Below are 144,179 nucleotides of genomic sequence, written 5' to 3'. Positions count from 1 at the left end.
AGGCTAGCAAATAATAAATTGAGGTTAGTGGTTCTCTAAGTAACTAAAGACCCCACATGAAGGCCATTAAATGTTTATATACCTTTCAAAAAGGGGATGTCCCTGAGGGTGAAAATCAACTCTGATTGGTTAACAATTAACGAGAGACTGAATATTATAATGAGAGGTGGACTTTTTCTAATAGGGGATGGGGGCTTGACTCTGATCAGGTCATCACTTTCCTAGACCATTCTGGCTCCAGCTATCTATATAAAAGAATCTATTCTCTACCCAGTCCTGCCTGAGTAGAAGAATAGTGGGATCACAGAAAGAATCCCACCTAGACAAGGTGGTCTGGGTAGGGTGAATTTTGGGGCGAGGTCAGAAACATCCTTGAGAGGCTGGGCTTCGAATGAGCAAGCAGAAACAGGGGATCTTTGAGTCTAAGTATAAAAAAATAATCATTTTTCTCATTCCACAATGGAAAGAGAACTGGATTTGGAATTAGGATCTAGGTTTGAATCCTAGCCTTGTTCATAAACAAGAATTCTGAAAGTGAGAGATAGACAAGTGATAGGATCTGTTCCAGTGGACAGAACAACCACACTATAAACTCATGGGTCCATCTAATTGTCTAAGTAAAGATTAAAAAGAAAAGGAAGAAGAAAAGATATTAGACAGCCCCAACTTCACCAGGCTGACTCCTGTGTGTACTTCTGTCTCTTCCTACCAACCAAGGAAGAATTTCATAGCAACTCTGTATGTATCTACTCCCCAAATGGATTTGAGATTTAGTTCTAAATCCTGGGTAAGACACCAATTCCAAAGGAATCCCAAAGATAGCAGAATTTGTCTGAATTTTGTAGGATGGTTCAGTCTTAATGAGACCCAAACACCTTAGCTTTTAGAATTGTAAAGAACCTTAGAGATTTTCTAGTAAAACTTCATTTAAAAGAGGAGGAAACTGAAGCCCAGAGAGTCTAAGCCAGTTGTCCAGTCACACAGGTAGTAAGCTGAAGAGATCCCTTGCTCCTGGTCCTGTGGCTTCCTCCGGGTCAGAATGCTTTATTATATTTCTATAAACACCCCAAAGGTGATTTCCTACATAATAATATTTCTTCACTAACCATTCAGGCCACACCTTTGAATAAATTCCAGAGCATGGGGCCACCAATTAAACTGCCACACTTTCCATCACAGAATCATAATCATGAAAATCAGTCCTATTTTACAACCTATTACCCCCTTTAACCTATAATCCAACTCACGAGTAAGTGACCTATAATCGCCATTTTTTCACAGCATTTCCCTAAGGTTCAACTTCAAATCTCCCTATTTTTAGCAAAATACCACAAATTAAAAGCAAGGCACATCATAACAACCTTATTCTGGTGTCCAAATTAGACTGAGACACTCATGGATGTTCATTCTCTTTGCCACTGTATTGAGGTCATTCACCCCATTCCTGTGGTAGTGCTTTGACTAACTTGTGTCTAATTAGCCATGCTAAGAAAGAATTGCTCACATGCGGTAGTATTTCCCTCTGAACAGCCCTTTAAGATACAAAGGCAACCATTCTCATTCTCATTTCAAAATACAAACCTAAATGATAGCAATGAAGCAAGTACCTACTATCTGTTAAGCCCTGGGGATACAAAGACAAAAGCGAAACAGTTGTTGCCCTCAAGGAGCTTGCACTCTAATAACAGAGCAATGTGAGTATATATATGTATAAACCAGGAGTTCTTAACTTTTTATGTGTCATGGACCCCCTTGGCAGTCTGGTTGAAGCCTATGGACCCCTTCTCAGAACCATGTTTTAAAATACATAAAATAAAATATAGAGGATTATAAAAGAAGCTAAGTATAATGAAATACAATTATCAATTAACAGAAAAAAGTTCACAGATCCCAGTTTAAGAACCCCTGTAAAAATATGTATACATATGTTTTCTTTGTATATAAATATGCATATATACGCATATATGAAACACGTATGTTGTATATAGCTTATGTTGGATTACATTATATTACATTGCATTGTTATGTTATATATTGTTAGATTCATGTATCTATATATGTACATATACATACACATATATAAATACATATTTTATATTAGATACAATTGATATTAGATTCATTAGATACTAGAAGCTAAAGGAACGCCTAACCCTAAAGAAATCTGTTGGGACGGAAAAGCATATACACTCTTGTTTAACTCCATGTTTAGTAGCATTCTTAGAAAGAATGTGAAGGGTAGAGCACAGCCTCGAGGTCACATGTGGTGCTGAAGGATCTTTGCAGTCTTGGGCACTGAGAACTCTCAGAGTAGCTCTGCATTTAATAACCAAGAATGCCTCCTGCTCTGAGCAAGGAGACAGCAGTCATGTCCCCTGTACATCACATGCTGTGTCAGGGTGCTCAGAAAAGCCTCACAGAATTATTTCTCATTGACTTGGGTGCAGACCAACCCCAGTCAGGACAGCAGGATACTTGGTTGTCTTCCATGTCAATAACCTCCCAGCATACTGTTCGCCCCCTAATTTGTTTCTGATTGTTCTCTTTAATAAGTCCTTTCAAGCATGCTGAAAAGCTTAAATGATTATTTTACTTTCACCAGGAAATTGCACACAATTTGGTTGGGAACGATGAGGCGTTTCAGCCGCCCCCATACTATCACCAGACTTTGGATTTGCATCATTTTATGTTTGGGAGTTTGAAAATCATTTTCACCCATCATGAAACATGATTGTCAAACCACAGGACAAAAAATTCCATGGAGTCAATCAAATGACACCAGCCTGATAATTCATCTGATTGTACTGAACACAGTACAAATGAGGAAAGGATCAATAGTTCATTTCTATGAGACCACTTCTCACTGGGTGAAATGGTACCATTTGGGAGAGTGCAAACAGTTTTCCCATAACCTCCCCTGGAAACATGATTCAAAGCACATTTCTCTCTCTCTCTCTCTCTCTCTCTCTCTCTCTCTCTCTCTCTCTCTCTCTCTCTCTCTCTCTCTCTCTCTCTCTCTCTTTCTCTCTATCTTTTTGTCTCTGTCTCTGTTTCTCTGTCTTTCTGTCTCTCTGCAGTCTGTCTCTCTGTCTCTCTTTCTCTCTCTCTGTCTCTCTGTCTGTCTGTCTCTCTCTCTCTCTCTGTTTTTCTAGATTTCTGATTTTGTCAGTTCCCAGAAGGAAATTCCTAAAGTGGAAATTTGCTCCAGGAAAGCAAGACAGGCAATACATACTTATTAAGCACTTACTATATGCCAGGCATTGTGCTAAATGCTGGGGCTACAAATACAAGCAACCAAAATTTAAAAAAAAAAAAGAGTCCCTGCTGTTCTGGAGCTAACATTCTAATGGAGGAAGGCAGTAAAGGGGAAATGGAAAGTTGGGGGTGGGATAGATGGAGAGTAGTGGGTGGGATGAAGACCAGAGAGACGGAAGTCCAGTAGGGCAGAGAATAAAGCATGGCCTGCCTGGGCCCATCCCCAAAATAGAGGGACTCACTAGTGAGCCAAGGGGAGCAGCATGGGAGAAGGATGTGCCCAGGTGAGAAGACAGTTGAATCATGTTGGCAAAGGCTGGAGAGACCAGTAGTTTCTTGTTAACGTTCCTCTTTGTGCCAAAATAAATCCCCATAGGTGATTTCTAAGATAGGCTCCAATTTTAAATTTCATGACTAATATAGGGATGTTTGTATAATATCTATGGACCTCCGGAGCCAACTCTATATGCTGCATAAGGGGATATCTACTCCCAAAATACATTTCGGGAAATTCCAGCTAACCCAGTCCTGGGAGTACTTTTGTTGTTTATCAGTGAGAGGCAAGGGAAGAATAGGTCTTCAACCCAACTGAATGTATTTCTGTAGCACTATTCTGAAATCCCTGTAGGATCTATTACAGCAGGATAGAAAGGACAAAACAAAAATTCACAAGTAATAAGGACTCTGAATTTGGATTCAGAAGAGCTGGGTTGAAATCCTAGATCTGCCATCTACTGACAATCAAGAAATTTCACTTCTCTGAGATTCCGTTTCTCTGTCTACATAATGAGCAGGTTTGATTTGGTGACCCTGATGTCTTTCCTAGCTCTAAATGTTTATAGTTAGGCTTAGTGAGAAAGATACTATGTCTGCTGTGCTCTTTGGACTATACCCATACTGCAGGCCTTGGGTAAGGGAACATGATTGTATTCATGTTTTGCATACTAGGCTGTAAGCTCCATAAGGGTGGGGACTTCACCTTATCTAAACCTCATGCCTCCCCCAGCACTTTACGAAACACTTTGCACACAGCAGCACTGAACAAATCCTTGCTGAGAAATCAAGGGAGTAAGTTCTGTATTTGTGGTGGTGTATACGGAATAGCAATAATAGCATCTTACATTTACATGGTATTTTACAGCTTGCAAAGGACTTTGCGTACATGATTCCCTTCGATCCTTATAACAATGTTATGGAGTAGGCAGCTACCTAGCCTGGTGGAGAGAGCGTTCAGCTTGGAGGCAGGAAGGCCTCAGTTCAAATCCTACCTCATATACTTCCGAGTTATGTGAGCCTGGGCAAGTCACTTAACCACTCTCAGCCTCAGGTTCCTCATCTGTAAAATGGGGATGATAGTTGCACTTACTTCCCAGGGTTGTTGTGAGGGTACAATGAGATAATATTTGTAAAGCACTTTGTAAATCTCAAGTGCTATATAAACGTGAATTATTATCACCATCTATAAGATGAGGAAATTGAGGTTCAGAGAACTTGTAACCTGCCCATAGTCACCCAGCTTGAGACCCAGCTCAGGGGCTCTTCCTATTACAGAGATTCAAAGTGGAGCCCAAAGAGATCCTGAGTTTGCTCTGAGGGCTTTACTTGCTACAGTTTATCACATGGTCATCTGAGTGAGAGTCCTTCCAAAGCAGAATCATAGAATTACATTATTTGGAGCTAGAACAGATTACCAAAATAATCTTTGTATTGGCTTTGTGAAATCCTGATATTCCTTGGAATGGAGGTGGAAGTGCCAGCCATATGTCTAAGGGATGAGTGGAGGAGTCCACTGAGGGTAGACTGAGGGTACAGTGGGGCCTCTTCAAGGTGTGAATGAATGAATGAACCTTAAGGGCCATACACACTTGGGGTCTTCGTGGTACATACAACTACTGGCAGGCAGCACTAGCTATGGGACCCTCTCACCCCTACTAGGTCACAAACTGAGGGTCAATGTGAAGCTTTGTTTTAGGGCTCAGTCTGTTTGAGAAAGGTCTCATTACTATCCTCCTTCCTACCACTGATTCTCTACCTTCAGAGGTTCAAACTTCCATTCAGTAGGCCTTCTGCATGATGGGTCAACCTAGGACTGGAGGAAGTAGCTCTGCAAAAAAGTTAACCATTTGCATGGAATCCATGCCTATGGGCTCTTTCCATAACTGGGAAGGACAATATTTTTATCCACCCCAAACAAAATCCACCTTGAAGAGTCTAGGAAGTCAAGTGAGACATGGAACCTGAGTTCAAATACTGTCTCAGAGACTCCCTAGCTATGTGACCTTGGGCACTCTGTGCCTCAGTTTCCTCATCTGTAAAATGAGGGAGTTAGACTCAGCCTCTAAGGTTCTTCTAGCTTTGGTTCTATGATCCTAAGATCCTATGAAATTCAGTGTTGTAAGACCAGAGCCTAGGCATGGCAAGATTTGAAGGCAGAGAAACCCTAAGCAAGGTCTGAAATGTCTCCCTTTCCTCCAATCTTCAAAATCTGCATTGTATATGTTACTTTCAAACAGAGGCTTTTAAAAGCACCCAACACTTGATTTGTAATAAATTCCAGCTTACCATGGTGAACAGAATTGGGGGGAGGGGGGATTAATACATATACATTTCCATATGTAATATCTAGAAGTGTCCCTCTTATGACTCCCTTGAATGTTGCATTGTAGGTGGTTACCTACATCACCTATTCTCTAGATCTGGTTCAGAGGTCATCCTTCCAGTTGCCTCTGGGGGGTTCAGAATATCACCTGCTTCTTCTAAAAGGAACAAGACAACACCAAACCCTCCCACTTAAGAAAGGATAAATGTGCTAATACAGAGCTATCGGATTTCTTGAACGTGAGCATTTGAAGCTGTATCCCCAGTGCCTGGTAGGGGACCTAGCACATGGTCAGTGCTTAATAAATCCTTATTGAATGAATGAATGGAGCTTAGAGGTCATCTAGTCTCGCCTCCTTGTTTTATAGAAGAGAAACTGAGGCACAGAAAAGTTGTCGGTCATTAAACATTTAGTAAGCACCTACCTACTACTAGGCACTGGGCTAAATGTTGGGGATACAAAGAAAGGCAAAAGATGGTCCCTGCTCAAGGAGCTCACAATCTAATGGGGAAGGCAACATGCAAACAACTCTGTACATAGAAGGTATATGCAGGATAAATGGGAGATGATCACATAGTGAGAATATCTAGAGAGGAAGGCACTAGAATTAAAGGGAATAGGGAAAGTCTTCTTAGAAAAGGTAGGATTTTAACTGAGACCTGAAGTAAACTAGGAGAGAGATAAGGAAGGAGAGAATTTTAGCCATGGGGAACAGCCAGAGAAAATCAATCAATAATCAATCAATCGACATTTATTAAACATCTGCTATGTGCCTGGCACTGTGCTAAGTTCTGAGGATGCAAAAAAAAAAAAAAAGGCAAAAGTCAGCCTCTGTCCTTGAGGAGCTAATGGGGAAAACAACACACAAACAAATATGTACAAAGCAAGGTATGCATAGGATAAATAGGAAATAATTAACAGATGGAAGGCATTAAAAAATGCACAAAATTGGTTCTCACCTGCCCAAAATCACATAGGCTGTAAGTGATAGAGCCAGGATATCAAGCCTGCTCCTTCTAAATCCAGTAGTCTTTCCATTGTACTGGAGAGAATATATTTAAAACACTTTGTAAACCTTAAAGTATTATATAAATGTTAGTTGTTGCTGTTGTTGTTGTTGTTGTTATTACTTCTCCCTAGAAGAATTATGAGGGTTGGCATCTGGGAATATATGTACCTTTCAATAAAACGTTTATTTAAAAACAACCAAAGGCAAAGGACAGAAAACTCACCCTTTACCTTCCCAGACCCTTAGAATCACGAGTGCAGATTACCAACAGCTAACACAAAGGTGTGTCATGAGTGCCTCCCAGTGGCGATATGGAGTAACTCCTCATTCCCTCAACCAGCTGAGCTTGGGAATCAGGATGCTTATGGTCCAACAAGGGCTTTGTGACAACAGGAGGCCAAGGTTCTGGTATCTGGAGCCCTGGAATTTTCGAGAGCTCCCTAATCCTCTTATTAAAACATTTGTTGCATCTTGCTTGGCAGTAAGTTGGTTGTTAATAACCAACTTAGAATGGTGCCATGCAGGGGCAAAGTAACTGACATTTGTATTACTTTAAAGGGTGAAAGGAACATTCTATGAATTTCTCATTTTACCTTGACCACAAGCCTGTGAGGTAAATCTATAGGTGACCCTATACCCATTTTACAGATGGGGTTAAGTGACTTGCCCAGAGTCACAGGAGGGAGTGACTTAATTATTCTCAGCAACGCAATGATCCCAGACAGCTCTGAAGGACTTATGATGAAAAATACTATCCATCCGCAGAGAAAGAACTGATGGAGTCTGAATTCAGATTGAAGCATACTTTTTTTTTACTTTCTTCATTTTTCTTGGATTTTTATTTTGGTCTATGTTTTCTTGAACAATATGACTAATAGAGAAATATATTTTGAGTAGCTTCATGTGTATAACCTATTTCAAATTGCTTGTCTTCTCGGAACTTGGAAAGCAATTTTAAAAATGAATGTTGAAAATTATTTTTGTGTACAATTGGAGGCAATATAAAATACTAAATTGAAAAAAAAAGAGAGGAAAAAAAGAGTCATAGGAGGAACTTGACCTCTGGTCTTCCTGACTGAGCCCAGCACTCCATATACCATTGTGTCTCTCATATCGTCTTGTTAAGTGTTCTTCAGAGCATAGCCTATGGACCTCTCCCTTCTCCTCCACCCTATTCTACAGGGCCATGGTAGCTCTTCTGAAGATCCGGTACCAATATATTGATCAGTTTCCTTATCAATCAATATGTACTTATTGAGAACCTAGAGGGAAGGTAGAAATTCTATCTCCCACAGTGGAATAGTTACTAGAAAGTCCACTCAACCCCTCAAAGGCAAAAAGGATGTCCATGACAACCACAAGGCTTCCTCAAGTGATTATAGGGTAAGAAGGTGATATCATGGGGACTGGCTATTAAAGCTGCTGGCTACACCCCATATTCCTCAGGATTCTGCTTCATAATAATGGCAACTAAAATTGTTTCTAAGTATAGAAAACTTAATGAAATAAAAGACGTCTTTGCAGGTTTAATACCAAATGAACACTTTTTAGCAGCACAGCAGTATGGTAGACAGCCTTCCCTGAAGCCAGGAAGAACAGAATTCAAGTCCTCTCTAGATATTCTCACTATGTGACCCTGGACAAGACAATTACCCTCTCAGAGCTCTGGACAACTCTCTAAGATTTCAAGTTGCAGAACAGGTGCCTACAAACATGAAGAGAAGCTATTTTCTCCCCAGGGAGTTCCCCACATCAGTGAAATCACAGATCCTGGCCCGATCCCTATTATTCACAACTACTGAATTATATTCTCTGCCTGGAACACAGTAGGTACTTACCAAATACTTGTTGGTTAATAGATTGATTTAATGATTGATTGATTTAGGAGTAAGCCAGAATGGACGAGAATACAGGAGAAGGCAGAAGAGAGAAGATGCTATCTGGAAAGCTCTTTTGCTAGTAAATTGGTTCAAAAATCAGTAATGGAAGAATAAGGAAGCACAAGGCTGTGGGGGAAGGGAACAAGTAATAAGTCCCCTCCCTGTGTCCAGAGTAAGTGCAGCCCCAATAAAGACCACTGCAGTCGCCCTCTGAGTAACCAAGATGCAGTCTCCACAGGAAGGGCCGGCCCTTCAGCAAATTAAATCTGTTGATAAAGGTCTGGTCCCTAGGACTCCAGTTTTCTTGACATTTTTCCCTAAACCCCTGAAGTTTACAGCTCATGAACAGAGTCCTCCCACATAACTGATGCTTCTAGCCCTGAGAATTCAAGGAAAGTACACCAGACTGTATCCTGAGACCCAGCAGCATGCTGGTGGGCAGGGGTCCTCTTCATGAACAGATCACTTTTTTGTTCAGCTTTTTGGGCCCCCTGAGCCAAAGCCAGAGAATACAGGCAGCTTGTAACATGGATAGCCATTACATGATCAGTGGGCACCTCTGATTTCTCTTGGCAGGGATGGATAAGCAAGTGTCATGGTTATTTTTCTCTGCTTTCCCTTCCTTTTTGCCTGGATGCACCTGCTTCTTTCTCTTTTCTTGCCTGGCTTTGCAAAACATGCTCATCATCTTCTACTTAGGCCTCTTATCTGCCCATCATCTTCTACAAGGCCTCTTATTTGTTCACTATTGTCTGACCAGTTAGTATATATTATAGGTTCTCCACTTCATTCCTCTTCAACCTAAATAGGCTTTGTTTTTGTTTAGTTGTGTCTGATTCTTCATGATCCCATTTGGGGTTTTCTTGGCAAAGATGCTGGAGTGGTTTGCCATTTCCTTCTCCAATTCATTTTACAGATGAGGAAATTGAGGCAAACCGGGTTACGTGACTTGTTTAGGGTGACACATCCGGTAAATGTCTGAGGCTAGATTTGAACTAAGGAAGATGAATCTTCCTGACTCCAGGCCTGGCCCTCCATCACTGTGCCATCTAGCTGCTACTTTGCAAAATAATTAACACAGAGAAGTCAAAACTAACTGTGGAAGGGGAGACAAATATTCTATAGATTATGCCCTGACAGTTCCTTTAAACGGACTGTGCTTTGCATTTTTTTTTGTTGAACATAATCTCTTTCTAGTCATTAAAAAAAAAAACCACCCAGGTCAGCTGTTTCCCTGGTTGTTAAGTGTCCAGCACATTCCCCCAACCCCCACCCAGAGCTAACCTTGTATTTATATTGACTGTTTTCTATACAAGCTGAAACTTTCCCCCACCCACCTCTTCAGGTATGTTCTCTGAGATTAGGGACAGTTTCTTTTTCTTTTCTGTTCCTTGGCCTTGTACAGTAGGAAGCAGGAAACATTAAAAATGTATGTTGAATTGAAATGCATTGAATTGCTTATCTCATCCAATACTTCTGCAGGCTCTCACAGCCAGCCTCTTGCTAGATCTCCTCTTCATCTTAAACAGTAACATCTAGAAGATAAATGCAACCTTAAGTGTTTCCAGAACATTTGGGTATTAAGTATGACATGATAATAAAACCCAATACAGTGCAAGAGACCAGGTGAAAATGCCCAGCAACCCTCCCTCCCCTCTTTGCAGAGGAGCCACATGTGCAAAATAAAGGATTACTCAAACTTGTAGAATATTGCCGACACTGCCAGACTCTATTGACATGTTGGCTGGGTTTGCTGAGCTGCGCTCTCTCTCGTTCTCTCTCTTTTATTCTCTTTCTCTTTCTCTCTCTCTCTCTGTCCCATTGTCTCTTCTCTCTCATTCCTTCTCTCATTCTCTCACCTCTCTTCTCTCTTTCTCTCTCCTCTCTTTCTCTTGTCTCTCTCATTCTCTCTCTTCTTTCCCTAATTCTTTCTCCTCTCTTTCTCTTTCCCTCTCTTCTTTCTCTTATTCCCTCTCTCTCATTCTCTCTCAGTTCTCTCTACCTCATTCTCTCTCTCTCCTCTCTTCTCTTTTTCTCTCTTCTCCCTTCCTCTTTCACTCTCTCCTCTCATTCATTCATTCATTCTCTCTTCTCTTCTCTCTCATTCTCTCTCAATTCTCTATCTCATTCTCTTCTTTCTGGCTCTCTCCTCTCTCTTATTCTTTATCTCTCATTCTCTCTCTCAATTCTCTCTACCTCATTCTCTCTCTCCTCTCTTCTCTCTTTCTCTTTTCTTCTCTCTTCTCATTCATTCATTCATTCATCCTCTCTCTCTCTCTCTCTCTCTCTCTCTCTCTCTCTCTCTCTCTCTCTCTCTCTCTCTTTCTTATGTGGGATTACTAGAAATGGGGGAGGGTATATTTGGAAATGAAGTGGTCAAAGAAAAAAAAATTAAGCGTCCAATAGAGAAGGCATTGAGGAGGCTTGGGGGAAAGCATAGACTTTTTGTATTTTTCCAAGTGGGTATATTGGAGCAGCAACAAGCTAAGACTCTCCAAGTTCTGCTCAGTGTTTTGATCTGGGAATTTTCCCATTCTGCTTTGAGGAGGAGTCAAACCCTAACAGGTGGTATATCCTTACCTGTTCCCTCTTTTTGAGAAAGGATTTGTGGAGTTAGTGAGAAAGGCTTTAAGGAAGGAGAGACAGGAGAATGGTAAAAATTCTGAAGCGGGGACAGTATTCCTGGTGTAGAAAAGTGAGAGGCTGTATAAAGAATAGAGCTATGTGATTTTTAGAAAGTCACTCTTTGGGCCTCTGTAAAATGAGGGACTTCAATTAGATCATGTCTAATTCAGATCTGATAGCCATAATAAAAATACAGCACTTTATACTCTACAAATCACTTTCCTCACACTAGTCCTGTGAGGTCAGTCAATTGCCAGTAATATTATCTACAGGCAGTGCAGTGGACAGGGCACTAGACTGGAATCAGGAAGACCTGAGTTCAAATCCAGCCTCAGATGGTTACTATCTGTGCGACCCTGGGCAAATCACTTACCCTCTCTTTGCTTTAGCTTCATCAGCTATAAATAGGATGATAGCACTTACCTTTCAGGGTTGCTGTGAGGATCACATGAGATAATACATGTAAAGTGCCTAGCATGGTGCCTGGCATGTATTAGACACTTAATAAATGCTTCTTCCCTTTCCTATCATTTTATAAAGGAGGAAACTTGGGTTACAGAGGAAAGAGTAATGTTTCTGGAGTCAAGAGTACTTGGATTCAAATCCAACTATTGATACTGCTTATGAGACCTTGGACAAGTCCCCTGGGGTTCAATCCCCCTATTTGTAAAATGAAGTGGTTGGGCTAGAGTGGTTTCTGAGTTCCCTTATCTCCCTAGAACTATGATCCTGTAAAGTCTAGATTGTTTAAATGTCTTGCCCAAGGTCACACAGATAGCAAGTATAAGCTGTGAGCAGGAGAAACTAATAGACTGGTGAGTTAAAAACATGAGCAGTATGGAAGGAAGGAGAGAGGAAAAAGAGAAGACAGGAGACCAGCAGAACCATGGGACAGGAGGGAGGGAGGGAGGGCAGGCCAAGATGCAAAGGAGACAGTTAAAAGTTTCATTCAGCTGTGAAAGGGCTATGGGGTTTGATAGAGAGAAGCAACCTAGGCAGTGTAAAGAAGAGGGAAGGGAAAGGATGCTTCTAATGCAGGTATTTAGCAACCAATATGGAGCAAAAGATGGTGGTAATTGCATGTGCGCCAATTTCCATGCCAATCATAGTGTTTATCTTTCACCCGCTGCACTGACCCACCAGTGGTATGAGGGCAGGGTTGAGTTAAAGCACAAGCTGGCAGATGTTGGCAGAAGTCAGGCCCAGGGCACAGCCACAGTGCAAGGAAAGGGGGGACTGTTTGATGCAGTGGTGTGATTCCAATTACAGCTGGTCCTGCCTGAGCTCAGAAGAGCGTGTTGTCTCCTAGCAACCAAGCCCTGCTCCTAATGGGATTTCTCATCCTAGACACAATAGCCCTCTACAGGTTTGTTCTGTTAGAGGGATCCTCTCTTCCTTTTGCTCTCCCAAATCCCCCCACCTGGCTAATGAAAATGATGACAAAGCCAATAGTCTTGGGACACAGCCCCTGGTTCAGGCCAGGCACCAGTTCAGGGATAGTTGTGGATGAGGTAATTAATTCAAGCTCAGGTTTGGTTCTAATCCATTCAAGAAAACAGCTTGAAAGGCTTCTGATCAATCAAAATCTCAATGACCTTTAGGATCATAGATTATGGGATCACAGATTTCGAGCTGAAGGGACTTTAAAGGCTATAGAGTCAAACCTCCTCATTTTACAGATTAGGAAACTAAGTCTGAGAGAGTCTAAGTGGCTTATCCAGGGTCACACAGCTAGAAAGTGTCAGAGGCAGGATTTGAAGTCCAGACCCCTGTCCACTCTAACATGTTAGCTCTTGTAGGAGCATCGTCCCCCCAAATAACTTCTTGGTTCATTTCTATTTGCTTAATCATACTGCAATTTCATTGAATCACACACTCTCTGAGTTAGAAAGGATATAAGACTTGGCCATTAAGTCTAACCTAGACCCAAAGAAGGACTTTCTATGGACACACATTTTCAGTTATAGAGAAAAACATTAATCAGCCATCCAGTCAACAAGCACTTAATGAGCATTTACTATGTGTCAGGCACTGTGCCAAGTGGTAGGGATACAAAGAAAGGCAAAAACAAAAAGCTTATATTCTGATGGGAGTTGCAACATGCAGGCTTCCCAGGTGGATGTTACATAACTACAAATTATAGAACATGATAATATGGGATCAAGAATCAAAACTTGCCAGCAGTCAAAGGACCATGGAAAGATCCCTAGAAAGCATAAGCACCCTGTAGCATGACAACAAACCAGGTGTTACAGTCGTGCCCTACTCTCTGTGACCCCATTTGGGGTTTTCTTGGCAAAGAGACTGAAGTGGTTTGTCATTTCCTTCTTCAGCTCATTTTACCGATGAGGAAACTGAGGCAAACAAGGTCAAGTGACTTGCCCAGGGCCACACAGCTAGTAAGTGTCTGAGGCCAGATTTGAACTCAGGTACTCCTGACTCCAGTTCTGGCACTCTATCAACTGTGCTGTCTAGCTGCCCCTCTAAACTGTATGCAAGAAGCAAAATAAAGGAGGGTGGGGATCTAAACTGTTAGTAGGGATTCACTGTCCTGAGGAAATCATGCATCTATCAGCAGTTAGAAGGCAAGTCAAATTGTCTGGAATAGGCAGACATTCTAGTATTAGTGTCCAGCAGCATGGTTTTCTGGAATAAGTATTGCTTTTAGAGTCAAAAGTCCTGGGTTCAAATCTCCTGGTAGTATCTTGGGCAAATCACAACCTCTCAACTTCAGTTTTCTCATCTGTAAAATTGGGCTATTTACATTAAAAATATCTTTGTGCATATTTTGAATGCCCAAATATCTTTGTGTTACACATACAAAGATATTTTCATGTTGTCTCCCAATTAGAATGTGAGCTTTTTGAGAGCAGCGGCTGTGTTTTCACCTTTCTTTATATCCACACTGATTAGCAATGTCTGAAACATAGTAAGTGCTTCACAAATGCTTGCTGGCTAATTTTTTTTTTGGTTGACTAATTTTTAAGTTACCGTTATCTTTCATCTATGAGGAATCTGTACAGAGCCTGGAAGTTTAATTGTCATTCTGGAGAGACTATTAACTGTCACAGCTGGGGAGACTGTGAGTCAGGACAGAAAGAAAAGAATTAAAAAACTTTTTTCCTGAAAGATTCGCGTGGGAAGGAGAAAGTGTGAAGAGATATTTTGTGAGAGGATTGCATTTAACTCTTAAAAAGAATAATTGTAAAAAAAAAAGAACTATGAAAGAATAATTCAAAGAATTGTGAAAGAATAATTCAAAGAATTATTCCAAGAAGCATCATGAAGAGACTTGTACAGAAAAGATTTTAACTGGTATTCTGAGTGAGCTGAATGATTGGATTGTGACCTGTGCTCTTTCTTATTGCAATATGGTGTTGGGAATGTCTTTATATTGTTTGCTACATATGGCAGCTAGGTGGTGCAGTGGATAGAGTCTTAAATTATTTCTCCTTGATCCATTTTCCCTATCTGCAGTATTTTGTATCAGATATTTTAAATTTTCTCTTATTTTTTCAATATTTTGATTTTATTCTATTATTTCCATCTCATGGAGACATTGATTTCTGTTTGATCTATCCTAATTTCCTGGGTATCTGTCTCTTGGGTAAGGTTTATCATTTTCCTTTCTAAGTCATTTATTCTCCCACTATTTCTTTCCTCCAGAGTTTTATTTCATTTATCTCATGCTTCATTTCTTCCATATATATTTATGTAGTCCTTGTAGAAATCCTTTCTTTTCCTTTGAGTCATTGCTTGCAATTATTATAGAATCACTTGCTCCTTCTTTGCGGACCTCTAAATCTACAATAATATTTTATATTTTCTTTGATTTACTCATCTCTCCATCTGATTGGGGCTCTGTACCCGGCACCACCCCCTGCTGCATTTTTTGGGAAAGATAATCAGCCTGACCTCACTTCCTTGGTTTTATTCTGTTCAGAAGGTTCAGAACCCTGAATCTTCAGGGCTCTCCATGACATCTCAAGATAGTATTAGGGACCTCAGAACCCTTGGTCCTGGGCTCTCCTGGTATATTTGCCATGCCACTCTACTCGCTACTGTTCACCAGGGCTTCCAGAGTCCCCATCCTGAGGCTTTCTGACCTCTCCAGGTCTCTCTTGGGGTGGGTGGAAGATTTTTCAATCTTGCTGCCTCTGAATGTGGAGTCTTGCAGGCTACAGGTGTCTGGACCATTATGCAAGAAAGTTGAAAGGTTGTTTACCTGTTCTAGCACAGGCTTTGCTGGAAGCCCGATTTCCTATTGCCTGTAGGTTTCTATCTTTTTAGGCAGCTCTGAGATGTCCATACCCAATAACCTTCCATCTTGGAAGTCTTTTCTGACACCCTGGATGCTAGTACCTTCTGTCTTTTGATGAATTTATCCTGTATCCATTTACTGGAGTTTCGCATTAGCATTCTTCATCATTGATTCAGTCTGGTACAAATTTCAGGTTTTTGGTGGAGTTGATTTATGGGAGTTATGGATATGTGGCCAGAAGTCCCCTTAAGCGTTAACTTTTTAAGCCAAGCAAATAAACCTAGCCCACACAACAGGTCAGAAAACTGCTGCAAAGTCTTTTCTGCTTTTCCTTTTCAAGCCAGAGGTGGAAGCAGAGAGCCAAGTTCCTTTCTCCAAATCTAGAAGATGCTGAAAGACAGTAACTTTCACTGAGGCTCTTGGCCAATGAAGTCAATTATCTCTCACACCAATCAGGAATCATTAGCTGAAGCCCTTTGTCAACTGACTGCTTTTAAATGCCAGTGCTCCAACAGAACAGTTTCCACTTCCATACTTCCCCTCCTCTTCAATTTTTCTCTTCAAGTTTTTAAGTCAGGGTTATCTTTCATGTTCCTATTTCCAGTTCCTATGTTTTTAATGGCTTAAATAAGAGTCTGCTAACTCTGCAAATGATTGTCTCTCACTTAAAATAGATGTTTATGTACTGAACAGTCACAACTCCTCAAATTCAACCATCGAATTGATCAGCCTTTTAAAGTCATATCTCAGTCTCTAAATGCTTATGATTTGTCATTTTCTAAAAATTTTGCCCTCTTTAGTCATCAAGCATTTATATCTAAATGAGCTAAAGGACCATAATCCCCTGCAGCTCTAAATCCTTCAACATGACCTGACATGCCATTTGGGGTCCTATGTTTCTTTAAATTCATATTTCTGAAGTTTTTAATAAGTAAAAGTTTTTTGACTCTAAAACATCAAACTATTTACACATGAGCAAAGCATTTTCTACATTGTTCAGAACACAATTTAAGTCCTTACATTCACACCACAATTCATTTTCTTCTCAAAACTCCTTAAATCCCATATGAAAGCTGTTTCTTCATATATACATATTGTCAGTTCTTATAATTAAAAGTTATTTTCCCACTTATTCCATGCATGAAAATGTTCATCTGTAACAGCATCAATATCTTATATCCTTTAACAGTTGATGCATTTCCCTTTATGCAAAAATATTTTTCTGTCTTTGCCAATATTAACCTGTTCCATATGAAAATGACATACAGTAACAGGGTACTTATATCTGCAACACATGGATTGCCAGACATTATAATTTATCACAATGGGTCTACATTTACCGCAGTCATGTAGTAAGAGGTTATCATACCTTATTATAAAGATATTGGTTAAAAGGAGGATACAGACTATTGATGTCTCCCTTAAGCAGATTTGTTAGATTTCCCAGTTCTCAATAAGCCATCCCATGCTCAACAACAGGACTCAGTCATGCTGAGTTATTGTGACATCTGAGTAATTCTCATCTGTCTCATACATACATAGATGAGTCTCTCTTCTGCAAATATCACTTCAGTGCTGAACCACACACCACTCATTTTCATCATAAAACTCTGGCAGTGATGCTAATACAGAGTAGTTTGGCAACAATGAAGAACTGTCCATTTGAAGGGTAACTTACCTGTGTCTATGTTACTGATAACCTAACAGCATAGCTTTTTTGTAGTTTTAAAATTCAGTAAATATCCCTTGTAGCTCCTTTCAAAACACAACAGTGATATTTCTAAAGCTATACTACAGATGGTGAAGGAGGCAAGAGAAACAAAAAGCAAGAGAGATCCTGGGCATGAGCAGTGGTGTCAATGATGGAACAAAGGAATTGCCCTATAAGCCCTTCATACTATTAACAATGCAGAGGAAGCATAGATTATCAACCTCACTCCCTACTTACTCAGCCCCTTGAGTGTGTGTGTGTGTGTGTGTGTGTGTGTGTGTGTGTGTGTGTGTGTGTTTGGTCTGAGGCCACATTTGAACTCAGGCCCTCCTGCCTTCAAGGCTGGTGCTCTATCCACTGTGCCACCTAGCTGCCTCCACTATAAGTATTTTTTTTGTGCAAATAATTCTTTTTCCTTTCTCTTTGATCTCTTTGGGATACAGACCTAGTAGTCATATTGCTGGGTCAAAGGGTCAGCATGGTTTTATAGCACTTTGGGCATAGTTCCGAATTGTTCTCCAGAATTGTTAGATTAGGTCACAACTCCACCAACAATGCATTAGTGTCCCTATTTTTCCATATCCCCTCCAATATTTGTCATTTTCCTTTTCTGTCATATTAGCCAGGAAACTAGGGTTGGGGGGGGGTGATTTTGCAGCAAATTTCTCTGATAAAGACCTCATTTGTTATAGAGAATTGAGTCAAATTTATAAGAATATAAGTCATTCCCCAACTGATAAATGGTCAAAGGATATAAACAGAAGAAGAAATCAAAGCCATCTATAGTTACATGAAGAAAAGCTCTAAATCTCTATTGATAAGAGAAATGCAAATGGAAACAATTCTGAAATTGACAGAGGTTAAGTGACTTCCCAGGGCTCATAAAGTTAGGAAGTATCTGAAGCCTGATTTGAATTCAGCATTCTATCCACTGCACCACTTAGCTAGCAGCCCCCTCTGCAATGAAAATTAATCTCTCCATCATACATAAGCCTATAGTATATGTTGTTTAAATTATGCCATTCTGCTTGTGTCTTAATTTCTCTTCTCTGCTAGCAATTTTTCAATTCAATCCTTCCTGACCTCTTAGAGAACCTTTAAAAGCCACAAATTTCTAAAAGTCATAGATTGCTTAGAAATGTATCTTACTGAGAGGCAGGGAATTGGGGCAGATGATCTCTCAGAGCCCCCTGTAGGTTTATGATTCAATGGTGATGACAGTAATCATAAGAGATTGGTACTAAAGAGGCCAACCTGATTTTCATGTTGAAGAATCAGAAGAATTTTGAAAATGCTATCACGCCATAAACCTCTTATTTCCAAGAAGGAAAAAAAAAAGGATGGATTTGTTCTAATAAAGCTGAGAAGAATATGCCAAAACCAAATAGCTGGATTAATTTCTTTGTAAGAAGCTATAGGATGCAGAGAACAATGCTACTCAGGTTGAAGAAATAAAATAAAGAGATTTGGCTGACAGGAATACATTCACTTTCTCTGATGCCCTCCCACTCTCCATTTCTTTGCCCCTCTCACCCACTTTTGTCACATGGCTGACCAGCCTTACCTTTAGTACCTAAGCTGTCAGTTCAATTCATTTCAATACAATTCAATAAACATGTATTGAGTTCTCTGTGTGAAAACCATTTTGCTTGTCACTGGAGATAGGAAGATGAAATAAGATAGTCTTTGTCCTTCATGTACTTAGAACCTAATCACAGAATATTGGAGCTAAGGGAAAGCTTAGAGATCATCAAACCGAAAGATTTAATTAGGTAGATAGATAGATACATACATACACACATATATGATTTCATATATGTGTATATATAATTTGATATACATCCATATACAGTAATCCCTTGCACATCACAGGGGCTGGGGCATGGTGCCTTTGTGATCTGGAAAATCCATTAAAAATTTTTTGACCCTCCCTTTGTATCAGAGAAGAAGTCTTCCAGCTTCATGGATTTCCTTCTCTTTTTTCTTTTTCTTTTTTTTTTTTTTGTTATGCTAGGCAATGGAGTTAAGTGACTTGCCCAGGGTCACACAGCTAGTAAGTGTTATGTGTCTGAGGCTGGATTTGAACTCAGATCCTCCTGAATCCAGGGCCAGTGCTCTATCCACTGTACCACCTAGCTGCCCCAATGCAGCCTTCTTTTTTCTTGATATTACGCAATGCTATACATACATTTTATGCATTTCTGTGTTTCTGTAAACTTTTCCTGTGTCATCTGCTGGCGTTCATGTGCCATCTTACATTTCTGCAAAACTCCCCCAAAATTCCCACTTATATTCTTATACTGACCTGTGATATAGTGAAATCATGATGGGGAAAGTTGCCATGTAGAAGGAATAAGTGTAGATATAGATACATACATATCTATATTGATATAGATATATAGATAGATACAGATGTATAATATGTATCTATATCTATATGTGTCTATATCAATATAGATATATAGAAACTAAGGCCCAGAAAAGTGGAATGATTTGCCACACAGCTAATAAGTGGCATAAAGGATAGGGACTAGACCTAAGATTCCAGTGTCTCTGAATACAGGTACTCTTAGGTAAGGAAACTCACTCTACCAATTTGGTTGAGCAATTTTTCGGCAATTGTGTGTTGCCTAGAATACTGAGAGGTTAAGTATCTTTCTCAGGGTCATGTAATCAGTGTGTGTCAATGGTGGGACTTGATCAAGTCTTCCTGGTTTCAAGGATAGTTCTCTGTCCAATATACTGTGCTGCCTCTCAGCTAAGAAAAGGGAGTTGAATTTGCTTTCTGACACTTTGGGCTCCAAATCCAGGGCTCTTTCTACTATACTATGTTTCTTCATTAAGATGCTAGCTAATTACATGGAATGTTGTCTATTACTTTTTTTTTCTTGGTTCCTAATGGCTTATTTCTTTTTTTTAATTTTTATTTCTTTTATTTTGAACTTAAGAAATAAAACAAGCATTTCCATAACATAGTATAATAAAAAGATAATTGCACATGAAACTACAAATCTATTTTGTACAACTTGTTATTCCTTTTAATTATTTAATGAAGTTATCATGTAAATTTCTTTTTTCCCCTTTTTTCCCTTCCCCCCACCTTAGAGATGGCTAGACACAATATGTGTGTGCACATATGTGTGCATATATATATACATATATACATACACATATTTATATACATATATTTTATACATACATATGTATGTGCATACACATATATGTATGTGTGTATATACATATGTGTATATATATATATATATATATATAAAACCATTCTATACATACTTCTATTTATCAGTTCTTTCCCTGTTTGTTGATAGTGTCTTCCTCCATAAGTGCTTTGTAGTTAATTTGTGTTAACAGTTAAACAGTTAAAAGACTTATTTGCTCAGAGTTGTGCTCACAACAATATTGCTATTACTGTCTGTTACTCTTACATGTGAGATGAGCTCTGGACTCACTGAACTCATGATCAGGAGATGAATACAAACTTTGAAGTTCATATCACTCAAATGTATGACCTTATCCAGGTCCTTATCCGTTATTTGCTAAGCTCCAGGTCCCTCTTCCTCCTTCCACAATGTGCTTAATACATCCCAAGATCACTACTCACTGCAGACCCTGCCCTCATCTTTAGTGACTTTGATATTCCATGCTGACCTCTCAGTTCATCAATTTCCATTACCTCTAATGGTCTCGCATTAGGTTTTGCCATCGTCCAAACTTCTTTCTCTTCATTGGCCATATACAACAGCATGCCTTATATTGTACCCTAAATCTACACCTTTCTGTCAAAAGATGGATAGGTCCTTCAATTCCTGCCTCATCCCACATCCTGGTATAGCACGCCTGGCTAGACTTCACTTTCCTTCCTTCTTGACCCCATACTCTATGTTAGGGTTGAGAACCCTGGAAGAAAGCAGAAGCTATTCAAGGAACATGCAGCATATGTACAGCTATCTGAAATTGTTGATGATCCTCCTGGGGCTCTAAAAGTGTAGCCAGAACATTTTGACAATGCTAGTAATTATTATGACATGGCCCCACTCATATGTTTACTGCTCTTGAGCTCACACCCCAAGCTCCAAGTCTTCTTGTATGTACATGCACAATTTCTTCTCCTTTATACTGTACATGTTTTGTACGTGTGAAGTTGTTTGCTTGTCTCCCTGATTAGAATGTAAGCTCCTTGAGGGCAGGCATTGTTTTTGCCTTTTTTTGTATCCTTAGCACTTAGCACAGTGCCTGGTGCATAGTAAGCTCCTAATACATACTTGGTGACTGATTGATTTACTTTGCCTGATGACTATTTTAGCTGTGATTCAGGGCTAGACATATGTGAAAGGTAGAAAAACATATTCTAGTGTGATTTTCTTCATAATCCCAGAGTTTAACACAGTGCCTGCCATAAAGCAAACATTTACTAAATGCTTATTGGCTTGACTTGACTCAACTGAGTAGTCTCTTTTTGTTGCTGAAACCAGAGAGGAATCAGAAAATATCAACTCAGATGAATGGTACTAAACCAATTTTGACCAATTGTTGCTTCCTGATTGGAATTACTGCATGATAGGTCATGGTGCCCAGGGCTTGTACATTTTCTCTTTAGCCAGACACACAGGAAGGAGATGTCTCCATCCTCACATCCCTCTGTTACCTGGAAGGTTCAAGCACAAGCCCTACTACAGTGCGTTCGAAACTATCAGGTTTTACATGGGCCCCTATCCCTCTGGGATCCGCTACTTTTACACAAATACACACACATACACAGACATACACACTCATATTTGGCTTTCACACAGTCGCATCACTAATTTTTCTGTCTCCTCCCTTCTCCTTTTCCCAACACACACAGACATTACACAGAGCTCCATCACAAACATGCCCAGTTTCTACTTCATCTACTCAATAGCTGCTTCATAATTCGTCACAAGTATATGCAGGATCTGGTTCTTGCCCTAATGCCAAACACACTAAATGATCAGCAGCCTCAGGATGGCTTCTTATTGCTTTCTTCTCACCTTGGGAGATCATTAGGGGTTGCAGACAGCTGCAGGAAATCAGCCTCCTGCCTGCACAGCTGTCTGCCTTCCTTTGGGATTCTCAACCTGGCAACATCGACCCTTTGTGGAGGTGGACTATTCAGTTTACAGAAGAGTCTGAATTAGTGGAGTGAGTTAACAGTAGTATGAGTCTCTGATGAGAGAGAGGGGTGATTAGAAAACAATGAGATTGTGTGGAAGCTGAAAGAATTTGAGTCAGGGAACATCTTGGGGTGTGTGTGCGTGTGTATAATTCTCCAGGTGATTGAAGGGAGCAGATTCCCATTGGTTGGATGTGGGTCTCCAGTGGGGATGGGTTTGATCCTACAATCTGTGAGAGATTAATCTGTGAGAGAAGGGGAAGGTTGCTCTCATGGAGATGGGCACCTCCAACCTGTTAGCCAGTCAATGAGAAGATCCCCATAGAGGGATTGTAGCACCTGGGAAGAGTGATGACAAATCCTGGCAGAAGTGAGTTATTTGAATGACACAGTCCTGAGTCCCAAGCAATCAGTCTCTCCCACAGAAAAATAGAATGCCTGAGGCAAAGGATCTGAGTAAGTGAGTGGGTCTGTGTGAGTATAAACAGCTGTTTGAAATGGGGATCCTCATAGGATATGGGATGCTGCCATAATAATGTTGAAAAACAGGCAGGATGTAATCAAGCTTTTGACAGTCAGTTGTGGCTTAGATGAAGAGGTGATGAGAAAGAGTGTAATTGATTCTATGTGTTGGTGGAGTCAGTGTATGTATTTGGAAGTTGGATTGAGGTGCCAATCCAGGGGCTGTTTAAGGGATCAGAGCCTCAGTAGTCTGTAGGTAATGTATTCAGGTACAATTTCTTAGTAAGGCTAGATTTAGCCCTAAAGTGAGTTTTCACTAATTGGGAGAGGGGAAGGAAATAAACATTTTTAAGTGCCTACCATATGCCAAACACTTTGCTTAGCACTTTAGTAATTTTATCTCACTTAATCCTCACAATAATCTTGTGAGATAGGTGCAATTATTATCCCCATTTTACAGTTGAGGAAACTGAGGCAGACAGAGGTTAAATGACTTGCCCAGGGTCACAAATCCAGTCATTTAAATTCAGGTCTTCTTGACAGGCCCGATGCTTTATCTATAGCACCATCTAGCTATCTCTAAGACTGAAGGGTGGCAATGAAGAAAGGCAGGTGCCCCCAAACAGGAATTCTGCTGGTGAAATGGGTCCTAGTGCTGATCTGCACCAAGGTAATCTATCATCTGAGGATAGTGATGATAAGCCCAAGAGATTTCAGCTATCTGAATTGCATAATAGTGATAGTGATGATAATAATTGTAGTGAGAGCTTTAAGGCACACAATGCATATTATAGAGCCCTTTATCAGAGGTCTGAACCACCAGCAATCTCTGTAGCATTGTCACTTTGATCTCCCATATCAAAGGTGGGTGTGGAACCAAACTGTACACTTGTGTAAATGGGTCCACACATGTAGAAGGGACTTGTATGATAGAAATTCCAGAGCCACAAATAGCAATCATACACATTATCAGCCTCAGTGATTTCTTCTACTGGTCAAGGACAGGGGTTCTGAACCTGGGGTCTGTGAACTGTTTTTTTTTAATTTATTTAATATTTTAATTTTTTCCCCAATTACATGTAAAAACAATTTTAATGTTCTTTTTTTCAAATTTTGAGTTCCAAGATTTCTTCCTTCCTCTTTCCCCTCCTCCCATTGTGAAAGCAAGCAATTTGATATAGGTTATATGTGTGTAGTCATACAAAACACATTTCTGTGTAAGTCATTCTGTGAAAGAAAACAGACCAAAAAAAAAAAAAGGAAAGGAAAAAAGTAATGAAAAAGTATGCTTAACCTGCATTCAGACTCCACCAGTTCTTTCTCTGGAGATGGACAGCACCTTTCATCATAAATCCTTCAGAACTGTCTTGGATCACTATATTGCTACAAATAGCTAAGTTATTCACAATCGACCTTCATACAATGTTGCTGTTATTGCATACAATGTTCTCCTGGTCCTGCTCATTTCACTTTGCATCAGCCCATGCAAGTCTTTCCTTGTTTTTCTGAGATCATCCTGCTCATCATTTCTTATAGCATAGTAATATTCCATCACAATCATATACAATAACTTGTTCAGCCACTTCCCATTTGATGGACATGCCCTCAATTTCCAATTCTTTGCACGACTAAAAGAGTTGCTATAAATATTTTGTGAACTTGTTTTAAAAAATACCTTGATAACAGTAGTTAATATAATTGGTTTCTTTTATAATTTTATGTATTTTCTTTTTTGCACTGACAAACATTCTGAGAAGGGTCCCTAGGTTTCACCAAACTGCCCAAGGGCTTCATGACACAAAGAAAGTTAAGAACCCTTGGTCTAAGGGATGATTTTGATTTATATACTTTCTCTGATGGGGAAACAGAAGCTACTTTTTCCCTGCTTCACCTCAATTTCCACTGGAGGGTAAAAATTTCTCCTGCATCTTAAGGGCAAAACCTCTTTCCAAATCTCTCCTAGACCCACTGTCATTAAATCATGCTAATTCAGATTCTGGTGGCCTTTAGCCTTTTTTCTTTTAAATATCAAATAATTAAAATAGCATCAGAATTAAAGGGTGAAGTTAAAAAGTAAAACAAAAGGTAACCAAAGTGTTACTTTGAGCTAGTGGACTGAAAAGGACAGATCATTTGTCTCTCTTCATTTCTATCTTCCTTCTGCTCACTGGGCAGGCAGAGAATACAAGGTACTCATTCTCACAATTCAGCTGGAAATTAGGAGCTTTGAGCTAAACCCCTTTAGTGATTTGAGAGGGAAAGCAAAGCCCCAGGCAATTACCAAAGGTTCAGTCTCATCAACATGTCCATCAGCTCCCAGGAGTCTTTGGGCTACCTTCTCTTAGCTCCCACTCTCCCACAACCTCAGCAGCAACTTTCTGACTACATGCTGGGATTTCAGTGGGTACAAGGAGGAGGGTGCCTGCCAGATCAAGGTTGATCTGTCTGACACCCCAGGCCATGCCAATTCCTTTACATAGTCTGGCATAATGGATTCTCCTGCTTTCTGCTCTTCTGTCTTCTACAATAAGCCCCTTTAAGTTTAAGGTCCAAGAAACTCTGGGTCATCTGCTCCTGGTTGGGTCCAAGACTATGGGAGCTGGGAAAACACAGAGAAAACCGCCCATCAAAAAGGTCACTTCTGTCCTTCAAATCTCTTTGCTCTTTGTGGTCATGGCTAAAGGCAGGTTACATCTGCAGAAGAAAAGAGAAGAGTTTAGGAAAGAGATATGGGGCAGCTAGGTGGCTCAGTGAATAGAGTACTGGGCTGGGAATCAAGAAAGACTTCTCTTCTTGAGTTCAAATCTGACTTTAGATACTTACTACCTGGGCAAGTCACTTAACCCTGTTTGCCTCAGTTCCTCAGCTGTAAAATGAGCTGGAGAAATAAATCGCAAACAACTCCACTATCTTTGCCAAGAAAAACCCAAATGGGGTCATGAACAGTCAGACACGACTGAAAATGATTGAACAACAGGGAGGAAATACATGTAGGCTCAAAACCAGGACATCAGGCAGTGAGTATGATTGGATTCATCACATCCTATCATTAACCAGTTCAACAAGGCATTACCCTCTACCACCACATTGCATTCTTCTCTCTCTTTTCTTCCCCTATATTTAGTCTCCATTCTCAACCTCTACCCTTTCCACTTCTGTTCTGAAGTTATTGGATGCTACTTAAGAATGTCACAACGTTGTGTGGACTGAATCCAATATGACACCATGCTAATTCAACTAGGTCTTCGCTGCTACACAGCAAATTCATCAGTCCATCTCTTACTGAATCCCTACAACAGCTTTTCTAAACTTTCTTGTCTCTCCTCAAACTCCCATCTCCACTGACATTCCTGTTAGCAGATCTTCTCCTCTCCTACTTTATTTAGAAAATTGAGGTTGCCTTTCCTTCACACCCCTTCTCTACACCTCCAAATCTCTTTATATCTTCAAAAAGTCTCCTTTGTTCCAAATTCAGAGTATGAAATAACTCTTCCCTTTGCCATGACTATCCTCTGCACTTGTGTCCTTGATCCCACAATTCCCATCTCTTTTCAGACTTTTCCTCATCAATCATTTGCTCTGACCTCATCTTCAATCTTTCTCTCCCTCTTCCTACCCTTCTCCCACCTGCCTACAAGTATGTTTTTCTTCCTTAGCCTGAAAAACATTCTCTTGCTCCCCACCAACCACTTCAGATATCATACTACATCTCTCCTCCCTTTCATTGCTAAAATTCCTAAAAAAAAAAAAAAAGAGTAGTCTATATACTCACTGGCTCCTATTCTTTACCCCATCCTCCATTCAGTCCTTAACCCCTTGTGTTCTGGCTTCCAAGCCCACCACAAGACTGAAAGTGGTCTTTCAGAGCTTACCAATTGACCTTATTATTGTTAAATCCAATGACCTTTCCTCAGTACTCATCCTCTTTGGCTTTTCTGGAGTATTTTACACTGTTAACTATTTTTTCTCCTTGGATACTCTTTCCTTCCTAGGCTTCTAAGGGAGAAACATTTTGTAAAGGTGGACGAAGTGCTGAACTTATAGTCAGAATACCAGAGTTTGAATTCCAACACTGTAGCTTACTAAATGCATGATCTTAAGCAAATCACTCAAGCTTTAAGAACTTCAATTTCTTTGCCTGTAAAAATTGAGATAAAAATACTATCTACTTCACTAGCTTGTGAGGAAAGAGCTTTATAAGTCTTAAAATACAATGCAAATGAGAGTTATACTTACTGGATGACACTGCTCTCCTCTTTCCTGTTTGAGCTCTCTGTTTTGGTCTTTTTAGAAGGTTCACCAGTCTTCCTTAACCCCCTGACTCTGAGTGTCCTTAACAACTGTGGTCTAGGATCTCTTGTTTTCTCTCTGTATAAGCTCTCACTTGTGGGATGCATCTATTCCCATGGGTTCAATTATTACTACTATGTAGATGACCCTCCAATCTACATTTCCATCTCTAAGATCATAGACTTATAATTGGGAGAAAACTCAGGAGTCACCTGATCCAACCCCCTAATTTTATGCATTAGGAAACCCATTTGGAGGCCAAGGGAAGGGAAATGACCTGCCCAAGGTTACCCAGGGAGCAAATGTAGAGACAGGATGTGACCTCAGGACTTCTGTCTCCAAGTCTAATGTTCTTCCTATTGCACCATGCTGTAAACCTGAATCTCTCCCCTGAACTCTAATCCCTCATCTCTAACTGCTTCCTTAATATCTCCACCTCGATGCTTTGCTAACCTTTCAAAGTCAACATATCTGAAAATGAACATACAATCTTTCCCCCTAAACCTGGTATTCCTTTCCTAGCTATTTTGGCTAGTGATGCCCAAATACTCCCAGGCTCCAAACCTTGGAACATCAAGTGAAGATCAATTCAACAGAAGCAAATTTAACATTACAGAGCACCTGGATGGAGTCAGGAAATAGATGAGGGGGGCAGCTAGGTGATGCAGTGGATAGAGCACTGGCCCTGGAGTCAGAAGGACCTGAGTTCAAATATGACCTCAGACACTTGACACTTACTAGCTGTGTGACCCTGGGCGAGTCACTTAACCCCATTGCCTACAAAAAAAAAGTAAATAGATGAGGAACTGAGGAAAATATAAACACAGTAGTAGTGACACGGAACTTCAAGTATCTGCATATCTGCTGGGGCCCCCTCTGTGCCAAAAGCAGAGCACCTAGCAACTTCTTGACTTACCTTAATAAAAATTAATCTTTTGAAGGTAGAGGAATCAACAAGGGGAAATCATATGCTGGATTTCATTCTTGCCAACATGGAGGGACTGATTGCTAAGGTAGAAATGATGGGAACTTTGGTGGGGCAATAAATTGAACTAAATGACTACTGAGGTCCTTCCAATTGTGAAAATTTGGGACCATTCCCAATATTCAGGTGCTAAGTCCTACTAACTTTACTTCTTAAATAAACTCTGCACCTGTCCCCTTCTCTCCACTCAAACTGCCTCAGACCCAGCTCAGGATCTTATTACCTTTACTCTGGACCATTCTAATTGCCATATAACTTGTCTCCCTATCTCTAATACTTCCCCTCACCAATCCATCTTTCACATAGCTATCAAAACACTCTCCCAAAGTCAGATATCTCCTTCTTTCCTCTAGGATGAAATACAAATTCTTATTAATTAATGTCTTCTAAAATATGGCTGCAACATACTTTTCCAAGGATTCATGAAATAATTGTTGTTGTTCAGTCATTTCAGTTGTGTCTGATTCTTTGTGACCCCATTTGGTGTTTTCTTGGCAAAGATACTGGAATGATTTGCTATTTTCTTCTCAGCTCATTTTACAGATGAGGAAACTGAGGCAAAAAATGACTTGCCTAAGGTCACATAGCCAGTAAGTGTCTGAGGCCAGATTTAAACTCAAGAAGATGAGTCTTCCTGACTCCAGGCTCAGCACTTTATCCACTGTGCTACCTACCTGCCCCTCACGGAATCATATAATCACACAATTTTTCTCTCCCACCAACTCTTGCCCTTATACTGACTAGGAGACTTCCTAAAATGATACTTCCTCTAACACCCTAACCACTCAGTTCCTCAACCTACTCACTTCCCATGACCTTCTTCTCCATCCCACCTTAGCCACACACAGAAATGGTAATACTTCTGATTTTGTCATCACCCATAAATGTACCACCTCCATGTTCAAGAATTCTAAAATCCCTTATCTGGCCATAATCCATTAGGTTTCCACGTTTCCCTCTGCCTCCCTTTACAAAATCCTACTCTTTATCCATACCATGGTCTCCAGTCCCTTGACCCATCAGTTCTCTCCTAAGCCATCACCCCTGCTTTAACCACTTTTTCCTCTTTTTCCCATCTTGACCCCTTATTGGGCCAGTTTACTTCTATATTACCCTCTTCTTCATCTCATATCACTCAGATGCCTTCTGCCACTGTCTCCCCTTTCACCTGTCTCAAACAAAGAGGTGGCCTTACTCCTTAGGATCACCTTTCCACCTGCACAAGTAATTCCATTCCATTCTATCTCCACCAACAGATTGCTTTCTCTATCATCCCCACTCTGTCACATCTTCAATCACTTCCTGTCTATTGTCTCTTTCCCTAATACCTGCAAACATGGCTGTGTCTCTATTCTCCTAGAATAAATAAACGACAACAACAGCAACAAAAAAAACCCTGAAGAACACCTTGCTTCATCCTTCCATCCCCACTGATTGCTGTTTTATAGTTCTTCTGCCCTTTGTAATTAACTTCCTTAAAAAGGCCATCTACTATAGATGCCTTCACCTTCTCTCCTCTCACTTTCTTCTTAACTCTTTACAATCCAATTTCCAACTATTCTCTCCAAAGTTACCAACGATCTTTTTTTTTTTAAAGCAAAAGCATTTAATGAAGTAGTATAATAAGAAAATCCTCTTCTTCACTCCCTTCAACTAGAACCTGGAGCTTAGGTCCTATAAGAAATTACACCCTCAGTGTGATGAGGAAACAGCTTTCAAATTCTCCCCATCTGATCCATTCCAATCACAAGGGCTAAGCTAGGTGGAGAAGACTGAAAGAAGTGGGAATCTTTGTCCCATTTTCCCTGGCAACAAATCACAACCTTCTCTCTTTAGATAGAGTACTTTGTGATTGAATTTAATGTATCTTTTCCTATTATGTAAAAATATTACCTAGAAACCCATAAATAAAGAACTACTTTTAATTATGTTTTTTCTTCATGATTTGTGTAGTATATTTGAATTATGAACACTAGGACTTCAAGGATTTTTTCAACGTTTTCTTTTCTCACTCCATTTTATATATATTTATATATATATGTATATATATATATATATATACATATATATATATATCTTCTCCCCCACCTTTATATATATTTAGATATGAGACCTTCATGTGATAAGCTACAAAATAACTTTCCCCAATTTTATGCTTTCCTTCTAATCTTGGTTATATTAGTTTTAATTATATAAAATCTTTTTAATTAATGTATTTGAAATTATCCACTTTATACCTAATTTTGCTGTCTCCTGTTTATTCATAAATTGTTCACCTATCTGTAAGTCTGATAAGTGATATGTTCCATGTTCTTCTAATTTTCTTATACAATCTCTTTGTCATGTATCCATTTTTACCTTATTTTGTTAAATGATGTGAGATATTGGTCTATGCCCAGTTTCTGCCATATTGCTTTCCAGATTTCCCAACAATTTTTTACCATATAATGAATTCTTATCCAAAATCTTAAGTCTTTTTACTTGTCAAATACAAGGTTATTATGTTTATTTGTTGTCATAAATTGTTATGTCCACTCTATTCCACTGATCTACCTTTCTATTTCTTAGCCAGTACCAGATAGTTTTGATAATTACTACCTTATAATACAATTTAGCATCTGGTACTGCTAAACTTCCTTTCTTTACACTTTTTTTTTCATATTTCCTTTCATATTCTTGACTTTGATTTTCCAAATGAATTTTAATAATTTTTTGGTAACTTAATTGGGATAGTGTTGAATATGTAAATTAGTCTGGGTAAAACTGTCATTTTTATTATATTGACCTTGCCAACCCCTGAACAGTTAATATCTTTCTAATTATTTAAATATGATTTTATTTGTATAAAAAGTTTTTTATAATTTTGTTTATATAATTTCTGGGTTTGTTTTGGCAGCCATACTCCCAGGTATTTTATACTGCCTAAAGTTGTTTTAAAATGAGGTATTTTTTACTATCTCCTCTTGCAGAGTTTGTTTGTGATATAGAAGAATGCTTATGAGTTATATAGACATAATTTGATAATTAACATTTATTTAATAATTTTCTTTTATTTTTAATTTAATTTAATAATTAAAATTATTGTTTCAACTAGCTTTTTAGTTGAGTCTTTAGGATTTTTCAAGAATATAATCATATCATCCTCAAAAAGAGATAGTTTTATCATCTCATTCCCTATTCTGATTCCTTCAATTTCTTTTTCTTATCATATTTCTATTGGTAAGATTTCTAATACAATATTGAATAATATTGGTGATAGTGGACATCCTTGTTTCATGCCTGATCTTAGAGGGAAGGCTTCTAATTTATCCCCATTGCAAATAATGCTTGCTGATGGTTTTAGATAATTTTTTCATCAGTTTAAGGAAAAGTCTATTTACACCAGTACTTTCAAAGTGTTTTTAATAGAAATGAGTATTGAATTTTATCAAAAGCTTTTTCTGCATCTATTTATATAATCATATGATTATTTTTACTTTTATCATGATGTAATCAATTATGTTAATAGTTTTCCTCATGTCAAAACACACCTGCATTCCTGGTATAAATCCTACCTGATCATAATATATGATTTTGGTAATATATTGTTACAATCTTTTAGCTAGTATTTTATTTAGGATTTTTGCATCCGTATTCATTCATGAAATTGATCTGTAATATTCTTTTTCTGTTTTTACTCTTCTTGATTTAGGTATCAGTATCAAAATTGTTTCATAAAAAGAGTTTGGTAGAATCTCTTAGTTGCCTATTTTTCCGAATAATTTATTTAATACTAGAATTAATTGATCATTAAAAAGTTTGATAGAATTCATTTGTAAATCCATCTGGTCCTGGTGCTTTTCTCTTAGGAAGCTCATTTACGGCCTGTTCCATTTCTTTTTCTAAAATAGGTCTATTTAGATATTCTATTTCCTCTTTTGCTAATCGAGGCAATTTGTATTTTTGTAAATATTCATTCATTTTACTTAAATTGTTAAATTTATTGGCATATAATTGGGCAAAATAACTCCTTATAATTGCTTTAATTTCACCTTCATTGGTGATATAGTCGTCCTTTTCATTTTTAATACTAGTGACTTGGTTTTCTTCTCTCTCTTCTTAAATCAAATTAACCGACTGTCTATTTTATTTGGTTTTTTTCCTCATAAAACCAACTCTCCTAGCCCCTCTTAATTCTAATGTCTTCCCTTTTTAAATTATTTTCTATTTTTTCTCTTTATACATATATGTTTATATGCTGTCTCTCCCATTAGATCTGTAAGCTCCTTGAGGGCAAGCACTGTCTTTTGCCTCTTTTTTGTATCCCCAGAACTTAGTATAGTTCCTGACACATAGTAGGCACTTGAATATTTATTGACTGAACTTAGAAGCCATCAAATCTAAACCATAACTGAGCAAGAATCCCCTCCACAGCATACTTGACAAACCTGAGAAATGGCCTTTCACCATCCTCATTGATTCAATTCAACATACATTTATTATGGTATGCACAATGGGATCTACCCTTTTCTACATCTTTTATAGTCAATTGTACGGGTAAATATGTCAATTGTGGAATATCACTTTAAAAAGCCTCCCTTTTCCCCATTAATACCCTCATTGAGAATGCTTTCTATGCATGTGTAAATGATTCTCGAAAAAAAAAAAACACTTCAGTTAGTGGGGAAAGTAGTCACATAGGTTAGGAGTTGGTGTTTTCTCAATTTTGTGGGGGGGGGGGGTGAGGCAATCAAGGTTAAGTGACTTGCCCTGAGTCATACAGCTAGTGAGTGTTATGTGTTTGAGGCTGAATTTGAACTCCGGTCCTCCTGACTTCAGGGCTGGGGCTTTATCCATTGTGCCACCTAGCTTCTCCCAATTGTTCTTTGTTTCAATATTAATAAGGTCTGGTTTTTTTTTTACCATGCTTTTGATATCTTCTCTTTTTTCAGACTTTCCTGTCTTTATTTTGAAAAATCATTTGATTTGGTGGAACAAAATCTGCCTTAAAAGCTCTCCTCCAACAACAAATCTCCCATTCATGTATCAACATTATTCAGGATTCTTTAGAAGATAAAACAACAGAGATGATCTTGCTATAAGACCTTCTGATAATGAATATCAAGTGAGGCATAACACACTGTATTTCCACCAAACGTCTTCACCCCTGTCATGGAGAAGATTCAATGGAGAGACTTCAAAGTCTTAGAGGAATTCCCCTGTGGATGACAAGTTTCCAGATGTTCCTTTGTTCAGATAACATTGTTCTGATTGCATCAAGCCCTGGAACACTGAACAGCCTACTGGAAGGGGTCTGTAACCACTGGCAAGAGTTTGACTTGATCATCTACACAGAAAAAAAACAACTGGATGACGACGGTCTATTGATCAAATTATGACACAAGTCAACAACTATAGAACTTATCTATCAATATCTGGGGACAAGCAGTACTAATGGAGAAATGAGATGGGTCCAAAATTGAAAAGGAGGAGTAGTACAAGCTGGATTACCTTCCAGAAATGGCAAAGCTATGGGGCAGCTAGGTGGCACAGTAGATAGAGCTCCAGTCTTGGAGTCAGGAGGACCTGAGTTCAAATCTGACCTCAGACACATGACACTTACTGGCTGTGTGACCCTGGGCAAGTCACTTAACCTTGATTGCCTCACTTAAAAAAAATAGCAAAGCTGCTTTAATGATCACAAACTCCTTGAAACAAAGATCTGTCTTGTTAATGCCAGTTTTCTGCCCACCTCTCATGAGGAGACATAAGATGCTATACAGTCTCCAAAGAACTGAAAATTAGTGTCACACAGAGGGCAATGGAGAGGTACACGGTGGGTGTCAGTTGGCTGCAATACATAACCAAATAAGGAACTTTGAACAACTAGAGCAAAGGAGGTCATCAGGGAAATGGTGAGTCAAAGAGAAAGGCTGGTCACATAGTCATAGTGATGGATAATATGTGGATGTCTAAGGGCTCCCCTAGCACCTTCATAATATCAGAAGAAAGAGACAAAGACTCCAAGTCCATTAGACTCCCGGTGGCAAACTACTGGGGCAAGAGTCACACCAAATAGGTGAAAGTGAATGGCTTCCTGCCTTCTTCATGAGAAGGAGCATCTAAATTGATGAGGAAAAGGTTTTTAAGCTTTAGTATTTACCTGTCATCTAGAACACAAGTTCTTAACTTGAGGTTTGTGAACTTTTTTTTAAACGTTTTGATAGCAATATTTGAGTATAATTGGTTTTCGTTGTAATCCTGTGTATTCTGTTTCATGCATTTGAAAACTTTTTTTCTGGGAGAGGGCCCATAGGCTTCTGTAGACTGCCAAAGAGGTACATGACACCAAAAAAAAGGTCAAAAATCCATGGTCTCTCCATCTTACATGGAGCCTTCGTAAAATGTGGTGCCTAGAACTAAACGCAATATCCCCCACGGACGTTAATTGACTTGCTAAAAACCACATTGCTAGTAGCAGAACCAGGATTTAGAACATGGCCCCCAGATGACAAATCCAGGATTATTTCTGCTATAGTCTCTCTTTTGCACTCACACAACTTCGGTGGGCTGTGTAAATTTTTAAGTTACCATGCCATATTTCATTTTCCCACAAGATGGCAGCAGTGTTGCATTTCAAATTCCAAAACATTCGGGTTTGGCACTCCATTGACCCCAGGCCCCCCACCCAAAAAAAAACTTGCAAAGGAGTTTTTCACACTTTAATTTGTAAACTCCTTTAGACAACATCCGGGGTGTATTTTATGTCAACTTACTTGAATTGAACCATTTGGGTGCGAAAAAAGAAGCAATCTGATGTAAATGACAAGAACACTGAATTTGCAATTAAGAAACCTGGAGTGAAAACCTGTTTCTGCCACTTACTAGCCTATGTGGTGCTGGGCAATTAGCTTGACTTCCTTGGCTCTCAGTTTCCTTCTGTGTAAAAATAAGGAGGTTGTTGTATTAGATGATTACCCTCCAGTTCTCAGTGCTATGGTTTGAAGCAGATCCTGGTCATACTCCTGGTTTACTGATACAGTGAAGACCTCCACCTCTTTGGAGTTGTAACTAGGAATTACTGAGCATTTGATTTAGTCACAGAGATTTTCATAAAATCACCATATGGAACACATTTCATTTTAAAGTTCAAGCCAACAAAAATTAATTGTTTTGAGAATTCTTTAAGAATTTCATGTACCCTGCATTGTTGCAAAATTAAGCTTGGGAATGATTATATTAATGGTTAATACTGCTCTTAGATTTAACATGGCTGGACAGCTCAGTTGCACAGTGAATAGAGAGCCAGGCCTAGAGTCAGGAAGACACCTTCCTGAATTCAAATTCGGCCTCAGACACTTAATAGCTTTGTGACCCTGGGTAAGTCACTTAACCCTGTTTCCTCATCTGTAAAATAAGCTGGAGAAGGAAATGGCAAACCACTCCAGTATCTCTACTAAGAAAACTCCAAATGGGGTCATGAAGAGTTGGACACAATTGAAAAATGACTGAACAAAAATTAATATAGCAAGATATTATCCATAGTATTTTAGGACCAGTCCTATGATTTCATTAGCGCAGGAAATTCCTTCTGCTGATGCAGATTAGCGCCTGTTCTGTAACTCAGAGGTTTAAGGAGTTGCCTGGGGCAAGGTAATGGTCTCTCCCATGTGTTAGAGGGGCAAAAAAAAATGTAGGATGAGAAGACCAAGAGCTAGGAGAGATCACCCTGGACAGGATAGGAGTCTTGTCTTTCTGCCACTATTTGAATTTATATTTTAAAAAACCTGGCCATATGGCTTATTTTGCAACCGTCTGGCAAATGATATTAATCCAAACATTATGCTATTTAATTCCCCAATAAAACTTTAGGAGAAAGACAATCAGGAGCACTGACACCAATAGTCTCTCTCCCCAGATAAGGTGAAGTCTGGTCAATAGCCTCTCCAACGAGTAAGATACACACAGAGTCCTAAGCACATTCATGAAGTGGTTCAAAATATTTACATTCTGGCCATGGGGGCACCCAAGTCATGGTGCTAATGAGCAGCTAAGAGAAGGAAAATGTCTGCATTATCTTCAAAGCAGATAATCATCTCACCGAATAATACAGAGTTTTATTGATATTGTAAAGGCAGGCTAACTGGGGTACCCTGAGGGGAAGGGCCTATACAAAGCCTTGACTCTTCTAATGCTATTTATCCAGAGTGCAAATTACTTAGGCCCTTTGCTCTCTACCACGGCTCTGACTCCTTGCCCCTTAAATATGTCATTGTTCCAGAGTTTAGAATTCCTGAAAGGCCAAAATTGCCCTAAGAATCTGCAGGATTTCAGCTAAATTCCAGTTTGGCCACTGGTTTTGGTCTAAACATGGAACCCTGGAAAGAGTCCTGGATTTGGACTCCGAGGAGCTGGAGCTGGCTGCTGGCCGTGCCACTTACACTTATTACCTTTCTAACTCTAGGCAAGTCATTTCACCTCTTAGAAGGTCAGCCTCCTATTCATCGTCTGTAAAATGAGGAGGTTGGATGAAATGACCAGTAAGATCTTTTCCATTTCTATGACCTTTTGAGCCTAGGCAGCTAGGTGACGAACTGGTTGGTGCACCAGGCCCGGAGTCAAGAAGACCTAAATCCAAAGTCAGGCACATTTACTGGCTGTGTGACCCTGGGCAAGTTGCTTAAATCTCCATTTGCCTCAGTTTCCCCATCTGTAAAAGAGGGATCATAATAGCACCTATCTCCCAGAGTTGTTGTGAGGATCAAATTTGTTCACATATTTAAAAGTACTTTGCAAACCTTAAAGCACTATATAAATGATAGAGTCATGACTTTCCTTCCTAAAGTTGTGGTACCTAGAATAAGGCAAGATGTCCCAAATGTGGCAGAGTATAATTCTGTATTGGAGGAAAGTCTATGAGTAGAATCATCTTCTAGAATGACCTGCTTTTGTATGTTTGTGAGTTGAAAATAGAAAGAAAATGATAATAATAATAACTAGCATTTACATAGTGCTTTAAGGTTTTGCAAATCATATCTCACGTGATCCTCACAAGCTGTAAGGCTGGTGCGGTCATTATCTCTATTTTACGATTGAGGAAATGGCAATTAAGTGACTTGCCCAGTCTTACACAGCTAGCAAGTATGTGAGTTCACATTTGAACTCAGAGTTTCCTGACTCCAGGCCCAGCATTCTATCCTACCTGCTGTAGGAATTTTAAAAACTAAAACACAAACAAACGAAAAAAACCCATTTCTCTTGTTGCGCCTTCATTCCAAAGAAGGGGATGGGTTAAAGTAGAGCTGAAGACACCCTTCTGCCAGGAAAAAGCCAGGTGTGTGAGATCTTAGAATAAGACATAAAAATAATGACTGGGGGAAGAAAATGGTCAAGGAACAGCTTTTGAACAGACAACCTTGCTCATTCAAGGTTAAAGTCTTCTGTAATTGTGAGGGAATGTGATATAGAGAGCCTGAAGCTCGCAATCAGGACACTCTAGGATCAAACCCTGCTTCTGACATTTATTAGCTGTGTAAGTTGAGTCACTTAACCATACTGAGGCTTAGTTTCCTCATCTGCAAAAAAACCCAGGAATAATAATACCTAAGTAATCAACTTGTTCACGGATTCAGAGCTAGAAGAGATTTCCAGCTTCAGCCTCCTCATTTTACAGATGAAGAAACTGAGGCACAGAGAAGTTAAGGGAGTTGCCTGGGGTCATACAACTAGTAAGTGTCTGATCTGGGAGTTTACCCAGGCCTTCCTGATTCTCAGGCCAGTGGCAGCAAGATGGTGCGGCAGATGGAGCACTAAGCTTGGAGTCAGTAAAATCTGAATTTAAATCCAGCCTCAGACACCTGCTAGCTGTATAGCTCTGGGAAAATCACTAAACTTCAGTTTCCTCAACTGAAAAATAGAGACAATAATAGGGTTGTTTCAGGAATCAAATGAGATACTTGCAAAGTGCTATTCATAATATTCGTCAATGAGATGATACTCATAAGGCACCATGCATAGTGCCTGCATATAGTAGGTGGTTAATAAATGCTTGTTTCCTTGCCTTCCCTACCAAGTACCTTACCCCTTATGTCAAGCTGCCTCTTGTTATGAGTGAACTGTTAAACATAGAGTGTTTTACAAACTTCAGAGTCCATATAAACATCAATTGTTCTCTCTCTAGGTAAGTGGATATTTAAATTATAGAAACATACACATAAAGTAAATAGAATATCCAAGTACGAGCTTTCCATCCGGTGTGATTTATGTGACTATTCAGATCCCTCTACAACCTGGGACATAGGCCAAGGCCAGGCCAACCTACAAAAGTAGCTAGAATTACCACAGTGGCAAGAAAGCACTTGAACTCCTGTACTAAATTCAATTCTTTAGGCAAATGAGCCATGGCCCGGGATATTGTTAATAATGTAAACACTGAAGAGCCCAAATAGCTAGGAGGAGAAGAGAACTAATTAGATAAACTGGAGAGCTTATAGCCCCATTAGTTAATTAAATTATCATTTTACTGTGTCTAGAATGAGCTGTAAGACTAATCTAAATGTTACCTACTTTATGGGGTCTACGGGCTCTTTACAAGCTCCCTTTGCTCGCAAAGTGTCAAATTGGGGCTGTATTGATAGATAAAAGCAAAATAGAGCTCTTGCAAATATAGCCTTTTCCAGGCGATATCTTTATACTATGCTATAAAAGCCTATTACTCTTAATTTAAAGAGTGAAAACTGTTGACATCTCTTTTAAATGGAACTCTTTAGGAAACAATGAGTAGAATATTATTTGAATGGAATAATGTGCACTCTTTATTGGAGAGTAGTAAAAATCTAATAGTTGGCAAAACAAGATGGTGTTTACTCTTCAAGATAGTCTGGTTTATTAGCTTCAACAACTGAGAGTGCCTTAGCCTTAGCCCTCAGCCCTCATCTACAGGGTTTTCACTTGGGTGATTGCCCAACAATTTCTCACCTGAATTCTCCCTTCTGGATACCTAGAATGGGAAGATAGCATCCTCTTAAGAATGCAGTAGAAAGTTGGATTTATTTTGTATTTAAATGAGACCCTAGAGAAATGTTTTCTTAGGTTGGTTTGCTAACAAGTATGCTCAGACTAAATCCCCAACAGAATGACTTCTCCAGGCAAGGGAAGCTGAGAAGAATCACCAAGTTCTGTGAACTAAGCAGTATGTATGTTCTCATTCTGAAAAGGATAGGGGAGAAAGAAGTAGGAAAAAGGAGAAAAGAGGAAGGGAAGGAGACAGCTTCCACTCAGGGAGAATGCCTTATGCAAAGATTTACAAACAAGTTTCTTGGGGCTATTGTTGTCGAGTCCTTTCAGTATGGCCAACTCTTTATTACCCTATTTGGGGTTTTCTTGTGCTGGAGTAGTTTGCTATTTCCTTCTCCAGCTCATTTAACAGATGAAGAAACTGAGGCAAACAGGGTTAAGTGACTTGCCCAGGGTCAAAGCCCTGTGTCTGAAGTAAGTGCCTGAGGCTCAGATTTGAACTCATGAAGATGAGTCTTCCTGATTCCAAGGCCCAATGTGCTCTATCCACTGTGCCACCTAGCTGCCCTTTCTTTGGGCTAAATACTAGAACTTCCCTGAAGGTCATATTCTTCTTGGCTACTCTTACCTTACATTAACCCTATCATATCAACTTCAATTTAATCCACTCACCTGACTGCCCATCCTTTATATGTGTATATAACAATTTTATGAGAGACCTTGGACTCAGGATGACTTATTGGCTATATGATCATGAGTAGGTTATCTCCCAGTAAACCAGGTAGCTCTTTAAGGTTATAAGTTAGAGATAAGTAACAGGAATACGTGAATAGAGGGAATTTCCACAATAGAGTTCCACATACTGATGAAATCACAGTTTCAGACTCTGCATCTCCATATTGAAGAATCTGAACATACATGAATACAGAGAGGCAACACGGTATAATGGATAGAGAGCCAGCCTTAGAGCCAGAAAGATAGGTTCAAGTCCTGCCTTGGACACATGCTATGTGACTCCCAGTAAGTGTTCTTCTTAAAGCTTCTCCATGCTCTAAGAAACTCTCTAAGACTCGAAGTTGTAAGGGAGGGGTCACCCACATTGGTATAGGGAATTTTCTCAGTTGGGAGTTCACTATACTAATGAAACCTCAAGTTCAATCCCTCTCTCTAATACCTATAAATATACTTGTGAATATACATATATATGCGTGCATGTGTATATGTATGTATGTATGTATATTCATATGAGAGCAAATTTCTAAGGAAAAGTGACTAGGATTTTAATCCAAAGCATTAAAATTTAGGGAGTATTCACAGCACCTGATAGAAATAACTGGCTTTAGTACATGGCTGTAATTATTAGTTAAAATAAGATATACTTACTCCTTACCACTACTAGCTCCCCACCGCTTGATGGCGGACTTAGAGAATCCCAAGATCTCCCTTTCAGGTCCTCATGAGATGCTGTCCAAGGTCTCCCACCTCAAACTAAATTTGTCTTTAAAAGTTAACTTGAAGGCATATTTCATTCTATTTGCTTCAATTTATTTATTTACTTGTTTATTTTGCCCCAGGCACAAAAATTGCTCTGTTGAGTATGCACCTATAGCTACTCAGCTACTTTGCATGCACATGTCCCAGGACAAGACTTAATGTATCCAAAGCAGGGAAGAGTAGTGAGTAGAGCCATTGATTGAGGCCCTGATTACATTTCTGTTGTGACTTGTAATCATTTGTTTAAGATTTTCTGTTTTTGTTACCCATTAGTAAAGAGTTGCACATTGGAATTCTCCTAATTCACATTTATACCACGGACCCAAGCTTTCCATATTCTCATATATTGAAATTTACCATCAAAGTTTGGCTCTGTCTCAGGCTAATGTATCCTAATTGTTCACAAAATAACAATAAATAGAATTTGAATTAATGAATTTGCTAATTGTTCTTCTCAGTTGGGGCCATCAGCCCCTGTTTGTCGGTTATTTAGCCAAGCATGAGAGTGTATTTATCTACATATAATTTCTGTTCTTACTTTGTGTGTTTGTCTATCTCACCCCCTCCTCTAGATTATAAGTTCTCTAAGTGCAGAGACTAACCTTCTCCCTAAACAAACCCCTAGCTAGGCACACAGTGAAGGCTCTGTAAATATTTGTTGAGGATATTGTCCCTCCTGGTTGTCATAGACTATTTATGATTCAGAAATAAAAATCACCCCATTGAGGTAACCCAGCAACAGAAAGGAAAAAAAAAAAACAACAACTAAGAGCTAAGCAGCTGCAGCCCAGAAAACTTTCCCCCTCTGTCCTCATGCCCCTGGGCGTCTGTGGTTATGAAATACAGGCCAAGGGCACACTTTGACCACATGCTCCAAGCCAAGCAGTCTGAAAGTTCAAAAGGGGAGTTGTCCTCATCAGCATGAATCAACCTTGTGGCCACTAACCCTGCTATTCCTCCAGGCTAAGAGTTGCTTATCTTCTGAACTTTCAGCCTGCTGATCCCAGCCAAGGTACCTATCACTTCACTGTAGATAATAAAAACATTTATGTGTGTATCCAACCTTCCCCAGATGACTGCCTGCTATCACTGTTTCCTTGTATTCTGTTTTCCAGTTTGTGCAATCAAGACCTTCCAAAGAGCACTGTTGGGCCCCGGAGGGGCTTGGGAACTTGGCCTTGGCCAAAAGTCAAGACAGTTGCCCCAAAATCAGACCACTGGTCTCTTTGAAGAGAGGGCATTTAGGAGCTCGCAGACCCCTGGTTAACATCAGGAATAGATATGTAAAAGCATACATATCTGAGAGCCTCTTCTTTGGTGTGTACTGGGGATACTGACCTTTTGGGTAATGTCCTTACATCATTGGCCAGGATGGGACTCTTGAAGATTCCTGCTTATTAGCGGGATGGTGAAGATCTCTCCAACATAACAAAAGGGCCAACCAGGGCCTGAAATGCTCTCTTCACAATCTCTCTGTGAGGGAGAGAGTAGTGCAAATACTTTTCATCCCATTTCACTAAGGAAGGAATTGAGTTTAATGAGTTCAGAGAAGCCCCAAGTTTGGTTTGGTTCAGGGGGTACATGTGTGTGTACACATATATACACATATATGTATACGTGTATACACATACATACATGCATACACATACATATATACAATACACACATACATATATATACATGGTAACTATGTGTATATACTTTATATACATATAGTTACATATGTATGAATATAGTACATAGTTAAATAAATGTCCAAACTGGGACTCAAATCCTGGAGTTGATCCAGTACTAAATAATTCTTAGCCCATAGTGAAGACTAAGACATTCTTTGCACGATAAATGTTATTTGGCATCGTAGATATACTTGTGATTGTCCAAGAGTCTTAAAACAACAGCAACAAGAAAAAGCAGTATCTCTAACAGCAGAAATAATTAGTATTTATATAGTGTTTTATGGTTTACACAGCATTTTACATATACTATCTCACAGCAACCTTGTGAATGTGTGCTATTGTTATCCACTTTTTACAGAGGAGGAAACCTGAGGAGTTAAGTAACTTGCCTGGGATTACACAGCTACAAAGTAATTGAGGCAGAATTTGAACCCAGGAATTCCTAGTTCCAACTCCAGTACTCGATCCACCGTGTCGTGCTGCTTCCCCTAAATCTGTGCTCTTGTGACTTAATATGATCTCTATGGTCCTTTCTAGCTCTAATGGTCAACTACAATTCTAAGTCGCCAGCATGTGCACACATGAACCAGGAGAGAAGCAAATGAACAGTCGTGTAGTTAGACTTCAGACACTTTATTAGCTGTGTGACTCTAAGCAAGTCACTCAAATGCTGTCTGCCTCAGTTTCCTCAACCTTAAAATGGAGATAATAACAGAACCTACCTCTGGGGATTCTTATAAGGATTAAATAAAGTAAGATTTGTGAAGCACTTTGCAAATCTTAAAGTGCTTTATAAATGCTAGCTAGCTATAAATACAAGCTAGGAGTAGGACTCATTCCATTACTTTGGTTGGGCTTGGTCCTAACTTCCAAGGAGGTAACATAGACTATTCCAGAGCCCCTGGAAGATCAATACCTCTAAGCTCTAGTCTGTGCACTAGAAGCTCTTCTAGCTTTCCAAGCCTATCCTGGCCAGGAATCCTTCTTTTGGGGATGTCATTAATTAATTAATGTCATTAATAGGAAATGTTCCCTATTGTCTTTTATTAAGAATCCTTTCATTATCTTTATTGCGTCTAACCTAATTGTAGAACCACAAGAGCTAGAACAATCCTCAGATTTTACAAATAAGGATATTCCATCCCAGAATGGGGGAAATGACTTGCCCAGAGTCCCTTGGAGAAGAGCCAGAATTCCAACTCAAATCAAGTCACTCTCAGGCCACACTTTTGGCATTGCACTGTGCTTCTCCCACCATGGTTCAGCTTCATTACATTTTACTTATCTCTGCACCCTGACCCTCTTTCAAAGGAGGCCTGCTCCTTGACCACATGTGAGAATCTCAGTGTTGAAAGCAGCTCCTATGAAGAACTTTGACTAAAGTGTGGCAGCCGAAGGCACTAAAACCGGTAGATCCTGAAGTGTCCAAAGCAGAACGACTATTATCCAAACAAGCCAGGCTGGGTATTCCTTCTCCCATGGCCAGCAGCAGACTTGACCAAGCCAATTGGAGTATTTATTGGTTTCCTGTCCATTGATCGTTCCTTTAGCATTCCTGAAACAAAGACATAGACCACTCAAAGGCAACATGACATGGGGAAAATATGGCACTTATGGTACAGTAGAAAAAGCCCTGGGTTTGGAACAGGGGTGTGAAGATAAATGCTTTCCAGGAGGGGAAAAGTACACACAATAAATTTTTAAGTTTAATCTTAATTATTAATATTTTTCCATCACCTTATTAGATCTAAACAATCAACAAAACAATACTTCAAGTCCTAGTTTCTAACATTCAGTGATTTCTGAGGTGTAAACATTCACACTGAAAATTTAACAATCAGTTCTTGTGGGGCAAGATAAGTGGGCCTCAGCCCCGCCATTGTCAATCAAAGGACCTAGATTCAGATTGAGGTCCTGCCTCCTAACTTATTACTTGTATGAAGATGGGGCATACTCCTTCCTCTCTGAGTCTCAATTTCCTCATTTGTAAAATGAGGAGGTTGCAGTAACTAGGTGGCTTCGGAGGTCCCTTTCACCTTTAGATATATGATCCCCTGACCTATGATACCTTCATGTACCTTTCATATAGAAAGAAAAACAGCCACAAAGTCAGAAGAAGTAGCCAGCACAGACTTGGGTTTGGATGAGACTTCATCTTCTATTTTCTCCTCCTCCTCCTCCAGGTGACATTGACCATGCAAGATGAATGATTTAGTGAGAGCATTAATGATGCTATAAAATCATAAGGATTGAGAGTGAGGATTTGATAAAAGTGAGATTTACAGCCACATCAGTCAATTTAATTATCTTTTACTAGGGTTTAAAACAAGTAGTAATACTAATCTCTATTTAACATGTTTTACAGGATCTGTGGGCACTTTACAATCCTCCTTCATTCACAAGTGTCAAATTATGGCAATATTGATAAAAGAGTGAAGTAAATGGAGAATGAGACAATCCCAGAACCAGTCAATACCCTTTTTACTACATTGTAAAAAGCCTATTACTCTCTGGTTTGGGGACTGAAATTTGGGGCCAATAATCTGAGTTGATAATGTTTTGGAAACAATTTCACAGACAATAAAGTTTCCCTTCTCCATCACATCCCCCCAACCCCACCCCCATCTTCCCTTGCACCAGGCCCAGCCTCCTTGGCCTTGGCCATATAAAGCATAAGGGGTGGCAACCAGTGCTATTCTCTGTCCTGGTCAGTAGAGACAACTGCTTGCTCCCTAAATGGAGAAGCAGAGAAGGAAGTCCAGGGAGCTTTGAATCTGACCAGAGTGCTATAAGGGAAGAAAACAACCTGCTCCATACCATGGCATGCCTTGCCCAGCTCTGAAGATAGCCTCATGACACCTGCCTCTCTTCTGGATGGGATCCAGGGAAGGATACACTAGAGTGGACTGTCAAACCATTTTCCCAGATGCTGGGGGGGGGGGCACGTGGAGGAGGGGAAGTGAGGGTCTTGAACTGCCTGTACTCTTTCAGAATATCATGGGCATAGTCAGGGACAGCTATCCCTAGACACTCAGCCTGGTGGTCTAGTCATCATGGCAATCTCCCAAGCCTGCCCTGTGATTTGATCCCACCTTGTGATGATCTGAAAGTCCAGGGATATATCTGAAGGCTCTAAATTGCCCATTTTAGATGGAACTTTTTCCCTAATTGAAGACTAAACTTCATTTTTCAGTCCTGAACTTACTGATTTTCTGTATCATCTACTCCCACTGTTCCCAGATTATCTGATGAGCGGACCCAGAACTAAATCCAAAGCCAGAAGACACACATTTCCATCTCAGTTCTTAACTGGCATTCAGATTTCAAGTTCTCTCTCCCTTGGTTTTGTGTCCTAGAAAATGAAAACAATTACACTTCTAATTCCATGACTCACATTGCTATCAGAATTATTGTTATTAACAATGATAACTTGATAGCCCTTTAAGGTTTACAAGGTGTCTTCTATATATTGCTTGTGGGTTGGGGTGTGTGTGTGTGTGTGTGTGTGTGTGTGTGTGTGTGTGTGTGTGTGTGCGCACGTGTGCACAAAGTTGAAGATAACACCATTTTGCCCCAGTCTATCCCTTTGGGGTTTGGCAGAGTTCATCCTTAAGCTCTGCTGGGCCACATAAGGAGGAAAGAAAATCTGTCTGCCCATTGCTCAGAATTTCCTAGGGTAGCAGACTTTTACCTGACTATTCCCAGAGGATGGCTCAGACCCCACTGATGCTGAGCACCCTGCCTAGCACACTAGGCATTTATTTTTCTGAAGTTCAAGAGTGGTTCTAGGGACTTGGAGGCCTAGAAAATCACCTTAGCTTTGTACTCCCTGTTTCTGTCCCTTCTCAGCTCCAACCCTGCCCCCTCACCATAGGTAAGGAGGCCTCAGGAGTGTTGGAACAGAGGGGCTGTGCCCTAGGTTGTGCAGAGAGGGAAATATTTTCTATTACTCCTCCCCCTCTGCCCTTTCAGAAAAGCAGCAACCTATTCTACCAGAAAGAATCTAGGTCACTTTTGACTACAACTCCAATCATTGTTATTATTACCAATAACGTGAAGATGAAGAGAATTTCGATGATGGTGATAATCATGATGCAAAATAAATTTTCTGGCTAATGCTAATACTTAAAAACAGGACACTTGATCTGTCATTGCACATTTGAAGAAACACATGCACACAGTAGGCTTCTTATTCATATACTATATCCTAGTGATGCACAAACAGCTGGGAATGCCAGTTAGCCCTAGGCTACAGCTAATGATTTATGGACACTTGCTTCCCTCCTAAGCCAAAGTACAATTATTATGATAATTGACAAGGCTCTACATATGTACCAATACTTAATCAAAGAAGGTGTGGGGGGCTTGGGGTGTGGAATGTTGTGTACAGTGTCAGACATAGTCGGTGCGTTGTCTGGTTTTACTCTAAAGCTTTTTTTGGTTTCGTTCCTTTAAAATCTTTGTTATAAGGGATGGCTCACTGGGTAGGGAAGGGCAGGAAGGGATATGGCAAGAAATGAATATGATCTAAAAATGAAAGGCATCACAAAATATTTTTAAGCAAACAAATTAATCATGTATTGACTAGATCATATAATTTTAAAGAATTAGAATCTGATCCAACCCCTTCATATTCACAGATGTAGAAACTGAGCCTCGGAGAGGTGAGCTAACCCAAGGTCAGCCTGCAAATGTCAGAACTGTGCAGACCGGAGTCTTCTGACTCTAAACTGAGGGTTCATTCCAGTATTCCATGCTGCTTTCCATGATGTTCCTAAAGAGATAAGATGAGCAAACATATACATATATGGTCTTTTAATGTTTAACTTTGTGTTTTCTAGAATGTGGGTGAAGGGGGTGATGATTTAGTGAAGAAGAGTTTCTTATGCCCTGGGAATGAGGGAACAGAGTTGACTTGTACTGATAAATGAAAACCTGCTTGACCACCCCCCCTCGAACACTTGCCTTTCCTCCTACCATCCAAGCCTACCCTCCACTTCCTTTTCCCTCCAAAACTCTTTCCAAATTATCCTGCTTCAGACACTTCAATTTTGTGACACTCAGTGGGTTATTTAGTCACTCAGTTTTCTCATCTGTTGAAAGGCACCTATTTCACAGGTTGTGTATTTGACTTTTCATGACCCCATTTGGGGTTTTCTTGGCAAAGATGCTGGAATGGTTTGCTATTTCCTTCTCCAGCTCATTTTACAAATGAGGAAACTGGGGTAAACAGGATTAAGTGACTTGCCCAGGGTCACACAGCTAATAAGTGTCTGAGGTCAGATTTGAGGTCAGACTTGAACTCAGATCTTTCTAACTCCAGGCCCAGTATTCTATCCACTGCTCCACCTAGCTGCCTCACAGGTAGTAGTGAAGATTAAATGCAATAATATATGAAATAGCTTTGTGAACCTTAAAGGTGCTATAATAAATGCTAGCCATTATTAGTTGGAACAGCCAGGATTCAAACCCAGATCACTCCAAAACCTCTTTCCATGGCACTACGTTGTCTTTATAATCATTAGGCAGGCCCAGAGTTGCCAGGTTGATTGTTCAATGATTATCCCAAAATATATCCCCAGAACTAGAAGTGAGAGGACTTTTCTAAGCTTTTACCACTAAGACATCCTGGACCTGTAATGACTGACTTCTAGTATAAATGGTTGCTTAGACCTAGGCTAAGTATGTCCTTGAGAGGGAGCAGACACACCAGGATCATCTGTCAGAGCCAGTATTCTTTGTGGGAGAAATCATAGATAATCTGATTTGAAAGGCATTTAAATGCCTCTTGTCTCCTTCCCCCACATTCCTACTACTAGTCTGCTTAATGCCTTACATTCATTCCTTTGGGTTAAGATATGAATTCCAGAAGTTCTCATTTGAAAAAGCAGCTTATTCCTTAACAAATTGCTTTATCAGTCATTACCACTTTAGTGAAAATTTGGTTATCATATTACTTTCCAAAGTGACAATTTTCTATTACGGAAAAAAAAAAAACATAGGACAGGTCAGTTTTAATAAAGGAGAAGAGCCAGAGAAAGTCTCAAAGCATGCGGCATTATTCTGGAGAACAGATGTAGAGGAATATCATAGTGAGGGCTCTGAGAGCGAAATAACATGACTGAGATCATCATGAAGAAGTGGGGGCAGAGGAAAAACTAAGGACGGACATTAAGAAAATACCGCCTGGCACATTGTAGGCTCTTAATAAATGTTTACTGAAGTAAATCAAATGAAACAATTTGCCTGCTTCACACATTGTCTGAGGCTGATCCTAGCAGCTATCGAGCCTGGACCTTAGTTGCCAATGTCCAGAATTTGGGAATTCTGGTGTTAGAGTTGGAAGGGACCTTAGGGTTTAGTCAACTCATCCAATTGGCTCATTTCACAGAGAAAATCAAAGCTTAGAGCGGCCGAACAAGTTGCCCAGGGTTACACAGAGACAGGATTCTAATGGAGATCCTCTAATTCCCAAGAAAATAAGTACTCTGTGTTTCGATTATCAGACTGAGAATCTGAGGGAAATCAGGGATCCTGAATAAGATTGGAGCTGTGGTGACTGAAAACACTACCCTTCCAGCTAGTTCTTCTCTACCCCTGCCTCACTCGCTCAGGAAGAGTTCAAAAGTCTAAGATCAGATGACAGCACGGGCTTGTGGTGTTCAATATCCCTTGGGCACTTGCTGACTCTGGACTAGTTCTGCTATATAATACTAGGGTATACAATGATTTAGATAGTAAGTCTACCACTTAAAGACCAAGTCTCATTCCAGGCACTCAACAGTACTTTCATTATAGGATCATAGGCTCATAGAAACATTACCCAACACCATGCCACCTAGTTGTTGACCATCTCACTGTTAAATTAAAATCTTTCTATTTCCAGTGGTTCTTGTTTCAATATATGGGTGCCAATCACATTAACAAGTCTACAGCAGAAAAGTTCATTTTATTCATGAGTAGAGATGCTGCAAACATGTTGGTAGAAACAAAACAGTACTATTCCTGGAGGGTTAGGGATCATGGAGAATAGTCAGCAATTGATTAAATGGAGTAGGGAATTGTGTTGGGGAGTGCAGTTGATTTTGCCATTGAGGCCAGAAACAAAGGACTAGAAAGCAAGGAAAAAGAGATTCAGGAAAACAAACTCTGGCTGTTTGTCCATGGAGCAGAGAGACAAGAAGTCAGTTTGGGATTTGTCCTATCTTATCCTCCAGATCTTATCAGGGTGGTAAATCTGTCCTTTGATCTTGTCAACAATGCTGGAAAGTTGGAGACAGCTGCCACCACCCCTGGTCAGCAATGCCTCACTAGTCCCTCAATAAAACATTTATGAAACCTGTAATAAACTGGCCTGATAAGGAACAGGACTTGAGATTTCAAAAGTCAGCAGCTCCCCTGAAAAGGACCTTCCTATAACTCCAAGGTTCCTTTATTTGAAGAGCAAACACAAACCATCAATTCCAGTGGGCCATAAAATTTCTGAGCAAAGAGGTTTCACCAAGCCCAGAGATTAGTTGAATTTGCTTGGGATCTTACCTGTAGCCAGAAACCACTCCCCTTCCCCACCCCCTGAAATTCACTATGATGATAGAGAAACTGAAAAGTAGAGAGGAAAAAGCGGAAGGGGGTGTAAGAGGGAGTCAATAAAAAACTAACTACGCAAAAATGAAGTGTCATCTGTTACCACAGAGTAAACTAACAGGATTGAATGAATGAGTTCAGGGAAGAAAGGACTTTCATGGCCCATCACAAACTCTGATACTAGAAATACTGATTTTTTAACTTCTGTAATTCTTGAGAAATTAATTTAGCTTCTTATATTTAGCCTTTTCTTAGCATTCTTAAGTTATCAACATATCCCTTCTGGTATCTTCCCAGATAATTTTTTTTGTGTGTGTAAACATTGGAGATAAATCATAGCCCTTGAACAAAATCCTTCAAAAAGATTTTTTAAAATGAGGAGGGGGTATAAGATTCAACTAATTTAGTTAAAATATTTAGATAGATTACAAGCTTCTTGAGGGGAGGGGCAGTATTTTGTACAATATTGTGTCTCCGATAATCGCTGGCATGGTGCCTTGAATGAATTAGAGCAAACACAAACCAGCAATTGCTCTCAGTGAGCATTTGTTGAATGAATGGATGCATTTGCAGGCATTCAAAGTAATGTTTGTGAATAAATTCAGTTCAGCTAGAAAGATAGAAAATAAAAAAAAAACAGAAGAGAAAAAAATTGATATAAAACAACATTATTACCTTATACCTTTTATTCTCTTCAATGGTGAAAGAACCAAGACTGGGCTCAAGACAGTAATACTGGCATTTACATTGTGCCTTAAAATTTGCAAAATGGGCTTTAGTTACCATTATCTCCAAGTAACAGATGAAGAAACTGAGGCTCAGAAAGATGGAATGATTTGCCCAGATCCATATACCTGGTAAGTAGCCTAGGCAGGATTTCAATCCAGGTCTTCTGACTCCAAGTCTGGAATAACCCTTTTATGTTGCTTTGGAGGATAGCCCTGATCAAGAAAAAGCTTTCTTCATTTCTTCTTCTACCCTTTGTGGTACTTTGTTTAAAATTTAATAAGTTGTGAGTCAGTAAACGAACATTCTCCGGGACTAAATATGCCATTTCTTCAAAACCCCTTAAACTCCAATCTCTCCGCAATAGTCTTTTCTAACTCCATAAATTGAGTGGTGAGTGTTTTTTCCTTGATCTACCCTCTTTGGAGGATGAACAACACACATATCCCTCTTCATCCTCCATGATTTGCTTAACTCATTTGCATGTTTGTCTGTGAATCTGAACATGTTTTATTTGTTTATCCATGTCCATTTTCTTATGTAGACAACAAGCTCTTTGGGCAGGTGGGGGCCCAGCATTATATGGAACTTATCATTGGGCTGAGTGATTCTGTTAACTACCATAGTACTAGGTACACAGAGAGTGATGAAGTCACCATACAGTCTATGCTGTAGTTGCAGTCTTTGGGTGAATATGAAATTAATAAGCTGACCCTTTCTGACTGCAGACCTTTCAAAAAGGCATCCCAGTTCTTCAAGTAATATTTCATAATAATTCAGGGTTTTGTTTCACACAAAGAAAGATCCTCTTAAGTATCAAATGGTAAATGTTAGTTTATTATAATAATAATTATTAGATTATACTGAAAGAGATCTGGCCATGCACACAAATTAAGCAGAGGCCTAAAATTATTTAATGTCTCTGCCTATTTTTTATACAAATAATAACAAATACATCCATCTCATAGGGTTGTTGGGAGGATCAAATGAGTTCACATGTATAAAGCACTTTGCAGACCTTCTCTTCTTACATTTAGCTTACAAGAGAACCAGATTTCAAACTATGGGCTTTGGACTGTAATTTAAATTGTTTTGTACAGCATTTAACAGTGTTCTTTTAACATGTGGGCTATGGAGTAAATATTGAATGAGGATAGCAATGGTAATGACAGAACAGAATTAGAAGTGACATAGACATTTTTAGAGGCAGGAAAAAGATGTTGAAGATGGTGACGTGCCTTGAGTTGGCTGGCATATTGGGATGGCCAGATGAGTTTTAGCCATTGGTATTGGCCAAATAGCCAAATGGTATTAGTTTTCATGCCAGTCATCCTAGGACATACCTCAGTCTTCCATCTGCATCTTTATCTTTCTCATTTCTCTAAGAATGCCTGTCAATTCTGAATTCATTATCTTTCTCAACTAACTTATTGGAACTATTATCCTCAGCTGATATTTAGAAAGATCAGAGAGAAAAAAGATTCCATCTTAGAAGTATCAGAGTCCCATACTAAGCCAATGGTTACATGGTTTGGGGCTCTAATTAGCTCCTATTAGTTCTTAGAGGGATGTCCCAAAATGATTGATTGGCATGGGTAACCTAATTTACCTCTTTAAATAAAAGCCAGATTGAATAATCTACCATCTTTCAATAAGTGCTCAGAAGCCTCAGAAATTGTGTTTCCAAATGCACAAAATAAAATACATAGGATTACCAAGGATTTCCATTTATATTGAAATAAAGATGTCATTGGTTTTTTTCTATCTAATTTTATAAACCCTCTGAAACTACATGGGAGTCCAAGGATTTCAGGTTAACAACCCCTGGCACAGAACAAGAGAATCCCTTAGGATTGAAGGCCACAAACATGTGAATTTTTAGAAAGTCACAATTGATTTTTATGTATCACAAGAAATGACTTGTTATTTTTATTCACATAATTGGCATTGTCACATACATACTACAGATAACTTCCAAGTAAAAATTTGTCATTTCCTTTCTTTTCTTTCTCATTTGTTCATCACTATTGACCCAGATCTCATGGACCAAAATAAAGTGGCAGAGGGGAGAGCCCACAAAAGATTTAAAAAGAGAGAGAACACTTTGCCAGATTCCCTATCCCCCAACTCCTTCTATTCCGCCCCTTGTGCCCCTAAACACAGTCTGGAGAGTGTAGATCAAAGGAAATAGAATTCTAGGCTTTTTGAAGTGGAGAGGCTAGCATACATTGACATCAGGTAGTGGTTAATTTGTCCTTTGAAGACAGGTGGGCATAAAGAGACAAGCTTTATGGAAGCCAGACTGTCCTTCCCCTTTGCCTCAGGGCTGTCTCAGGGACTTCTGTTCTCAGTTTGTCATGAATTCTAAGTATAACCTGTTGGCCCTTGTCACCAAAAGAAAATATCAGGGTCTCCTTTTACATTTCCCTGGAATCTGTCCTCTCTTCCCCGCAATGCTACAGGGTCCCATAGGCCTTTGCCCTTGCCTGACATGCTGCCAATTGTGAAAGAATTTGGTAATTTGGTTTCATAACAGCCTCAGAAAGGGAGGTTGCCAAACCAAACTCTTCTGGCTGTTATGCTGGTCCCTCATGGGAGGAGTCCTGTTAAACAGTGCAAGAGTTTGTGGAAAGAGGACAAGACATTAAAAAAGAAAGACAAGATACTGCTGCTGGGAGATCTCAGGAAGCAGGTGGTTTTGGTAGTGGCAGGGGGGACAGGAGCAGGAGTACTTTCTTCTGCACATCTCCATTATGGACCTGGATCATATCACATTTCTAGACCCACTGAAAATGGCTTCTCATTTCTTTTTATTATCATCATCATTTTCATTGCTATCATATATGACACTTGAGAATCTCTTAATGTTTTGTTACCCAGTGTTGTATGAATATTGGCTGTCTTTATTAGTGTTGCTATTATTAACAGAGATATTAGCACACTTACTCATCATAACCATGTTGTTTTGCTTTTTAATTATATACAGACTCCACAAAGCGCTATAAAGACATTCATCTATTGGCCAGTGATCTTCTCTGTCTCTGTCTCTGTCTCTCTCTCTCCCTTTCAGCTTCCCTATCTCTCTTTCTATCTTTCTTATGCTGATCCCCCTTGGTGCTGCTCCTGAAAATAATTTTCTCCAGACCATTGCCTCTCTCCATTTCTTATTCTTGCACTGTCTATTCCCAGACTGCTTCCAGGGCACCAGACTGGGCACCACCTTACTGAAGAGGCAGGATTTTCCTTGTATGTTCAGGACTGCCGTTTGTACACCTGTCATTTTAGCTTTGTGACAGGCCCAAAATGAAAAGTGGGGGAAAGGGATTGGGGGCTGAAAAAAGTAATGTATTATGACTCTCCTGGCAATAAATATGCTCGTTTGGTTTTCTATTGCATGTCCTGGGTCCCAGGCATGCCTTGGTCCTCTATTAATGTGTAACTACATGTGTGCTCCACTTTCAGGCAGGTGCAAAATCTTGTTTTTAACCCTAGACATTTTTTTCCCACTGCTCCTTATCAGGCCACATGGTGAGTTCATCTATAGACCCACCTGCAAGCCCCTTACCAGAGTCCATGCAATGTGCAACAGGCCTACTGTCATTGTGGCAGGATTCAGGTCTTAGAGCTGGGTACCAGCTTCCGAGGTTTAACCTCACTTCTGCCTGGGATCAAGCTGTGCTCCTGGGTTCACTGGGGAGAACACTAATTTAGAATCAGAGAAATCTGTCCATCTCTGTGACTTGCTACCCTAGATCACCTGGGTGGGTTTGACAAGTCTCATACATTCTCCAAGGCTCAGTTTCTTCATTCGCAAAGTGAGAGCATTAGACTAGAAGATTTATCAGGCACCTTCCATTTCTCAATCTTACTATCCTGAACTCTATCTTACCTCTCTGATGGGGTAAGAAGAAAACCATGGGAGTAGCGGGATGTTCCAGCATGAATACCACAGGAGGCAGTGGCAGGGGGTGATTATCCATATAAAAGGAGAAAGGATTTTGATACAGCTTCCAAGGAGGGCATGGGTGATGATCTTCATTTTTCAAAGAGAAAAATATTTTTATGGAAGATTGCAGGAGAAATCCTGAGGGAAAATTGGGCATGTGTAATAGCCTCAAATATAGTCTTTAATAATAACAGGAAAGGTGGAGAAATTCTTTCAAAGAGTGCTGTAAAATGGTCACAGGACATGAAGCCTTTCTTGGTTGCCAAATGCTAGAGTCCTCCCTCCCTAATTACCTTATGTCTAAAATGGATTTCCTCTCCACCTCTGCTTCTAGGAATCTGTAGCCTTCTTCAAGGATAAGCTCATGTCCTTCCTACAGGAAGCCTTTCTTGACTCCCTTCTCTTCCTCTCCCATTAAATTATCATGTATATATTTATCCTCTCAGTAGAATGTAAGCTCCTCAAGGGCTAGGACTATGTGTCATTTTGTCTTTGTACCCATAACACACAGTGTCTGGCACATGGGGCTAGGGCCACACCAAAGCTTTTGGGAAACTCTCCAGGATCCACTCCCTATCCACTACACCAGCCTGCTTTGCTTGCAGTAGGCACTTGACATATGCTTGTATGATGGAATAAGATTGGATTTGAGTTGGATTAGATGAGAACACAGATGTGACTTGTCAAATGCATTGATTAAGTGCTTATTATGTGCCAGGCACTGTGCTAAGTGCTGCATGTATAGATATAACCAAAAAGAAAGATGGTTCCTCCTTCTAATGAGGGAAGATAAAGGAAGTTGGGAGGAGGGGGAGGTATGGAAGGTACCTGTGTGGGCCATGACAGCAAAGTCTAGAGAGTCAGAAACAGAGTTGGGAGAGGAAGAAAAATTACTTGGTCTGCTCCCTTCCTCGAAATGAAGGCTCTGGAAAGAACTCACCAATCAGAGAAGAAAGCCATGGGAGTAGAGGAATGCTCCACGCATGCAAAGGCCACAGATATGACGGAACTTCCAAGGTAAGTAGGCAGCTGAGTTATGGCCTAGAGCTCTGCCGTCCTTCACGGACATGTCAATTAGCTTCCTGGTCCTTAGTTTCCTCCCCTGAAAAATGAAAATGATAACATGCACTTACTCTCTACCTAAAGGAAACAGATAGGATAATTAAAATGGCATCTTTGATAGAAAGGCAGAAGACAAATAAAAGTTGGTCTGATTACCAGCTTCCTGACTGCCTCTCACTTCAGATTTCAGCTGCAAATATCTCCCATCCATTGACTCCAATTAAAAAAGAAGAAGAAATCACAACTTTTCTTAATAACTATCATATTAAAAAGCTGCTGTGAAGTACCTTTTGTGGTGGCCAAGAATTGGAAACTGAGGGGATGGTCATCAGTTGAGGAATGGCTGAACAAGCTGTGGTATATGAATGTAATGGAATACTATTGTGCTATAAGAAATGATGAACAGGCAGACTTTAAAAAACCCTGGAAAGGTTTACATGAACTGATGCTGAGTGAAGTGAGCTAAACTAGGAGAACATTGTACACAGTAACATTCACATTGTGCGATGACCAACTTTCATTGACTTGGCTCTTCTCAGCAATGCAAGAATCTAAGACAACTCCAAAAGACTCATGATGGAAAATGCTATCCACATCCAGAGAAAGAACTATGGAGTCTGAATGCAGATGGTTTTTAGTTTTTTTTTAAACGAGGCAATTGGGGTTAAGCGACTTGCTTAGAGTCACATAGCTAGTGAGTGTTATGTGTCTGAGGCCAGATTTGAACTCAGGTTCTACTGACTCCACAGCTAGTGCTCTATCCACTGTGCCACCTTGCTATCCCAAGTCTGAATGCAGATGGAAGCATACTATTTGATCTCTTTTTCTCTTTTGTTGTTTTGCTTTGTTTCTTCTTTCTCGTGGTTCCTCTCATTGGTTATAATACTTCTTTACAATATGGCTAATGTGAAAATATATTTAATATGAATGTATATGTAGAGCCTATATCAGATTGTACACTGTCTTGGGGAGGGAGGGGGTGAGGGGGAGAAAATTGAAAACTCAAAAGCTTATGGAAGTGAAAATTGAAAGCCAAAAATAAATTAATTGAAATTTTTAAAGCTGCTATGAAATACTTTTGGGATAAAACTCGACTGTAAGTTATTAAAAATGAAGGTCTGATAAATGAAGGCCTTCCTGGTGGTATGGTACTATGTTATGTCATATCTCATCCCTTGGAATTAGTCAGTCAAGGAAAAGGATTTAGGAGCCACCTCAGTCTCCTAGAACAATATTTTTTCTGAAATAAGTTACAGAGGGACAAAGGATCCTGAGTGAGCATCCACATAGGGTGGATGGCTGTTAGCCCACAGATTGCTAAATTTGGCGTAACACTACTGATCCTTCTCTCACAGAGCAAAGTCATGAGCAGACAGAAAGAAACTATTGACAAGGTATTGACTTTCTCTTGAGGAAAGTGGGTATAAATGCAAGGTGATAAAGAGATAACATGCTACTAAAATGTAGGCTGATAACCCTAAAACATCATAGCAGCCAATGAATGGGCAATAAAATTGGTGTTAGTGACAGAAGGAGCGTGTGTCAAGGGATAGCTAGACTGAATTGTGCAAGTAAAGCACCCTGTGCCTGGGACATTGTGGGAGAAGCAGGAGGGAAGATAGGAGATTGTGGGCGTAGGATCTGAGGATCACTCACTAACCCAACCCTATGAACCAGACAATGTAGGTACATGGTGGAGCCATAGACATCTGGGGAATGATGGATGACATCACCACTTCCATCAACTGAGAGACAGCATAGTGGGAAAAGTATTCAACTTGAAGTCAGAAAAGACTTGGGTTCAAATTCTGACTCAAATGTTTACTAGCTGTAGGAATTTGGGCAAGTCACTTAACATCCAAGGGCTTCAGATTACTCATTTTAAAAATAAGGGATACTTACTAACTAGACATGTGACCCTGGGCAAATCACTTAACGCCCATTGCCTCCAAACTAAAAATACATACATATATATGTATGTGTGTGTGTGTGTGTGTGTTGTGTGGTGTGTGTGAATAAAGGACCCTTCCAGCTCTAGATCTATGATCCTATTAACCAATAAAATCAACTTCTCTGAGCCTCAGTTTTCCTGAGGCATTTCTGCAAAATGGGAATAATACCTATTGTATCTACCTCAAAGGTATGTTTTTAGGATAGATCAATAAATAAGCAATTTCCAGGACCAAGTGAAAAAGTGTGCAAAGCATTTAATAACCTTAAAAGGCCTATATAAAAGTCAAATGTTCTATTCCTTATTTCTCCCTTCTAGAAGGCTGGCAGATTCAAGAGTAACTGGCAGCTTACCTCTTAGCTGTGCAGCCATAGACAAGTCAATTAACTTCTCACCACTTCAGGAAGCTAAGACTAGAAGAGCCAAATGTGTCACTCAGAGAGAGGGATCTGCCAGAAAAGAGAGAGTTTCCATGCTGGCTCTTCTCTACATGGCTGAAATCATAGGCCTGACCCAAGACAACCCGAAAAAGAAAATAATTCCAGCTTCCCAAATGATGGGACTGTGGCAAAGGGCGTTAGGGATTTTTCTTGTGCTCTGTCCCTCTGTCCCTCCACATCTTTCCATTCCCTACCCCGCTGTTTTCCAGTCCGGTGACGTCGGCCTCTGGGCTATTCCTGGAATCCTTCAACTCTGGGCATTTCCCTGGCTGCCTCTCATGCATGGAATATTCTTGCTGCTCACCTCTGCCTCCTGGCTTCCCTGGCCTCCTTCAAGTGCCAACTAAAACCTCACCTCCTACAGAAAGCCTTTCTCAATCCCCCTTAATTCTCGGGCCTTCCTTCTGATGATTATCTCTAATTTATCCTGTATTTAGCTTGTTTGTACAGTTATTTGCATGTTATCTCCCCCATTAGGCTTAATTCCTTGAGGACAGGGACTGTCTTTTACCTATCTCCAGTGCTTAGGGCAGTGCCTGGCACATCATGGGCACTTGATGTATGTTTGTTGACTAACTGATTCCCCCCTCCTAATTCTGAAAGCACCAGTGTTCTCACTCATAACCAATACTATATTTGTCTGGGGGGATATCATTGGCTACACAACCACTGCTTTAAAAAAAAGTCACTTCTTTCCAAGACCAGAGTTTGTGTAAGGCTGTGGACAGCACCACTACCCCCTTGTCAAAGCCCAGATTTCAGAAAGGGAGACCTTCACTTCTACTACCCTATATCTCTAGCATCTTTCCTCTTCCCTCTACCTACAACCCCCTGGTTCAGGCCTTCATCACTTGGATTATTGCAGTAACTTTCTAATCCCCCGTCTCAAGCCTCTCCTCTCTCTGATTCATCTTCTTACAGCTGCCAAAATGATTTCCCCAAAGTACAAGTCTGACCATGTTGATCTCTTACTCAGTAAACTTGAATAGCTTCCTTTTCCCTCTAGGATGAGATATAAGCTCCTCTGTTTAGATCTGAAAGCCCTTCACAACCTGGGGCCAACCTATTTATCCAATATTCATGACTCTCCTTCCTGCAATCTCTAGTCTGACTAAGCTGGCCTTCTTACTCTTCCTCACACATTAGGCACCGTTTTCTAATTCCATGCCTTCATGTTGCCTGTCCCCCATGAATGGAAGGCACTCCCACATCACCCCTTAGAACTACTTGTTCCCTTCGAAATTTTCCTTAGATGACACCTTCTATATGAAGGCTGCCTAAATTCCCAAAGATACGAGCATTCCCTCTGCCAAAAAACTTCTCTATTTAATTTATATATACTGGTTTTGGTACATATTGTCTCTACTCATAAAATGTAAGATTCCTGAGGGCAAGAACTATTTCATTTTTCTCTTTGTATCCCCAACACCTAGAACAATGACCAATATTTGTTGTTAGATTGTTAACTTCCCAATAAGTAATCCCCACAGAGAAAGGGAATGCTCTTTTTATGGGTTCCCCATTCAGTTTCAGGGTTTTTTGGATGGTCATCATGAGCATTTCCACAAATGGAAACTCAAGTCCCTCAAGAGCCACTTTTGCATTTCACCAAAAAAAAAAAAAATCACACCAAATTGTATTTTCCTACCTTCGATATACATTCCAGTTACATCAGGTATCAGGGAAAGTCAGTCGATAAGCATTCATTAAAGATTTATTATGTACCAGGCACTGTTCTAAAGACTAGGGACACAAAGAAAAGAAAAAGACAGCTAATTCCAGCTCTCACAGACTAATGGGGAGACAGCATTCAAACAAGTGCATACAAAGAAGATAGAGAAAGGCTGGGAGTACTCTCAGATGGAAGCCTTTGGCAGGAAAGAGAAAAGTAGGTGTTACGGAGAGTGAAAGGAGAGAATAAGAGGATTTTTTTTCTCTTTTTGGCTAGGCAGTGAGGTCGAGTGACTCGCCCAGGGTCACACAGTTAGTAAGTGTTATGTGTCTGAGGCCAGATTTGAACTCAGGTCCTCCTGAATCCAGGGTCAGTGCTCTATCCTCTGCGCCACCTAGCTGCCCCAAGAAAGGATTCTTTTAGTTAAATCAGGGTTAAGTGATTTGCCTGGGGATCACACAGCTAGTAAGTGTTTGAGGCTGAATTTGAACTCAGGTCCTCAGGACTCCAAGACTGGTGCTCTATCCACTGAACCACCTCCCTGCCTCTCAACCAGCATTTGTTAAGTATTTATTGTGCACTAGGTGTTTTGCTAAGCACTGAGAATACAAATACAAGCAGAAAGAAAGATGGTCCTGCCCTCCAGGAGCTTACATTCTAGTGGGGGAAGACAACACATAAAAGAAAGCTAAAAAGGAGGAGGAAGTGGGGAGAAGTATGATGGAAAAAGGCTAGAGAGTCAAGAATGAAACCAGAAGAGGAACGAAATCACGGCTAGACTAGGAATCCTCCTTAAGGAGAGGCTCCAGGAAGAACTAGACCATCAGAAGAAGGGAAACTTTTAAGTTGACTCTTGAAGAAAACCAGGGAAGCTAAGAGGGCAGAGGTAAAAAGGGAGAGAATTCCAGGCAGGAGGGACAGCTAGTGAAAAAGACTTGGAAATTTACTCTTACTTGTGTATTCTCTCCATCATTACTTTTCCCCATAGTACACCGTATATTCTAGAGGATCTAGACTTCCAAGTCAAATCTATCCCATGCAGGGCAAGGATTTGGCAAGGAGAGGAGAGATGGGAGAGAAGGAGAGTAAAATCAGAGAAGACAGAAGCTGATGTACCAACACAAGGTCAACATCAAATTGTCAAAGTGAGCTACTTTCGCTCCTTAATGTTGTCTTCTCCACCCAGCTCTCATGGGGCCATTCCCGTGGATGCAACCATACCTTGCATCCCCTGACAAGAAGAATGGTCCCAGCCACAGCTGCTGACGGGGAAAGAGGGTTCCCTGCCTTGAAACTGCCTCTCCTTTGATGGAGGTGCTTGGTCAGAAGTGTGACCGCTGAGTGAGAGAATCACCCTTCTGGGATCATTGGCATCCTTCTTTTGGAGGGTGACATACCTCATCTCTGAGGTATGCTAAGGCTATGTCTGTACAAGCAGAGGGAAGCAGAATAGTAATGCAGTCACAAAGATAATTCAAAAGAAGGAAAGATAAGCAACTATCCCATTGATGGCAAAAGAGATTTTGTTTTCTTTTCAAGCCTGCATCCTCTTAATAAGCTGAGCAAATTGGCCAGACACGTAATCAATAATTCTCTACCTGACTTTGTGTCTAGACATAGTCTGAAAGCCCTGGAATAGCAGCATCTCTGATTTTTCCTTTTGATCTCCTTCATAGCCTGTGTTCTTATACTGAAAATTTTATGGGACAGAGAATGGCCTTACTAGCACTTCATTTACTGTAAAAAGTTGTGTCTAATAGCAGGAGCATGTAGATAATCACAATAGACATAAAACAGGAGAAATTTGCATATTAATAGCCCAGTGCCTTTCTTTGGGAAGCCAAAAGACATCCTCTAATTTAGATAGCTCAACCCATTATTTACCAAATGTTATCACTGAGGAGGGTGGTTTTTTTTAATGAGATCTTTATCACAGACAACCATAAGATTAATAAAAATAGAGGGTAATAAAAGAAATCACAGAGGAAACCTGTGCTATCAACTGTGTCATAAAACTGAGGAAGCAATCTTATTCTGTAATGACAAATTCACCTATTCTCAGATAGCCTGTACAGAAAACCCAGGAGAGACAGAGACAAGAAAGAAAGAAAGAAAGAAAGAAAGAAAGAAAGAAAGAAAGAAAGAAAGAAAGAAAGAAAGAAAGAAAGGAAGGAAGGAAGGAAGGAAGGAAGGAAGGAAGGAAGGAAGGAAGGAAGGAAGGAAGGAAGGAAGGAAGGAAGGAAGGAAGGAGGGAAGGAGGGAGGGAGGGAGGAAAGGAGGAAGGGAGAGTGAAAGTTGAAAGGTTTCATCTCTTCGTTGTCTCTAAGCACCACACTGATTACTGGTCATTTAGGGGCAGGGGGGCAGGGGAGAGAAGGGCAATTTGATCTTGTGATTTCATTGGTATGGCTTCCCAGGGAGTTTATGGTTCTAAAAACTTGTCTAAGGCACTGAGAGGTTGGCTCGCCCAAGGTCATAGAGCCGGTATGTGTCCAGACTATATTTGAATTCAAATCATTCCTGATTTCAAGACTGGCTGGTTCTCTGTCCATTATGCCATACTGCCTCTTTCCTGGTACTATTTCTCAACAATAATACTTTGTATCCAATGATTGTATCAATAACACTTTGTGTACAAGGGTTCTCTTTCAACTGGACTCTGGCTGTGAAAAAGAGAAAGAGGCCCTTCGGGCAGTGTATGTGCCTATACTTTTTCATCTTCCCCAGAGTATAGAGGCCAAAGACCCACCTCCCCTGCCCAGGGAGTAAAATAGTCCCAAGCTAGACACTGAGCCAAGCTGAGGGTGCTAGGGATAGAGGAAAGCATATCCCACAGTCCATAACTCTTGGCCTTCCTCCCCACAGGGCAAAAACCAGGATACGGTTAATCCTTAAGGGGCCAAAACTGGACGTTTTGTGAGGGGAGGGCAAGATAGATAAAGGGATCTATACCTCTTTACACATTCTATCTTCACATGAAGATTACCATTCTAATTATAGGAACAGTGGTCTCCAAACTTTTTTTAAACACACACCCCTATGAGTAAAAAAAAAAATTCATTATACTCCCCAATAGGTATATATTTAGTAACTAGCATTTATATAGCACCTACTATGTGCCAGGAATTGTGCTAAGTGTTTTACAAATATTATCTCATTTGGTTCTCACAATAACCCTGGGAGAAAGGTGCTATTATTACCCCCATTTTACTGTTGAGGAAATTGAGGCAGACAGAGGTTAAATGATTTACCCAAGGTCACAGTTAGGAAGTGTCTTGAGCCAGATTTGAACACAGGTCTTTTTGTCTCTAGGCAAAGTGTTCTATCCACTGTACTACTTAGCTGCTAGATATTTGCTTATTCATAAATTATATACATGTACTGGCATACTTATAAGTATATAGATTAAAAAACATGCACATAAGAGGACACTAAAAAAGGATGAGATAAAGGTAGAATATCTTGAAAATAATATTGTATTTATTAACAATAAATAAGGACATTTGCTTTTACTAAAAATTATTTATAATCATATTTTAATGGTAGCAAGGTGATTGAATATGCTTCATTATTTTTGAAAATCTTGGCTTAATACTTGAAGACGCAGTGATTCCATGTTCCAGTTCTAAGTTCAGCTTATTTTGGTATATGGTATAAATTGTGTCTTTTACGCTGAAAAAGATGCCTCACAAAGACATATAGATAAAATGGAAGATGTGTATCATTGACTGTACGTACTAATCATTGCACTCATTTTTCAATCCCAAACACCAAAAATGCAAAGGTTTCTGTTGAAATTTGGCTAGCAAATTTCCATCTTCTTTGCTGTCAATCAGTTGTTCTTACAAACAAATTGGAGAATTTTAAAATATTTAACAAATGGGTTCAGAATTGAAATTCTTTGAAAGACCTTTATACAGGCTAAAATTCTGTTCTTAAGTTTTCTAAGTGTATAGATAATTTTTATAGGTGACATGATTACACTCTTTTTGGTAACCAGAGAAGAGAAAGTAAGCATCCAGGATGAGAGGGTGGTCAACAGTGTCAAAGGCTTCAGAGAGCTCAGAAAGGTTGAGGATTCTTTTTTTTTTTTTTGAGGAGGGGGAGGAGAGACAATCAGGGCCTGCCCAGGGTCACATAGCTAGTAAGTGTCTGAGGCCAGAGTTGAATTCAGGTCCTCCTGACTCCAGAGCCAATGCTCTATCCATTGTACCACCTAGCTGCCCCTGGGAAGGTTGAAGATTGAGAAAACGCTTTCAGATTTGGCAATTTAGAAATCATTGGTAACCTTAATTTGAGCAGTCCCCATTGAATCAAAGATAAGAAGGAGACTACGAACCTAGGAGACTACGAACCTGGGAGACTAGAAGAAAAGTGGTACCTTCCAAGAAAAAAAAATAGGGAAGATAAGATCATAAGGCTAGGTTTGGGGGCAAAGACAATGTAGTGAGATCTTCAGTGCAGGTCACAATCTGTCTATGGCTATTTATCCTGTGCTACCCACTCTTTCTCATTGAAAAGTGAAAATTAAAGAGGGTGAGGTCTTACTTATTGGCTATTGCCAATGAGGTAGGTTGCCTACAGCAGCCATGGAATGATGGGGGTTGGAGGCCAGGAGTATCAGAGGGAAGGTTGCCTTGCAGCTGCTGCAGGTGCCTGGGTTGAGGTAAGATTATAACTGGCCCAGCCAAAGAAGACCAACATTCAGAGTAAGTGTAAAGGGGTAATGTTGAGCTATAATGGGTGAAAAGTATGGTGTGGTTGTATTGAAAAGAAGCCCACAATTGCCTATCAAAGTCAAAGACGGTGGGATACAACCCATTTTTCCACCATCTGATTGGTTGGTCAATTACCCCTTAAGGTCAGACTATGGCCTCTACTTTGAAGACCAATAATTTAGAGCTATTCAGTTGGTTAATTCAATTCAACAACAAATGTATTTACTATGTTCAATACATCATCCTAGGTAAAAGAATGGAGGTGAGGGCAAGAAACACAAAAATAATTTTTAAATGCTTTTGCTTTCAAGTAGCTTAAAATTCAGAAGGAAGATCAGAGATTCTTTTGGTCCCATGTAAACAAACTAGTTGGGCAGATTTCACCCACTTTCTCCTTTGTGATCTTGTGTATGTGTTCTCCAAAATTCCTCCTAGAGAACCAGACACGATCACAAATAACTATAATAAAAATAGGATATAACAAAATGAATATGGTAAGTATCATCCAGTATGAAAATTCATAGACATAAGAGATGATTTCCCACTGGAAAGATCAGAGGAAGCTTCATGAAGTAAATAAGAGATGATACAGGCCATGAAGGCTGGGTAGGCTTTAAACAGGTAGAGAAACATAGGGAGTGTATTTAAGGAAGAAGGAATTGTGTGAGCAAAGGCACAAGAGGGTAGAATGACCAAGATTTTACAGGGGTCATCCTGTGGTCTGATTTGACTAGAGTATAAACTATATAAAGGAAATCAGTGTGATAGAAATTCTGAAAAGGCAGGCTAAAGCCAGATGGTAGACATCTAGAATGCCACAGTAAGGATTTGGGACTTTATTTGGTAGGCATTGAGGAACCACTGAAGGTTTCTGAGCAAAAGAATGATGGTATCAGAATTATAGATTGATGAGATTACTATTGAAGTATACTATGGGTGAGAGGGGGAAGAGTCTGGAGTCAGGAAGACTGATTAAGAGGCTACGGTAATAATCATGGAAGAAAAAGAAAGGGACCTTTAATAAATGAAGAAATGAAGGCCCTAAGGAGTGATGGCCATCCTCATATAATGTGACTAGGGCAGCACCAGAAATTAACCCTGGATATCCAAACACCTTATTACCTACTCATGATAACCCCTCTCTGTCCTTAGTCCTTATGGATAAAAGTCCATAAAGGCAGCAGAGTATTAATTGTGACCAATTCTGAAAAAAGTATTTCCCACAACTCATGTGTGTGTATATACGTATGCAAATACACATACATACACACATACATACATATGTATGTATATGCATATGTGTGTGGATATACGTATTATGTGGATGTATGCATATGTGTATGTATACACACATATACATATATACATGTGTAGATGCATATATATATATGTGTGGATATATGTAGATATTGTAGATATATGTATTGTGTGTGTGTGTGTATACACACACACACAGACACACACACATACACATATACATACTATGACAGAGTTCCACTTTGAGAAATAAGGCTGTTAGTCATCCTGCCAACTAAGGATCTAACTTCACAACTTTTTAATGATATAAAAATGTTTTGGGATGGTAATTTTACTAATCTTCCCCTCATCTCTTTTTCTCACCTATGTTTCCACTTTACCACAACTGTCCAGATACAGCTATATGAAGAGTCAATGGGCTTGCCATAGGCGCAAGGGGAATGGGAGGACAGGTAAGGACAGACTTATCCCATCCCTCAAGTAGAGCACTGAAGCTGATGCAAAGAAGAACAAACAGCAATTCTTCCCCAATGCATGTTTCTGTTTTCTCCTTGTTTAAAACATTGATCATAAGAATAAAGGGTTTATAAGTTTAAAAGATTCAAGAAAGGTGCTCCTTTGAAAGAACACAGACTATTTAGGAGGAGCCAAGGAATGTGCTGCTTAAGTGTTTGTCAAGGTTGGAATGTTGAAATTCTGTTTCTACACCCAGGGTATAAGGAAGGTAGGATGACTTATCACAGTCACACAGCTGGAGGTGGGAAATTACTTTTGAATTAATTTTCTGAAAATGGGAGTTATTCATATTAAACACATATTAAACTGGACCTGAGATGTCTACAGTACTGGCAGTACTGGCGCTGATAAGAAACTTCCTCTACTAGTGTACATCGGCACCTTTGCCACTAGAATCTGAGAGAGTTGTCTAGGGAACTTCAAAGTTAAGTGTGACAAAGCCAGCATATATAAGGGAATGGGGGACAGGGGCCCTAGAAACTAAGGGGATCAGGAAAAGCTCATAGGAAACCATGGTTGAACTGACCTTGGAAGGAAGCAAGGAATTCTGATGTTGAGGTTAAAAGGAAGTCCATTCCAGGCATGGGGGACAGATCTATAAAGACAATAGATGGAATGAGAGGGTGTGTGTTGTGTGTGTGTGTGTGTGTGTGTGTGTGTGTGTGTGTGTGTGTGTGTGTATGAGAGAGAGACAGACAGACAGACAGACAGACAGAAAGACAGAAGGTAAGAAAGCTGACTTGGTTGGATCAAAGAGTTCATGACAAGGAGTGATATATAATAAAGTTAGAAAAATAGGTTGGGGTCAGCTTATGAAGTGCTTTAAATGCAAGACAGAGAAGTTTGCCTTTAGTGTCAAAGCTAATAGAGAACCACTAGAGATTATTGAGCAGGGGTGAGAAATAGTCAAGCCTATATTAAAATTTCTTTTTACGAAAATTCCATTTTATTCTATTTGCAGTTCTAAATTTTCTCCCTCCCACTAGCCTTTCCCCACTCATTGAGAAGGCAAGAAATACAATACCCATTATACATAGGAAGTCATGCAAAACATATTTCTGCATTAGCCATGTTAAATTCCTTCTGATTGGCCCTAAAATTCTTAGATATCTCAGAATGTTCTCCCTTCTCCTAGCCTCTGTCAAAGCTCAGCTAGATTCCCACCTTGTACAGGGCTTTTCCCTATGCTTTTTGTTGTTAAGACTCTCCACTCAGACACACAAGCTACTCTGTATTTATTTTGTTTTCATTTGTGCACATATAATTTTTCCCTAGTAGTAGACTGTAAATTCCTTGAGGAATTTGTGTTTCCTATACTTTGTATCTAAAGCACTTAGCATAGTGCTAAGAAAGTACTAGATTCTAAATAAATGTGAATTGAATTGAATTAGGGTTGGAATAAGAGAAAAGTTAAGTGTCCATCCAAAGGCAAATGGTTCAATCGCTCCTTGAATATTCCTTGGCTTATAGACAAATAGAATATTCAGACTACTGTGTGGAATGAGAGAGAGAAAGAAAACCAGTTTGTGCACAATAAGACAATTTCAGAATTCCATAAATTTAGGTTGTATCTATTTGAACCCTGAAGCAGAGCATCCCTGGACTAGGCTGTAACTCCCTTCTCCAAGGCATCAGTCTTGATCTTTTCAACTCCATGATTTCCAGGCTCCAGTCAATGTCTATTGAGCCTACTCAGTCCCTGACTGTGACTTCTACTTCAATGCCTCTACAAGAAAGAAATTAGAAGACTACTATCTTCAGAACCTGGCAGCTTCTCGGCCATCCTCTGGGGATGAGTTAAAAATGGAGCCCCTCCAATTTCCCAGAAGTGGCCCCTGGGATTCTCATATCAAAGGAAGGTTGAACTGGAGCCAATTGGCTGTCTATCAACACACAATCCAAATACCAGCCAAGGCCCCTTAGCCAGTAATAAACCCGCTGAGGCTGCAAAACAGGTCAGAGATCCCCAGCAATATAGCTCTCTGGCAGTAATGATTAACTGGGCAGGGATGGGGCCCTGGTTTTCAGGAGTGATAATGAGAAAGTTTCCCCTGGCTATCTCAAGTGCAGAAGGGCCTCAGAGGGGCACAGGAGGTGCCCTGACTCATAGACATGCTTCCTAATCTCATGAGGGGGGATGTTCTTTTGTACAACCACGTAGCACCCCAGCCCAATCACCTGTCCTTCCTTACCTCTCTCAGTAAAGGGAAGCAGGGGGAAAGATATCACAAACCTTGGGATCAAATAGGCCTCTGGCAAAGTCCTCTCTGAACACCCACATGAAGGAGGGGGACCTCCCAAGAAGATGGCGGGAAGCATAACCTAGAGCCCATTATCCCTAACCTTAGACTGATAAACCCACACAAAAAGTCTAGGGCTTAGTGCATACCTGTATTACATTGTGTATCTCAAGACAATGAGGACTGAAACATTTGAGTGAAACTAGGCAGTAGTTTTAAGTGAACCCCAGGGGCATTTTTATTTAGGTGACAATCTGGCACCATTTTTTGCTAAGAAGTTCAAAACATAGCCAACGAACTTATCCTCAATCCAATCCAATTCACTTCAATTCTACAAGAACTTATTGATCACATACCCTGTCAGACAATACAATTCATTACAGTTATACAGGGCATAAAGTCTTAGTCTTTAATAAGTCTTAGTGCTTTAATAAATTTAAAATAGCACTATGATTTTTAGTACTATATAGATGAAATATATCATCATCATACTATATAAAAAAGAAATAATTGTCATCAATTATAGAATACATCCTACTTCCAGAAGGTCATATTCAGGATCAAATTTGCAGCATGGTTAAGTAGGGAAAGCACTGGATTTAGAGTCAGAAGACCTGAGTTTGAATTCTGACTCAACCACTCACTACCTATGTCCTTTTGGGCAAGTCATTGGACCTCTCAACCCCTTGGACTGCTGATCTGAAAATAAGGGTTTTGGACTGGATGACCTCTGGAGTGTGTTCCAGTTTTCCATGTATAAGACAATGGTTGGTTGACCATTCTGTGGCCCTCCTTATGAAAGCACTTAGGAAAAGTCAAAGAGCACAGAAGTGCCTATTTGGCATCTTCAGTGTCTTACACAATTCCATCTTCTAAAGAGAATGCAAGTCACTTTTAGAAATTTTCTAGGCTTTTTTCACTTTTCAAATCTAGGTCAGTTTCTAAATTTGGACAAATGAAAGAAAGCTTTCCACTACCATGGGTGGCAAGTTATCTCCCCATTGTAGCTATGTATATAGAGAATGGAGGAAAGGAAGAAGAGACAAAAGAAAGAAGAAAGAGAGGAAGGGAAAGGAGGAAGGAGAAAAGAAAGGAGAAAAGGAGGGAGAAAAGGGAAGAAGGAAGGAGGGAAAGAGAGAGACAAAGGAAGAAGAAGAAAGAGAGAGAGGGAAGGGAGGAGGGAAAGAGGAAAGAAAGGAGGTAAGGAGGGAGGGATGAAGAAAAGAAAGGAAGAAAGGAAGGAAGGAAAAAAGAAAGAAAAGAAGGAAGGAAGGAAAGAAAGCGAAGGAAGAATTAAATAAGAGAATTTGCCTAAAGCACCATATAAGTGTCAGCTCACTATTAGTAATTGCTTGGGTATCCTGCCACCAGTGGTCTCATTGTTCTGTATACAAAGACGGAGGCACAAAAGCATTCTGTGAGCTGCTGCCCTTGGTTTCAGTGGCAGGTCCAGGTTTCTAATTGGGGGTCTATTGCTCTATCTGCTTGACTCTAATTCAGGAACATCTCAACTAACTAGGAAAATACACAAGCCTGGTAAGGCTAGGAGTTTGACTCAAGGCTGACAAATTTTAAGTCACAGCCTGACCCCTAAGAGGTCACTTTGTCTTCAACTGAGAGTGTGATAACCTTCAGCCTAGAGATCATGATTATCTTAATCCAAGACACTGCCAGAAAGAGGCCTAGATATTAATTCATGGAAGCCTCTATCTGAAGAATTCCAAAGAGAGAGAGGGAGCCAGACAGAAACAAAACACACAGGATAACTGAGACAGAAACAAAGACAGAGAAGACACAAAGCAATTATTCAACAAACATTTATCAAGCACCTACTATGTGCCAGGAATGCCGGGTGTTGTGGGACACAAAAACAAAAAAATGAAATGATCCCTTCTCTTAAAGCTTACATTCTATCTGGAGAAAGGAGTAGAATGAACGCATGAATGAGTTAATGGACATCTGTCAAGTCCTTATTATGTCAAAAGCACTGTGCTAAGCGCTGGTGATTACAGATAGAAAAACAACATAGTCCCTGCTCTCAAGTTCACATCATAGTAGGGGAAGACAATATACACAGGAGACTTTAGCTAAAAGTTAGATGGAACGGTCTCCTGGTCTTTAGAGTACAGTGGCCAACAGATTATGTATGTTTGTACGTGTACATATATGCATATACATATGTATATTTATGTGTATGTGCATTTGTGTGCATGTGTATAAATGTGTATTTGTGTGCATGCTATCTTTTATAACCTCAGCCTATCTATCCAGATTTGCACATTCCTCCTCCTCCTTCTCACGCTCTTCAATGCAGCCAAACTGGCCTTCTCTGTCTCTGCTTTCACTGCCTTGGCCCCTGTTCCCCATACCCACAATGCACTCATTCTGCAATTCCTTAGAGAATCCTGATGGCAAGTCACTTAACCTCCCTTGTGCCTCAGCTTCCTCATGTGTATGTGTATATGTATATATGTATACATGCATGTATTTATATGTACACTCATATGTATGTTGTGCCATACTGTGTATATATTGTGTAAATATATAAACATTTGTGCATATACTTGTATACATACATGCATGTATATGGAATAAGTACAAGATAGTTAAATACAATGAAGTTAGGAAGGGAAAGAAATTTGCAGTTAGGGGAGTGATAAAAAGCTTCATATAGAAGGTTGTGATCTAACTGACACTGGAAAAAATGGAAGTGAAGAATAAGTGCATTTCATGCCAGAGGGGAGGGGTGGTGGGAAGGGGGACAGTCAGTGCAAAGGCAGTGACAGCAGAGACAGAGAAGGCCAGTTTGGCTGCAGCGAAGTGGCAGGGGGTGGCAGGGGGTGGAGTATGTACAATGAGGCTGGAAGGATAGGCTGAGGCCATGAAAGATAAATAAATGGTGATGAGGGACTGAACCAGGCAATGACAGTGTGGGGTGAAAGACAAAGCTTAAACACAAGAGATGCTGGGCAGGTGGATGCAGCTAGATTCGGTAATTGAATTGGATCTATGAGGTGACAGAGAGTGAGGGGCCTAGGATAACACCAGGGTTAGGGAGACTGGAAAAACAATGATCTCTTCAACAGAAGTAGGGAAGGCTAGAAGAAGATTGAGTTTGGGGGGAGGGGAATAATGAGTTATATCTTTTGGACATAATGAGTTTAACATGTTTCTGGCACATATGATTTGAAATGTCCAATAAGCAGTTGGTGATTCAGCTCGGTAGTGCAGTGGATAGAGTGCTGGATCTATAATCAAAAAGACTTGAGTTCAAATCTGGCCTCAGACACTAATAGCTATGTGACCCTGGGTAAGTCACTTCACCTCTGTTTGCCTAGGTTTCCTGATCTGAGAAATGAGGATGATAATAGCACGTACCTCCAAGGGTTATTGTAAGGAAAATTAAGACAAATTATTTAGTGCTTTGCAAACCTTGAAGTGCTATATAAATGCTACCTCTGTTATTCAAGACCGAAGCTCAGGGAGAAACCAGGCTTAGATGTATAGATCTGGGAGTCATCTACATAGTCATCTACACAATCTACATAGAGATGATATTAAACCCATAGGACCTGATGAGGTTACTTAGAGAGACCCTATTATGCCCTAATAGAGCAAGAAGAAAACATAGGACAGTGCCTTGAAGAATACCCGCAGTTTGGGGGTATTCTATGAAGCACGATAATAAGAATAAGAATAGCTACCACTTATATAGCTTTAAGGTTTACAAAGTATTTTTACAAATATCTCATTTAAGCCTCACAACAATCTTATGCATAACCTTTGAGAACTAGGGAGTGAGAAGTTATGATTATCCCAGTTTTACAGATGAGGAAACTGAGGCTGAGGTCAATCGACTTCCCTAAGGCTACACAGCTAGTAAGTGCCTGAAGCAGGATCTGAATTCAGGTCTTCTTGACTTCAAGTCTCACATTCTATTCACTGTGCCACCTAACTGCATCATAATAAGCCAGGAAAGGAGACTGAAGAGTGATCATAGAGACAAGATGGAGTATGAAGAGTACAGTGTCATGAAAACCTAGAGAAACAGAGATTCCAGGAGAAAATAGTGTCATAGGAAGCAAAGAGGTCAAGAGAGATGAAGAGGACTTCCAGGAGCCAAGATGACAAAGTAATCAGTAAATCACCATAATTCTCCTGATATTAACCTCCAAACAACCATAAAATAGCCCCCCAAAACAAATCCTAGAACAGTAGAACCAGTAAAAAGATGGAGTGAAACAATATTTTAGCTCAAAAAACTTGAAAGATTGTCAGGAAAGGTCTGTCTCACTTGGATAAAAGGGTAGTTCAGTACAGAAAAGGAAGTACTCCAGTAAGCCCCACCTCAGCAAACCAGCAGTCAATCCTGAGACCCCAGTGTGGTAGAACGGACCCACCACATGCCTCAGCATAGCCAGGGGAATGGGCAGACTCCAGCTCTGAGAACCTCCACATGCTTCAGCATAGCCCTGGGCAAACAGGAAACCTACAGTGGCCAGACCTCCATGTGCTTCAGAGTAGCCTCAGGCAAACAGGTAGACACTAGCTGTACAGTGCCTAAGCCAACTGGCAGCTGCCAGTGCTGTAGCATAGCCCTGAGAAAACACCAGTGTCCAGACCAACATGTGTTTTAGTATAGCCCCGGGGAAATGTAGAGACATGCCACTGGCCTCAGCATAGGCCAGACACCAATACTAGGACCTCTGACTCAGCACCCCTACAACCTCCAGCAGCGCCAACCACCCCGCATCCCACCCTCTCAGGAAAGGTCACCTGTGGACCTCAGGGCAACATCAGTGCAGCACCAGGTAAACAACCAAGGCCTGCAGCCCCTGGCACAAGAAGCCGGAGACAGTGCCCCTTCCACCTCAGGAGGAGAACTCAATTTTAAAAGAAAGGGAAAAGGCAAAAAAAAAAAGTGAGCAAAAAACAACAACAAAAAAGGAATCTGACCATAGAAAGTTATTATGGTGACAGGGAAGATCAAGACACAAACTCATTAAAGGATAACAATGTCAAAACACCTGTGTGCAAAGCCCCAAAGAAAAAACAAGAAGCGTCTCAAGCCCAGAAAGAATTCATGAAAGAGCTGAATAAGTAACTTAAAAATCATATAAAAGAGATAGAAGAAAAATAGGAAAAAGAAATGAGAGTGATGCAAGAGAATTATGGGGAAAAAAGTCAACAGCTTGAAAAAAGAAAACAACTGCTTAGAAAGTAGAATTGGCCAAATGGAAAAGGAAATACAAAAATCTCTTGAAGAAAATGATTCCTTAAAAAGTATAGTTGGCCAAATAGAAAAGAAAGTACAAAAGATAACTAAGGAAAACAACTCCTTAAAAGTTAGAATTGGGCAAGTGGAAGCTAATAACTCTATGAGATATCAAGAGCCAATCAAAAAAATTCAAAAGAATAAAAAAATAGAAGAAAATGTAAAATACCTCATGAGAATAACAACTGACCTGAAAAAAAAATTTTGGAGAGACCATGTCAGAATCATTGGACTACCTGAAAGCCATAATCAAAAGGAGGACCTGAACAGCATCTTTCAAGAAATTATTAAGGAAAATTGTCCTGATATCCTAGAATCAGAGTACAAAATAGGCACTGAAAGAATCTACCAACCACTTCAGGAAAGAGATTCCAAAATAAAAACTCTAAAGAACATTATAGCCAAATTTCAAAACCATCAAGTCAAGGAAAAAACACTACCAGTGGCCAGAAAGAAACAATTCAAATATCAAGAGGCCACAGTCAGGATTACACAGGACTTAGTAGCTGTAACAAACCTAGGAACTAAACAAACACAATTACAAAACACTTCTCACACAAATAAAATCAGATCTAAATAATTGGAAAAATAAAAATGACAATTTACTTATTCAGTGTCATACTAATTAAGCCACCAAAAATTATTTTATAGAGCTAGAAAAAATAATAGCAAAATTCATCTGGAATAACAAAAGGTCCAGAATATCAAGGGAATTAATGAAAAGAAATGCAAGAGAAGGTGGCCCAGCCATACCAGATTTAAAACTGCATTATAAAGCAGCAATCATCAAAATTACTAGGTATTGGCTAAGAAATAGAGTGGTGGGTCAGTGGAATAGGTTAGGTACACAAAACACAGTAGTCAATGACCATAATAACCTAGTGCTTGATAAACCCAAAGACCCCAGCTTTGGAGATAAGAACTCACTATTTGATAAAGCTGCTGGGAAAACTAGAAAACAATAAGATACAAACTAGGTATAGACCAACATCTCACACTGATGCTAAGATAAGGTCAACATGGGTGCATGATTTAGACATAAAGAGTAACACCATAAGCAAATTAGAAGAGCAAGCAAGAGTCTACCTGTCAGATCTATGGGGAAGGGAAGAATTCATGACCAAACAAGAGATAGAGACTATCATGAAAGGAAAAAAGAGAATTTTGATTATATTAAAATAAAAAGCTTTTGTACAAACAAAACCAATGCAACCAAGATTGGAAGGAAAGCAGAAAGCTGGGAAACAATCTTTACAGCAAGTGTCTCTGGTAAAGGCCTCATTTCTCAAACATATAGGAAACTGAGTCAAACTTATGAGGATACAATGGTCAACGGATATGAACAGGCAGCTTTCAGATGAAGAAATCAAAGCTATGTGTAGGCATATGAAGAAGTGCTCTAAATCACTTTTGATTACAGAAATGCAAATTAAAATAACTCTGAGGTACCACTTCATACCTATCAGATTGGCTAATATGACAAAAAAGGAAAATGATAAATATTGGAGAGGATATAGAGAAATTGGGACACTAATGCACTGTTGGTGGAGCTGAGAACTGATTGAACCATTCCGGAGAGTAATTTGGAATTATGCCCAAAGGACAACCAAACTCTGCATACCCTTTGATCCAGCAATACCACTGCTAGGTCTGTATCCCAAAGACATCACATAAAAGAGGAAAGGACCTACATGTGCAAAAATATTTATGTTTTGTGGTGGCAAAAAATTGGAAATTCAGGAGATGCCCATCAATTGGGGAGGGGCTGAACAAGTTGTGGTATATGAATGTAATGGAGCACTATTGTGCATTAAGAAATGATGAACAGGCAGATTTCAGAAAAACCTGAATGTATGAAGTGATGCAAAGTGAAGTGAGCAGAACCAGGAAAATATTGTACACAATATCAGCAACATTGTGTGATGATCAACTATGAATGATTCAGCTCTTCTCAGTAACATGAGTTGACAAGTATTAAGACAAGTACGAAGGATTCATGAAGGAAATTGCTATCCACATCCACATAAAGAACTGATGGACTCTGAATGCAGATTGAAGCATACTCTCGGTCTGTTTCTTCTTTCATAAATGTGACTAATATGGAAATGTGTTTTACATGATAGCACATATATAATCTATATCAAATTGCCTACCATTTTAGGAAGAGGGGAGGGGAGAGAGGGAGAGATGGAGAAAAATTTGGAATAAAAAATTTTGTAAAAATGAATATTAAAAATTGTCTTGACTTATAATTTGAAAAAAAAAATACTATTTTAAGAATTTTTTTAAAAAGAGGGACGAAGACTGAGAAAAGACAAAGCAAGAATGCTATTAATGTTTTGTTCCAAAACACATTAATATTTTAAACTATCCTTTCCTCATGTTCTCTGCATTCTCATCATGGCATAGGTGTCACTCTGAGTTTTTAAAGGCTATTCCAGCATAGTACAAGCTCTTGCAGGCACCACCACATTGGAAAGGCCTCTCTAGCTCAGGCCCAAGAATGGCCTACATACCTGTCATTCAAGAAGCAGCCTAGCTCCACATAAGTGGGACTTATCACCATAATGCTAGCCACCAACTGATAAATGGTTAGCATTTTTGAGACCATCCTTGAAACTCAATAAACATTACTTCCTGGTCGCCTGCATACAAAATAGCCTCAAGAAACTCTAGGTACATTATAATGCTTGGCAGACTTCGATGGGCAGCTCAGGCAAGGGAGCTTTGATCAGCTGAATCAACTCAAGGTGTCCTGATGCCTATCTTTGCTGAATAATCTTCTCCGGCTGTGTCTAAGTAAACCTCCTTTTGTTAACTGTTGAGTGACCTATGCATGTCACATTTTGCTCTAACATCAAATCAAAGGACAGGCCTGAGTCAGACCCAGACTAGAAAACACATCCATGAAATTTCAGGTCCTTGAAATATCACAAACAATGAATGTTAGGGCTCAGAAATGTCCATGACCAATATTAGGACCAGCAAGTGAAGACATACCATCAAAGGATATACAGAAACAGTCATGAGTGAAATACTTCATAGAGGGAAAAAAAAGTCCTCACTTCTGTTAAACTTTAAGAAGAATCTTGATTTATTTCCTCCCTTGTAGCATGCTTCTTATCCAGCAGAATTGTCCATATCTTAGAGAAATGAGGAACTGTGGTTCCGGATTTCAGCCCCATGCTCTGACCTACCAGGACCTACACCATTCTAGCCTTCTCTCCTCCAGGCTACAATTTTCCAGTTCCTTTAATCTTTTTCAAGTGGCCTTATATTGATGATCTTTATCCTCTCCAACCCTCACTTTATCCTTTGGCTACAAAGAGATTCCTAACAATGTTTTGCAGATATCAGGAGGTTCAGTAAGTTATGTGTTTAAAATACTTTGATGGAGATAAATGGGCAATGATGTCATCTTTCTCCAGATTCCCTTACTATAACTCCCTAAATACTTCTGCCTGCCTCTATTTCTCTTTTCTGTATGCCCAAAGTTCAAGTTGTTGGCTTTGATAAAGCCATTATCTCAGGAGATGTGTTTTAAATTAGTATGTTTCTACCAAATATGGTCCAACTTTGGAACACCATTTTCAGAACAACTTTGGAACATTTCAGTCCTTGTTGATTGAACTTGAATGAATGAATGGATGGATGAACTGTACATAGATGGATGGACAGATGAAAAAGCATTAATTAACATCTTATTATGTTCCAGGTACTGTGCTAAGCTCTGGAGATACAAACACAAAAGCAAAGACAATCCCTGCCCTCCAGGTGTTATGTTATTATGATGGAGACAACACACAAGAGGAAGTGGTGGCCAAAGAGGGGTACTTTGGTCCAGAAAGTTACAGGGATTATAAGTACGTTCACAAGGTAACTAGACTGACACACTCCATTCAGGGTTAATGACAAAGTTTATTTGATGATCATGATTCACGGTTCTAGAATTAGAAAGTGAAGGATAAATTTGGTTGGGGGGGAAGGAAAGGATACTTAAGAGGAGATGACTAGGGTATAGAGAATGAAGTAAAGTGTGTTAGCTGATGATTTCCTGAAAGAGTGATCCAGAAAGGATAGCCAAGATGGTAGAGCCCAAGGACAGAAGTTTCTCCATGGCAACAAGATGGTTGGTAAGAGCAGAGAATCTGTGACTATTCATCCCCATTTTTTTTTTATAGAAAAACTATGGACTTCTTATGTATGTCTTGGAAATGGTTCTCATTTCATACTTCGTTTGGCTATGATGTCACGCATCCTCTATACCAACTCATTTTAATCGATCAATAAGAATTTATTAAATGCTTTCTGTGTGTCAGGCACTGAGAATACAAAACAAATAATGAAAAGGTCCCTGCCCTCAAAGAGCTTATAGTCTACAGATCCTGTCTCAACTAGGAGTCAATAAGGCAAGGAGTCAAAAGTCTGCTTTTCCAATGTCCCCTAGGGAGCCTGGTATGCTACTGGTACTCCCTTAATGCTAAGGACAGCCCAAGGTGGCTTATTCTTCCAAAAGGAGCAGGTGCTCTGCTCATGGAGCATTGAATAATTTGTTTGTGACTCCATTACCGGTACAAAAGTTATGCAATGTAACTAGATTATGAAAATCACAGTGAGTTATTTGCCAACTCTCATGAGTTGCCAGGCACTAATATAACATTGCATGGTGGTGTAGGAGAAAAACAAATGGAACAACCACTCGTGTGTATTCAGCAGGTTTTGTGGTGGTGGTGTCCTGTGTTGTCCATGGGAACACTGCTACATGGGAGTACCCATCCAACAGAATGAGGAGACAATCAGAGAAAGAAATTTTTATCTATGCCACCCTCAATTTCCTCTCTGACCTTCATCTCTGCTAATTGTCTTCAAGGAGGGGGGGGGCCTCCCACCAGTGGGCAAACATCCATCCAAAGATCTCAAAGGCTTATAGACTTTTAACTGACAGAGGCTTTAGAGATCATCTCAGGGATGGGGAACTTGTGGCCTTGAGGCCACAAGTGGCCCTCTAGGTCCTCAAGTGTGGCCCTTAGAATCCAAACTTCACAGAACAAATCCTTTAATAAAAGAATTTGTTCTGTAAAACTTGGACTCAGTCAAAAGGCCGCACCCGAGGACGTAGAAGGCCACAGGTTCCCCAACCATGAATCCATCCTTCGCTTCCCAGAGGTTGCACTATAAGTATAAGGCTATGGATCAGCCCAACTGCCTGTCTTATGTGTCTAAGAACCAGCAGAGATAAATTCAGAGAGGCTCACCACTAGGTCATTCAACAACAGTCATAAATACTTATTTATTAAGCAGTTACTGTGCCAAGCACTACCAATACAAAGAAAGGTTTTAAAAAAGTGTCTTTGCCCTCAAGGATCTCACATTATAGCTGGGGAGAAAACAAGCAAACCACTGTGTACGTATAAAGATAGATGTAAGGAGATAGGGGATAAAGTAAGAATTTGAGATAATCTCAGACGGAAAAAACTAGCAGTATGGGGAGTGGGGACAAGGAGAGGAGGGGGAGAGACAAGGAAAGAAGGTGAGATTTAAGCTGAGTCTTGAAGGAAGCCAGGAGAAGAGATGAGGAGGAAGGAAATTCCAGAGTTCCTAGGTCATAATGTATGTGGAGAGAAGTAAAGTTCAAGAAAACTTGAAAAACAGAAAGGGACTTGGCTGTGAAGGGCTTGAAAATCTAGAAGATTTTATATTTGATCCTGGAGGTAATAGGGAGCCACTGAGTTTAATGAGTAGGGAGGGAGGGTAAAATTGTAAGTGACAATGGGAAATAAGGAGTATACTGACTCCTCCTTAATGACCAGTGAGTTGGGGGGGGGGGACTGCGGGGTGTAATAAGTGAAAGTGCAACCAGAATGGGAAAATGTAGATAAGGTGTCATGGAATTAGGAGGAGCCAGGTCTTGATAGGAGCCACTAGGCTGGTGGCAAAGTAATGAACTTCTGTTTTAAGTTATGGATGAGTCTACATCAGTAGATGGAGCACTCAACACCAACTAAGTCATGCACAAATGGTGTTTATTAAGTGCAATCACTAGGGATTCACTGACTCTTGTTCTCTATACAGCAAGTATTCTCTGGTCTTGCTACCTAAGCAAAGCTGGCTGCATCTCCCTCTCAATAATAATATCAGGAGTGGCAGCCAGGTGGCGCAGTGAATAGAACACCAGCCCTGAAGTCAGGAGGACCTGAGTTCAAATGCGGCCTCAGACCAAACACTTGACACTAGCTGTGTGACCCTGGGCAAGTCACTTAACCCCAAGTGCCTAAAAATAAAAAAAAATTAAAAATTAAAAAAAATAAAAATAAAAATATCAGGGGGCAATTAGGTGGTACAGCGGAGAGAGTACCAGCCTTGAAGTCAGGAGGACCTGAGTTCAAATCCCACCTCAGACACATAATATTCACTAGCTGTGGGACTCTGGGGAAGTCACTTAACCCCAATTGCCTTTCCAAAAAAAAAAATGAAAGAAGTATTAGCTAATGTTGATACAGTACACTTTATATGCCAGGTACTGTACTAAGTATTCTGCAGTTTTATCTCATCTGATCCTCACAATAACCTTGGGAGGCAGGCACTATTATTATCCCCATTTTACAGATGAGGAAACTGAAGCAAACGGAGATGAAGTCACTTGCCCAGGGTGACGCAGATAGTAAGTATCTGAGGCCAGATTTGAACTCAGTTCTTCTTGACTCCAGGCCAGATGGTTTATCCTCTGTGCCATCTAGCCAGAATTCTAGAGGTAGCCCTGAGGAGTTGGAGGGATCTCTTTTCTAATGCTATCAGCTCAAGCCCCATTCTGGTTAGGTTCCCCTACTGTCAAGCTCCAGTGGCCAGTGATTCAGTTCCATTTATCTAATTATCATCAGTTAACTTTTATTAAAGGATATTTAAGGATGTAGCAAGAATGGAAGTACAAATATTCCCTCCCAATACCTCAACAGCACACTCTTCCTTATACAACCTCAATCTCTGGGGAAAGTGGGCTCAGACTCACAGAAGTTTCTATATAGCATCAGTCCCCAAAGGTTCAGGTCCAAATGTGCCATAATTTCCAAATGAGTCTTCATCTCAACTCCTGCTGGGCTGGGTTCTGAAGGTCCTGAAATCCCCATGGCATTGCTACTACACTGGCTGAAAAAAATCTGGCATAAGATTTGACTACCAATCTCCTTGTGGCTCAAATTCTTGTCTTTCAAAACTCACAAGGTCACAGCCATTTTCTTCATCTAAAAGAAAAAACCAAATATGAGGCATAAAGAGCCAAGGCCTATATTTATGGACTATATTATTGGCCTCACTTCTTTCAATACCATCAACCAGGAAGTTATACAAAAAAAAAAAAATGTCAAGGATCTAGTTGAGTGGGGACTGTTGAATTCATTCCCAGTTCAAGATACACAGCCAGAGCCAAAGAGGTTCCCATTCACCACGGCAGATTGGAACTAGCTATATAATGTCTGCTAGAGCATCAAATCTCTACAAAGTGCTTTCATTACAAGGGCATCAAAACTATCCCAGAAGCAGGCTCCCAAGTAAAGAATTGCCTAAGTGGTACTCAACACATATTTATAAATATTGGTCTCAATGGCCAGTTTGCCATTACATATAGATAAATGTAGATGACGTTTGGGCTGGTAGTGTGGAACACTAAGCTTTCAGTGGAAATAAGTCCGCTAGGTGGTACTGAGTGTAGAGAACTGAGCCTAGGATTAGGACAATTTGAGTTCAAATCTAGCCTCAGATATTTGCTAGCTGTGTGACCCTAACTTCTGTCTTCCTTAGTTTCCTCAATGGTAAAATAGGGATGAAGATAGGACCTGCCTCATGGGGTTGTTGTGAAGCTCAAATGAGATAATATTTTTAAAGTATGTAGCACAGTGCCCGGAACATAGTAGGTGCTTAATAAATGCTTTCCCCCTTCTCTAGTGTTTTATAGATATTATTCACTTTGGCTTGTTGATTATAGAGCCAAAGAAGTATCTACAGGACTTCAAAACTAATGAGCTAATCTGGACTTGGGAAGAAATTTTTTGATAATCCCTTTGGTGACACAGCTGATGAATCTCTGCCAGCTGATTTCTATACTCTTGCTGGAACTCAGACTATGTCCCTGGGACCCTGGGCTCTGATAGGTGAGTTCCCACTTTATCTTTCCCAGAACCAGGCCAACATACCACTTCCCATAGGCTATTTATTTCACCTTTCTCCCAGATACATACTCATCCATCCAGTGATACTGACCTCCAGGGTATTCCACGAACAAGACACTCTGTTGGTTGGCTCCAAGCATTTTCTTTGGCTGTCTCGCATATCTGGAATGCTCTCCCTCTTCCACTCTGACTACCCGCCTCTTAAGCTTCCTTTAAACCCCAACTAAGATCTCACCTTCTATGGGAAGCCTTCCTCAACCCCTCTTAATTCTAGGACCTTCCCTCTTTTAATTATCTCCTATTTATCCCCATATATATCTTCCTTTGTACACATTTATTTGCATATTGTTAGATTGGAAGTTCCTTGGGGACAAAGACTGTCTTTTGCCTCTTTTTTATATTTCCAGTGGTCAGCACATTGCCTGGCACATAGTAGATGTTAAATAACAAGGAGAAGAAGGAGGAGGAGGAGGAGGTGGAGGAGGAAGGGAGGAGGAGGAGGGGGAGAAGGGGAATGAGGAAGAGGTAGAAGCATTTATATAGTGCCTACTATATACCAAGGAATATACTAAGCACTTTAAAAATACTCTCATTCGATCTTTACAACAACCCTTTGCTATTCACAACAACCCTTAGCCACATTTTATAGCTGGGTAAACTAAGGCAGACAGAGGTTAAGTGGCTTACCTAAGGTCACACAGCTAGTAAGTAACTGAGGGCAGATTTGAACTCTAGTCTTCCTGACTCCAGGCCAGGCACTCTGTCTACTGCAGTACCTAACAGCCACAAGGCCTTACCACGTTGGGCAGGCAACATTTTGTGGGAAACAGAATGAGTTCTGTTTTGGACATGCTGAGTTGGAGATAACTACGGGACATACAGTTAGAAAAGCCCAAAAGGCAGTTGGTGATACAGGAATCTAAGCTAAAGAGAAAGACTAGGTAGATCTGAGAGTCGTCTGCAAGAGCTGCACCATAGGAGCTGATGAGATCACCAAGAAGGGGCATAGACAGAAAAGAAGATGGGCCAGAGCTTTGGGAATGTATGTACCCATAGTTGGGAGAGTGGAACATGCATGGTGACCCAACAAAGATGTGGTATTCCTACTGAAATTTGATCTAGATCACCATTCCTCAAACTTGGGCCTTGGGATACCTTACAATCCTATCACTGGAGTCTTCTTTGAAATCATTAGAGCCAGGAGAAAAGAAGAGAGCATGGAAGAAGCAACAAGATATGGGCACTAGAAGCAGACTTAGAATGGGAGGAAAGGAGGCATTCTGTTAGGAAGGTTCTGGAGAAAAACAAGTAGATCCTAGAAATCTGACACGGGTGTCAAGGTCCCAGGGTCATCTTGATGGTCTGAAAACCGAGATCTCTACTAAAATGTCTGGAGAAATCTTTTTATTACAGAACTATGACATGGGAATTACTTCTGCGATCTTAGCCTTGCTGGATAGAGAGAAAACAGAAACCAATGTCCTTTCTCATACCTGTCTAGTATGAGCCTTTTTCTTATTTTTCTAAACTAAACCTGCTATTTCTTTGGCATGGGGAGTTTCTGGTAAGGAGTAGACTTCCTTCCAATGCCTATCATCACCTTCTCTGTGACTTAAAACCTTAGAGAGTTGTCTGGGGCATCAGGAGGATGAATGACTTACCTTATGGAGGAAGTGTCAGAGGTGGGATTGGTACCTACATTTTCTGGACTCAGAGGCCAACTCTATAGACATTATCATGATTTAAGAATGCTGTTATTTTTGTAATTTTCCATTGTAACTCCATTGATCATTATCTGATGTGACAGAGAAGTTTGAAGACATGACTTTAAGATCACAAAGTCAGAGTTAGAGCTAAAAGGGATCTTAGAAGCTGTTTGGTTCAGCCCTTTTACAGATGAGGAAATTGAGACCCAGTAAGGTAGAATGATTTGAACAGGGGCTAGGTGGCACAGCAGATAGAATGCTATACTTGAAGTCTGGAAAACCTGAATTCAAATCCCGCCTTGAACACCTACTAGAGGTGTGATCCTGGACAAGTCGTAACTCTCTAAGCCTCAGTTTCCTCATCTGTTAAATGGGGATAATAATTAAGCCTACCTTGCAGAGATACTGTGAAAATATGATGAAATAACGTAAGTTATTTTGCAAATCTTTTGTTGTTATTCAGTCATTTCAGTCGTGTCTGACCCTTTGTAACCCCATTTCAGGTTTTCTTGGCAAAAATACTGGAGTGGTTTGCCATTTCCTTTGCCAGCCCATTTTACAGATGAGGAAACTGAGGCAAACAGTTAAGTGATTTGCCCAGGGTCACAGAGTTAGTAAGTGTCTGAGGCCAGATTTGAACTCAGGAAGATAAATCTTGAGTTCAGGCCCAGTGCTCTATTTATAATGCCACCTACCTGCCCTGCTAAGGCAAACCTTAAGGCACTATAAAAATGCTGTCTATTGTTATTATTAAGTAGCAGAGCCTAGTTTTAGTGCCAGGCCTCTGACTCCAAAACCAATATGCTTTTCCCTGGTATCTCACTGTGACCTGCCTCTATCTTGACATGAGAAATAAGAAGTCAATCTATGTATGAGTGCAAGAGGTTAACAAATGCCACTGCTGGGCAAAACCATGTCTACTTGCCTTTGAGTTAAGCACAGTAGAAAACTGGGGATAACATTTGAATCTTTCAACCCAGATAATCTCTTTCACTGGAGCACATGTCAAATGGTCTCCAAATCCACTTTGTTTGCCCCAGAATGGGTTTAAGCCCCTTTGAAAAAAAAAATTATTAAATATTAAAAACCCAAAACAAACCAATCACTTCAACTCCAAGAGTTATGTTTCAGAAGCATCAGGTCCCCAGATTTCAGCAGGGAGTACAAAAAAGAAGAAACATAGGTGTTTTACATTGAAAATCCCCCAATTCTACCTACTGTATTTATATTACCATGTTATTAAGTGATCAACTCATTTTCTTGCCTTTTTTTAAACATCAACATTGTAGAATGATAATATTTTTCTTCTTTCTGTCAGAAAGTGGCAAGAGCTTATTAATTGCAATTAATCAAAATTGGTCCACTTTTCCAAAATTATATATTTACAATATAAAACAAAACTATATCTACATTATAACTATATAATTATAAACTATATCTATATTATGTCTATATAATTATAAACTGTATCTATATTATATATATAAAACTATAAACTGTATCTATATTATATCTGCATAGTTATAACTGTATCTACATTATTCAGGCAAAAATTGGACTAGTTAGTCCATTATCTGAGCATTTCCAAATATCAGAGTGTCTGACTTTACATAGAATAAACATCCAGCTGATCGTAAAAAGATTGCTAAATTTGAGGTCAGAGGAGCTGCAGTCAAATCCTGACTCTGCTATGATGTGATTAGGGGCAAACCTCTTTGGACCTCAGTTTCCTGCACTGTAAAATAAGTGGGTTAGGGTAACTAATGGCTAAGGTCCTTTCAAGTTCTAAGTCCTATGATCATTGTTCATTTGGATGTTTGGTGCTGTGGGCTCACAGGCAGAGGCTGCTTTTTTGATCACTTACAACTACCTTGACTCAATAGACTTCATATTTATCTTCCTTCTTTGCTTGGAGTGGGAGGAAGAAGGGCAGAGGGGAGAGGAAGGATCAATAAATTCTGAGCCAAATAGAATCTGGACCCAATTATATGGTTTATGGTTCAGAAACTCCCTCCAACTCTGTCTATCCTTCCTATCAACTGTCTATAACATCTATAACTATCTATTTCCCTATCAATCCAGGTCCTTGCCTGAGACTCAGAGCAGTTAAGTGATTTGTCCCTGATCACACAAGTGTCAGGTGCAATGTTTGAACCCAAATTTTTCTATCTCCAAGTCTTGCATTCCATTCGGTATGACATACTTAATCCAGGTATAACAGGTAGAAAATAACAAGGAGCAAATGATACTTTGTTGTTGTTATGGAACCTAGGACTTCTTTATATAGACGTAGATAGATACAGATACATTTGGCAGCTATGTGACACAGTGGATAGAGTGCCAGACCTGGAGTCAGGAAGACCTGATTCAAATCTGGTCTCAGGCACTTACTAGCTGTGTGACCCTGGGCAAGTCACTTAACCTTGTTTGCCTCAGTTTTTTCATCTGTAAAATGAGCTGGAGAAGAAGGCAAACCACTCTAATATCTTTGCCAAGAAAACTGAAAATGGGGTCCAGAGCCAGGCATGACTGAAAACAATTAAACAACAAGATAGATATGGATATAGATATATAACTATTATTATTATCATTGGCACTGAATAATGATAACTAATATGCTGATAACAAATCATTTAAAGCCCAGTCACACTTATAGAACTGATGCTTGAGTAGGGTTGCCAAACATACCACGCTGTCTCTTTGGTCTATTTTCAAGTCTGTGAGAACAAATTTTTTTTTCTGGAATGTGCATATTTTATATATGTTTTTATACATAAAACCAATTTTTAACATGTGGGTTTTTTTTTTAGTTTTGAGTTCCAAATTCTATCCTTCCCCTGCCCCCTCCCTGAGACAGTAAGCAATCTGTTGTAGATTTTACATGTGCAATCATGTAGAACATTTGTGAGAACACATTTTAAACAAGAATTCCTTATTTGAGTGTGGAACTAGGGAGGTGCTTGGTATCTGTGACAACCTCCCCTGTTGCTTTGCAGTTCTACTTCCTACCTAGGTGACCTCAGGCAAATTGTGGAACCTCTCAGTTTCCTCATCTATAAAATGGGAGAAGGAGGAGGAATGGAGTGGACAAGATCAGTGGTGTCCAATTCAAATCAGAATGAGGCTCCTGATCCATGCATGAAGATCCATGCAGGCCACAGGTTGACTTAGTTTTTAAAATGTAATATCATCTATGGTTAATTGTATTTTTGTTTATTTTGTTAAATATTCCTCACTACATTTTTATCTGGTTTGGGCCACAGCCCAGGGCGGCTTGGCACTTCTGGATTCAATAACCTATAAGATTCTTTCCAGATCTAAATCTTTGATTCTAAACAATCCAGGCTCTTTCACTCAGCCGTCCCCACCCATAGTCAGGAAGTCTGTTTCATAGTGTCCTTGTGAAGCTCCTGAAAAATCAGGGAAGGAAAAGGGAGCAGGCATATATTAATTAAGTGCACACTATGTGCCAGGCACTTTATTAATATTAGCTCTTCTAGGGGCAGCTAGGTGACACAGTGGATAGAAAGCTGGGCCTGGAGTCAGGAAGACCTGAGTTCAAATCTTATCTCAGACACTAGCTATGTAAGCCTGGGCAAGTCACTTAACTGCTGCTTGCCTCAGTTTCCTTAACTGTAAAAAATCAGAATAATAATAGCACCTACCTCTCAGGGTTGTTGTGAGGACCAAATGAGATAGCATTTGTAAAGCATCTAGCACAGGGCCTAGCAGTAGGAGACACTTAACAAATGCTCATTTCCTTCCTAACACCAGTAGTACTTAACCACACAAAGAAGTCACACTTATCAAAGGAGATAATGTCTGTAAAGTGCTTTGCAAACTTTACAATGCCACAGAAATGTCCATTATTATTATAATTCATTGCTTTTGTTGTTCTTGAGGTATTTCATTCATATCCCACTCTTTTGACCCCTTTTGGGGTTTTCTTGGCAAGGATACTGGAGTGGTTTACCTTTTCATTCTCTAGCTAATTTTTACAGATGTGGAAACTGAGGCAAACAGGGTTAAGTGATTTATCCAGGGTCACACAGCTAGTAAGTGTCTGAGGCCAGATTTGAACTCAGGAAGATGAATCTTTCTGACTTCAGACCTGGTGCTCTATACATCGTGCCACCTAGCTGCCCCAATTATTGCAACTATTAGCTAAAATTATTAATAGTAATGGTAATGAAAAATTTGGATAAGCTTACACAAATATTGATACCTCTAACACATCCTGGCTATGTGACCCTGGGCCACTTTTAGTATCGCACTGCCTCAGGCAGCTCTCTAAAATCCTAAAGTTAGAAATGGCACCAGCCTACATTGGTAGAGTTTTCTTAGGAGAAGTCCTTACACTGATGAAATCACAAATCTAGACCAAAAACAAAAAAAAAGCAAAGGCATATGGATAAACAGTATACATGAAATAATCTGCATCTATGTGATTAGCTTTTGGGTATTTTGTACCTCTCAGAAAACTGCCATGAGTAACACATTCCCCTTCTGCCACCTGTCCAGACTCCAGAAATGACAGCGATTGGGTTAATCTTGGAATCAACCACTTTCCACATCCACACAAGATAATTAACTCTTTCTGCCACGTGAGTGATAATATTTTCTTTTTTTGTTTCTCCCCCATTTATCTTCATTCTCTTCATCTCCACCCACTGGCCTCATTGCCTTCCTTCAAGTCCCTGGGAAAGTTCCACCGTTTGTTAGGAGCCTTTCCCAGTCCTTCTTAACTTTCAGGCCTTCCCTCTGAGATGATCCGCATGTCTGTTATTTATTCATAGCTGTGTGTATGTTGTCTCCCTTATTAGACTGTGAGCTCCTTGTGAGAAGGGATTTTGAATTTGGGGTTTGGGTTTTTTGTTTGTTTTTGTTTTACCTCCTTTGAATCCCTAGATCTTAGCACATTGGCCAGAACATAACTGGTACTTAATAAATGTTCTTCAACTTTTTGGGAACGATGGACCAGTAACTTTGGGTGCTCTATTGCAGGGTTTGGTGGCAACTTCTCTGTCCAGATTTATGTGACACCCTATATTCAAAGAGAACATTTTTGAAAAATGATTCTTCCTTATCATCTGAAAGCGAAATTTAGATGTTACCTTTTCTAAGAAGGGATCTTAGAGATCACCATTTTCCAGATTTTAAAGAGGAAGAAAGTGAGGCTCCGGGTAGTTATTTGACTAGCTTGAGGTTATTAATCATCAACACAGCTGAGATGAGAGCTCAGCTTTGGAATTTCTAATTTGTGTGCTTACCTAAGCTGTTGTCTTTTCCAAACAAATACCTCCACCCTTAATTTTCAGCTTACTGTCCCCCACCACCTTAACTTACACCGGTAAAATACATAGAAACTCCTACCTGCTGTTCAAAACATTTAATCCTCTGTGATTTTGGCATTTTGATGACTCAAAAACTGCTTCATTTTTTAAAACCTCTTGCTTTCAAGGGATGGAGGAAATGGCAAAGAGCGCCCTGTTGGAAGGATGTTTATTCTGAATCGTCTGTTTGTGGGAATGGAGGAAGCAGGATGTGTGAGGCAAACAGCAGCCAGCTGTGTGCAAAGCCCTCAAAGGAAACAACTGGGGCCCCATCCATACGTGAGGAAAATTAACTCCTCAATGTATTCACAGAGCACAGGCTCATAGGGGACAGGCCCAGCATGCAACGGAAGAGATGGGCTAGTCTCAAGGACACACTGCCTGATGGTAAGGGTAATTAGCCATGGGACTCTGTTACTCAGAGAGGGCTAAGAGATTTTTATTTTGTTTTGTTTTGTTTTTCTTGGGATGATTTGAGAGTACTTTTCCCCAAGAGGCAAAGAGATACACTCAATGACCTTTCAAGGAAGGCTCCTTTTAGCCTTGTGAGTCCAAGGATTTGTCTGCAATCAGGCTTCACCCATTCATTCATCTCTTTTCCCATAAGCCTCCAGCACTGGCATACCAAGTAAGGCCTGATGTCCTGTCCACGTGATGTGGCATTGCCTGAATGGAAAGCCAGAGGTGATAAAGTCCTTCAGAAATCATTAGATGACAAGTCAGTTCAACGTCCACCTCTACAACTCATGGTGTCATAAAGCGTATTGGTTTGATAGCTTTGATACTTTTATTGCTTTTCTTAACCAGGACTGCCCTGAGATTCTGAGCAATCTACAGAGGGTATCCTAGCCAATCATCACTTAACCTCTCTTGGTCTCAATTTCCTCATCTGTAAAATGGGGATTAATAGCACCGACTTCACAGGATGGTTGTGAGGATCAAATGAGATAACATTATGTACAGCATTTTGCAAACTTTAAAACTGTTGTATCAATGCTAGATATTTATTATCATCAGAGCAGACCTTACAGGTCTTCCTTATGAGTGAGAGTCAATAATTGTGACAAATCAGTCTCATTAGAGCCCTCTCTTCATTTGGAAAACAACAACAATTCCATGTTAAAGTTGATCTAGTTATATCCAGACTTTCCCAGATGTGTTGCATTTTTCTCACACACAAACTTAAAGACTTCTCCCTCAAATTTGGGTCCCCCAAAGGTGACATGAAGTAGAAAGTGGACCAAAGCTAAGTAGACAGACAGGAAATTAGGATGGGATAAAGTCTAGCTCTGTACGTTCTTAGCACAGCCCGTGGTCAATGAATCACTGTCCAGTTGTCCCCTGTAGGACTTCAGCTTGGTGCTCTGCATACAAAGGGAACTGTAATTTCACCAGTATGGTGGTGGACGCCCAGGTGAAGAAGCTCCCTCAACCAATGGAGGTCAGCATTTTCTCTGCTATTTTTAGTGAGAGAATTGCCCAAAACACCAAGAGTTTAAGGCCAGCTCTCTATCTGCCATATCCTTTTATTCCTCCATGATTGATTTTCTCTCTCATTCCCCACAGAAGTTAATCCAAACTTTCTCTTCCTTCCTCAAACCCCATATATGCCCCTGGCTCATTGAAAGAATTGAGACCGTTTGACATGAGCTCCCACTTCTCCCATTCCCTTCATCTCAAAACCCCTTTGACATCATCTAGCCTCTGATAGAAGCGGCCCTTCTTGCCATGTGCACCTGATTCTGTCTCTTCTCATCTTCTCTAGCAAGTTGAATCCTCAATCATCCTCTCCTCTCTTGAATTTTCAACTGTCTCCCTATCAACTAGTTCCCTCTCTACTCCCTTCACAAATATTCAAGTCTTCCCTTTCATTAAAAAAAAAAAACCTTCACTAGACCCTACCATCCCATCAAGCTATTGTTCTATATCTCTCTGCCTTTTTTCAACCAAACTCCTTAAAAAAAGCTGCCCACTCTCAATGCTTCACTTTCTCCTCTCACTCCTCACCCTATGCAGTCTGCTGTCAGACTTCATCGTTCAAATATTCTCTCTGAAGTGATTAACGATCTCTTAATTGCCATAGCTAATGGTCTTGTCTCAGTTCTCACGCCTCCCAAAATATTTGCTGCATCTAACACTATTCACTACTTTTTCCTCCCAGATACCTCTCTGGGTTTTTGTGACACCTTTCTGGGTTTCCTTCCTACTTTTCTGACCACTCTCAGCCTCCTTTTCTGTCTCATCATCCATATCAAGCCCCCTAACCATGAATGTTTCCCAAGATACCGTTCTAGGCCTTTTTCTCTTTTTCCTCTATACTCTATCTAATCAGCTCCCATGGCTTTCACTCTCATCTTTATGCAGATGACTTCCAAGATTTACATATTCAGCTCTAGTCTCTCCCCTGGGCTTTTCAGTCTTGCATCACCAGTTACTTATTCCACATTTCAAAATGGATGTCCTCAGATACATAGTAAGCTCATCACGCTCCAGGCTAAAACCATGGTCTTCTCTTGTAAACTCTTCTCTTTCCCAAATGCCTGTCTTCCTGTAATCTCAGCATCATACCAGATTCCTCACTCTCTCACGTCATATATCCAATCAGTTGCCAAATTTTGTTATTTCTGTCTTTGTGATATCTCTCACATCCAACCCTTTCTCTTCCTTTTTCCATCTTAATTCAAGCCATCAGCACTTCTCACTTAGATTATTGTAACACCCTCCTAACTGGTATCCCTGCCTCCAAGTCTGTCTTCATTCTGCTATCCTGTATACTGTTACCAAAATAATTTTCCTTAAACAGATCTGATACTGTGACTCTTCTACTAAAACAACTCCAGTGGCTTCCTACTGCCTCTAAGATAAAATATATACAAATAGAGATTTTTAAGCCCTACACAAACTGGCCCCTATCCTATCTTTCCTCATAAGACGTTACATCCTCTCCTGTACTCTATAATCCAGTCAAACTGGCTTCTCCCTGTTCTTCATAAAGAACATTCTTGTCTCCCATCTCCATGCTTTTGCTCTGGCCATTCTGCATGCTTGGAATGCCAGTTCCTTTTTTTTTTTAATGTTTTAGGCAATTGGGGTTAAGTGACTTGCCCAGAGTCACACAGCTACTAAGTGTCAAGTGTTCGGTCTGAGACCAAATTTGAATTCAGGGCGGGCGCTCTGTCCACTGCACCACCTAGCTGCCCCATTGGAATGCCAGTTCCAAAGAACCAGAAGGATCCTCCTCACCTCTACTTCTTAGAGACCTTCTCTTCCTTGAAGACACAGCTCAATCACCAACTTGTGCACAAAGAGGTAGGGATAAAGTGCTAGGTCTGGAATCAGGAAGACCTGAATTCAATTTTAGCTTCACATATTTCTTAGCTGTGTGACCCTGAGCAAGTCACTTAACTTCTGTTTGCCTCAGTTTCTTCAGTTGTAAAATGGAGATAATAACTGCACGCACCTTGCAGTGGATTTGATCCTGAGGATCAAATGAAATAACATTTGTAAAGCACTCAGTACAGTGCCTAGTGCATAGCAGGTACTGTATAAATGCTTATTCCTTTCTTTCCTTCATTTTTCTGATTCCCCCGACTGCTAGTGATCTCTCCCCCAAATTTCCTTGTGTTTAACTGCTTTTTATACATTTGATAATTTTTTTTAGCTTTTTGGTGAGGCAATTGGGGTTAAGTGACTTGCCCAGGGTCACCCAGCTAGTAAGTGTTATGTGTCTGAGGCTGGATTTGAACTAAGGTCCTCCTCACTCCAAGGCAGGAGCTCTACCCACTGCACCACCTACCTGCCGCCTACATTTAATAATTTTGAATGGTAGCCTTCATATTTTTAATATCTACTCATTATACCCTTAGTAGTATGTTGACTTGGCCCAAACTTCCCAAACTACCTTATCTCACTATTTCTCACTTGGAATACCTCACAGGAATGACCTGTGAGGTCATGGGTCAGTAATCAAGTAATCAAGCTTTTATCTTCCCTTTTCCCTTCTAAACCAATGGAAAGTATTCCAAAGTGCTCCCTCTCATTACCCTGCTGAATTTCTTTACCTTCATAGAATTATAGATTTAGGCTGAAAAGGGACCTTAGAGGAAATAAACTGAGGCCTAGAAAGATTAAGTGACTTGTCCAAAGTCACCCTGGTAGTAACAGAGCCAGAATTTCAAATGCGATCCTCTGACCCCAAATTTGGCCTCTTTCCCTTGCCCTTTGCTGTTCCCCTTCTTTTTCATCTTCTTTTATCTTCCCTTTACCCCACTCCTTCATTCTAACACATGATCACAGAGACAGAGATTATTGTCCTCAGTCCCTTGGCATGTTGAAAGGAGATGGTAGCATAAGCTGGCAGTGGGACCAGCAGAAAGTTGGTGAATGAAAGCTGGACAAGCCCTCTCCCCTGCCCTGTCTTTCTCATTAAACATTTGTGTTCTGCTATCTTGAGCCTACAGATATCCCTTTAAAATCAAAATATTGGCAAGCAAAGTAATCAGCGAGCAAGCGACCACCAAGGATAATAACTCCACTTCTTTTTCTCTTACTATCCCAATTCTGCCTTCCTGGTGGGGAGCCGGGAGGGGAAGAGTTATTAACAGGATCTATGATTTCATTGACATAAGGAATCCAGCTGAAAATAAGTCTCTGTCTCTGTCTCTGTCTTTCTCTCTCTGTCTTTCTCTCTCCCTCTCTCTCTCTCTGTCTCTCCCTGTCTCTCTCTCTCTGTCTTTGTCTCTGTCTGTCCCTCTGTCTTTGTCTCTGTCTCTGTCTCTGTCCCTCTTTGTCTTTGTCTCTGTCTCTGTCTGTCTCTGTCTCTATCTCTGTCCCTTGCTGTCTCTCCCTTTGTCTCTGTCTCTCTGTCTTTGTCTCTGTCTGTCTCTCTCCCTTTGTCTCTGTCTCTCTGTCTTTGTCTCTGTCTGTCTCTCTGCCTTTGTCTCTGTCTGTCTCTCTGTCATTGTCTCTGTCTCTCTGTCTTTGTCTCTGTCTCTCTGTCTTTGTCTCTGTCTCTGTCTGTCTCTCTGTCTCTGTCTTTCTCTCTGTCTCTCTTTCCTAGGGCACATCAGCAGCTCTAATACAACTTAGACTCTTATAAACTTGTCTTGGGCATTGAGATGTTAAGTCATTTGCCCAAAGTCACTCAGCCAAGTTAGAGGTAAGTCAGAAGAGAAGTCTTCCTGTCTCAGAGACTAGCTGACTCTCCACTCTGCCAGGCTGCCTCCCATCCCCTTAAAACCATTATTTTTCTGCTGAGAAAACTGAAGTAGGTGTAGTTATGAGACATAGGACAGGTGATGGAATGGGTTGGTAGGAAAGCTTTGGTCAGAACTCAGTGGTCCTAAGTTGTGGGCCCATGAAAAATCCCCCTGAGCCCAGTAGCCCTTCTCACTCATGAGATTTCACTTCTACATGAGCTCTTCTCCCTTCCCTTCTCCCCCACCCCCATCTTGCCACATATATGGGTCAGCATTTTCTGCTTTGGCCAATACTGGAATGTGAATAGCCCGTCTGTAGGGCACACCTGGGGTAATCTCCAAGTTACTGCTGAAAAGCTGCCCACTGGGATTTGCCAGCATGACCTCCTCCTGGGCGTGTCCAAACTAGGTTCAGTGCCAATGTGGGGGGAAAAAAACCCTTTTAGGCAGAATGGCGTCTATACCAATTACATTTTGTATAAGAATAGGAAAATACAGGCTTACAATTGTAGCCTTTCCTTGGCAAAGTAGTCCACACCCTTCCCTCTCCTCGTTTTTCCTCTCTTCCCCTCTTCCCTTCTCCTGTCTTTCCCTCTCTCTTTTTCCCTCCATTCTTCCCTCCTTCCCTTCCCCCTCCTTCCTGTCTTTCCTTTCTCCCCTTTAATTTATTGCGTGCCAAGAAGAGCTGTGTGTTCTGAAAAGTCAAAGATAGCAATAAAACCAAGCAAGATAAAAATCTGGGGGGGGAAAGTGGTTTACTCTGATGTGTTTTCACCTTTTAAAAAAAACCCTAAATAAACAGAATGTATATAGCTGTAAAAGTGTTTTATGGAGCCCAATGTGTGTGTATTTCCTGAAGATGCTTCTCTGCATTTCTCAAGCACCATAATTTACCTAGAGGAAGACAGGAGAAAAAGCACTGCAGCCATCTGTCCCTTCATCTATCTTCAGGATTGCTGGGTTGAGCTACCTGCTGGTGGAGGAAGAGATAGACTACACCTGGGTGGTCACAGGAATGCTGGTTTTAGCTGGCAGCCCAAGAGAAATGTTCTGCATGTCTACCTTGCTGATGTAAGACTGCTCAGCCCTATCCTGAGACTCTCGATTCTTATGCTTACTTCCCTGGGCTTACTGAATGATAGTCACAGCTCCCTATTCACCCCACAAAACTGGAAGGAAACTCACTTCTTCAAGAGTCAATGTGTAGTTGTTACTTGTTCCCGAGTTGGGGGTTGATGAAACACAGTGAAATCTGTTTCAGTTTGACCATTTGGCCCTTCACCTTTGTCTCTGTTTCAGAGAATCATAGAATTGAAGGATCTCAAAGAGAATCATTTCTGATACCCTCATTTTTTTCAAGTGAGGAAACTGAGGCTCAGGAAATTAAAGTGCTTTGCCCAGGGTCATAAAAATAGTTAGCCTCAGGGACAGAATTCGAAACCCAGTCCTGTGGGTTTAGAATCATTATCCTTTCCCTTATTGTACCACAATCTCTTTGAAGGAGTTGACTGATTCAACCAAATTTGCAACATTATAAAGAATATTAGAACGTGTCTTGGGCCCACATCGGGGTTTGGTTTGTCATTTTGCTTCATAAAGGAAGATGAGATTGGAATCAGTTTGAAACTTGGAGGGGTATTTGATGGTTAGAAGTGGTCATTGATAAGGGCTACCACAAAGCAAGGTCACAGCTGCTCAGGTTCTGAGCCTTATTGTCAGTGTCTATAAAGAGAAAGGGCTTGAAAAATTAATCCTTACCTAGCTAGGGCTGGAGTGGGAGAAACAGTATTCTTCTGCCTGGTCAGAGTTACCAGCTTTGAATTCAGGGCACCTGGGTTTGAATCTTGGCTACTCTGCTACTTACTAGATGTATGACCTCTGGAAATAATAATAACAATACACATTAACATAGGGTTTTTTATTTTTATTTATTTTATTTTTAATTTATGGGATAAAACAATTATTTCCATAGCATAGTTTAATAAAAAAGATGATTGTACATGGAAGTTGCAAATCTATTATGTACAACTTGCTATTCCTTTTATATATATAGTAATCATGTAAATTCTCCCCCCCACCCTAGATAACAACAGTATACATTAATATAGGGTTTTTAAGCTTGCAAAGCATTTAACATATATTATCTCATTGGAACCTCCCAAAAAACCCAAGAAGAGAAGTGTTGCTGATATATTATCCTTATTTTACAGATAAGGAATTGAGGCTCAGAGACTTGCCCATGGTTATATAATTTGTAAATACCATAGGTGGGATTTGAACTCAGGTATCACTGACTCCAAATACTGTACTCTATCTTCTATGTCACACTGCCTCTCAGGGAGGATGTTGTTCAGTTGTTTCTTCAGTCATGTCCAACTCTTCATGACCCCATTTAGGGTTTTCTTGGCAGAGATACTAGACTGGTTTGCCATTTCCTTCTCTAGCTCATTTTACAGAAGGGGAAACTGAGGCAAACAGGATTAAGTGACTTGCCCAGGGTCACACAGCTAGTGTCTGAGGCTGGATTTGAACTCAGGAAGATAAGTCTTCTTGACTCCAGGCCTGGCATTCTATCCACTATGCTACCTAGCTGCTATCTCTAAGGATACTTGTGTATAAAATGAGGGAATTAGACTAAGTGACTTCTAAAGTCCCTTCTAGCTCTCAACTTATCCTGTAAAAGCCCTGTTTTTTATTTTATATTTTATTTTTAAGTAGGAACTAGTAAGCTCTTATCAGTAGCATAAATATCCCCAAAGAAAGTTTCGTTGCTTTACCTTCTTCCTCCCCCATCCCACCAAACTCATACCCTGGGATCATATTGTCTCTCTGCTACATCACTGGGTCATAGATCTGGAGGGGAACCTTTGAGGCAACCTAACCCAATCACATCTTTTTTTCCAGGTAAGAAAACCAAAGAGATTAATTGAGTTGTCTAAGGTCACACAGGAAGTAAGTGAAAAAACTATGATTTGAACTCAGGTCTGCTGACTCCAAATCCAGCCGTCTTTCTCCCTCATCATATTCCTCTCTACAGAAATTATTCTAACTGGTGAATGGAGTTCTTGATGCCTTTCAGTTATCATATTCATGCTTTCCTTTCAAGTCCTTGGATGAACTATTTCTAGGTGACCCCGTTAGGGTCAATATATATATATATATATATATATATATATATTATCTCTTTAAAAAAAAAAGAATCAACAACCTGTGAAATACGTCACAGGCGCCTTTCAGTCTGAAGTTGGCTGTGGTTTATCTCTTACCTTCAACTGCCAGTTTGAAAACATTACAATATGCTGATAACCAGAAATGAATAAGTACCGGCATGGTTCAAAATGTCACTCTGGAAGCACCAATAAAAAGCTCATAATTTTAAAGCTGGCATCTTTCTGTGGCCGGTGAGCGATGAAGGGAAGTTCACATCTCATGTCTTTGGGTTAAAAATTACTATTCAATCAGCCAAGGAGCAATAGCCTTATGAGTCCTGGGGCAGCTGCATTCCTCACCAACTCTAGGCCCTTTAACAGGTGGAAAAATGCAGGCCTCATCAACTGACATCTCCTCCAGTGTAACTGCTCGGGACCAGCTGAAGAAATATTTAAGCCCAGAATGAATTCAGGCTAAGTCCTGGAGGAACTTAGGTCGGGTTCCATTCTTTCTCAGCTTCTCTTTTTTGAGTAAATGAGAGAAGAAAAGTGCTTGTTTGGAAGAAAGAGCCCTCTAGGATAATGTGCACATAGATTGGAGATTTGATCCTCTGCCCAAGGCAGGTTGCAATCAGGTCAGAGATAGAGCATAACTCAGTTGTGTGAGGAGGAACACATAGCTGTTTTCTACAGGAGGGCTGGCTGGTGGCTCTTTGGGGCATCTTTCATGTCAAGGTATTGTGCAAGAATCATCAAATGGTAGATCTAGAAGGTTTCTAGTCCAGGAGTTCTTAATCCTTTTGGGGTTATAGATCCTTCTGGTAGTCTACTGAAACCAATGGACCTCTCTTCTCATAATATTTTTAGATGCAAAAAATAGATCGGATTTCAAAAGAAACCAATTATGTTAAAATGTAGTTATTTAATATTAAATACTAAATATTAAATAAAATTGAACTAAATATAACTATAAATAAATGACATATTTAAATACTAAATATCAAATTAAAATTTAAAAATACAAGTTTCCAGACTCCAGGTTAAGAATCTCTGGTCTAGTCCTACCCCCACATTTTAGATATAGGGAAACTGAGGTCAAGAGAGAAGTCATTTGCCTAAGGCTACCCAGATAACTAGAGGGAAAATATGGATTAGAACCCAGATCCTGCCCAGTCCTCAGGACAGTGCTCTTTCTACCATTCCCTTTTCCCTCAACATTTGAAAAAAAAATTAAAAACCTGAAGTGAAACTTCCCAGAACTACTGCTTTCTGCCTTCCCTCCATCAATCCATGCCTTTGAAATGCAATTCAGGAATCAGGGAATGGCTCTGTCTTGGAGGGGAAGTAGTCAACATGAAGTCATGTACCCACAGTTACGAGGCTAGGAAGCTTCTGATCATTGGAACAAGCTTCAGGACACGTCAGACTCCCATGGGACCATGAGCCTGGATTAGGGATTATACTAGGAAGCACAAACCTGGGGGGAATAAAAATGAAACGACAAATGGGAGGATGAGGAGGACTGGGTAACAAAGGGGTCCTGGGGTATGCCTGAGCAAGTGAGCAGAGGAGAGTCAAACAGAAATAGAGCTTCTGAAGGGACCCAAAAGATGATAATGATGATGATGATAAAACTTATACAGTGCTTTAAGATTTACAAAGCACAAATATTTACAGATATTATCTCCTCTGATCCTCCCAATAACCCTGGGAAGTAAGTACTGTTTTATTCCCATTTTATTTTATTTTTGAGGCACTTGGGGTTAAATGACTCGCCCAGGGTCACACAGCTAATAAGTTTCTGAGGCCAGATTCTAACTCAGGACCTTCTGACTCCAAGGTTAGTATTCTATCTACTGCACCACCTAACTGCCCCATCCTCATTTTACAGATGAGGAAACTGAAGCACAGAGAGGTTAAGTGACTTACTCAAAGTCACACAGTCAGTAAGTATGTGAATCCTAACAGAAGCCTGACAACTCCAGAGCCAAGCAGAAAGATTGCACCAGATCCTAACCTACTGCCAAGGGTCTTGAATCCTGAGCTTTTAACACTGGAGCCATAAGTTTTGAAGCAACTGTGTTTCTCTCCAAATATTCCGGGATAATTAGAAGGGAGTATACCGGACCATACTCTCCATCATGCTCACCAGAACTCTTCCCTGTGGAAGATCACTTCCAGGCTGAAATTCACAACTGGGAAGTACCCCCAGCACCTTCGGCCCCTCCTTCTGGTTGGACAGCTCCTCCCAAACTTCCATTTAAAGAGGCACCCAGGCGGCCATCTCTTTATTTCTAAATAGGCTACAATTAGGACTTCTCTATCAGGCCTCAGCCCCATTTCCAGCTTCCTTTTGTGTTTTGTTTTCCACCATTAGAACATAAGCTCTTTGAGGGCAAGGACCATCTTCCTTTATGCTTATATTTTTATCCCTAGCCCTTAGCACAGTGACTGGGGGAAAATTAGGCTTATATTCTTCCCCAAGCCTGTAAGGAATGGCACCAGTGTGTTTATGAGGGACAGAGAATCATTTCTTTACTCAATTATTTTCCTAATCATTTATACTGCTTATATATCTTATAATATATTTCTAAAATTCACAACATATAATACGTGCATTGTGTGCCTCTGCATATATGTGTTATATGTATGTATATATATAGGTGTGTATACATATGTGTATTGTGTATATATACATATAGAGAGAGATACATGCACACATGCATATATAGGCAGCTAGTACAGTGGATAGAACAATGGAGTCAGGAAGACCTGAGTTCAAATCCAACCTCAGACACTTACTAGCTTTGTGATACCGGGCAAGTTCCTTAACCTCTGTTTGCCTCAGTTTCCTCATCTATAAAATGAGGATAGTAATAGCACCTCCCTCCCAGAGTTACTATGAGGACTAAATGAGATAATAATTTTAAAGCACTTAGCACAATTTGTGGTGCATAGTAAGTGTTATGTAAATGTTAGCTATAATTATTATCCTAATTAAATGATTCTGTTATTGGATTGATGTCTCATTTACTATCGTAAAAAAAAAATGCTGTGCTGGATATAATTTCCACAATTGATTGACCAAAACAATTACACTTAACCTGGGAAAATCAGCAAGGCAAGTGAGAATCAGAGTCATGTGAGACTTTTTTCCTGGAAGAACTTCTCCTCCAATAGACCTTTCTTCTCTTACCTTTGCTTTGGGCTGCCTCGGCACCTATGGAGTCCCACACTTTTGACAATCTCTACTTGCTTTTTCAATTTTTTTTTGTATTGTCTCCCCAGCTATATTACAAGCTTGACAACCAGTACTCAAATTCACTTCATACATTACTCCTTGCAAAGAAGTATTTAATAACACTTATCTCTCAGCATCATTGTGAGGAAAACATTTTGTAAAGCTTGGATTTCTATAACAAGGTGCATTGTTGTTGATGTTATTAGAAATGGTATTCATTTTCGAAGATGATTCATTTCAGAAGGGCTTGGACTGGAAATACTTTCTGAAGATAAAGGGGGCTGGAGACTGGAGTGGGTTCCTGGGGACAGTCCTGGAAACTTTTGCCATGAGATATTTAATAACCTGGCAGACGCCTCACTAAAATCCTTTGTTCAGCATTCAAAGTCCTTCATAACCTGGGCCTCTCCTATCTCTCCAGTCTTCTTCACCCTTACTCTCCCCCTTATACTGCTCCATCCAGTGACATGGGCCTCCTTCCCGTTTGAACAAGACAGCCTATCTCTCAGCTCCAGGCATTTTCTCTGGCTGTTCCCCGTGCCTGGAATTCTTCCCCTCTTCGTCTCTGGGCCTCCCTGGCTCCCTGCAGGTGCTGGCTGTCATCTCACCTCCTACAAGAAGCCTTTCTGGAGCCCTTTTAATGCTCATTCCTTCCCTCTGTTGATTACTTCCCATTTACTCTACATATAGCTTGTTTGTACACAGTATTTTTTCCATGCTCTCTCACCCATTATTAGACTATGAGCCCCTTGAGATCAGGGACTGTGTTCTGCCTAGGTAGAGCAGTGGATAGACTACCAGGCCTGGAGTCAGGAAGACCTGAGTTCAAATCCAGCCTCAGATACTTACTAGTTGTGTGATCCTGATCATTTAACCCTGTTTATCTTAGTTTTATCATCTGTAAAATGAGCTGAAGAAGGAAATGGCAACCCAGTCTAATATCTTTGCCAAGAAAACCCCAAATGGGGTCACGAAGAGTCAGACACAACCAAAAGGCCAAACCACAAATAACATGCCTGGTGCTTAGTACAGTGTGTGGCACATAGGACGAGCTTTTAATACATTTTGACTGACCGCAGGATCTCTAAGCAAGAGCATGCTTAAGTCTTGAACTTTCTCCTAACCATTTGATTCGGTGTATAGAGTTATAGGGGCAATCAGCCAAGGACAAAAGGAAGAAGTTTAGTGTAAAATTTATTGGAAAGTGAATGAGATGCAAATGTTTTGCTTGAACATATCCTCGGTGCTTGCAGGAAGCTGGCCAGCTGAAATCTAATCAGGAAACTCTATGAGACAAAAATCTGAGAAGAGAAAAACTGCTGTGCTCCAAAGGTGATCGTGCAGAGATTTCACGTGGCCAGCTTGGTTCTCAGGAACCTGGTAGACCAGTCTGCAGATTTTGCTCTCCGTTAACTGCCTGCTGAATTCAGCAGTTTGGATTGCTCTTAAAGTACTTATTTATTCATAGACCTCAGCTGAGTCTCATGTTTGTTCCAAACGGCTCAAGCACTTCGGCTGCTAGACAATTTCTGTTGTGAACAGAAATCATTCAAGCCTCCTAGGAAAAGGAAAATACCTGTTAGACAATAAATTCGGACTTTCTGTAAATAAACACATGTGACTGATCAGAGATTACATTTGGCTATTACACAGAGGTGCTGATGAGTGACCTCATTAGAACATTAGAGCTGGGAGGGGCTGTAGGGATCACTGGGTCCAACCCACTATTTTAAAAAGGAGACTACAGCCCAGAGAAGGGACATTTTCCCTTTTTGCCCCAAAGTCACATAGCTAGAGCCAAGACTAAAACTAAAGTATTATCCGCCCTCAGACACATTACACTTACTAGCTGTGTGATTGTGGGCAAGTCACTTAACCCTGATTGCCTCACCAAAAAAAAAACCAAAAAACAAAAACCAAAGTATTACTTATGGCATACTAAGATGTTGTCTTGTTATCTTATATATTTTATTATATGCCATGTGTGCTATACCAGATATTGTCTATTTTCTATGTAATGTAAAATAAATACATGTACATGTTTTTGAAAAGAAAGTGAATGAGGGATACTGAGGCAAGAAAAAAATTTAAGTGATGTCAGGGGCCAGAATAAGGTAAAGAATTCAGAGACAAATAACGTCGGGGCAGGGGAACGTTGGGGGGCATAGAGAATAATCATAGGTTTAGAGCTGGAAGGAAATTCAGAGATGAGATAGTTCACCATCCCCTTTCCATTTAACATATTGTAAAACTGAGTCCCAGGTTGGTTAAGTGACTTCCCAGGGGTCACACAGCTAATAAGTGATGAATGTTGAATATTTTGGGCCCTCTGGTCTAAACCCAGGTCCAGTGACCTTGGGCTTGAGTATAGGAAAATAAATAAGAAAGGGAGAAGGAGAGGATTTTGTAAATAATTTTAGGTACAATAAATGTTTACTGAATCTAAAACTTGCAAAAATAAAATACGTGAAGGTTGCAAATATACCTCTGTCCACTAGATGTCAGTCTTAGATCACCTACTCACCTGCTCAGGGGCGTGGGCTCAGATGTGACTCAATTGGCAGCATCGGGTAAATTGCTGTGATGATTAACACAGTGTTGTATTAGTTGTATAAGTATTAACTGTCACTGGTATTACGGCCTCCTTTCCCAATTTATCCAACCCTAGAATACATTCAAATCAGCACAGGGAAATCAAGGGAGGAAAAAACGTACCACATCTGTTTGTTTGTTTGTTTTAAAGCAGACCTTTGATTTCATCGGTTTAGGGAGTCAATCAAGGCAGACCGACCGCTTCCCCTGAGACCTATAGTCTTAGAGACTTGCCTGGAGCACGGAGAGGTTGACTTGATCACACAGCCAGTACATGGCAAAGGGGGAGCTTGAATCCAGGTTTTTCTGACCACAAGACAATCTTTCTAAGCCTTATATAGCACACATGGTAAATAGAACCCTGGACTCAGAGTTAGGAAGAGTTCAAATCCAGCCTCAGACACTTCATAGATGTATGACCCTGGACAAGTAATTTCACCTCTGTTCACCTCAGTTTCCTCATCTGTAAAATGGGAATAATTAAAGCACCTACCTCACAGGGTTATTGTGAGGATCAAATGAGAAAGTATATGTAATTTAAAGAGTTCTACTACTACTGCTACTACCACAACTATCACCTTTACTACTACAATCATTATTGCTACAACTACCACCACCACCACCACTACTACTATTACCACCATCAGCACTATTACTACTACCATCACCATGCCACCACCACCACAACCACAACTACTACTACCATCACCACTATCATCACTACTGCTACCACAATCATTATTGCTACCACCACCTCCACTACCACAACCACTACTACTACTACTACTACTACTACTACTACTACCACCACTAGTACCATTATTACCATTAATACTACTACCATTACTACTACTATTACAACTATTACTCAGAAGTAACTGAACTACCTCTGTTGTCAAATTATAGGGACTAGATATAGGATATCCCAAAAAGTCTTATGCAGTTTTAATTTTTAGTAACCTCAGAAGTATAAGTTCTGTAATATTGAAAAGAAACATCATTTGGAAGTTTAATTACTTAACTTTCCTTTACACTTGTTTGATTTTGTTAGTTTTTTGAAATATGTATTAACGTTAATTTTAATAAGACAAGACATAATACAAAAGTAATGCATAGGCAACAGTTTCTTGATGACACTTTCTCAGGCTGGCATATGGGCAAAGGAAGTCTTTCTTGGCCACCTCACTCATCTGCTCTAGCTCATTCAATTTTTTCTCATTGGAGTCATATCCAAACTTGTTTTAATATGCGTCAAAATTTCTTTGGATAATCTTAAAGACAGGATTACACATTACAAATATGTATAGCACAAGAAGGTAGCGATGTTGAATTTTAATAAGAAATATCAATAATTTATAATTTAAATAATTAACCTTTCAGATGATAATTTTACAAGTTTGTAACATTTATACTTCTGAATTAATAAAACTTAAAACTACAATAAGACCTTGAGAACAGCTTGTATGTTCTTCATATCAGTTCAAGAGTTTCCTCTAATAAAGTGGCTGCCTACTCATGCCACACGACTTTTATCTCTGTTCTCCCAAGAATTGCCAAAGGGTGTCCCCTCAATGGGCTGGTGCCTTCCTCACTTTTTCCTGCAAGAGGCTCTTCCCAGTTCAACACATTCACACATGCACACCTCCAAAGCCTTCTCTCTGAAACTACCTTTCAGTTATACTTCCCTTTTCTCAATTCTGCTTTATGCCTGCCCTGACCTTCTTCAAGTCTCAGTTCAGACCCTACCTTCTGCAACAGGCCTTTCTCAGTTTCCCCACCCTCACCCCACTGCCATCACTGCTTGTGCTTCCCATCTAAGATTATTATCCAACTACACCTTATGTATCGTATAGGCACGTAGCTATTTGCACGTTGTCTCCCTCATTAGAAAGTGGGGTCCATGCCTTTCTTTGTATCCCTACCACTTAGCACAGTTCTTGGCATATAGTCAGCACTTAATAAAAATGATAGATTCTTAATAAATGCCTGCTGATTGACCAATGTCTCTAGTGGCAAAGTTTAATATAGTGAGTACTGGACTTTGAGTCAGGAGACCTGGGTTCAGATCTTAGTCTTGGAATGCTCACCCTCCATCCCTCAACTCCTTGCTCTAAGACTTAGCTCAAAGCCCACCTAATGCAAGAAGCCTTTCCCAGTTCTCCCTTACTCGGTGCCTTCCCTCTCAGGTTACCTTCTATTACACTGTATAAATCTTATATCTACAATTTGTTGATGTATTATCTCTTTCATTAGAGCATGAGCCCCTTAAAAACAAGAACCATATTTTTGCCTTTCTTTCTAACCCCATTGCTAAGCACAGTGCCTTGTATAGTCACATAGTAGGCAGAGAGGAGGCAATGAAACCATTCCTACCCATCTTGTCTTCTCCGGTAGATTCCTGTTCCTATCATCCCCACTCTCTCTTATCTTCAGCCTCTCCCTATTTACCAGCTCCTTCCTTGCTACCTGTTTACATATCCATGTCTTCCCCATCCTGAACAAATACTTCCTTCCTTCCTGTTATGTGTGTTTCCCTCCTAACTAAATGGTAAGTGAGATAGGATAGAAAGAGCACCAGACCTGGAAACTAGAAGCCGAGATTCAAATACCTTCTCTGCCACTGAGTAGCTGTGTGTCCTGGTTGAGTCATGTCACCACTGTAAGCCTGAGTTTCCTCATCTTTAAAACAGGGATAACATACTTGCACCAGGGTCATTGTGAGGAAAGCACTTGGTTAACTTGAAAGCACCATATGAAGGTGAGTTGCCAATGAGCTAAATGCACAAAGGAACCACATCTTATTCATCAATGTTTATTCCCTGGGACCCAGCACAGTACTCTACACAGAGGAAGAAGGTACTTAATTACATTTATTGACTTGAATCAACCTGTCCTAGGTTGACCATATGTTCGGTCAGTGGAGAAGGAGCAAAGAGGAAGCTCTGTGTGATCATTCAGCTGGTGCCCTACCCTAGTGATATTATTAGAAATGGACACATTTAAGAAAATTAATTGTACGGTACTGGCAAGCACTGCAAGCAGATACATATCACTCTGAGTCAACACGCTCATACCCACACATCTCAATGGGCTAAAATATGTGACAACCCTGTTGCTATGTCAATACCCTGTAATTCTATGTTTCCATTTCTTAGATAACAAGAAAATGCTGGAAATTGGGCATGAGCATATTGGAACACCCCAGCAAAGGATCCAGGATCCAGTGGGGGCTGTCCCATCTTCCCCACAACTGACACTGCCAGAGGGATAGTTTACATCATGCATCATAAGTGATTAGTATAAAGAATCCACCCCCTTAATTCCACCCACCTCCTGATTTTTTTCAATCCATTACAAAAATGGCCTCTGTCAGTAAATGGATTATTCTTGGTACATCTGGATTGTGTTTGCTATTTAGAGACATTTTCCCTCCAGAGTAGTCCTTTGTCACTTATGTGAGGGAGGTGAGCATGAAGAGGTAGATAAAAAGAAGGAATTCAGCCTCAAACACTTAAAAGTTGTGTGACCTTGGACAAATCACTCAACTTCTCTGTGGCTCAGACTCAGTGGCCTCTAAGACCCTTAAATTCATGAGGCAAAGCTTACTTCTAGATGATTGATAAATAATCTCCTCTTCCAAACACTGAAGAACCAAATCTAATGACCTTAAGCACATTCTGTTAGTTTACAAAATGGTTCACGTTGATAATTGGGTTGGACCCAAGAGCACTCAGTTCAACTCAACTAAAATGATATTTATTAAGGCACTACTACATTACAAGCAACTAGGTGGTACAGTGGATAGAGTGCCTGGCCTAGAGTCAGGAAGACCTGAGTTCAAATTTGGCCTCCAACATTAACTAACTATGTGACTCTGGCAAGTCATGTAACTATTTGCCTCAGTTCCTGATCTGTAAAAGGAGCTGGAGAAGGAAATAACAAGCCACTCCAGTATCTTTGCCAAGAAAATCCCAAGTGGGGTCACAGTCAGATACAACTGAAAATGACTGAAAAATAACAACACATTGGAGGCACTATGCTAAGTACTATGGATATGCGAATGAAAATTGTAAATGGACCCTGCCTTCAAGGAGCTTACACTCTAATACAGGAGTGTATGGAGTGTTCAGGGAAGATGAGCACCTCTGGTGAGAGGGACCACTTCTAGCTGGGGTGAAAGGTGGGGAAGAGGATCAAAGAAGGCTTCATGAATGAGATAGTACCTGAACTGGACCTTTAAGAAGGGGAAGGATTTGTTTCCACTTCTGGGAGCCAAGATGGCAGAGTAAAAAGGTAGTTGCTCTCACCCTCCCCTATCAACCTCTGGAAACCCAGAAAATATCAGCCCAGAAAAAAAAAACCTGGAACAGCTGAACTAGAAGAAAGACAGGGAACAGCAGTGCAGCAGCCCAGCAAATGGGTCTCCCAGTGCCTCAGCAAAAATAAGGGAAGCAGCACTACAAAGGGCCCCAGGCAGATAAGCACCCTGCAGCATTCATCTGAAAGGAGCTGAAGAAAGCAACCTAGAGTCTTCCTAAAGTCCCAGCCTTGCTGATTCCAACCCAACACCAGGTAAGCTGTCAGAATCCCACAGCCTCCAACTGTAAACCAGGAAGAGATCCTGAAGCCCAGGTGGTAGAGCAGGCAAACACCAACACCTGGACCTCTGAGTGCCTCAGTGAGGGCAGGGGAACTGGTGGAAACCAGCTCAGAAAACCACCAGGTGCCTCAGACTCTACCACAAAGGAATCTCCCAGTGCATTAGCAGAAACAGGGAGGCAGCATTGCAAGGGGCCCCAGGCAGATAAACACCCTGCAGCACCCATCTAAAAGGAGCTGAAGAAAGCTAAAGGAAAGGAAAAGCAGGCAACCTAGAATTGCCTGAAAGTTCCAGCCTTGCTGATTCCAGCCCAACACGAGGTAAGCTGCCAGAAACCTACAGCCTCCAATTGCCAACATAAGAGGCCCCAGCACACAAAGCCAGTGACCAAGACCTAGGCTCCCAACACAAGAAGCTTGGGTCAGTGCCCTCTGTTCCCCAGCAGGAGAGCTCAATCTCTTTAAAGGCCAGGGAATAAAGAAACCATGAGTAAAAAGAAATGTACCATAGATTCATATTATGAGAAGAGTGAAGATCAAGACAGAAATTCTGAAGAGGACAACATTGTCAACAAACCACATCTGCAACATCAAAAGGGAATATGAACTGGTCTGAAGCCCAAAAGCCTTCTTAGAAGAGCTCAAGAAGGATTTTAAAAGTCTAATGAGAGAGGTAGAAGAGTCCTTAAAAAAATACAATTGGCCAATTGGAAAAAAAGTACACTGAAGAAAACAAGTCCCTAAAAAACACAATTGGCAAACTGGAAAAAAAGTACACTGAAGAAAACAAATCCCTTAAAAATACAATTGGCCAATTGAAGAAGGAAGTACAAAAACTAACAGAAGAAAACAATCTGTTAAAAACTAGAATTGGACAAATGGAAACTAATGATTGTATGAGAGAGCAAGAATCAGTGAAACAGAAACAAAAAAATGAAAACAAATGGATGAAAACATAAAATACCTCATTGGTAAAACAACCGACCTGGAAAATCGATCCAGGAGAGACAATTTAAAAATCATTGGACTACCTGAAAATCATGATGAAAAAAAGAGCCTGGACAGTATCTTTCAGGAAATCATAAAGGAAAACTGCCTGAAGTCCTAGAACCAGAAGGTAAAATAACCATAGAAAGAATACACATCACCACCTGAAAGAGATCCCAAATTGACAACCAAGGAATATAATAGCAAAATTCCAAAATTACCAGATGAAAGAGAAGGTGCTGCAAGCAGCCAGAAAAACAATTTAAATATCATGGAACCACAGTCAGGATTACACAGGACCTTGCAGCTTCTACATTAAAAGACCAGGGCATGGAACATGATATTCTTAAGGCAAAGGAGCTTGGATTGCAGCCAAGGATCAACTACCCTGCAAAAATGATGATTTTTCAAGGGAGGAGATGGATATTCAACGAAATAGGGACTTCCAAACTTCCTGATAAAAAGACCAGAGCTCAACAAAAAATTTGATCTTCAAGTACAAGATTCAAGAAAGACATAAAAAGGTAAATGGGACAGAAAGATACAAAATGTTAATAAGGGTGGTGTTTACATCCTACAAGGGAAGATGACACTTGCAACTCTTGAGAACTGTATTGTTATTACACCATGTTAAAGGAGTATACATAAAGGGTGGATATTAGTTGACTTTGATGTAATGATAAAAAAAATCTAATCAAGTGGGTTAAATGGATCCAAGTAAGTGGATTAGTCTGATCTTAGAAAATGTACTGAGAAAGGAGGAGGCAGACAAGGGTAAATTACATTACAGGAAAAGACAGAAAATCCTATTACAGCAGAGGGAAAGAAGGGAGGGGGTGAGCATTGTTTGAACCTTGCTCTCACCAGATTTGGCTCAAGAAGGGAATAACATAATCGGTTAGGTATGGAAATCTAATTTGCCCTATGGGCAGTAGGAGGGAAAAGGGGAAAGAAAAGGGAGGGGGATGGGGAGGGAAGAAGTGGTGGGCAAGGGAAGAGGGGGGAGGGATAATAGAAGGGAGGAGAGACTGAAGGAGGCAGTGGTCAAAAGCATAGTACTGGTGAGGGGGGGAAGGGAGAGAGGAGAAAGAAAAGCATAAATGGGGGAACAAAGGATGGAGAGAAAGACACAGATAATAATCATAACTATGAAAGTTGAATCGCCATTTTTTTTTCTCTCTTCTGTTGAGTTTTGTTTCCTCTTTCTGATGGTTCCTCCTATTGGTATTAATTTTTACTTACAACTTCACTACTGTGAAAATATGTTTAATAGGAATGTAAATGTATAGCCTATATCAGATTGTGCACCATCTTGGGGAGGGTGATGGGGAGGAAGGGGAAGAAAAATTTTAAACTCAAAAGCATATGGAAGTGATTGTTGATAAATCAAAATAAATTAATAAAATTTAAAAAAGAAAAAAAGAAGTGAAAAAAAAAGAAGGGTAAGGATTTGGAGTGACTAGGTGGTGCAGTGGATAGAGCACCAGCCCTGGAGTCAAGAGGACCTGAGTTCAAATCTGGCCACAAACACATAACACTCACTAGCTGTGTGGCTCTGGGCAAGTCACTTAACCCCAATCACCTCACAAAAAAAGGAGAAGAATAAAATCAGATGGAGAAGGCAGGGAGAAGGAGTCTATTTCATGGGCAAAGATTTAAGAAGAAGATAGGACAAGATCTGGAAAAAGTGAATGATCCAAATAGCTAAATATGCAAACAGTAATACCCTAGCATAGGTTTTAAACAATCTTTATCTCAAAATTACACACACACACACACACACACACACACACACACACACACACATCAATTCTATTTCATTAAGGGGGTATTTCAAGAACACTCTTATCAAAAGCAGTCAGTGCTGGAAACCTCACTGTTAATTATTCAAATCAATTCATCAAGCAATCATTAAGCACCTACTACATACCAGGTATCATCTACCATACAGATACAAAAACAAAGACAAAGTGACCCAACTTTGCCTCCTCATCCTACCACTAACCACACTTTGCCAAACCCTGATCCTGGTTTACGCTCACTACCTCCTCCTTTAGCACATACCACCGAAGGAAGAGCTGGAGGAAATCACAAAAGCATACCAAGTGAATGCTCTACAAACTTCTCATCTAATCTTAACTGGGCCCTCATCATAGAAAAGCAGGTACACTGTCCAATCAATTCACTATCACACTCTCCACAATCACCATTCCAAGCTTTCTTATCTCTGTTCAAGCCTACAGAGCACCAAAACCCCTCCACCTTCAGCTGAGAACTTTGTTGTGAATTCATTGAAAAATCTGAAGTTATTTACCAAGTTACCTTTTCTCCATTCCTCCTCATCCCTCAATATCTTCCATCACTATCATTGTTCTTGAAGAAGAGGTAGGCCTTCTCTTTGCCAAGGCCAACCCTTTCCCATTTACCCTCGACCCATTCCCTCCCATCTTCATCTTGTCTAGTAGATTCCTGCCACCATTATTCCCACTCTCTCTTATCCTCAACCTGGGAACCTTTGGAATTTGAGGAGAAAATGGAATTACAACTCACTGTTCCTGAGTGGTTTAAAAGAGAAATGGGAATTATGAGAGCAGAATTTCTGTCCTACCCAATGAAAATAACAAGCAGGATATAATTGAATCTGCAGTGGCAAGCTTCATCAAAAAACCAAAAGAGAAAACAGTAGATTAGGAAAGCAAATACACAAAAATGAAGGACAATCTTGAAGAAGAGAAGCAAAAAATAAAAACATTAAAAAATATATGCTTACTATGCAAGCAAAACATATGGATCTTGAAGAGAGGATGCATAGAGATAACCTAAGGATCAGAAGTCCCTCAGAAGAACACGACAGGACAAAAATCCTTAATATCACAATAAAGGAAATAATAGAAGAAAAATAGAAGTCCAAAACTTCTGAACATAGAAAATGAAAACTCAATTGAAAAATACACAGATCATCTCCAGAAAACAACCCAGGGCTGCAAACTCCAAGACACATATTAGTTAAATTTAATAATTCAATTTGAAACTAGTTCTTCAAATCATTAAAAGAAACACCTCTGAAAAACACAGGAAAGGATATTCAAATAACACAAGACTATTACACACTCACTAGAAAAAGGAGAATGGAGTGGAATAATATGTCTGAAAGAACACTAGAGCTCAGGACGCAGCCCAGGGAAACTGATCCTGCAAATCCAAGCTTAACCAAACAGGACAAAAGATGGACGTTCAATAATAGTAATAAAAAAAAAAAGAGTTCGAAACACTTTTAGAAAGAAAACCAGAACTGAAGAGATTGTTTGCTTCTTAAATGCCCCAACCAACAGTAAACAAATGCAGACAGCAAGAGCAACAGTGACAAAAGAGAGGGCAGTAGGAGACCTCTTTATAAGTGTAAGAAGGGAGAAATATGGTAGAGGTAACAGTAAAGTGGTGAATGGGGGTATTATGGATAGAGCTTAGTGATGTCCTGCCTACTGGTGAATACTTCTTTTGTGAGACAATATTACAACATGGAAAAGTACCTGAAATGGGGTGGGGGGAAATAGGGAAACAGGAAGGAATGAGTGATGCTCTAGAGTCAAATCAATGACTATCAATTTGGGGAAGGTCTCAAAAACAGAAGAGCCTATAGGAGAGTAGGTGAGGAAGAGGAAGTTCACCAAATACTGCAGCATCTAAATTTTTAAAAGAAAGGTTAAATGAATTACAAGTGAAGATAGCTAGTAGTCCTGTAATAGCAGGTAACTTTAATATTCTCCTCTCAGAACTACATAAATCTAACCAAAAAAATAAAAAAGAAAGAAGTTAAGGGGACAGCTAGGTTGTGCAGTGGATAGACTACTAGCCCTGGAGTCAGGAGGGCCTGAGTTCAAATCCGGCCTGAAACACGTAACACTCACTAGCTGTGTGACTCTGGGCATGTCACTTGATCTCAATTGCTCAACCAAAAAAAAAAGTTAAGGAAATGAGTAAAATTTTAGATAAACTTGATATGATAGATATGTGGAGAGAATAAATTGGAAACAGAAAGGAATACACCTTTTTTTCAACAGTTCATGATACCTTTACAAAGATTGACCACATATTAATGCATTAAAATATTATAGTTAGAAGCAGAAAAACAGAAATATCAAAAGTATCCTTATCAAAACACAATGCAATAAATATTATATTTAATAAGGTACCAAGGAAACATAGATTAAAAACTAATTGGAGATCAAACAAACCAATCTTAAAGAATGAGTGGATGAAAGAAAAAAATTATAGAAACAACCGATAATTTCATTACAGAGAATGACAATAATAAGACAACATACCCAAGCCTATGGGATATTGCAAAAGCAGTGATTAGAGGAAAATTTATACCTCTAAATACTTATATCAATAAAATAGAGAAAAAGCAGACTAATGAATTGGGTATTCAATTAAAACAACTAGAGAAAGAACAAATTAAAAATCCCCAATTAAACACTAAACTTGAATCCTAAAAATTAAAGGTGAGAATAATAGAAATTGAGAGTAAAAAACCATTAAATTAACAAATAAAACTAGAAGTTGGTTTTATGAAAAAAATAGATAAACAATTGGTTAATTTGATTTTAAAAAGAGAGAAAACCAAATCACTAGTATCAAAAGGGTGAATGTACCACTAATGAAAATGAAATTAAAGCAATTATAAGGAGTCATTTTGCTCAATTATATGCCAATAAATTTAACAATTTAAGTGAAATGGAAGAATATTCACAAAAAACATAAATTGCCTAGATTAGCAGAAGAGGAAATAGAATATCTAAACAGACACTTCAGAAAAAGAAATTGAATGGGCCATAAATGAGCTTCCTAAGAGAAAAGCACCAGGACTAAATGGATTTACAAGTAAATTCTATCAAACATTTTAAAGATCAACTAATTCCAATATTAAATAAATTATTTGGAATAATAAGTAAAGAAGGGATCCTACCAAATTCCTTTTATGGAACAAATATAATACTGACACCTAAACCAAGAAGAGTAAAAACAGAAAAAGAAAATTATAGGCCAATTTCATTAATGAGTATGGATGCAAAAATCCTAAATAAAATACTACCTAAAAGATTACAACATATTACAAAGATTATGCATTATAATCAAGTGGGATTCAAACCAGGAATGTAGGGGTGGTTTAACATATGGAAAACTGTTAACATAATTGATTACAACAATAATAAAAGTTTTTTTAAAAAATCATATGATTATGTCAATAGATGGAGAAAAGACTTTTGATAAAGTTCAACACTCATTTTTATTAAAAAAAAAACACTTAAAAGTATTGGTATAAATGGATTTTTCCTTAAATTGGATGAAAAGTCTGCTTTTTCTCTATTTTATTGATATAAGTATTTAGAGGTATAAATTTTCCTCTAATCACTGCTTTTGCAATATCCCATAGGCTTGGGTATGTTGTCTTATTATTGTCATTCTCTGTAATGAAATTATCGGTTGCTTCTATAATTTTTTCTTTCATCCAATTAAAAAAAAATTATCTAAAACCATCAGCAAGCATTAGTTGTAATAGGGATAATCTAAAAGCCTTCCCAGTAAGGTCAGGTGTGAAACAAAGATGTCCACTGTGACCAATATTATTCAATATTGTATTGGAAATCTTGCCAATAGCAATAAGAAAAGAAAAAGAAAGAGAAGGAATCAGAATAGGGAATGAGGTAATAAAGCTGTCTCTTTTGTAGAAGATATGATGATATACTTGGAAAATCTCTAAGACTCAACTAAAAAGTTAAACAAAACAATGAATAATTTTAGCAAAGTACCGGAATATAAAGCAAATAATACCTAAATCATAAGCATTCCTATATGTCACAAACAAAACTCTACAAGAAAAAATACTAAAAATTCCTTATTTGAAATAACTCTAGACAGTATAAAATACCTGGGAGTACACCTGCTAAAACAAACCCAGGACTATATAAACAAAATTATGAAAAAAAAGTTTTTATGCAAATAAAATCTGATTTAAATAATTAGAGAAATATTAATTGTTCATGGATAGGCAGGGCCAATACAATAAAAATGACCATTTTACCCAAACATATATACATATATGTATATATATATATGTATGTATGTGTGTGTGTGTGTATATATATATATATATATATGTATATATTACATCACTAGTAAATTGTCAAAAAAAAATTTTACTGAATTAAAAAAAATAATAACAAAATTCAATTGGAAAAACAAAAAAATCAAGAATGTAAAAGGAAGTGATTTAAAAATGTAAAGAAAGCTTTAGCAGTACAAAATCTTAAACTTGAATTATTAAAACTATCTGGAACTGGCTAAGAAATAGAAAGGTAAATCAATGGAATAGAGTAGACATACAATTTACAGCAACAAATAAACATAATAACCTCTTATTTGACAAGTATAAGACTTCAGATTTTGGGATAAGGATTCATTATATGGCAAAAAAAAAATTGTTGCAGGGGCAGCTAGGTGGTGCAGTGGATAGAGCACCGGCCCTAAAGTCAGGAGGACCTGAGTTCAAATCCAGCCTCAGACAAAACACTTGACACATACTAGCTGTGTAACCCTGGGCAAGTCACTTAACCCCAATTGCCTAAAACAAAAATTGTTGGGAAAACTGGAAAGTAGTATGGCAGAAACTGGCATAGACCAATATCTTACACCATTTACCAAGATTAGGTCAAAAATGGATGCATGACTTAGATACAAAAAGAGATTTTAAAAGAAAATTAGAACATGGAATATATTTCTTGTTATAATTATGAATAAATAGGAAATAAAGAGCAAAGTTAGGTGTAAAATGGATAATTTGGATCACATTAAATTAAAAAGATTTTGTACAAATAAAACAAATGTAGCCAAGATCAGAAGGAAAGCAGAAAATTGGGGGGGAGTGTAATTTTATATACAGTTTATCAGATAAAGAGCTCATATCTAAAATGTATAAAGAACGTTGTCAAATCTGTAAGAATATGAGTCATTTCCCAGTTGATAAATGGTCAAAGGATATGAACAGTTTCGTATGAAAAAATCAGAACAATTTATAGTCATATGAAAAATGCTCTGCATCATTACTGATTAGAGAAACACAACCTAAAACAACCTTGACAAAACAACCAGGTAACCTGATAGAAGGTGAAAATAACAAATGTTGGAGGGGATATGGAAAAATTAGGACATTAATTCATTGTTGGTGGAATTGTGAACTGATCCAACTATTTTGCAGAGCAATCTGGAAGTATGCCTAAAAAGATATTAAAACCTATAACCTTTGACCTAGTAATACCACTACTTGGTCTATTTCCAAAAATAATTATGGGGAAAGGAAAAGAACCTATATATTCTAAAATATTTATAGCAGCTCTCTTTGTGGTAGCAAAAACAAAACAAAAAAAGCTTGGAAATTGCAGGGACACCCATCAATTAGGGAATGGCTGAAGAAGTTGAGGTATATGATTGTGATGGAATACTACTGTGCTATAAGAAATGTTGAGCTCAATGATTTTAGAAAAACATGGAAAGACTTCCACCAAATACTGAAAAGCAAAATGAGCAGAACCAAGAGAACATTGTATACAGTAACGGCAATATCCTTTTAAGAATGATTTTGAGTGATTAAATTATTTTGACTATTATAAATACCCAAATTAACTATAAAGGACATATGAAGAAAGACACTATCTGCATCCAGAAAAAGAACTGATAAACATAAATATACAGAGAACAATTTTATATACATATCCCTATTTGTGTCCAATGGTAGCCATGAGTGGAGTAGTGGGAAAGAAGAACAGGAGAAAAAAAGAAATTTACATGATAATTTTGTTGAATATTTGAGAGGAATAACAAGTTGTGCATAGTAGATTTGCAATTTCATATTCAATCATCTTTTTTATTGTACTATGTTATGGAAATGCTCATCATCTTCTGCAAATTAAAAATTTTTTAAACTATAATGCAATAACAATAGAAATTGTTTCAGGGACCCCAAATAAAAGCTGTAGATTCAAATGGAGACTTAACAATGAATCTTAAATAATCAATGGGTCAAAGAACAGATCATAGAAACAAATAGTAACTTTGAAGATTAAAATAATAATAATGAAACATACCAAAATTTCTAGGATGTATCTAAAGCAGTCCTCAGGGGGGAAAGCATATCATTGCAATTACACATTAAGAAAATAGAAAAAAAGAAAGATTAATGAACTGAATATGCATGATAGAGGCAATATTAAAAAATTAGAGGGAAAAGAGGTAAATTGGAAAAAAAACATAGTAATTATAACTAAAACTAAAAGCTGGTTCTTTGAAAAGATAAATAAAATTGATAAACCTTGGCTAATCTGATTAAAAAGAAATGAGCCAAAAATCAAATCAATAAAATAGCAAGTAAGAAAGATGAAATCACAGCAATACCAGAAGAAATAAAAAGAATGAGAATATATATTCTGCAAGTTATATGCCAACAAAACTGAGAATACAAAAGAAATAAAGGAATACCTTTAAAAATATAAAATACCTACATTATCAGAAGACTATTTAGAGATCTTAAATAACCCAATGTCAGAAAAAGAAATAGAACTAGTGGTAAAGGAATTACTAAAGTAAAACAAGCAAACTCCTAGACCTGATGAATTCTATCAAACTTCTAAAGCATACTTAGTACCCATACACAAAGTATTCTCAAAAATTCATAGAGAAAGAACCCTACCAGAATCCTTTTATGACATAAATATAGTCCTAATACCTAAAGCAAGGAAAGAGAAAACTTGGAAAGAAAACTGCAGGCCAATATCATTAATGAATATTGACTGAAAAATTTTAAACAAAATCCTCTCAGACTACAATGATGTATCTGAAAAAATCATTAACTGTGAACAAGTGAAATTTATACCAGGGATGCAAGGATGGTTAACATTGAGAAAACAAGGAACATAATCATATTTAAGAACTGAAACATCTAAAACCACATGACCATCTCAAAAGATACAGATAAAGCCTTTGACAAAGTACAGCTCTGTGTTAGTCTAAAAACCTTACAAAGTCTAGGCGTAGAAGGACCTTTTTAATATCATAAAAGGCATCTATCTACAACCAAAATCAAGCATCATATGGAGTGGCGATATACTGGAAACCTTTTCCAGTGAATATGAAAGTGAAGCAAGGGTGACCACTCTCCACGTTATCTGATAGTTCTGAAAATACTAGCAATAACAAGACAAGAAAAAGGAATGAAAGGAAGAAAGACAGGTAAAGAGGAGATAAAATTTTGACTGTTTGTTGAGATATGATAGTTTACTTGGAAAACCCCAGGGAATAAGCAAAGATACTAATCAAGACAATAGCTTCAACAAAGTTGCAGGCTACAAAGTAAATCCTCAAAAATCAACAACATTTCTAAATAAAAATAACAACAAAACACAAGAAGCAATAATAAAAAGGGAAACCTCATCATTCCAAATAACTACAAAATGCATAAAATATCCGGGGATCAACCTCCCAAAGCACACCAAAAAAGCTTATATAGATTCATTTACAAAGATCTTCTTTGAAAAACAAAGAACAATTTAAATAGCTGGAGGAATGTTCAGTGCTCATGGGTAGGCCATGCATGACAATATAATAAAAGTGACAATACTTCCAAAATTCATTTATGCTTTTAATGTTATACCAATCAAATTACCAAGGAGATGCTTTATAGAGCTTGATAAAATAATTACAAAATTCATTTGGAAAAACAAAAGATCTAGAATATCAAAGGAAATGATGAAAAGAAGTAAGGATAAAGGGGAATACCACTTCTGGACTTCAAACTATATTATAAAGCAACAGATATAGAAACAATCTATTACTGCTTAAAGAGTAGAGAGATATATCAATGAAACAGACTAGATGAGGGAGATTCAGAAACAATAGAACTCAAAAAGTTTTTCATAAAGTGCAAAACACAAATTGCTTACGAAAAAAATCCCTGTGTTAAATGCTTTATCATTTTTATCTCATTTGATTTTCACAACAACTCTGGGAGGTAGGCACTACTTTTAAGTCCATCTTTCAGATGGGGAAACTGAGGTAAACAGGGATTTAAGTGACTTGCCCAAGGTCACACAGCTAGTAAGTGTCTGAGGCCAAATTTTAATTCAAGTCTTCTGTACCAGACAGTATTATTTTTAAAAAATTAGAAGAGAAAGAGATCATATACATCTCACAGCTACGGGTAAGAGATTTATTCTTCACAAATAAAAGACAGAAGCAAATACAAAAGATAAAACAGATACGTGTTATTACTCGAAACTGAAAAGTTTCTACACAAATTTAATGCATCTAAGATTACAAGGGAAACGGTCAAATAGGATTTTAGTATATAAGATTACATGTATGTGCATATTATGTATGTATATGTATAGCATATATGTTTATACATATTTATGATTAATAGCCATTTCTCAATAGATAAATGGTCAAATGATATGAGCAAAGAGTTCTCAAAAGAAGAACTACAAAGTATTCACAATCACACGAGGAGATGAAATGCTCCAAATGACTAATAATACGAGAAATGCAAATCAAAGCAACCCTGAGGTCTCAACCCTTCAAACTGACAAAAATGACAAAAAAATGGCAAGAATGTTGGAGGCGTTGCAGAAAGACAGGCACACTAACGCATTGCTGGTAGAGTTGTGAAGTAGTACAACCATTTTAGAAAGCCATTTAGAATTATGCAAATAAAATGAACCAAATGTCCATAGCCTTTGAACAGAGCCTTCATTACAAGGCTTATGTGCCAAGCAAACCATCGAAAAGAAAAAAAAGTACCCATATACTCAAAATAGTTATAGCAGCACTTTTTGTGGTAGCTGAGAATTAGAAATAAGGTAGGTGCCTATCAATTTGGGGCAAGGCTAAACAAATGGTGGTACATGCATATGATGGAATATTACTGCGCTGTAAGAAATGATGTATGTGATGAATACAGAGAAGCATGGAAATATCTGTATGAACTGATGCAGAATGAAGTAAGCAGAGGCAAGAAAACACTACACATAGTAACTACAACAAAGTTAATGGAAAGAACAATGATGCACCAGAAAATCAAAACTATCTAACAGAATTATAAAGATTGAATGGGACTCAAAGAGATATGAAAAGATACCTCCAACCTACCCCTTCATGATGGTGGAAGGTCCACAGATGCTACACACTGCCTATATTTTAGGACCTTTTCAATCTATCAATTGGTTGTACTGCCTTTTTTTATCTCTCCAAAAAATACTATTTGTCATATGGAATGGATCTCTGGGAGAGGAAGGAGGAAGACAGGGGGAGTGGGGTAGGGAGAGAAAGTAACCACTCAGTGATAGAAGAAGCAAAATATTAACAAAAATTTTTTTTATTAATTTTGTTAATTGTAGGGGCAGCTAGGTGGCAAAGTGGAGAGAGCATCAGCCCTGGATTCAGGAGGACCTGAGTTCAAATCCGACCTCAGACACATAACACTTGCTAGCTGTGTGACCTTGGGCAAGTCACTTAACCTCATTGCCTAGCCAAAAAAAAAAAAAATTTAATTGTACAGGGTGAAGAAGCTTCCATCTAACCAGTGGAGTACACACATAGACAAGAGCACAAATCTACCAACTTAGCAAAGTAAATATTTTAACTTCATATTTTCTGTTGTCCCTTAGCTGTTAAATACCTCTTAAACCTAGAGACTAAATAGGTTTTCCTAAATGTCAATTATTTTTTCATAGGAGACAATGTCCACTGGCAGACCTTGTCTCCAGAGTCTTGTTACAATTCTTATTATGAATAATCACAGTACCACTTAGTCTATATACAACGTTTGTTTTTTGTTTTTGTAAAGTACATTCATATAGATTTTCTAATTTGATCCCTAAATTATAGGGTAGACATTTTGTAACTAAGGAAACTGAAACCCAGATAAAGTAAGTGACTTTCCTGAGATGACGTAGCAGGGATTGGACAAAGCTTGATAAGAACTCGGTTCTCCTTCCAAAGCCCCTCTGTGGTGGTGCTCTTACATCATTAGCCATTACAGAGTTCTGCGGCCAGGAAATAATCACAAACTCATACATTCATGGATTTAGAGCTGGAAGTAATCTGAGAGGTTAGCAAGTTCAACAGACTTATCTTACATGCACCATTTATGCTGTGGCTCTCTCTCCCTGAGCCAGGCCTAATGCATAGTCCCTCAGGACTGTAGAGTGTAACCCTGAGGGGTTAAGATTTCTTTTCTTTATTGCCATTGGCTCAAGCTCGCACTAGCTGCTTTCCCTTCCCAGTATTGTTAGGGACCTGTGACTAGTGTCCTAGTCTTACTCATCCACTTAACATTCATTAACTTCTATAAAGGGGCATTCACTTTAAATATACAGCAAGAATGAACATACAAATATTTCCCCTGCCCTCTCAATACCTCAGAGGCATACCATCCTTTATGCCATATTGGTTTCTGGGTGAGTAGGCTCAAAACTTCGTTCAATTCCACCAAGTTTATGTCCACATGGGGCATGATTGCTGGATAAGGCCATATTTCAGGTACCACTGGGTTAGAGCCCTAAAAATCACTCAAAGACTCTTCTTTTAATCCTGAGGGCACCAATGAAGTAGTAGCATGAAACCTGACCTGGACTTTGACTCTCAGATTCCTGTGGCTCACTCTCCTGGCTTTTTTAAACTCCCAATGTTGGCATGGTCATTCACCAGATACCATGAGCTAAGGAGTCACCAAACGAAGCCAAAAGAAGAATGAGGCAAAGAGAGGAGGGAACTGATGCCAGAAGGCCTGTTTGAACACCTCTGCAGCCAATCAGAAAGTCTTCTCTTTAAAACATGCTTAGCTGATTCAAACCAATTACAAAATGTCTATTAGACACTTCTCTTACATGTCATTGCAGTTCTCCAAGAAGTCAGTGTCCCAGGTTCTCAACATGGAGGGATGCCATCCCAGGCCTTCTGTGCAGACACTAGGCCCCCATTACATACAGATCAGGAAACTGAGCCCTAGGGAAGTTAAGCGATTTACCCAGGGTCACATAGCTAGCAAATAGCTGAGGTAGATTCAAATCCAAGCCTTCCTGACCCTAGGTCCAACCTCCTAACCACTTCATCAAGTATATAATAAAAAGTTGTTGACTGATCAAGTGAATTTGAAATTCCAGATGAATGTTGTTATTTTTCCTAGCTCTAGAAAGTAACTGCTCAGTAGCTTCATTGGCATAGAACTGAATAAATAAATGTAGGTAACATTAAATAATTAGTTCCTCCCCAATTATTTATACTACTGTTATTTTTGTAAAGAATAGTTTATAGTTATAACCATAAAATTCCCATCTCTGTCTTACTCAATGATCTGTCAAAGAATTTGTACATTCTGCATTTATTCTGAATGTAATTTCTCCTTTTGTTTCTTCCTGCTTGGTTTTGTTGGTAATCTTCAGAAGGGCTGATCACTTGTGTGCATTTATTTTATGTTCTTTTACTTTGATGAAGTTATTGTTTTAATTCATTTTAGTTGTATATCTAGAGCTCTTTAAGTTGACCATTGTATGATCTTACATCACCAAAAAAGCAATAGTTTTGTTTCATCTTTGAATGTGCTTATTTCCTCAATTTTCTTTGTCTTATTCCTATAGCTAGCATTTCTAGATGTATGTCAAATGATAATGTACATTCTTGCTTGACCCCTGGTCTTATTTAAACGAGCTCTAGTATTTCTGTATTACATATAATACTGGTTCTTGGGTTTTGATAGAAATTACTATATTAATCATAGTTAATGGCAGCTAACATTTATGTAGCATCTCAACATTTGCAAAGCACTCTACAATTATTTCATTTAATCCTCACAGCAACCCTGAGAGATAGATGCAATTATTATCTCCATTTTACAAATGAGAAGACTGAGGCAGACAGATAAGTGACTTGCCCAGTAAATGTCTGAGGCCAGATTTGAATTAAGATCTTCCTGACTCCAGATCTAACACTCTATCCACTGCAGTCTATCTATTCCTATTCATTTTGTATAATAACCTACAGCATAGGGCAGAACCCTATTATCATGGCACTTTTGATCTCCCTTCAAGCTGATAAAAATCCATTAATTAATACTTCGTTAATGATCACTCAACCATTTAGCATTTTACCTAATTTCAGCCCACATTTCTCCAACTTATGAGATTCAGCCAAAGGCTTGGCTGAAATCCAAGCACACTAAATTTATAGCACTTCCTTAAGGCTAGTCATGTTGTGGAAAAAGGAAGTCAGGTTAGTCTGGCATGACTTCTTCTTAATGAATTCATAATGACCTACAATGACCATTACTTACCTTTCTGGGCATTCATTAACTACCTATTTTAGAGTCTTTTCTGCAACACTGCTGTGGACTAACGTCAAATTTGCCATCCTACAGGTTGCAAATCCTATACCTTGTCCTTTGTGAAACCTGGACAATGTTTGTTTATCTCACACTCCCTTCCACTTCTCAAGTTCTCCACATTTCCCCAAAGATAGCATTGGTTCAGCAATCTCATCTGCAAATTCTTTCAGTAACCATAAATTACAAGGGAGATAATTGGTCTCGGTCTTCTCTGACCAAGACAAACTCATCAAGGGGAGCAAGGTGTTCCTCTGCTAACTTCCTGTTTATCTTGGGTTTCTATTCCTTAACCCTTTTCATTCCATACTCTTCAACCTAAAGAGGATTCTTCTTGACAACGAAAACAGAAGCAATGTAAATAAGTAACTTATTTATTTGTGGGCCTGGGTACTGTAGTTTATTCTAACTGTGTGAATGAGAGCACTCAGCATACACTCAGGTTGTGGCAGGAATCAGATCTGACCAAAATATCGATCAGTTGGGAAGACTGGATATGCAATGAATCACAGACACTCAACATCATCCAATACATCATCACTACCACATTGGTATAAGGGTGTGAAAGACCAATGGAAAGATTGCCCAAGGCAAGAAATTCATTTGAATTCATTGAAGGCAAGATCTCATTGAGAAGGCAAGAAATATGATATCCATTATATATTTGAAATCATGTAAAACATACTTACACATTAGCTACGTAAAAAAAAAAAGCCAGAAAATGAAAGAAAATATGCTTCAATCTATACTCAGAATCAATCAGTTTTCTGATGGATAGAATTTTTCAATGCAGGTCCTTTGGAACTATCATGGAATATTGCATTAATCAGAGTAGCTAAGTCTTCCATAGTTGATTTTCATTATAATATTGCTGTTACTGTGTACCATGTTCTCCTAGTTGTGCTCACTTCACTTTGCATCAGCTCATATAAGTCTTCCCGCATCTTTCTGAAACCATCTATTTCATTTTTTTTTTTTGGTGAGGCAGTTGGGGTTAAGTGACTTGCCCAGGGTCACACAGCTAGTAAGGTCAAGTGTCTGGTCTGAGGCTGGATTTGAACTCAGGTCCTTCTGACTCCAGGCCCAGTGCTCTATCCACTGTGCCACCTACCTTCCTCTATTTCATTATTTCTTTCGGTACAATAGTATTCCATCATGACCTTATATCACAATTTGTTCAACCATCCCCCAGTCGATGGACATATCCTCAGTTTCCAATTCTTTGCTACCACAAAAAGAGATGCTATAAAAAATTTTGTACATATGGGTCCTTTTCCTTTGTCTATGATTTCTTTGGGGTACAGACCTACTAGTTGTATTGCTGAGTTAAAGGGCATGTACAATTCTATAGACCTTTGGGCACATTCCAAATTGTTCTCCAGAATGGTGTGAACAATTCACAACTCCAGCAACAGTGCATTAGTATATTTATTTTTCCAGTCCCCTCCAGCATTTGTCATTTTCCTCTTCTGTCATGCTAGCCAATCTGATTTGTGTGAGTTTGGTACCTCAGAGTTGCTTTCATTTCTATTTCTCTAATTATTAGTGATTTGGAACATTTTTTCCATCACTATTAATAACTGAGTTCTTCTTCTGAACAATGCCTGTTCATATCTCTTGACCATTTATGGATTGAGGAATGGCTCTCAGTTTTATAAATTTGGCTCAGTTCCCTTTGTATTTGAGAAATGAGACCTTTTTTCAGAGAAATTTGCTATAAAAATTTCCCCTAGTTTCCTGCTTTTTTAAAAATTTAGACTGTATTGGTTTTGTAATGAGGTTCATGATACCAAGGAGCAGTGCAATGTGTGTGTGTGTGGGGGGGGTGATGATCTCTTATATATGTCACTAAGAGGAAGAGCTCACGAGCACAGGATTCAGGGTAGACCTCTGATGTCACAGAGAAGAGGGGGGCAGGGGGGCCCTACCATCCAGGCACTGGTTCCCCATCCAGCCTTTTATATACTCTACCTCAGCCATGGCTTAAGTAAGGACATTTGCCACCATTTATCCCAGCCCTCGTCAACGGCTGTTCTTCCTAAAGGAGAACATTGGCAAGGCCGAGAGGGAGACACAAGACAAAATGCAGCACGAGATGGGAGCCAGCAGGAGGGAAGTAAAGCAAGCAAGCGTTAGTGAGGGGAAATATTCACAATAAGAAGGGGCAGAGTCAGGGTGGGTAGAAACAGGGCAGGTCTGCTGGGATTCCTGCTAGTGTCAAAACAGTGAAACCCAGGGGGTTGTCACAGGGTTCTTATCTGGGTCAGGCAGGAACAGATATTTGGGGAAAGGAGAGCAGGGCTTGGACCTAGGGTGCTGATTAAGGTTTGGGGATTGATGCTGATTTATACTGGGGACTGAGGGCAGGGGATACATCTGGAAAACTGACACCTAGCTGATATTCAAACTCCCTGTAGGTGGAAAAAGGGAGATCTGGCAGCCCTTACTTTGGGTGACTCAGGGGATTTGGGCTTCCTCATTTAGTGGGGCAGGAATAAATCAATAAACATTTGTTAAGCACCTACTATGGGACAGACACTGTACCAAGCACTAATGTTACAAAAAGAGATCAAAAACAGTCCTTGCCCTCAGGGAGCTTACAGTATAATGAGGAAGCCAACACACAAACAAATACATAGAAAGCAATCTGTGTACAAGATAAATAGGAAATAATTAAAAGAGAGAAAGCACTGGAATTAAGAGGGGCTAGGGAAGGCTCCTGAGGAAGGCGGGATTTTAGTCGGGACTTAAAGACCAGCAGATCAGTTCTCCCTGAACAAAGGAGGGAGAGTATTCCAGGCATGAGGGACAGCCAGAGAAAATGCCCAGAGCAGAGAGATGGAGTGCTTTGCTCATAAAACAGCCAGAGGGGGGATGAATACATGAATGTGATCACTTCATCCTAAGGAATCTCAAGTTCTCAAAATGAAAATGGCTCAACCTGGAAGAAAGGAGAAGCAGCTGGAAATTAGTCAGCTGCTTCTCCACAGAAGTGTCTCAGCTGTCCATCTCCAGCAGAAGACTTCACATAATAGAAGCAACATTAAGCAGGAGTGAATTAAGTACAGATTCAGCTATTGCTCATGGATGTGGGGTGATTCAAGCAGCATTCACTGTTTTCTCCCAACCTTGTTTTTGAATATATGAATACATTTACATGTGAATCCTCAGGCATTATGCTTTTTGGTATTGTAGTCATTTGAAAATGCCTTCAAATCTATATGCTATGAGAATAGCCTTAATTACAACTATGTGTCTTCACTTGTTTGTTTTCCTGAATGCAGAATGGGAGGTTGAGTTGGTATTTGAAAGATTTAGAAAGTATCAGAGTTCATTTAATCACTAGTGGGACCTTAGGACTGGGAGGCAGGAAATTAGGCCTCTATTTGCGGATTGGCCTGGTTAAATCATTGGTTTCTTCAGAAAGACTCTGTTTCCAGACCAGTAGGGCAGGTGAGTAGAGAATTAAGATGATTGCTTTCTTACCCAAAACCAAATCTCAACAATCCCTTTTACAATGCTTAACAAATCCCAGCACCAGATTTCCAGGGAAACTTAAATTATGAGTGTTTTTTTTTAAATTATCTTACCTGAAACTACATGGAATGCATACACTCAGGCAGGCCCCAGGGAGAATTCCTTTCTCTGTCCTACTCCTAATTCCCCTTGTTCACAAAATATGAAATCTTCATAACCTCATTGATAAGGCCTTTGTTCTTCACATTGTCACTGGGTTTATGGGTAGTTCACTCCCCTGAGCTGTACCTTTTGGCTTGGCTTTTAAAAGAGAACTGGAGAGAGAGAGATCGAAGAGCTAGGCACAGATATGGACTTCAGTCCCTGGAGAGAGGTGGGTGCCTCTACTTGGGTCCTCTTGGCAACTGAGTAGCCATCCAGGGAACCACGTTTATGGAGGAATCCATACCAGCTGGTGACACAGACCTGGGAGCTGGAGACAGACACAGACACCATAGGATCTGGAGGCAAGCCAACACAATCTAGTGTCTCCGCAGGAGAAGAAGAACTGGCACTAGAGACAGACATAGAACAATGGGGACTTCGCTCTGGGGGCTATCGCTATCCAGAGATACAAAAGGGAAGAAGGATTAGCACGAGGCACAGTCACCACATCTATGCTTTTGCTGGTATTTTGAGTTATATGTACTGCAGTTACATATACTGCAGAGTTGCTCAGCTCCCTAGCAATCCTAGTAAGCTCTTTTATCTTGGGAGTACACACCTAAGACAGCATTTAGAATAAATCTGGAAGACTACATAGGTAGGACAGGGGTATGCTGGAGCCAGCTAGTAGGTTAGTGAGGATCAAATGCTAAATTTTCAATGTGAGCATTTACATCTCAGAAATCAGCAAATGATGCCAATCAGGACTTGACTTTTTGTTTTGTTGATTGTCTAGGCTTAAGAAAGTGATGGAGAAAATTTTAATAACACAGATTAGATTGTTAAACATCTACCAACATATCCCTGAATAGGACCATCCGCAAGGAGGTGCTCACCAAAGAGAAAACTTGCTTAATTATGTAGCAAACTTGAGTGCTTTGCCCTAGCAAGGAAGCCCCCACATAGGGATATGCTGTAAGTGGTGGATGGAGTGGAGGGGGAGGGGGAGATAGACTTGAATAGGTTTGAGAGGTGGAAGCATAGAAGGGAGAGAAAGGGAGGTGGGTTGTTTATGCATTTGGGGGAAAAATCCTGAGTATTGTCAATAAAATTGGTTCTTTATCCCATGTTTTATAATCCTGAATACTTGCATGGGAGCTAAGAGCCCTTTCTTTTGCTTCTTTGTATTTTCATGTTGTTTTGATTTTGTTGAGTCTCAGATAAGCCAAATTCTGATATTCCTAATGGAATTCCTGGATAGGTGTAAAAACAAATCAAATCTTACCAGAAGAAACTCAGATAAGGACCCACACCACATAAATTAATAGAAAATGACCTCCAAAACTGAGCCTGATCCATGTGACACCATGTAATTGGTCAGGAGCCACAGGTTTTATGCCAAATACCCAACCCTGGAAAACCAAAAAGGGGGTCAAATTTGAAATCAAGAGGAATAAAAGATATAGATGTTCAGTGACAGTTCTGAGCTGGACGCAACACAATTTTGAGTCTCAAGATATTTAAAAGAAAGGAAGACATCAAATCATTGGGAAAACATTTTTATAATCAAAAAGATTTTAATAACTATCAACCCATTTTTACAGAATCTTTATGAGCATCATTTACATATGTACAGAGGGCATCTTTGACAAAGTCATCATAAGGACACATTTTCTACAGCAAACCAATAGGAGTCACTATATTACAATAGAAAAAGCAATGGCTCTGGTTGTAGAGGACCTAGAGGCAGGTTAAAATCCCACTTCTGACACTACTGTAGGAACTCAAAGAAGCCGCTTAAAATCCCTGGACCTCTGTTTCCTCATCTATAAAATGAGGGGGTTGAACTAGATAGTCTCTGAGTTTAATTCCTGCGCTATCACTATGATCTTATAAATTTCATGGTTATTCAGACCTAAAAGGTGCAAAGAATACAAGATCCCCCCATGCTTACTGTTTAGTGACCACGAACAAACATTTTGGTTTAGTACAACAAAATTATGTCTTAGAAGCTACCTCCAACAAGATTGCATATGTTAAAATAATATGATTTCTTGATAGAGGCGACATAAGTAACTTTATTCAATCATGCTCTGATTATTAAGTGAAGCATAAAAGAAGGATACACAATGTGTTGAAGGATTCCTCATAAACGGTCACGCCCTTCAAATGCTCTTGTTTGCAGATGACGTAGCGCTGATGGTAACCAGCCTCAGAATGTTGCAGAGTCTCTGAAATGAGGTCCAAAATCATTCAGGAGGGGAGATCAGTAAAGAGGGCAAAGTAGGAGAAATCAGCACAGTCTCACTTCCCCCACAACCACTCCAACAAAGATCTAAGAAGAACCTCAAACTGAGCGGCAATCGGGAAATCGAAGAAGAAACGGCAATGGATCTTTCTAGCCCACAAAGTAGAACCACAGGGAAGTAACCAGGGCAGGAGCTAGGGAACAAAGGTAAACTGAGACTCAGCCCTTAGGCTCCAGAAAGGGCAAAAAATGTGATAGTCTCAGCCCTGGACTCAGAATAGCAATGTGGTTATATCTACCCCAGAGTGAGATTAAAGAGCTCAACAGAATTTTAGAAAAGTTGGTTATGACAGCTCTGTCATGATTGTTGGATGGGAATAGAAAGGAATGTACATGTTGTTTTGTTGTTCAGTTGTTTCATGTGTGTCCAACTCTTTGTGACTTCATTTTGGGAGGTTTTCTTTGCAAAGATACTGAAGTGGTTGCCATTTCCTTCTCCAGCTCATCTGACAGATGAAGAAACTGAGAAAAACAGGGCTAAGTGTTTCACCCAGGGTTACACAGCTAGTAAGTGAGGCCAGATTTGACCTCAGGAAGAATCTGACTCTAGGTCTAAAGTTCTATCTATTGTGCCACCTCTACTGTGCCCCAATGGACTATAGGGTTTACAAAGATAAAGGAGTCGTACCGTCAAAGATCTTGCAGCCTAGGAGAAATGATGACCAACTGGCAAAGATTTGTTTGCTTTCTTTTTTTTCCTCTCTCCTTCCAACCTCTCAGCTGGTTATTTCATATTAAAGTTAAATAGTAACATTTCTGGGAGCCATATTTTAAGAAGGCCTTTGCTAAGCTGTGTGTCACTGTTATGACCTCATTTGGCATTTTCTCAGCAGAGGTACCAGGGTGGTTTGTCATTTCCTTCTCCAGTTTATTTTATAGATGAGGTAACTAAGGCAAACAGGGTGAAGTGACTTGCCACACAGCTAGTAAATGTCTGAGGCCAGATTTGAACTCATAAAGATGCATCTTCCTAACTTCACGCCTGGCACTCTATGTACTGTGCCACCTAGCTGCCCCCATGGTACCTTCACAAAAACTGACAATGTATGAAGGCATAAAAAACCCTAAATTCAGAAAATCAGATACAGATAAGCATATTATTTATGACCACAATTTAACACAATTATAAAGAATCATTGAAGAAAGGATTAAAAATTAACAGGAGAGTAAATAATTTGATCCTAAAGAATTGATGAGTCAAAGATCAAATCATAGAAACAATAAATTAGTATGTTGAAGACAATGACAGTGATGTGACAACATAGCAAAATTTGGAGGATGAAGCCAAAACAGTCATCAGAGGGAAAATTTATGTCTCTAAACATTTTAATCAAAAGTGTTAAACTAAAGAGAGGACAAACAGATCAACAAATTGAACATGTAATTAAACAGACTGAAAACCAACCAACTTAAAAAACCCAATTATTAAATACCTGAAAAATCAAAGAGATTAATAAAATTTAAAGTAAAAAAATCAAATTAATAAACAATACTACAAGCAGTTAAAAACCCAACAAAATAGATGAATCATTAGCTAATTGGATTTTTTAAATAACAAAAACCCAAATTATTAGCATCCAAAATGAAAAATTCACTACCAATGAAGAAAGGACATGATTAGAATTGTTTTGTACAACTACACGCCAATAAAACCAACAGCTTAAATGAAGTGGATGTGTAATGGGGGTCAGGAGCATGTACAGACTCCCTGAGATGGCATCTCTTCCCGGGGAGATCTCTCAGGGGCTCCTTCTCAGAGAATTGTGATAAAGGGAAGGGAAATGCCTTGGATAGACTTGTGGAACATGCATAGACATTTTGTAACTTGTTGCAGTCAGCAAATCACCTGTTGAAAAGGAAATTTGTCTATAGAAGCATTTCAAAAGTCTTGTCAATTTCAGTTATGGTCCCTGCCTCAGCACTTCTGGGAAAGCTTGACAGCTGGTGAAGAGAGTGGAGTCTACAACCTTGTGAGTTCAAAAGATCCAGAGGGCTCCTTGGCACCTGATTGATTCCAGTTCAAATTTGCAGCCAGGAGATCATCAATGCCCAAAGCATGAAGAGAGTGGAGCCTTCTTCAGCATTCCATCATTCCAGAGTCTAGGTTTCACAGCCATCAAGAGCATCAATGCCCTGGGGATCTAGGAGTGATCTTGGGGAGTGACCTCTAGGAATCTGAAACAGCAATAACTGAGTTGCAGGAGCATCTGGACAGGAACTTGGCAAGACCAAGGCTGTACAGGAATCGAGCTTGATTATGAGTTTAATTCCTTCCCTACCTTCCAGGTGGTATAGGGAGATGGTGGGGAAAATATTTTAAAATTTGTTCTTCCTGTATCTAAAGTAAATGTACCTTTGTTAAAGCTACCCAGTGCTAAGTAGCTAAATGGAACTGGGGGTGATACCCCAACCCTCTCAGGATACTTGAGAAATTTGACAGGAGGAGATACAACAGGCACGGCCCTGAGAGAGTGTAATGAGAGATCTCTTGTTATATCCTCATTACAGATATATTTACAAAATATATAAAATATCCAGATTAACAGAATAAGGACTAGAGAATTTAAACAACCTAATTTCAGAAAAAGAAATTGAATAATTCATAAATGAACTCCCAAGGGAAAAAAGCCAGGACCAGATGGATTTATGAATTCTATCAAACATTCAAAGAACAATTAATTCCAATATTATATAAAATGCTTTCAAAAATAGGAAAAGAAGGTACCCTACCAAATTTATTCTATAATTCAAATATGGGGTTTTGATACCTAAACCAGGGAGAGTTGAAACAGGGAAAGAAAACTATAGACCAATATCCTAACAAACACGAATGCAAAAAAAATTTTAATATACCACAAAGATTAAACAATATGAACAGACTAGATTGATACTGAAAATGCACAGTTGATTCAATATTAAGGGAACTTTTTAAAATTATCCATGTTAACAAGAACAAGAACAAGAAGTCACCTGGAGAAATATTTATCACCTATGTGCCCTCCAAGAACATTTTAGGTTCTTTTGGGATCTGAAATAAAAGATTTCTGGTCCTTTTACTTCCAATTATGCCTATTTTTAACCTTCTCCATTACAGATTTGTCTGCCAAGAATGTAGCCCTATTGTGTATCTCCTCCCCATCCCCAGTCCTCATTCATAGACTAATCTGGCAGTGATGATGATTCCAGATGGTATCTTCAATCTGTTGAAGCAATGATGGAGATGAGATCCCATAAGTTCTGGCCCCTTGCAAAGGTCCCTCAGTAATGGGAGCCAGACTCCAATGGATCTGGGTAATATTCAAGGTCAGTGGTTGTATCAGTCTCTTGGTGTTCTGGATATTAAGGTGCTAGAAGGTCTTAATGTTATAGCATGTTCAGCTTAGGAGCTGAAGTCAGTCCTGCTGCTTCAAACTAGCAGCCTTTTAGAAATGCATTGGAATGGAATGAAGCTATTCCCTTTGCCCTCAACCAGAAGGTTGCCCATCCCTGTGTCTTCCCATTGGCTGGTTCCTATGCTTAGAATGTATTCCCTACTCCCTAGAATCTGTGGTTTCCCTCAACTCTCAATTCAAGTACCACCTTACACATGAAGTCTTTTGCAACTGCTAGTGCCCTCCTTCCCATATATATTTTGTATATATACACATAATTCCTTCTATTCAATTCTGGGAACAGTTTATGGCCCATTTGCATATTTATTCAAACTATATGTAAGTAGGAGTAGCTAGGTGGCACAGCAGATAGAGCACCAGCCTTGGAGTCAGGAGTACCTGAATTCAAATCCGGCCTTAGACACATAACACTAGCTATGTGACTCTGGGCAAGTCATTTAACTCCAATTGCCACACACACACACACACACACACACACACACACACACACACACACATGCAAAACCCCATATATAAGTACAAATAATCCATTTCTATGTCTATTCAATTATATATCAATCAGTTCCATAGTTTTTGTGGGTTGTTTTTTTTTTTAATCTGCTTGCTGTTTTCCTTATGGATTTGTCCTAGGTCTGTGAGGATGCTGATTGGTACATTTTTAATGATATTATTCTCTCTTTGTCTCAAATCTTATCAGTTATAGTAAATACAGGCACATCCTATCTAATCACTCTTACATAGAGGCCTCCTCTGACTGACCTCAGAAATAACCTACTGTGAGTCTGAAGACTAAAGATGACCGTGGAACTGATTTAGAATTAACTACAAATACAAATTGAGAGTAAGAGGAACAATCAATCCACTAGTAAATGTGCATTTCTTAAGAGCTTGCTTTGTTCCGGGCAGGGTGCTAAGCAAGCACTGGGCATACAAAGACAAAAGTGAAATAGACCCTACCCTCAGGGAGCTTATATTCTAATGGGAGAAGATTACATATAAAGGGAGCTAGAATTGGGGGCTGAGAAGGAGGTGCCTATGTAGGGCCAAGGTTTAAAACTCCAGTTAGGAATTAGGAGTGGAGCTAGAAAAAAAAGTGCGCATGAATGGCCTGGGTTCTTCATGAAATAGTGGCCTTAGGCAGGAACTCGCCCATCAGAGGAGGGGCATCTGGGAGGGAGGCATCTTTTGGATGAGAAGCCTATCGATCTGGAGGTAGAAGAGATTGGAGAATCATGAGGGGAGGGGGTGGGCAGGATAGAAGGAATCACAGATTCACTGATATATCAAAATAGACATTTACCGATTATGACAAGCTGAGGTTTTACTGACTAACTTTTGACAAAGGACACAGCTTTTCAAAGGGGTTTAAATTTGCAAAATTTCAGGCTACCTTAGGACTTATTTTTTAAAACACACAAGCATTCATATCGTCTAGGACTTGGATGTCCTGGGCCTCCATCCTGACAGGAGAATTAAGATTATTTGTTGTACCTGAAAGGAAACAAAGCTGCCTTAGCTATCTCTAGCTTCCTAAAACTCAGAATGTTTTTAACCCAGAGTCTGGGTCACATGAGTAACTGAACAAAGATAAAAGGTCTCAGTCTATAGTTTCTTCTACAAGGCAACTAACCAATTTCCCTCAAGCAATCCCTGTATACCTGCCACCCTCCTGAGTGTGAAGAAGCCACTTTACAACTCTACTGTTAAGGACTCATGGCCCCCAGTACTAGGCTATACTGAAGTTTTAAAATAGAGCTACAAAGTGACTTCATCACACTCCCTAACTTCCTACAATGATAACAATAATAATAGTAGCTGCCATTTACATGGCACTTCAAGGTTTGCCAGTCACTTCACATACATTATTTCATTTGGTCTGTACAACAACCCTGTGAGGTAAGAGCTATTATTATCCTCCTTTTACAGATGAGGCTCAGAGAGAAAGTTAAATGACTTGTCTAGAGTCACACAGTTCCTAAGTGTCTGAGTCAGGGCTCCAGCTCGGGCCTTTCTGACCCCAAGTCCAGTGCTCTATCTGCTTTACCATCAAGCTGCCCGCGTAACTTTTTTATTTAGTTTCTAAACATTTCTAATTGGATAAATAAATTTTCTAAGCATACTAAATAGTTTGCTTATATTTCATTAGTTTAGATTTTCTAAACAATAGCCTGATTTCTTACCTCCACTTGAGACTATCTTCCATTGATATTGTCTGTGTCTTGTATGTAAAGGTTATTTGCTTTCTGTCTTTTCCCTTAGTATCTAAGCTTCTTGAAGGTAGGGGGCATTTTTTTTTGCCTTTCTTTGTATCCCCAGCACTTAGAACCTTACTGGGAATATAAAAAATGCTTAATAAAGGTTTGTTGACTAACTAACTACTATGGGTATGATGGAGCTGGGGCCCAAGCCAAGATCTTTGCCCCTTGACCCAAAGGGAATCTGACTCCCATTTGTCTACAGAACCCAGCCCTTCACCTTGCTTTGAAAGCCTTAGCCTTACCTTTTGATCTTATTCAGATGCGCCTTATTCCCTCACCCTAAAAAGAATCTGGCTCCCTTTTGTCTATGGGCCCCAGAAAGGCCTTACTCTGGTCTCAAACCATTCCTTATCGACTCCCTTTATCTCCCTTTGAAAGTCATAGCCCCACCCTTTGATCTTGTACAGTTGCCTTTCAAACTTCTGCCTTCCTGTTCCCTCCATTAGCTATTCCCATTGTCTATTCAATCTCTCAGACCTTCCAATCAGAATTCTCACCTGGATCCTTTTTCCCAGCCCCCTTCTCTGGCCACCCAAAGTTACTTCAGTGTATAAAAATTCCACCCTGGCCCCCATTCAGATGCTGAGAACCTCAAGCCCAAAAGGATGAGACTTTCTCATGCCCACTCGATCTCAAGGGCGTTACCTGGCCTATGTGATTTATCACTAATAAAATTTTCCTCTGGCTGGAAGAAGATCTGAGTTGAATTCATTCAGGCAGGGCCTGGTACCACGATCTTGGGGCTCCCAACAGAACTCCAAAAGTCCTAGACCTCTTCAGGTAGAGAGTAGATGATATAGTTGTAGAAAGGAGTATTGTTAGACTTGAATAGTGTACATACAGATTTTATAGCCTTTCATGATAATTGAAGAATATCTCCCCAAATCCAATGCATTAACGTTATACATTTTAGAAACTCTGCCTGGGCTATATAATATGCCAAAAGCCAACCATTTTCTCATTAGCCTTTAGAGGACAAAAGTCATTGGCTATAGCTAATGTTTTGCAATTGGTTCAGTTCAACAAACAATTATTAAATTACTTCTGTGTGAAATACATTGTCCAGGGTACTGAAAATATGAAAATGAGCTCACTTACATCCAACTAATTAGAATAAGATACAAGGAACTTACATTTTAATAGAAGGAGGTAATGCTTATGGGGAATTGTGTCCAGCAAAGGGCATTTTTGGTTTGGAAAATTACAGGTATGGTGAATGGAACCACAAAGGAATAGAATGACATCCTTTTCAGTAGCAATGGAAATATTGATTAGATAATGGTTCCAGAAATGGAAGAGGTGTGGGTGAGCAATGAAAGGCATATGTAAGGCGGCCAGGCGATTGAAGGGAAGATGGCTAGGGAATAAAGAGAAGTATGCCTGAAGCCTACTATATCTAGAAGGTCATATGAGAGATTCCTCAATAGGGACACCAAGCTGCCTCCAGAGTTCAAAAGTTTAGTTCTCTATGGAATAATGTCTGGTCCAGGTGTCAAGACAGTCAGAGAGAAGATAGCCAGAGAATAGAATAGGTCACAGTCAAAGAATAAAGACAGCTTTGGACATTTTAAACCTAGGTGATCAGGGAAATGATGGATTAAAATGATCATTTAAAATAGAGACTTTATTGTTAACTAATGGAGAAATTATCTATTAAAATAGAGAACTTATGAAAGACCAATTAGAATAGAGGTAGGGGAGTTACAGATAATATGTAAATATATTTATATATAAATTTATATATGTTTATATATAATATAATATATAATAATACATAATATATAATATATATCTATCTATAATGTAATATATATTCCATATCTATATAAATTAAAAATTTGAGACATGTTGAATTTGAGGTGCCTGCAAGACATCTAGAAGGAGATGTGAAAAATGTGACATGAGTGGTTGGGATTGGAAATATAGATTTGAGGGTCATCCATGTAGAGGTGATAATTGAAGCCATACCATCACTGGTGATACCCAGGGAGAGAAAAATAGAAAGGAGGAGAAAAGGGTCAAGAACAGAGACTTGAGGAAATGATCATATTTAGGAAGCAGAAGAAGGAAAAGAAACCAACAAAGGAAACCAAGAGATATAGTAGAATCAGTCTAGAGCAGCAAGTATCATGGAAGCCAAGAGAAGAGGTAATGTCAAGAATAAGGGAATTTTCAACAATTTCACATGCAACAGAAAAATAAACAATAATGAAGAGTGAGTAGAGACCACTGGAGTTGGCAGATAAGAAGTCACTGGTGGTGAGTCATTTCAATAGAATGGTGGAAATGGAGGCCAGATTGAAGAGAATTGAGAAGTGATAAAGCAGGGAAAGCAGCAAGGATAGATGACTTTTTCTAGAATCTTGGTAGTGAAAGGGAGAAAAGAACTCCTAAATAGCTAGCCACATAGAGGGACCTGAACATACCTGTTAGTAGCAAGGAAGGGGTCAAAAGAGAAGGAGAAATCACAGATGAAAGAAGAATGGAACAATGATGGATGGAGCAAAGTCCAGGGCAGTTAGGAAGAGGAGGGATAAAGTGTTTAAATTGGAAGCTTAACTTTGGCAAGGAGAAATATCACCTCATCCTCTGAAACTAGAAGGAAGTTAAGTCACGAAGAAGGGCAGGTATGGGCGCTCATCTCTGATAGCCTCAACCGTCTCAGTGAAGTAATAGGTAAAATCATATACTTAAGAGAAAATGTGGAGAAGGGATGGAGTTGAGCATTTGAGGAGGAAGAAAAAAGTTTGGAACAGTTGCTACAGGAAGGAAAATGGAGAGTCAATCCAAGGCAAATGAAAGGACTGCTATGCAGCAATTAGGTCTAGATGAGGTATGAATAGTACACTCAAAGCTGAAGACAACATCTGCTACAGAATCCCATCTCTGATAAATCTGAAGCTGCCTACACACTCCAGGCCATGATGGCTCACCATCTGGGATTACTCCAGCTGTTTTCAGGGGTCATCACAGGTGGTATTCTCAGCCAATTATCCTACAAGGCCCCCTCCCTGATCTGATGCACACATTCCTTGGCCAGCATTCAGAGCACTTTCTGCTTAAAACTTCTCAGGGACTAGAAAATACACAATACTCACAAAAAGATCACTTGCTGCACCCAGGAGATTTGTGCCAATGAAGCAACCTAGGTTGATGCACAGAGGCAGAGGTTGCCATGATAACACTACCTTACATTCGTACCACTCAGGATAGTTTTCTTTGGCATGGCTCTGCTACTTAGAAGCTGTGTGACTTTGAGAAAGTGACTTAATCTCTCTAGAACTTAGCTTCTTCATCTTTAAAAGGATGGGGTTAGACTAGATAACCATTAATGTCCCTTCCAGCTATAAATCTGTGATCTTATGTTCTCATTTGAACAGCAGCACTCTGAAAACAGTGATTACATCTTAGTCAGCTAAGACTTTTTAATACCTAGCAATAGTCCCTCAGTTCCTGCTTCAGGAAAAGTGAGTCAATCATCAATCACTTATTGAGTGCCTACCATGTGCCCAGAACCATCTAGACACTGTTAACAGGATATAAGAGAAGCTGAAAACATGGCCCCCACCTTTAAGTAGTTTATAGCATTGCTAGAGAAACAAGATCAACACATTTAAACCCCTAAGAGATTATACAGGACAGCATATGATTAGGCACTAAATTGTGTGAGACAGACTAGAAGGATTGAGAGGAATCAGCATGGTAAAATGGAAAATGAGCTAGCTCTGGAGTCAGGAGACCTAAGTTCAAATCCCACTTTTGATGCTTACTATCTATTTGACCTGACAAGTGAAGTCTCTTCTTATGCCAGCAGCTAAATGACACCATTGTGCACAGAGAACTGGGCCTAGAATCAGGAAGAACTGAGTTCAAATAGAGCCTCAGACAATTCTTAGCTGTGTGACCCTGGGCAAGTCACTCAACCTTTGTCTTCTTCAGTTTCTTCAATTGTGAAATGCGAATTATAATAGTACCTACCTCCGAAGATTGTTGTGGGAATCAAATAAGATAATGTATAAGTATGTACAGAATGATTTTACATATATATGTACATGTATTTTCATATATACATATTTGTGTCTAATAGTAGACATCTTAGGGGGAGAGAGGTAAGAAAAAAGGAAAAAAAGAAAGTTACATGATAACTTTATCATATATTTAAAATGGGTAGCAAGTGGTATGTAATAGATTTGCCATTTCATATGCAATCATCTTTTTTTTTAATTCTACTATGCTATGGAAATGCTTGTTTCATTTTATAAATTAAAAATAAAATAAATAAAATTTAAAACCAGAGAGAGAGAGAGAGAGAGAGAGAGAGAGAGACATAGTATGCCCATCTATTTGGTGTGAATGGAGATAGATACATACTGCTGGGCACCAGAGACAGCTAGGTGATACACTGGATAAAGTGTTGGATTTGGAGGTCAGGAAGACCTGAGTTCAGTTCAGATCCTTACTGGCTGTGTGACTCTTGGCAAATCACTTAACCTCTTTTAGGCTCAGTTTTTCCTCTGTAAAATGGGGATAATAATATAGCACCCACCTCCCAGTGCAAGGATCAAATAAGATAACACATGTAAATTACCTTGTAAACCCTGAAGCACTACAGGTGCTACCTATTACTATTATTACTTAGGAGTTTTAGGAGCTTGTTTGCCTGTTACCTGGAATCCTGAAAAGGATTCAAGAGCCACTGAGTAATTCTTGAGCTCTGACTGAGCCCAAGCTTGGCTACAGAGGAAATCTGAGCAACTAAGGGACCCTCCTTCTGAGTGTTCCTGGCACTTTGCAGGGAAAATTGAGTGCATGCCAATGGCAAAGCAATTGATAACCACATGAATCAGAGTTCAATATTGAAGATCAGGCTCCTACTGAATGAGTGCTTTTATGTTTTGTCTAGCTAGCCCTTCAGTTTTGCAAGGCGGTGTACAATTTTCCTTGTCCTTATTCCTCCCCCAACCCTTTTCTTCCAAATCTGAGCTGGGATACCATTGGCAAGATTTGAAAAATCAGCCTCTGTTAGCATTACTGTCCCCTGAGGACTTTGAGCCTTCCCTACAATACATAAAACATGACATCACAAAATAAATACATGCAGAGATGAATTTTATGACATCAAAATAGCAATCAAGGAACATTTATTAAGCACCTACTATGTGTAGGGACAGTGATAGACATTGGGGATACAATGACAAAAATGGAACAGTTCCTAAACTCAAAAAGCTTACATTCTATTAATTTTTAAAAATCAATTAAAATTAAAAATTAAAAATAAATTTAATTTTAAAAATCAATTTTAAAAAAATATTGCCCTCAGTGACCGTTTGGTCAGGCTCATTTCCTAGTATCCCTCTTTGCTATGCTTACTTGGGTATGACAATGTGTTTTTGTTATTTTTGTTGTTCAGTCATGTGTTTCTCTTCATGACCCCATTTGGGATTTTCTTGCAATGGTTTGCCATTTCCTTCTCCAGCTCATTTTACAGATGAAGAAACTGAGGCAAACAGGGTTAAGTGACTTGTCCAGGGTCATATAGCTACTAAGTGTCCGAGGCTGGATTTGAACTCAGATCTTGCTGACTCCAGGCCCAGTGCTCTATCCACTGCACCACCTAGTTGCCTCATGACAATGTATTTAGTCCACAGGGCCACAAAGAGTAAGACGTGACTGAACGACAACAACTTACATCATTGACAAATTGTTTTCAATAATTCAATAAATGTTAAAGTAGGTATAAGTGTAGCACATATATAGTATAGCAAGGCTGGGGCAGATTCTGGGAATGCAAAGATGAAAAGCAATTCAGTATCTATTCTCAAGTTGCTTAGAATCAAGTAAGAGGGAATCTTCACATATTTTGTTGAGAGGTAATAAAGAAAACTCTAGTTGGAGTCAGAAGACTTGAGTTTGCGTTCTGGCTCTGATAGCGTCCATGTGGACTTGTCATTTCAGCTCAGCTCAGCTTCCTCACCTCTAGAATGGGGATAGGAATACTTTCACTACCCACCCCACAGGGTTATTGTGAAAAAAACACTTTGAAATCATGTGAGTTTTCATTATTATGGTGACCACAAAGATAGAATGACAGCCTCATTGAAAACAGTAACTTCAGACAATGTCAAAATGTGGCTTCCCCTCCAGTTACAACTGACCTGTCATGGCTACAGACTTGATGTGCTGGCTTTTCTCTGAGGAAATCCTTTCGTGCTCCTTAAGAATGTGACTTATTGTATCTCAAAGTAAATATAAAAGAAAAAGGGAAAGGACCTATACATACAAAAATATTTACAGCAGCTCTTTTCTGGGGGTAAAAAATTAGAAGTTTAGGGCATGCCCATCAATTGGGGAATAGCTGAACAAGTTGTGTTTTCATGGAATACTATTGTACTACAAGAAATGATGAGCAGGATGCTCTCAGAAAAATCTGGAAAGACTTGCATGAGCTGATGCAAAGTGAAATGTACTGTGTACAAAGTAACAGCAATATCGTAAGATGATCAGCTGTGAATGACTTAGCTATTCTCAGCAATACAATGATCCAAGACAATTCTGAAAGACTTATGATGAAAAATGCCATCCATCCCCAGAGAAAGAATTGATCATGTCTGAACACAGATTGAAGCATAGGGTTTTTTTAAACTTTTTTTTCAGCTTTTTTTCTTGTCTATGTTTTCTTTCACAACATGACTATTACAGATATGTTTAGCATGACTACACACATATAACCTACATCAAATTGCTTGCCTTCTCAATGGGGAGAAGGAAATAGGGAGGGAGGAAAGGAGAGAATTTGGAACTCAAAGTTTTAAAAACGAATGTTAAAAAAAATTGTTTTTACATGTAACTGGGGGAAAATAAAATTATAAATTTTAAAAAAAGAATATGACTTATTCCTAGTAATGTAGGTTTTAGAGCTATCTCCAGGGACCTTCGAAGTCATCCAGTCCAAACTCCTTATCTTATAGATGAAGAAACCGAGGCCCAGAGAATGATTCATTTAAGGTCACAAGAACAGTGAGTGGCAGAGCTGGGATTCCAACCGGACTCTTCTGACTCCAAATGCAGGACCCCTCCCAATACACTGTTACCTTGGTAACTCTCTTATGGGAATGGAGCATTTGGTTATTCTTGCCTCCCTTGCTTTTTCACTAGGTACAGAGTTGACCTTATTGAAGCAACGGAATATAAGACAATGCCTCATCCCTGGGGCACATTTTGGGTATGGGGTAGGAGATCCCCATTGTAGGGAAGTAAATTTGGGGTGAGGGCTCTCTCCCATCAGCAGGAAATCTTCTTTGTTTGGGCTGGATGGAAATCTAAAGAGGCATGAGAATGAAGATTTGTAATTTTCTGCTTTACTCTGTATAGGTTATGTGGACCACTACATTCTCCATATACTTACTATAATTAAATACATTGTCATGGAGCAATGAATAGAGCACCGAGCCTGGGGTCAAGAAGACCTGAGTTCAAATCCAGCCTCAGACACTTAGTAGCTATATGACCATGGGCAAGTCATTGAGCCCTGTTTGCCTCAGTTTATTCATCTGTAAAATGAGCTAAAGAAGGAAATGACAAGAAAATCCCAAATGGTGTCATGAAGAGGCACACATGACTGAAATGACTGAACAACAAGAATAACAAAAACACATTATCATACAGAAGTAAGCACAGCAGGGCAGGAGAGGTGGGGTTCCAGGAAATGAGCTGGACCCAATGGATGCTAGTAACAAGGGTACAAGAGAAGTATTCAAGTATTCGAGTCAGTATTCAAGTCACAGAATACAATCCAGGTCCCCCATGAAGTCCAAGATGAGCTAAAATACAGTTAGCCACTACTAGCAGACAGTGGAATTTACATTCAGGGACCTATAGAGAACATTATTTGCCATACACCTGACTGGGAGAGACACTGATTAACAAAATATCACATGAAACTAAAGTATTACTCTGCATGACAAACTATTACCCAAAGGGTATGCTGAAAAATGAAAATGATAAGCCCGAATTCATTCTGAAAAACAGACGCAGGGCTCTTGTAGAAAATCTGGTGTTCCAAGTTACCTGAATGCTAAAAGGAAGGAGAGTGAAGGCCAGCGTGCTGCAGTACTAAAAAAAAGGGGAATCTGGAGTCAGAGGGATTTGGTTTGAATCATGCTCTGCCACTTAATATCTCTGTAACCAATGGGCAGATCACCTCTTTTCTGGGGCTCAGTTTCTTGATCTGTAAAATGATGGGGTTAAACTTTATGACTCTAAGGTCCCTCCCAACTCTAAATTTTTTATTCCGTCTTCCTATTCAGGAATCTGATTAGATATCAGGTGAGTCTGAATTTATTGCCTGTACAAGGAATGTTTTGGACACTTAAATTTACCCTCAGAGAGAAAATCAAGATCTATTACTTAAAGAAACATTAATTTGGTAGTTACTTAGTCATACATTTGTGCTAATATCCATGCCCCCCCTTCACTCCCACACACATTTCTACTTCTATCAGAAGCTTGAGATGCCACAGGGCTGAGAGAGGAAGAGAGACACAGATGTGGCTTTTCCACAGGAAAAATTTTTGCTTTTCTGCTGCTGGGGTTGGGGTGGTGGGACAGCTGCAAAAGGAAGCAAATGATTGCAATTCCATAAGGGGTATTTAGGATTACCAGAAAGTATCCCAGCTGTTATATGCCATGCCCTTTGGCAAACTGACGACCAGCCTGGGAGGTATAAGGATAGAACAAGGAAAAGAGTCACATCAGAGCTCAGTCAATGCAATAAACACTCATGACTCCAGATGACTGATGATGAAACATGCTTCTAACTTCTTGGTAGAGAGGTATTAGATTGTATGTGCAGAATGACACATACAGCACATTTGCAGACCTAGCCAGTGCATTGATTTATTTTGCTTGATTATACTTACTGGTTACAAGAAAAGGATTATTTTTTTGGGGGGAGGCAGTTAGTGGGCAATGTAGGGGAAGAAGAAGAAGAAGAAGAAGAAGAAGAAGAAGAAGAGAAGAAGAAGAGAAGAAGAAGAAGAAGAAGAAGAAGAAGAAGAAGAAGAAGAAGAAGAAGAAGAAGAAGAAGAAGAAGAAGAAGAAGAAGAAGGAGGAGGAGGAGGAGGAGGAGGAGGAGGAGGAGGAGGAGGGGGAAGGGGGAGGGGGGAGGGGGGAGGAGGCAGAAGGAAGGGAGGAAGGGAGGGAGGGAGGAAGGAAGGAAGGAAGGAAGGAAGGAAGGAAGGAAGGAAGGAAGGAAGGAAGGACCAATGAAATATGAAAAATACAGAGAGGTGAGCAGAAAGAAATTCACAGATAATTGGAGCAATTCTACACTCTGAAAAACCTGTATGTAATAGAAGCTTGTAGTTTCATAAATGATCCTTTTCCTGTTCTTTGTCTACTGAAATTTTCATGTTTGTTGATGTTTTCAAAG

At 39.5% G+C, this 144,179-nt stretch overlaps 1 long non-coding RNA gene across 2 annotated transcripts; it reads right to left on the bottom strand.

Annotated features, from left to right (window-relative positions):
• Positions 1–42,511: 42,511 nt before the first annotated feature.
• On the bottom strand, positions 42,512–89,154 carry LOC110215527 (uncharacterized). 2 transcript variants are annotated; one of them, XR_013483079.1, is made up of 3 exons: positions 89,017–89,154; positions 55,585–55,746; positions 42,512–43,943 (listed from the first exon to the last, which is right to left on the bottom strand). It is a non-coding gene; the product is annotated as an uncharacterized LOC110215527 (long non-coding RNA). The 2 variants fall into 2 exon arrangements; XR_013483078.1 differs by lacking the exon at positions 42,512–43,943 and adding an exon at positions 46,161–47,162.
• Positions 89,155–144,179: the final 55,025 nt, after the last annotated feature.

This window comes from Phascolarctos cinereus, unplaced genomic scaffold (assembly GCF_003287225.1).
Source record: "Phascolarctos cinereus isolate Bilbo 61053 unplaced genomic scaffold, phaCin_HiC Scaffold_726;HRSCAF=1367, whole genome shotgun sequence".
Classification (NCBI taxonomy): domain Eukaryota; kingdom Metazoa; phylum Chordata; class Mammalia; order Diprotodontia; family Phascolarctidae; genus Phascolarctos; species Phascolarctos cinereus.
Note: the sequence above shows the minus strand (reverse complement) of the source record. Positions and strands in the feature narration are given on the sequence as shown.